Consider the following 142,754-nt stretch of genomic DNA (forward strand, 5'->3'; position numbering starts at 1 on the left):
TGAAATCATTGCTTCACTATATGCTAACTAATTTGGATGTAAATTTTAAAAAGTAAAAAAGTTAAATAAAAAAATATAATGCATGGGTTTCAATCAATTGCAATTTGCTATTCTTTTTCTTTTTTTATTTAAAAACACTTTTTTAATGTTTATTTTTGAGAGAGAGTGAGCAGGAGAGGGGCAGAGAGGGAGAGGGAGACAGAATCCAAAGCAGGCTCCACGCTATCAGCAAAGAGCCAGACGCAGGGCTTGATCCCACGAACTGTGAGATCACAGCCTGAGCTGAAGTTGGATGCTCAACCAACTGAGCCACCCAGGTGCCCCAATATTCTTTTGAAATCTCCAATGATTCTGTGTTTGGCCAGTGGGAGCCTCTTAAATTTTGGTCATGAATTCTTTTAACCCTTTTAAGTCCAAGTAGACTTTGGTTGCTTCCTTGCTTCCTTCCTATCCAATAATGCAGGTCACCTTGGTATTTCAGGTCACAGATATGTGCACTAGGGGTGCCCACTGCTCTGGTTAGTCATGAGTTCACACTGCTACTTCCCAATCCAATTCAGGAACACAGGGTTTTTACATAATGTCTTGTGTACCACATTCATATCCCCCTTCTGCTCAAAGAATTCCAGTTCTCTGGGCGCCTGGGTGGTTTAGTCAGTTTAGCGTCTGACTCTTGATTTTGGCTCGGGTCATGATCCTCAGGTCATGGAATCAAGCCTGGAGTTGGGCTCTGCCCTGAGTGTGGAGCCTGCTTGGGATTCTCTCTCTCTCTCTCTCTCTCTCTCTCTCTCTCTCTCTCTCTCCCCCTGACTCACACACTCTCTCTCTAAAATAAAATATAAAAATAAAAAGAATGCCAGTTCTGAAGCTCATGGAGTTGACAGAATGAAAATATCCCACAATCACTCATGTACTTTATCATACTTTATATACACAACAGCCTCAGAATAACAAGGAAATACTATCGGTACCAGCATAATTACCTTGAGCAGTAAAAAAACTACATGTGCTCTCTCTGATCTCCCCCTGTTTCTGTGATGTGAGTCTCTTGTAGGCGGCATATAGTTGGGTCTTGTTTTTTTTATCCATTCAAACACTCTATGCCTTTTGATTGGAGGATGTCATCCATGTACATTTGACGTAATTACTGATAGTTATGTTCTTATTGCCATTTTGTTACTTGTTTTCTGGGCTTCTTGGAAATGGACGTCTGTTTCCCTCTTCAGGTTAAGGACGTTTCCAGCCATTATTTGTTCAAGTGAGTGTGTTGCTCCTTTCTCTCTCTTCTTCTTCTTCTGGGACTCTGTAATGCGAACGTTGGCCCACCTGAGATGGTCTCACAAATCCCGTAAGTTTTGTACGTTGGTTTTCCATTCTCTTTTTTCTCTTTGCTCCTGTGAGTGGATGAGTCCACTGCCTTGTCTTCAAAGTGTGCTGGTCTATTCTGCTTCATCCAGTTTGCTGTTGAACGCCATTGATCATATTCTCCAGTTCAGTTATTATATTCTTCAGCTCTGTGGCCTCTATTTGGTACTTTCTTATATTAGTATCTCTTTGCTACAGTTCTTACCATGTTCGTCTATTTTTCTCCTGTTTATTTTTATGACCATTATTTTAAACTCTTTATCAGGTAAATTACTTATTTCTATTTTATTAAGTTTTTTTTTTTTCTGAGCTTTTATCTTGTTCTTACATTTGGAACATATCCTTTTGTTTATTCATTTCGATGGACTCTGTGTTGGTTTCTCTGCATTAGATGAAACAGCCACCTCTCCTAGTTGTGAGGAGTGGTCTCATGTGGGAAATAAACGTTCACATTCAACCTATCCTAGTTCTTGGTTTTCTCTCAAACCTTCATGATTGTCTAAGCTGCCTATTTTATTTTTATCAGCTCTGAGTACATAAGGGTGTGCCAAGACTTATTAGTGTTCCAAAGGGGAGGATCTCATTCAGCACCTTAATGCAGGTTGATTGGAAGCCAGACCCTCAGACCAAAGCTTTTAAAGTATGCAGATATATACAGTCCTGTGGGACCAGAAGAATGAGCCCCATGGAGCACTGGAATCAGGCAATCTGGAGGTGTCCCCGGGTGGCAGAGTTCCAGATGAGTGTATTGGCTCCTTTTTGGGAGATACCAGTGAGCTGTCATGAGGTAGACAGAGAATGCAAACATGGCACCCACCAGCCTACCTTCCCTGGGTGCACCTGCACAGGTGTGTGCTGAACCTGAAGCTTGTGCCTCAGCCTGAAGTTCCAGGTCAAGCAAATAAGCACTCTTTCACAGAAAGACATCATGTGTTTCCGTTTGCTATCTCTTTAGTAGCTTGGGGCGGTAGCCTGCCAGAAGTTGTATCTGATTTTTACATTCCCGTGGGACCACAGAATGCAAGGTCCCCTGGTCTTCAGAAGTGGGCAGTCAAGGGGAATGCCCTGAGTGGCAGCCACAAACCCAGGGCACCAGACGTGAGGAAAAGCTCCCTTCCAGGAGATGCTAGCACTCTGGAATGCAGCAGACAGGGGCACAAAAATGGTACCTGCCAGCTGGATCAAGGTAGAGCAGGAACATACAAATGGTACCCACTGGGAGGGGAAAAGATTGTGCCCACCAGCTGGAGGCTAGACAGCACGAAGATGGTGATCGCCAATATCTGTCCCCAGGGAGTATCCCAGTAGATTCCTATATCCGTGTATTAAATGAGATGCCTGCCCCTTAGGCTTACACTTTAATATAAGCAAATGAGCATGCTTCACATAAGTCTGGGCACAGTTGGCTGCCTCTGCACTGGGTGGGTCTAAGCACATGAGCCTTTTAAGAGCCATTTCTCAGTTCTTTATAGCCTTATGGCTATCATGGATGTAAGTCCCATCAGGCTTCAAAGCTAGACATTTTGGAGGCTTCTCTCTCAGGTGCAGGACCTAAAAGTTGGGGTTCCCAATGTGGGAACCCTTCAACCCTCAGGAAGAAGCTCTAGGTTTTGAGTTCCTTCCTGATTGTGGGGCACTGCACCAGGGTTGAGTTTAGGCTGAGCTTGTGTCTCAGTCTCTCCAACCTTCAGTGTGTTCAGTTAGTACTTGCCCAATGGGTAGGGCTCAATCTGCTAGTTGTAGAGACAATTGCAGAGGAAATTGTCCATTGACACAATTTTTTATTTTTTTAAATATTTTTTAATATTTGTTTATTTTTCAGAGAGTTAGAGACAGAACACCAGCAGGGGAGGGGCAGAGAAAGAGGGAGACACAGAATCTGAAGCAGGCTCCAGGCTCTGAGCTGTCAGCACAGAGCCCGATGTGGGCTCGAACCACAAGATCATGACCTGAGTTGAAGTCAGATGCTCAACTGACTTGAGCCACCCAGGTGCCCCTTGGTGCATTTTTTTAAAACAGACTTTATTTTATTTAAAAAAAATTTAAGCTTATTTATTTATTTTGAGAGAGACAGAGACAGTGTGAGTAGGGGAAGGGCAGTGAGAGGAGAGAGAGAGAGAGAGAGAAAGAGAGAGAATCCCAAGCAGGATCCGTGCTGTCGGCACAGAGCCTGATGCGGGGCTCAAACTCATGAACTGTGAGATGATGATGTGAGCCGAAGTCGGACGCTTAACCTACTGAGCCACCCAAGCGCCCCAATGACATCCAGTTTTAGATGTAATTGTGTGCTTTGTAATCACCCGCTGAGTCATGAGAGGTATAGTCAAGACTAGCCAGGTCCTGACTCACAGAAATGTATTAGCATCAGTTTGAGCCCGCACAAAGCCTGTCTGCCGGCTGACAAACATCACTAACTGCATTATCAGGAAGGAGGAAACACCGAGTGAACGGCATCTACTGTTAGCACGATAGGATTCAGAGAGAGGGAAGTTTCAACCCAAGCTGATAGTCAAGAAGGAAGAGTTCAAATTTGGCTTGGGACTGAAGAGCCGGCTCAAGTGGGGATGGTTTGAAAGAGAGTAGGAAGCTAAAAGAGAAAGAATACAAATGTCTAGATTGTTCAAGAACCAAGAGTTGGCGGAAGGCCTGTCTCAGAGCCAGTATAGCTTTACACGGCTTCAAACAGAATCTAGTGCTACCAGGGTTCAAGTCACAAGCAACACACAGGGCTCCCGCTTGCTGTGCAATTCTGTCTATACCTAGAACTCAGGGACATCACTTGCCACTGAACAAGTGTATTGTTCTTCAGAAATCGGGTTCTCTTTTCCCAGGATTTGAGTCACTTCCTGCCCATTGATTCTTTCAGCCTTGGGAAATACCATGCAATAAGTGGAAAAGAAAACAGGTGTTGCTCGGTGCACGTTAAGCACGTTAGTAAAACAGGCTGACTGAAAATGAAACGAGTGGCTGGCTCTCGGTCTCAGTGATACAGAACCAGAGAATATTTGAAATTACTGTGTTTCCCGAGTTTTAGTTTCTTCACCCGGAGAAAACACTATGATCATGCAGTTTCCTTCTAACTCGCAGATCCTCTGAGGCCCACGGGTCTGGCATCTCTGTCTGCATTCTGAACCTCACTATCTAGAATGTCGTTATAGATAGAAAGCCACACTCACCCCACCTTCTGAATTTTAAACATGGCCCACCCGCAAAGATATAAACTGGGAGGGGTATGTGAATGTGGGATAAGCTTTGGCTTCAGAACACAAGAGCGTGGGACGCTTCAAGGCTTAGAGTGTGAGTGAGTGGAGTGCAAGACGTTCAGTGGTTCCATTGAAACTGTACACAGAGTGGATACGGGACACATTCTTTAATATCACTGGCCTCAGCACCTCATTTCCTCCTCCTGATATGCCAGTGCGGCCCACAAAATCTCTGCTGCACATTACAATTGCTATCATATGTATGAGTTGCTCTGACCAAAATCATTTTGATTTTCTCAAACTGTTTTTTAGTATTTAAAAAAAATTTTTTTTTTCAACGTTTATTTATTTTTTGGGACAGAGAGACACAGAGCATGAACGGGGGAGGGGCAGAGAGAGAGGGAGACACAGAATCGGAAACAGGCTCCAGGCTCCGAGCCATCAGCCCAGAGCCCGACGCGGGGCTCGAACTCCCGGACCGCGAGATCGTGGCCTGGCTGAAGTCGGACGCTTAACCGACTGCGCCACCCAGGCGCCCCATCCTGCACATTTTTCAAAAGAGGAAATTGAGGTGGCCAAGGTCTACTATTGGCAGAGTTGGGATTTTACTTTATATATCAGACTCTAAATGGTATACAATATACAGCTAAAATACAGCCCATCCTAACCCATTCTTCAATGCCTTAATTACAGTAATCATAATTTACTATACACCACTGAATGGAACAAGAAACTCAAAGAATACTTTATTTACTTATATGCTTTATGTGCCTTCTCAGAACTGAAAAAAATGGGAAAAGTGTGTAACAGACACTGTACAAATGGCCATTCTGTGTGTATAGCAATGTACACCCCTACCACAGCTCTTCTGGGCTAAAAACTGCTAATTCCCAGGATGGAAAGAAGGAAGACCTCTGATTCTCTTTCTTCTGCATTCTCCCAGACATCACACTCCCCCCGGCACCCGTCACCGTCAAAGAAATACCCCTTCTCTTTGTGTTTCCAGCAGTTGATAGTAGCCTACTAATGAGGAAAGTAACAGGGAAAGATTTGAGAATTTCAAAACATTGAGCGCATATTGAAAGGCCCCAAGAGAGGGGAAAGGATGCAATCTTTACAGTTCTGCGAAAGACACGCTGGGATGGGGAGCCCCTTAACCCTGTTGCTGAGCCACGTTGTCCATTTGTTTCTGCATGTGGTAGGGGAGGTCCACACCTCGGCTTGGAATGGGCTGCTCCCCAAATGTTTCCAGCTCTCCTCCCTTCCCTGCCCTATATCTGTCTGTGGGACTTCCTTTAACCGATGAAATGGAAACAGAAATCACGTGCGTCACTTACAAGTGAAAACATCAAAGTCAGGAGAGATGGGCCCTGTCCCTCTGGTCCTGTCTCTGCTAGAAAGAATCTGGAATCCCAGCACCTCCTGTGAGCACACAGAGCAGAGCCCCCCAGTTCAGACAAGATGTACACATGGCAAGACCGAGAAATAGTGATCTCTGTCTCCAGGGGCTGAGATTTCCCAGTGCGTCACCATTGCGTAGTCTAGCCTGCCTTGACTCATACTCTAAAATACTGTACCGTGCATCACTACCAATTTTTTGTGTGAAAGCTTCCACATCTGCAGCGTTAGCCTTTCGCATGTTTTGATAAGACTATGAAGACAACGACCACAAAAACATGTTCAATCACACAAAAATATTGACAGAGAAGGTATGCACAATGACCATGAGTAACAGCCAATTCCTGTATTACTACTGTGCCCTCAGTGCCATTCTGAACATTTTACGTATATTCACTAGCTTCCTCCTTACAACAATGTTATTGTGACTATTCCTACCACCATCTCATAGGTGAGGGATCATGGCACAGTGAGGTTCGTGACCTGCTCAGCTCACACAGCAGGCTGGTGGCTCTTGAACCAGCTTCTGCCTGCAGCCCCTGGAACAATGGGATATCCTGCTAAGACCATGAGGAGAAACTGGGGCCTATGGCAGAGAACACAGTTCCAAAGAGCAATTGACGTGCAAGTCTCTCCGGCATTTTCTTTGCTGATTTGCTGAGAGCATTATAAGATTAAATGTTCTTCAGTGACTTTGCACATCTGCTAATGAATTCAGGAAAGTGGTTTTTGGTGACTTTGGATGTCTAATTGTGATAATAACTCAATATGGTTAAACTTAATCAAACAGCGTGTCAGTAAACGAAGGTAGGCCTCTTCCACTGATGAAGTTCATAAGTGACACATCATGACCCATATGCTCACTTTAAGTGACTTTCCAGAATGCTTCTGTTGACATGTTGACAAAGTTACATAAATAGGAAAATTAACTGCACGGCACGTTCAACAATTTTGAGCAAATTGCCAAGCTGGGATCTCAAAGGCGACTGCAGCCACTAGACTTTATCAGCCCTGCCAGGAGCTCTGCCCTGGTGATTGCTGACGAGAACAAAGCCGCTTCCTCTGGATTTCCTTGCGTCAGATCCATGCTCTCTCCTGGGGCCCCAGGCTGCTTCTCTAATTCAAGACCTCACTTCCTCTTGCCTTGCTCTTGCCACATTCCAGAATGTCACTTGGTCGCCACTTACAGCAGAAGATGCGTCCTGGGTCAACACGACTGAGGAAAAATAGAGGCTGAGTAGTGCCAAGGGGCAAGGGGAAGTTATGTCTGACTGAGAAAGAAGGAAATTCCTCAGCGTGTGACAGTATGGGTGACGCTGGAGGACACGATGCTCAGTGAAAAGAGCAGTCACAGGTGGATGAATGCCGCACGACTCTGCGCATACGAAGCACCTGCAATGGTTGCGTTTACAGAATCCGGGTGGCGTGGCCTGCGGAGGGGGGAGTGGGGAGTTACTAATCAGTTCAGGTCACGAAGGATGGGCTGTTTGACACCAAGCCTGTACTCAACAGGGCACGTGAACTTCGGACTCCGGCACTTGCCGGTGAGGCCGGTACTTGGCGCCTAACACCACCTGCATCAGCAGCCGTGCCAAGCGGAGTGTGTTGATCATGCCGAGAGACCCAGCGGGTTTCCTTCCACGATGCGAGCTGGGAAAGTCCGTTGTTACCTTTCCCCGTTACCATCTGCGTGCCTGTTGCAGCACTCACTGGCACCAGCCCCCTTCCTAGCGTGCTGCCTGCATCTTGCCTGCCTGTGCGCTGGGTCGGGAATGCAGCTGGCGTCCCCCTGAGAGGTCTCCTTAAAAAAACACACCTCCCTCCCCTCACGGGGCAGCGCTGAGACGCTTCGTTGGTCAGGATGTTCCTCTAACGGGCGTGTTGTGTTTCGGCCGGCGGGGACACACCACGTGAAAGGATTAAGCAGGGTTTGCTTTAAGTCTCTTTTATGTATCGCCCAAATGCACCTTTGTGTTGACTTTCCGGCTCACGAGACCTTTCCTGTGTGTTTAAACAGATGAGGGTCCAAAGGCAGTTTCGGCTGCCAGCTGCTTCCTGCTTTTCAATCCCAGCCTCACAGTTTATTTACATAAGATGTTTTCTCAGCCTACGAAGCATCATTCTGAATGTCTGCAGAAAAGTAACACTTGCTTGTCACCCACAGTTGTGTGTGGCCAGTTCATTCCCCATGAGCTGTGCTGCAGAGGGTTCCTACAGATAGCACCACTCCCGGGATCCATGGGGATTAATACTGTCCATGGAAAAAATAAAAAAAATAACCGGGAGTTTCAGAGAGAAAAAGTAGCTTTGTTGCAACATTGCGTGTAGGAGAAAGAAATGCCATAAATGAGAGAACACAAACCGAGGCTTGTCCCCGAAGAAGATATTGCGACCCTGGGACGCAGGAGGCTGCAGAAGAGTCTCCTCGGGGATTTGCAAGAAAGTGTCCTCCAGATGAGCTCAGCAATGAGGGCCATCGAATGAGCCCAGTGACATTGCTTTTGGATGGAGATATACACCCACACATATATATTACATATTATATATGATCCTACATTATTATACATCATTATATATTGTATATAATTCTGTACATTGCTTTTGGATGGAGATATACACACATGTATGTTACATATTATACAATCATATATTATTATGTATCATTATATATTATATATAATTCTGTACACTGCTTTTGGATGGAGATATACACAAACACATATATATTACATACTATATAACCCTATATTATATATCTATGTATTACATCCTTACATATAATATATAATTATATCATTTATAATATGATTATATATGATTATACTGTTTTCACTGTATTACTAATAATAAATGACATGATATGTAATAAATGCCATTGTAAGATACTAAATATACTATATAATACATGCTATGTATAATATATATTATACTGTATACATTATGTGCTAATATCATACATTGTACGTATACAAAATATGTATAGTATAAATATGGTATGTAGTATAGTTACATATATTATAACTATGATATGCGGCTATTGTATATAGTATTACTATATAGTATCTAGTACATAGTATAATAGTATATAATATATAGAATATAAATGTAAATATAAATGCATGAAAACAAAATATTTTTAAGCATTTAAAGAAATTAAAGGGAGAAAACATAAATAATAGGTACTTGATCTTTTCAATAAAGAATAGTGAAAGAAGAATCCAATAAAAACTACAAGTGAGTTTTGGTGTTCTCTAATTGGCTGTGAAGTGTTGGAAAATCAGTTAAGCCACCTGGTCCAGTCTGGACAGTGAATGAACCACCAGGTGGAACCACCTCTGGAGGTCTTTCCAGAGCTTTCCTGCCAATTGTAACCCAGTGGACAGGGTGCAGACTGAGGATGGATGAAGGAAGCAAATTTGCCTGGCTGGCTGAGTCAGCCACCGTCAGGCGGCTCCTTTTGAGTGAATCACCCCTGCTTCCTAACCACGACTCCTGAGCAACCTGCCTTCTAGGAGTGAGACCCCAGGAAGCTGAGAGAGGCCCTGTCCTCTCTGGCCCGCATCCCCAGGAGCCTCCCTTGGCTCTGGCTTCTGGAGAAATGTTCTCCCCACCCTGTGCACCTGCTGCAGACCCTCGCTCAGCCCCTGGTTTCAAACATCTGCAGGGAAATAGATGCCCCTCCATCCTTGAGCCCAAAGCCCAGACTGTGGTTCAGGTTTCTGCTTTCCTGAATCTGGCCCCTGAGTCAAACCTGCTGGACTGACAATAACTTGTATACTTTGAGCACAGTTTATGAAGAAACCAGAGAAAGTGAATCAAAACACATTTTTTTTCTGCTGTAACAGGAGGGGCAGGGAGGAGGAGGAGGAAAAGGGAAGAGGGAAAGAAAGACTATGGTCAGCCATGATTCCTAGTAAAAAATACATTTGGTTTTATCATACTCCTTCTCAAACAAAGGTACACACCCAAACAGTAAAAGTCATCCAAAGCAAAACAGATGTCCGTGAAGAACATAATAATGAGGAGGCTACCTGACAGGAAAACCAACTGCGTGGGAAAGACACAAGGTCAGAAAGCTTTTCCGGTATGTTTCAGTCTAAACAAGATCAAATACGATGCACATACACGGTGAGGCTATTCAGGGCCATTCTGTTTGCAGAGAGTGGGAGAGCCAGCAATAGAGAACACGTCTAGACAGTGCTGAAGGAGACCGCAGGCCCACGGTGGTGTAACTTAGACGGAGTTCCCCAATCAGGGCTTCTTAACACCCAGTGCAGCTCCAGTGTCGACCTCCCCAGAGCTGTGGCCTCAACCGGTCAGCGGTCAGCCGTCAGGTCAGCCTGGACTGTTTCTTTCTGTCTCAGCCCCAAAGAAAGATGAGGTCATCTGCATGACGACACCCCTTGCTTTCACTCCCTCCCCCACCCTAAACAGCCCTGTCTGCAACCATCCTTTCCTCTCTTGCCCCGCCCCACTTCTGTAACACCGTTCCCTGGCCCAGCTCCTTGCTGGATGGGGTGCTGCTCGAATCACGAACCCTTTAGTAAGGCCAGTGAGATCATCAGAGCCACCTGTTTGAGTTCTGTTATTTAACAACAGAAATACAGATTCTTGCCTAAAGAATTACCGAGGAGACTTGGGGTGGCTGGGTGGCTCAGTCGGTTAAGCGTCTGACTTCGGCTCAGGTCATGATCTCACAGTTTGTGGGTCTGAGCCCTGCGTTGGTCTCCATGCTGACAGTGCAGAGCCGGATTGGGATTCTCTCTCTCTCTCTGCCCCTCCCCCACTCATATTCTATCTCTGTCTCTATTTCTAAAATAAATAAACTTAAAAAAAAAAAAGAATCACCTAGAAGACTAAAATTCACCCCAATCCAACTGCAGCTAAACAAAGTCCCGCATTACGGAGTAAGAATACATGTGTCACCAGAGTCAAAAGTCAACCACTGGAGCACGCTGGAAAGAAAGCTCTTCAGGGACCCTCTTCCTGCCCCTGTGGAAAATTTTCTTTTTAGGCACCAGACATCCTTCCCCGTCCTTGAAGTTCAGTGACTTAATCAAGATATTTTATGACGTCATTCTGTATCACTTTTTTTACTGGAGCATAAGATCGACATATAAAAATTTTTCATTTTTTAAAGATAGCTTCATGCTCTCATGTCTTCACTTTCCCCCCTTGTTTCCTGTCCTTGTCTTTAAGAGAGCCACCAGGGAGGTGCAGTTTCTCCATGGTCCTTGTCGCTTTTCCCGGCCGCCTTCTCTGCAGCCACTCACCATTCTGCACGTCATCCAGCGTGATGGCCTCTGATCTCTCCCGGCACCAAGGACTGTGCTTCCTGTCATGTTTATCCTACTTCTGGAAGCTTCTGCTGTGGCTGACGTGACCACGATTCTTGTCCACTTGTTCCTGAGCTGGGTCTTTGTTGCCTTGCCCTGCCTTCCCCCTACACACCTGTACCTCTTCCTTCAGTGTTTGTTTTTCCTCGGAGAGCTTATCTTGACCCTGCTTTTGTTTAGCGATTCTGTTGTTCCTTTGAATGACTTCTTATTTCTTTGCCTTTTTGCAATTTTGAAAACAATGTTAAGATACAGGAAAAGTACAAAGAATTTTTACAAAACACAGTCATGTTCCCAGAGCCCAGATTTAACTTGTCAGATGTGTTTCTAGTCTTTTTAAAAGAAAATAATAGGGGGCACCTGGCTGGCTCAGTGGCTAGAGCATGTGACTCTTGATCTCAGAGTTGTGAGTTCGAGCCCCATGTTGGGGGTAGAGCTTACTTAAAAAATAAACAAACAACAACCACAAAATATAGTCTCATCCTTATTCACCCAGTGGTAATTGGTTTGGTATGTTTTCTTCGCATATTTTTATTCTTTTTTTAAAAAAATGTTAGCGCTCACATGTATCCATTATATAAAATTGTTTTTTGAAAGTGTTGCTTTCCATAAACGGCTGCATGCTGTGTTTATGACTCTGCCCTCTTTTCACACAACGTTAATGATTTAGGAAGTCCTAGATTGCCTGTCTTTCATCCCACTAGTTACTGGTTGATCGTATTCAGGCTTTTGTTCATCTTATCATGAACAGGAGTCTTGCTTAATGGATTTTCCCCATATGAAATCCAACGTCTCTGCCTCTATCCTGAAAGTCCCCTGGTTCCCTCACTGACTCGTAAGGCCACCTCCCTCATATCACCACATTCCCAAAATGTGGAAGTGTGTTTCTGGGCTCGTCCGTTTCCGTGGGTCCACTTCTCTACTGCTGTGCTGATGTCACACTCTATATTACTGGACCTTTGTCACATATTTGCTTTCTCCTAAGTTAATTTGGCTTTTTGTAAGAAAAAGCTTTAGCTATTTTTATTTCATAAACTTTTTAAAAACCTTATAGGATGTTTTAAACACACCAAAGTAGACTCTATAGGACAGTGAACACCCCGTGTGCCTATTCCCTGGGTTCAACGATGATTAGTTCAAGCCTACCTCTCAGTTCCCACCCCCACCCCAGATCCTTCTGAAGCAAATTCTGGGCACGCTATCATTCCAAACATTTCTGAAGCTATTTCTTCACACATATGTTTCCATATATGCTTTAGAACCAGTTTATGTTCCCCTTATGTTTCACTGGGATTTTGATTGAATTTTCATCGAATTTAAAGATTTTGGAGAATTCCCTTAAAATGTTGAGTCTTCCCATCCATGCAATCTGCATTTCTCACCTTTTATTTAATTTTTCCTTTATATCTTTCAATACTATGTGATTGTTTTCTCCATAAGGGTCTTGCCCCTTTTTGTTAGATTTTGCTGTAACTATGAATGAATGACACAGTTTTCAGTCCGATTTCCCATCTGGCTATTGTATTGCAGTTGTAAAGAAATGCTATGAATTTTTGCTTTGATCTTGTTCTCTGCAAATCTTTTTTTTTCTTTGTTTATTTATTTCTGAGACAGAGAGAGACAGAGCATGAGTGGGGGAGGGGCAGAGAGAGAGGGAGACACAGAATCCGAAGCAGGCTCCAGGCTCTGAGCTGTCAGCACAGAGCCCGATGCAGGGCTTGAACTCACAAACCATGAGATCATGACCTGAGCCGAAGTCAGTCACTCAACTGACTGAGCCACCCAGGTGCCCCTTGTTCTCTGCAAATCTTGCTGAATGTTTAATAATCTCAGTAGTTTGTTCATAGATTCTCTTGGATTTTATATGTAGACAATCACATCATCTGCATGAAAGCGATAGTTGTGCTCTGCATTTTTCATTCCCTACAGCTCTGTTTTTATCTTTTTTTTTTTTTTTCAACGTTTATTTATTTTTGGGACAGAGAGAGACAGAGCATGAACGGGGGAGGGGCAGAGAGAGAGGGAGACACAGAATCGGAAACAGGCTCCAGGCTCTGAGCCGTCAGCCCAGAGCCCGACGCGGGGCTCGAACTCACGGACCGCGAGATCGTGACCTGGCTGAAGTCGGACGCCTAACCGACTGCGCCACCCAGGCGCCCCATCTGTTTTTATCTTTTACTTTGCTGCAGTGGCTTGGAACCCCAGTCAGACAAGAGCAGCACTAACGGCCGCGTGGTGTTTTTCCTAATTGTCACGGGTCATGGAGACTCTCCGTTTGCCCAGTGTTTTTCCTGCCTCACTGTTTAATATGTTTGTAGGATCTCTACTGCAGAAAGAGCACATTCACTGCTGGCGTTGTCACTGTCTTGAAGTGCATTGTCCTTTGCTCCCCTACATCACACCCAGTGAGTGGCAGCCTCTCTTTCCCTGACTCTCCACTTGCCTTCGGGCTGACTCAGCCGAAAGGCTGGATCTCAGACAACAGAAATAGCACAAAGATTCATGTTCAGTTTTCCTTCCCACCATCGGAGATGGGTGTGCCCCTCCCTTCTCCCATTGGCCTGGGTACCCCCCTGCACCCCCACCACAGGGACACAGCCTGGCTCTGGGGTAAAGTTGAGCCTTCTGTGAGCAGGTCAGAGGGGCGTGGGGCAACGCAGGAGGAGCGATGTGTGGGTTTTCCCCAAACCCCACCTCTGGTGTGTCCCCAAGGAATCTGCCCCTTTTTTTTCTTGCTCTTGCTCCTGGCCCTGCGTGTGGACAGGAAGCTCAGGTGGGGAGGGGCAGGTGGCCCTGGGGTGTCGGAAACCCCGGGTGGTTCATGCCCCATTAGCATCTTCCCTCCCTGCACCTGTCACCACGAACTTCCAGGTATGAGAAAGCCTCCAATTCACCGGACTGCAGAATTTAGCTGTCTGTACCGTCATCCTGAGAAACCCCCGGTGGTCTGCTTTTCCTTGCTATCACACCGGGAGAGTTAAACAATTAATGAGTGGGCAAAGGGTTAACATTAGGCAGGGAGAGATAAGGGACTCTCAGGGAGACAGATGGCAGCTGCAAGTGGGAGGCTGAAGAAGTGGTGGGGTTCGGGGGAAAAATAAAAGCATAAACATATTCCAGACCCACCTGGGCCAGGCGCCACGCAGGGAGACTCACAAACTTCCTGATAAGGTCCCAATAAAAAGTCAGGGACAAAATCCCTCAGCAGCTACCCAGTAGGGACCCCACACTCTTGAGAACTTTGTACTTTCTCTCAACGAGCTCTGTCACTTGGCTCACTCTCTGCTGTCCGCGAGATTCATTCTTGAGCTCCGTGAGGCAAGGATCAGCGTCTCTCCCACCCTCCTGTAATACTGTCTAGCAGCAGGGAAATAAGCCACCTCATAAACAGTAAGTTTTCCAGTTAGAAAAGAAGCAATCAGAGAAAAGCCATATTTGCTTTTGAGAGGGGGAGCAGAGAGAGACAGAGGGAGGGAGGGAAGGAGGGAGGGGGGAGAGAGAGAGAGAGAGAGAGAGAGAATCCCAGTCCACGCTCAGTACAGAGCCGATGCAGGACTCGATCCCATAACCATGAGATCATGACCTGAACTGAAATCCAGAGTTGGACGCTCAGCCCACTAAGCCATGCAGGCGACCCCCCAAAATATTCTTAAATGAGAAGAAACAGTGGGCAAGGCTGTTTTCTCTTTCCCCTGGCAGATTAATGACTACATGGCAACACAGCAGGCTAACCTTTTCCAATAGGAAGACATACGATTAAATGTCTTTCCGTGTTATCTGCAGATCGTTGCTCTGAGCTTCTCAGAGCTTCTCTCTGCTTCCGCAGGGGAGCCTCCAATTGGAGCCCGCACGATGCATGTGCAGTCTGCAATCACTGTCCTCTGCTTCTACACTCGACTTGCTCTCTGACGTGCTAATTAGCCTCACTTTCAGTGTCTCGTATCCTGCTCGACCCTCAACGTTTGGTTCTTGCCAGGATCATCTCTCCCCACGCCTTTCCTGGAGAATGGAGAAAGCGTTCGGAGTTCCTTGCTCCTATCCCAGAGGTCCCCGCGATCTGCCCCAGGGGTGGGGAGCCCCACGCCACCGCTCCCATGTCCTCCCAGAGGCTGATGATTTAATTAATTTGTTTTGAGGTCAGCGAACTTACTAATGTTTCTCTCCAAGTAACAGATTGTTTGCTCCTGACTACTTGTCACTACTGAAATGGACCTCAAATTAGGGTCAGGAATCCCTAAGGTGAGATCTACTGGTCTCCAGCGAGCAAAAGGGAGGTTTCAGGAGTGGGGACATCACACCTGCTCTGTGTGCACCCGGTGTGGTCTGGACAGAAGAGGCCTGGTCCGCCTGCTCAGGATGACTTGTGGCTCAATCTCTACTCGCCGTATGTATGTATTTTCTTCTGCAGAGGACTAACTAAATGACATGCACACCACACTGACATGCTTTTCCAAAATCAGCCTCCCTCCCTCCCCTGGAAAGTTGCACTTCCTGACTGAGATCCTCTGGTGACATCTGCGCGTGGCCTCAGCGTGGGTATTGCCCGAGGACGGTGGTGACAGGAAGGAGAAGCGTGACGTCCAGGAGCTCAGCACACACCAGACTCTGCTCTAAGTCTGAAGACAAGGGACTGCAGCCCACAAGATTGCTGCGGGGGGCTCCACCATTACCCCTGTTTTCCAGAAGGGGAAACCGAGGCACAGGTGTTTTGGGACCGGGGCAACAACAGCTGTGACTTGAACCTCGGCAGCCTGAACGACGGCCCTCGTCACCACCACGTCACAGGTGATGTCTGCTGACGGCAAGTTAGAAGCTGCAGGGTGATCCCACAATTCAACAGGGCAGCGGTTAGACATCGAACTGGAGGCAGGCTCACCCAACAGTCGGGCCTCCTGCTGCCCATCGTCCGCTGTAAATCTCCGCTCAGTCCAGCCCTCGTGCACCGGTGACCTGTGGTTTCAGTCCCTCGGGCTTAGAGAACAGGAGCCCATTGGGAACAAAACAGAGTTGTACTTCCCCACAGGGGTTGTGGTCCACCTGGGAGACGTGGACCGTGGCCACGGGGCAGCACTCAGAAACAAAAGGTTATGGGTAAGACAACCACGGAAAGCGAAGTGTCTGTGGCCAGCCCGCTCCGGGCGTGAGCTTCTACAGTGTTCTTGTGCCGCAGCCCCGGGCCTTATTTGAGAGCCGTGTGGCACCAACAGGAAACAGATATGCTTGCGGATGTGGAGCGGACGGTGCAGGTGGGGCAGGGTGGGGGCCCAGCAAAGTCCGGCCAGCGAATCTGCAGGGGAGGTGCGGGTCCGTCACGGCAGAAATCATTACACTAGAGGGGCGCCTGGGTGGCTCAGTCCAACTCTTTAAGTGTCCAACTCTTGGTTTCGGCTCAGGTCACGATCTCACGGCTTGTGAATTTGAGCCCTGTATTGGGCTCTGCGATGACAGTGTGGAGCCTACTTGGGATTCTCTCTCTCCCTGTCTCTCTGCCCCTCTCTTGCTCTCTCTCAAATAAATAAACAAAAAAATAAAATAAATAAAAAAAAATCATCATGCTAGAAATGGCCCAGGACACGTCCACCTGTGCGGGACCGCTGTTCTCATGAAGGGCAGCAACCCAGCTGTGGCTGGCAGGATATGGGCCCCAAAGATGTCCAAATCCTAATCCCTGGAAACGGTGATATATTGGGTCATGCTGCAAAAGAAATTCAAGACATTCTGGCCGCTAGTCAGCTGACCGGAGGTGCAGGGTTAGCCTGGGTTATCCAGATGGGCCTGGAAGAACCACAGGGCCCTCTGAGCAGAAGGTGAGAGAGGCCTGGCTAGTCACTGCTGGCCCCGTGGGGAAAGGGTTCCAGGAGCCGAGGAACACAAGCAGCCCCAGAAGCTGGAAAAGGCAAGAGATTAAATTCTCCTCAAAGGAACACAGCTCAGCAAGGCCCCTTTCAGCCTCTGAGCTCTAGAACGATCCAACGACAAACGTGTGTTGTTTCAAGCCGTTAGTTTATGATCATTTTGTTTCGGCCGCAATAAGAAACCAATACCACCATTCGGTGGATTTTTCATCCTGAATGTTCACTCACGGCATTGACTTTTACGTGAAGCAATAGTTTTAAAAATGCAGCTACGATAGCTCTAATCCTTTCGGGACCAACAAGCCCCTCTGCACACCCATGTTCGTCTCGTGTTCTGCTGCAGGAAACTACCACATGCTGAGTGGCTTTCAACAGCATGGCTCCGTTACCTCACGGCTCTGCAGGTCAGGGTCCAAAAACTAAGGTGTTGACAGGGGTTCCTCGTGGCACCCCTCAAGGAGAATCTGCTTCCTTTGGTCTCCCAGCGTCCGGACTCAGTCCCCATCACGGCCCCTTTCTCTGCCTGCAAAGCAGCATCAGGGCAGCTCCTGGCCTCCCAGGCTCCCATCCTCCTCCTGGAGCTCTTAGTCTAGTGCAAACACACTCACAGGAAAGCCCTGAATGCTTGATTTTAGGGATGAGGAATCAGAGGCCCCGGTGAAGCAACTTGCCTAAAGCGGCGACTCTGAGGGGCAATTCAGGGCACGCTGCACTTTGCCGGCGTCCGCACGAGGGACCTAGGCTGGCCTTAAGATTGTGTGTGCGTGAGCGTGCAACTGTGTGCGTGGTGTGTGAGCACAAGTGTGGCATGTGCAAGGGTCAGTGTGTGAGGAGCGTGAGCACGTTTGAGTTTAACCAAATTTGACATCAGAGTCACTGCTCCATTAAGCTTCGTTTAGTCCCAACTGATCTGAGAATCCCAGAAAGAACAAAGAGCAGTGATGTTTCCATCGTGGTTTGTGTCTGGGTAAGTGGAACAGCCAGGAGCTGCCGTCTTCCGGGCCCCCGCCCTGGTCCTCCAGCGGCCCTGGAAAACGACCCCCGTCTAGCACGGAGCTCTCCCTGGAAGAGGGGGAGAAGCCTGTAGGCCGGCACTCGCTCAGTCAGAGCTCATTGTTAAGCACCTGTTGCTGACCGGGCTTCGGGCCTGCAGGGGTGAACAGTGTGGTTCTGGCCCCTGGGGAGCTCGCCGGGGCCCAGCGAGAAGCACAGCTCACTGTGGTAAGGAAAATGGCAGGAACCCGCCTAGGGAAGACCTTGGTCTCGGCTGACACCCACCGGGCGTCAACGGCAGCCCGCGCTGGCCCAAGGTTTCCTCCTCAGTGATAGTTTCTGCCGCGATTGAAAAGAAAACCGTCTTCTGCTGGTGAACCTGTCAGCGCCCTGAAAGAAAACCCTGAGTCAAACATCGTCTGCTTAAACCACCTGCTAGTTTGTCTTGCATCACAGAAGCAGAGGTGTGCTGATGGGGTAGGGTCTCCTTGGGGCTTGCCCTGTGTGGGCTGCCATCCCTCGGGGACAGGTGAGGGAGGTTTGCCTCCGAAAGCCCATCGTTCCCACTAACCTCTTTAGCTCAGGCCCAACAGCTGTGCGGGGGTGGGGCCACCGAGGCCACAACAGGCGTGAACTGCGCAGGCCCGGGGGCAGATATATAGAGTCCTGGGGCCACAGGGGCTAAGACGCACCTGACCTCGCGAGGAGCTGCCTGTCTGGCTTCCGTCCTGGCAGGTGAGGAGGCTGAATGTCCTCATTCCTGCTCTTCTGCATCAGGGCATTGGGGTCATCACAGCCCCCAACGGTGGAGACACAGGTGGGTCAGACTCACATTTCAGGGACGGGAGGCTTCGCGGGAACCAACAGTGGTGGGGACCTGCGTGTTGTGACCAACTGCTGGAGGCTCAGTGGGGATGCAGGCCTGGGGCGAGGGCCTGGGGCTATGCCTCTCCCTCTAAGGCAGGTCCTCACCGTGAAGACCGTTTGGGGAGGGGAAGAGGAGCCATTCTGAGACAGGCCACACCTTTTCCTTCTTCTTAACAAGGCCTCCTCGGTGGAGGCGGGAGAGCCAGAGCCTGACCCGCCGGCGTTTCACCCCAGGATCCCTGCAGCCCCTCTCGCCACACTTGGTCTAACCCTGGGTGGGGAGAAAACAAAACCCAGAAGGTCTTATGAAGGTCACGGACTCACTGGCAACCTAGGACCTGGTCGTAAAGCCACAGAACATTCCCTGCCTCCCACACCTATGGCCGCATTGGGAGGGCTCGGGTAGGACTACCGTGGAAACAGTAAGCAAGCCCCCTGTGTGTCCGCACATCATCGATAAGGAGACCCACTGTCCTTCCATAATATTCATGAACCTGTTGTCCTGGATCGGCAGGTCTTTGTCTTACAGCTAACGAATGTGTTATTCAGGCTGTCTCACCTCTGCTCTCACTGTTCCCAGCCCAGGGGACCACACTGCCCCCTGGGTTTCCAAAAGCCTGCCCACACCTGTGTGTATAGTCCCCTTATTAAGACCTCTTTAAGGGGCGCCTGGGTGGCTCAGTCGGTTGAGCGTCTGACTTCGGCTCAGGTTATGATCTCGCGGTCCGTGAATTTGAGCCCCGCGTCGGGCTCTGTGCTGACAGCTCAGAGCCTGGAGCCTGTTTCAGATTCTGTGTCTCCCTCTCTCTCTGACCCTCCCCCATTCATGCTGTCTCTCCCTGTCTCAAAAATAAATAAACATTAAAAAAAAAAAAAAAGACCTCTTTAAATTACCGTAATTTGAATGTTCTGTCGGTTTCGTATTGGGATCCTGATTGACACACTTGAAAAGGTAGAGATCAAACATGTGACATTGATCTCTCCCCATTCCCCCTGGCAAAATCAACATGCCTTGTAGTTGCCCAGATACACATGTGGTGTTCTGTATCTTAACCCGGACGGTGTAAATCCGAGAAGTTTCGCTGTGCTCTCTCCCTCTCTGTCCTCTTCTTGGGAGAATAGAGCACAAAAGTCAAAGCCATGGGCTGTGGTAATTAGGACCTCTCGAAGGCGGCAGGCCACCGAGAATTCTTGTTTGCCACGCTCCTGGCATAGCCCTGCCATTGAATTTGATTTTTTCTTATTTTTGCCCTTCTCTTAACCAAAATGCTGTCTGAAAAGCTTCTACCATTTTCCTACTACCGCGGTGGGAAGGACTCTGGAGATGGACAAGGGGTCCAGAGCACAGGGGTCATTTCATAGTTTTCTCTCAGGAGCTGGATTCATTGTATGTGTGACCCCATTTGCTGGAAAAGTCCTCCTGTTTGCTCTCAGAAACCAGCACTGCTGGCATGGGGCAAACGCTGTGCATGCCCACGGCAGTGTCTGCAGAGCAGACCCAGCGGCATTTGGGTGTTGTTCTTGTTTAAAAAATTTTTTTAATGTTTGTTCATTTTTGAGAGAGACCGAGTGCGAGCAGGAGAGGGGCAGAGGGAGAGGGAGACACAGAATGTGAAGCCGGCTCCAGGCTCTGAGCTGTCAGCCCAGAGCCCCACGCGGGGCTCGAACCCACGAGCTGTGAGATCGTGACCTGAGCCGAAGTCGGACGCTTAACTGACTGAGCCACCCAGGTGCCCCTGGTGGTATTTTTCTTGTGTGCACAGTTTGGTACCCACACTGGGCCTCGTTCCAGGATGTGGTGACCATCTGAGTCAGCAAACTTGGTTCCTCCTTCACCTCGTCCGCTCCATGAATGTTCATGGCTCAGTGGCCTACACCAGACTCTGCTGTGTCCCTGCAGATGGTCAGATAAGTGAATACAACTTGTCCAGGCTTCAGAGAGCCTCCAGGTCAGATGGCACCAGCACGGCTCCTCAAGCTGCACCGTCCCTTTGGGGATGCGGGGAAGCATGAGCTTTGCCCAGATTTTTCTGATTCAAACCCGTCAACTGCTTTCAGTTGTTTTACGTACTGATTGAAAGCCCAGTCGCTCAGAGTTTGGAGGCTTAAGGAAATAACAGATCTAGGCGGGGGTTTCCAGATCTGGCTACCCAGAATCAACTGGGAAGACTTCTCACCGTAGAAGAAGGCAGGTTTGAGCACAAAGTAAAGATAATTTTATGGGGATGGGATTAGCAGCTTTACTGAGTTCTGGGTAATCATCATGGATACAGCCTAGCATATGTGGGAACCATCTATCGACACCAGCAACCAAAACCATACTGTGTATTAGAATTTCCTAAGTGGCTTGCTCATAAGCAAATGCCCACACCTCAGCCTCAGAAATTGAGTAGCCACAGTGGTGCCTTGGAATCTGCATTTAATTTAATTTAATTTTTTTTATTTTGGAGTACTCGAGCAGGGGAGAGGGGCACAGAGAGAAAGAGAGAGAGAGAGAATATCACAGGATTGATCCCATGACCTTGAGATCATGACTGAGCTGAAATCAAGAGTCAGACACTCAACTGATTGAGCCACCCAGGTGCCCCATGGGAATCTGCATTTTAAATAAGCACAACCGACGAACAATGTAGGCAGTCTAAGGGCCGCATGTAGAGAAACAGTGATGCAGAGGATCCCCATAGCATGGGAACACAGTTAGTGGCTTTCGTGCCGCCGCCTGGGGCTTTGGGAGTCATGGCTTCCTACTTCCGAAGGTGACCGTTTCCTTCGGAATTACTTGAGGCTTAAAGATAGGGCTTTGTTTACAAACAAAAGTGGTGGGGCGCTTGGGTGGCTCAGTTGGTTGTCTCTCTCTCTCTCTTCTTTTTTTTAAGTGTTTATTTTGAAAGAGAGGGTGCGAGTGGGGCAGGGGCAGAGAGAGAGAGAGAAAGTGAGAGAATTCTAAGCAGGCTCTGCCCATGCCAGCACAGAGCCAGATGTGGGAGTTGAACTCACAAATTGTAAGATGATGTCATGAGCCGAAATCAAGAGCCAGAGGCTTTACTGAGTCCTGAGTGTCCAACTCTTGAGTTTTGGCTCAGGTCATGATCTCACAGTTCATGGGATTGAGCCCTGCGTTGGGCTCTGTGCTGACAGTGCTGAGTCTGCTTGGGATTCTCTCTCTCTCTCTCTCTCTCTCTCTCTCTCTCTCTCTCAAACATTAAAAAAAATAAAAACAGGGGCCCCTGGGTGGCGCAGTCGGTTAAGCGTCCGACTTCGGCCAGGTCACGATCTCGCGGTCCGTGAGTTCGAGCCCCGCGTCGGGCTCTGGGCTGATGGCTCAGAGCCTGGAGCCTGTTTCCGATTCTGTGTCTCCCTCTCTCTCTGCCCCTCCCCCGTTCATGCTCTGTCTCTGTCTGTCCCAAAAATAAATAAACGTTGAAAAAATAAATAAATAAAAAATAAAAACAGTAGTTGTTTGAGTGGTGGAATTATGAGTGGCCTGAAATGTTTCTTGATGCTCATAAGGTTTTTTTCCCCTATTTTCATCCATTTGTTGTTTCAATAAATATTAAGCCTATAATCCATCTATTGTATTGTTTCAGTATAATAATTTTATTTTTTATTTATTTATTTATTTTTCAACGTTTATTTATTTTTGGGACAGAGAGAGACAGAGCATGAACGGGGGAGGGGCAGAGAGAGAGGGAGACACAGAATCGGAAACAGGCTCCAGGCTCCGAGCCATCAGCCCAGAGCCCGACGCGGGGCTCGAACTCACGGACCGCGAGATCGTGACCTGGGTGAAGTCGGACGCTTAACCGACTGCGCCACCCAGGCGCCCCAGTATAATAATTTTAAAATATGATAATTAAACAGGAATAGAACAGAAAAACGTGCTTCCTTTCTAAGCGACAGTTTTGGAAAGGAATTCTTGCCTGTTTTGTAGAGTTTGGCTTTCAGCTTCTCCACAGAACTTGACACTGTATGTTATGTCCACTTCCCAAGAGCAAGCTGAGACATTAATCTTTTCAGATGCGCCATCTCTTTTGTGAGCCCACAAGGCACGTCTTTCTGCTTTGCCTCCTGTCCCCCTCCAGCCGTCTTCTCCATCACCTCTTAGTGTTCGTGCTTCTCCTTCCCCATCCTTTGCTCACCTGGAATTTCAGGTGAATCCAGGGAAAGCTTCATGCTGCCGTGGTAGCAAATTAATGCCTTACTTTGATGGGATTAAGTGTATTTTACTTATTTTTTGAGACTTACCTGACAACGTGTGTTTCAGGTGTGCTGCACGGTGATTCCGTGTTTGTGCCTATCGTGAAGCAATCACCGCATAGACACAAACTCTTTCTTCCTGTGACGAGTACTTTTAAGATCTACTCTCTCAGCAACTTTCACACATGAAGCATGGTGTGATTGCCTAGAGGCCCCGTGTTGCACATGACACCCCAAGACTTATTTTATAACGAAGTTTGCAGTTCTTGACCCCCCTCATCTCACCCACGTGCATCTGGCAGCTGCCAATCTGTTCTGTTCTGTAAGTTTATTTTGTTTTCTAGATTCCATGTATGTGTCTTTGTCTGACTTCACTTAGCATAACGCCCTTAAGGTCCATTCGCATTTTAGCAAATAGCAAGATCTCGTTCTTCTTGCTGAATGATATTCCGTTGTGTCTGCACATGCTTCGTATCCCCTTTATCCATTTGTCAACATACATTGAGCTTGCTCTTGTGTCTTGGCTATTTAAATAATGTAGCGATGAATGTGGAGGTGCATATTACCTTCTTGCGTTAGTGTTTTTGCATCCTTTGGATCGGTGCTCAGGAGTGGAGTTGCTGGATCGCAGGGTAGTTCTATTGTTAGTTTTTTGAGGAGCCTCCATACTGTTTTCCATAGTGGCCGTACCAGTGTACGTTCCCACCAGCAGGGCAAGACGGTTCCTCTTTCTCCACATCCTCGCCAACTGTTGTTATTTCTTGTCTTTTTGGTAATAGCCGTTCCAAAGGTGTGAGGTTGTATCTGTGGTTTTGATTTGCGTTTCCCTGACGAGTGATGTTGAGCATCTTTTCAAGTGTCTGTTGGCTATCTGTATGTCTTCTTTGGAAAAATGTCTATTCAGATCCTTCACCCATATTTTTTAACTCAGACTTTTTTTTTTTTTTGAGTTGTGTGAGTTCTTTATATATTTTGGTTCCTAACCCCTTATCAATTAGATGATTTATGAACATTTTTTCCTGTTTGGTAAATCGCTTTTGATTTTATTGATGTTTTCCTTTGCTGTGCAGAAGTTCTTTAGTTTGATGTAGTTCCATTTGTTGAATTTGGCTTTCTGCCTATGGTTTCATCTAGGGGTTTTATGGTTTCAAGTCCAATGTTCACCTCTTTAATCCACTAAGTTAATTTTTGTGTATGGTGTAAGAGAATGGTCCAGTTTTCAGTACCATTTGTTAAAGAGACTGTCCTTTCTCCATTTTGTACTCTTGGCTTCTTTGTCTTAAACTAATCAACCTTGTATATGTGGCTTTTATTTCTAGGTTTTCTGTTCCACTGACCTACACGTCTGTGTTTATTCCAATATCCTACTATTTATTTTTTTTAAGTTTATTTTTTTAAGAGGGGGAGACAGCAAGAGAGAGAGAACACGAGGAGGGGAAGAGAGAGGGAGAGACAGAATTCCAAGCAGACTTCACACTGTCAGCACAGAGCCCAATGTGGGGCTTGAACTGATGAACTGTGAGATCATGACCTGAGCTGAGATCAGGAGTTGGATGCTCAACTGACTGTGCCACCCAGGCACCCCTATCCTACTGTTAGGATTACTGTAGCTTTGTAATATAGTTTGAAATCGGGAAGCATGATGCCTCCAGCTTTGTTCCTCTTCCTCAGGATAGCTTTGGGAAATTAACGTTCTACAGTTCTATGTAAGAAGTCAGGAGAACACTGTCTTAGTCCATTGAGGCTACTATAACAAAATGCCACAGAATAGGTGGCTTATCAACAACAGAAATTTACTTCTTCTAGTTCCAGAGGCTGGGCAGTCCAAGATCAAAGTGCCAGCATGGTCATCTGGTGCCCTCTTCCTGGTCCATGGCCAGCACCTTCTCTCTCTGTCCTCACATGGTAGAAGGGAGCTCTCTGGAGCCTATTTTATAAGACGCTAAGTCAGTTCCTGAGAGCCCCACCCTCATGGCTTAAGCACATTCCAAAGTCCTCACCTTTGGAAGTCCCATTACATTGAGCATTAGGACTTCAACACAGGAATTTGAGGGGACACAGACATTCAGACTATAGGGATGTCTAACTTTATCAAGTAAATGAGGAACAGCATCTGTAAATATCTTCTTTTATCCACACTCCTGATATGTTCTTTCAGTTATATTGTCAGATCAATAGAATCTTTTGGCCTGGAATGAAAACCTGTATATTTAACATTGTTTATATGAGAAATGTGTTCCATTCATTTATTCACTCATTCATTCATTCAACAAGTATCTCTTAGGTGTCTACTCCTTACCAGCCACTGTCCTAAGAGCTTGGGATGCATCCATGAACAAAAGAGACCAACATTTCTGCCCCGGTAAAGCTTTTATCTTAGGGGCAATTAGGAAGTAGAACACACAGTATATTAAACGGTGAAAAAAATAGGGCAGTGGGGGTGGTTCTGAGTAAGGGGAGGTTGTGCTTGTAACTGAAATACTAAGGGTCTAATGAGGAGGTGACATTTGAACTAAGATGTGATAAGGGGAGGGAGCCATTATTTGTAAATGTAGGACACTCACAGGGTACAGTGCCCTCCGGCTGCGAAGTACCTATTCTCCAGACTTTTCCACTAAGCTGCAGTTTTTGTAAGACACGGTGTGGACACTGTCTACAGGGCAATTTTCTTTCCATCATAAAGGATCATAAAAAGTAAAACAAGAGGGCACTTCACTTGTAAAAGCAGAAATTGCTGTAAATCTGTGTTTCCTTCTTTTAGAGTTTGATTGGTGTAGACATATGTTTGCATATTTGTCCTTCAGTCAGAGAAGAGACATCTGTACAAAATAAATTTTTTCCTCTCAAGATTTTTCTTTAAAACACATGCCATTTTCCATGGAAACACTGAGGCTGTCTGGCTGATCATGCTAACAGAATATTTTCTATCTGTGCAATTTGTCTCCTGGTAGGGAGAGATAGTATCTTGAAATAGTAATCTTCCTGACCTGCATTTACTCACTTCCTGTACGTGACTTGGCACTACTAGGATAGAATACCCACATTGCCTTAAAAATATGCAGAACCGAAAGGCAGAACAAAGTTTAAATGTTCAATTTCTTTTGCTGCAGCCACTCAACATGAGTCCATGTACTCAACACACAAAAATGAAGGTCTTTAGACTTTGACATATCATTTGAGCAACTTTATTGAGTCACTTTAGCAGAGTGGCCATACTGATCCTTTGGAATTTCCATGAGTAACTGTCTACACGTTACTCATGGATCATAGAGCAGAAAGACCCTGCCTATGCTTAAGTCTCACCAAGGTCCAACCAAATGACCACACCTGTGACCTCCAATTACCATGGCCTAGGACGTGTGGAAGTATCATCTCCAATAAGAGAGGGCAAAGCATTTTACAATCTGGTGGGTAACAGTAATTTAGAAGAAAAATGCTCCCAACCCCCAGGCTTGGGTGGGACTAGAAAATACCCATCTGGAATTCGGTTGAAGACAACACATGATTTTGGTCCTGAAATTTCTCTACCTTTTAAAATCCTCGCAGGCAAGTTCACAGATAATTCTTTTAGATTCAGGTTGAAACATTGACATTTTAATTGTCCTTTATCTTCTTTTAAGGTGGGCTTTAGAAGATTTTATTTTATTTTATTAAAAAAATTTTTTTAACGTTTATTTATTTTTGAGACAGAGACAGAGCATGAATGGGGGAGGGTCAGAGAGAAGGAGACACAGAATCTGAAACAGGCTCCAGGCTCTGAGCTGTCAGCACAGAGCCCGACGCGGGGCTCGAACTCACAGACTGAGAGATCATGACCTGAGCCGAAGTCGGACGCTTAACCGACTGAGCCACCCAGGTACCCCTATTTTATTTTTTTAAAGTTCGTTTATCTTTGAGACAGAGGGAGACAGAGCATGAGTGAGGGAGGGGCAGAGAGAGCGAGGGAGACACAGAATCTGAAACAGGCTCCAGGCTCTGAGCTGTCAGCACAGAGCCCGATGTGGGGCTTGAACCCATGAACGGTGAGATCATGACCTGAAGTCTGATTCTTAACTGACTGAGCCACCCGGCTTTAAAAAAAAAAAAAACTCTCCTGTGGATTCCCTAAACTCGTAGTAATATGAGATTGTCCCCTCTATTACTCCATGCAAATCTCCCCGTCAATGGGGTGGGGTATAAACACTCTTCAGAGATGCAGTTAATCATCACATTCCCTTTGTACTTGCTTAACTGAGCTAGTTAGCGTCTCTAATTTTGTATAAGTCAACTTTCCAAGTTCTTCTCTTTAGTTTGGATATGTCTCAAACTTTTTTTTCATGATCTGTATAAAATACACAATTGGGACTGGGTACCCTGCCTGAATGTGTTCCTGGTTTCGGCATTTGCCTTTCTTTACTTTAGTCCATCCAGACGTAGTAGAGAATTTCTCCTAGGAAGAATGTTTTCAAGAATGGCGTTACAAGCAGTTGCATGTTGTACTTAACATAGTCCTAACCTATTAGGCTTTCAGTGGTTCTACACCCACCAGTGGCTTGTACCACTTGTATCGCCCCAGGTTTTATGTTGGAGTAAAAGTAAAGAGCATTTGTAGGGAAATTGAGGAAAAAATGTTGGTATGTTTTGCTGTGTTTTACTTCACCTATCCTTGGGGGTGGTTTGGCACTTCTGCTCTCTGGGTCAGCACATGGAGCAGAGGTAAAACGTAAGGCTGTCACCACACCAGGAGGTGCCTCCCTTGTTTACAATTAGCCAGGGTGCACTGAACTTGGTTGTCTTTAAACATGTGTCCCGGTGTATACAGAAACCAATTCTGTACCTTCTACAGACCGACTGTCCAGGCCGCCGTTGGCTTTCACCAACTTGGTCCTAAGGACACAGAGCCCTATTGACATGAATCTTTTTTCCTTCCTGTCTTTCCATCCTCACTTCAGATGAAGCTGAGGTCTCTATCAGAACATAGAAGCTAAATTTCTGCGTTCCCTTCTCTTTTCCGTGTGTCCTGGACATTTTCTCCTGAAAGACAGGAATCACTTGGGATGACCTTTCCCCCATTCAATTCCACTTTCTTTTTCTACGTTAGTTGGATTTGCTTTAACTTCATTTTCTCCCAGACATTATTGGTAGAACGATTGATGTAGCCATCAATCACTTCATCATTTAATTGCTTATAGCCACACGAGAATTAATTTTTCAAAATTATGTAACACATTATCATAATGACTTAGTAAAGCCCAGGTGCATTAAAAATACTGCTTCCCTAACGTTGTTTTTAATTTAATCAAAAGAGCAGTAAACTTCTGACAAAATTTCTTGGAAATTTGAGGGTACAACTAGTGACCCTCACCAGAAACTTGGAAAAGTCGCAATGACTGGACAATCTGGCACTTATAAACACTCTTATCAGAATGTGCTGGAATGAGGTCTCATTAAGAAATGGGAAATAGCAATAGCTACCAGTTTTCAATAGGCATAGACCCAGAGGTGAGAGGTGTGCTGGAGCTGGCTGACATTGCTTGTCGGACTTGACCAAGTGCCTCTCTTCCCTCATTATTCAATGACCTCACACTGGTAGCTTGAAATTTGTCATAGTGGGAGTGTTCACCCCATAAAAATCAGCAAACACTACCAACCAGAGCTTCTATCCCCGCTTCTCTGAAAAGCTGGTTTGCCCGCACACCAGAAGACCTCTCCCGTTAGGCTACAAGGGTCATGATTTTTCAGACCTCTATAATCTTCACAGCCTGTGCTGTTCATAGTGACAACTTCACCCGATTCTTTTGTGATAGTCCTTGGAGCTCCTCTTCCCGTAGGGCCAAGGAGTTCACTCACATTATCCCATGTGGTTGATTTTTTTTTTTCTTGGCTTCCCTGACCCCCACCCCTTCCAGTGTCTAACCAGTTGCACGGTTCCCTCACCAACCCTATGTACAAATAGCCAGCAGTGCTCAGCTCCTCTCTGTTGACAGGTGAACTCCCATTTCCCATAGCTTCCTGATGGGCCACCAGTGTTGCTCTGCTCCTGTCTCCCTCCTTAGGGAAGGCTCCCCTTAATACACTTTGCTTGTCCATTACTCTGGGGCTGTGCCATTCCGGGAGGATATGGTCAGTCATCCCTTCCCCTTATTAGGCAGAGGGACAGAGTAATAACAGGCAAGAGAACAAGGTGACCTAAGGAGACTGGAAATCTGTAGCAGTTGGGGATCCAGCCCAAAGATGATGATGTTATAAGGGTGCAGGCACCTCAGCCACCAAGATCAAACCACGGTGGTCTAGCATTTGGACATAGGAAGAAGGATCTAGGAATTTCGGGCTCAGCTGACAACAGACACAGAGACCCATCTGTTGTGTTGGGGAAAGAAGCCATTTTTGCAGTGGGATGCTTGATTCCGGTGCGCAGGCTGCAGCCGCTACACCAGCTGCATGTGAGTCCTAAAGACACGGGCCTTGTCTGTCAGGAGGGACTCGGCTCCCTGGCCAAGGTGTCTCTCCATTTTAGCAATGTGTTGTTCATTTATTTCATTGTTTGGATCTCATGTAGAGCAATATGGAGCCAAAACCAGCACAGGCTGCTGTGGAAATAAAGATGACCAGGGAACATCACTACAATGTTTGGAGTGACTCTGAAGGCTGGACTGTTCTAGTGTTTCAGCAATGGTGGCCTTGTTTAGATTGAAGAATTCCGGCTGTGACTGGTAGCCAGTCTGTTACTCTTCTGTCTCCCCTCTCTGCAGAAGGTGAGATTTGCAGGCTTCCAACAAGCATGGGAGACTTGAGTCCTTGTCTTCAGAGAGCTTATGGTCTTGATGAAGAACTGAGGTTTTTTTGTTGTTTTTTAAGTCTGAGGCAGGGCTGGCTTGGGACTTAAGTAACTGAAGGAAGTTACAAGATACTATGGTTGTCTAGTGAATGGTAAGGATAATATGTACCCGGGGCCTGCTCGGGAAGGTCCTTCCCAGGGATGGTGGAAAAGCAGTTACTAGATTAGACGAGCCAGAATCCAACCCTGCATCCACTTCAGCCTCCCTGTAGGGTCCTGACAACGTGCTTAGCTTTCTGGGAGCTTCAGGAGTCTCCTCTCCAAGACATGATAGTAATAGGATTGACCTTGCAGGTTATTTTGAGCCTATGTCAAGCAGAGCATTTGGCACAGAGCCGGGTGTGTAGTGAGTGCTAAGTAAATGTTAACCACTGATAGCGTCATTATCAGTGTCATTGCTACATCCAAGTCTCTTGGAACAGGGTCACATAAACAAGCCAAGAACCATGTGGGACCCCGTGCAGATGTGCCCTTCAAGCTGTGGATAACGTTTCAAGTTCCCAGAACTGGGAGGTACTTAGAGATCTGCATTCTTATTTCTAGGTTGGAGTAACTGGTCTCCAGGATTTACCATTAGAGGAAAGTGAGTGTCTCCAAGAGACGTTACAAAAAACATTGCCCTGTTGGATTCCATACTCAGCTATGAAATTGTTTTTCATCTCTCACCTACCGAAGTGAATTTTAGTATCCTCCTTGGACTCTCCTCAGTTACCAGGATTTCTTCGTACATATGACCCCCTATCAACATTTTTCCCTATTTGTGCAACTGCTTTGACCCCTCCTTGGGTTCGACATCTTGGTATTGCTCTTTAATCGTTCTCAAATATACTTCCTGCCTCACAAATCACAGAACATAAGCTCCCAGAGGTCACAGAAGGTCTCCACATTTTCTGCATTTCCCACAACTCTTAATATGATTCTGGGTATGGGGTAAGCACTCAATGTAGTTGTTGGTTTGGTGTTTTTTTTTTTATTATTATTCAAAATGTTGGGTAAGATTTGACTAGGAATATGTTAGAAATGTTCTTCCTAAAGTAAAAAAATACATACTGGTCTGTTGAGGTATACCAGAGTGAAGTGGGAAATCAGATTTAACATATTCATATTCTTGCCCCAAACGACACCAAACATTTCCATAGTCCCAGAAAGCTGCCTCTGTCACTTCCCTTAGTCCCAAAGTCACTGCTGATGGGATTTCTATCCTCACAGGTTACTTCTGCCTATTCTAGAATTTCATGTGAATGAATCCTGTAAAGCATACAGTATATACTTTTTTGTGTCTGTATTCTTTTCACTAAGATAATATTCTTGCTAATCAACTGTTTTGTTGCATCTATCAGTATTACATTGTTTTTTATATTGGGGTGTAGTACTCCATTGTTTGAATACACCACAGTTAATACACTCTCCTGTGGATAGATCTCTAGGACGTTCCACTGACTACAGCTACGACTATGGTGCTAACACTGCATGTGCTTCTTGGGAACCTGTTTTATCTTTGATAAATGTCTAGGAGTAGGATGTGCTGGGCCATATGTATTAATGTAAATATATGGATAAATATGCGGTCTTGGTAGCCTGACCTTTTACATGTAGATTGGTTCACTGCCTAACATGCGCAGGAAAGGTAGAGGGAAGTAAAGTTTGCTGGATGAATGGAGACGAATATTAATACATTTAACATTCCTAATAGCCTGAGAGGTAGATACCAGTACCTTTATTTCCAGGTGAGAAACCAAGGCTCCGGAGGTTAAGTCGCTTGCCCCAAATTGCATATCTAGGCGTCCACACGATTGTCCCAAGTCTGTTGAACTCCAAAGTGTGTGTTCCAGTTCTGCTATGACGCTCAGTTGGGCAGTGGGGTCAGCCCGGCTGTGGCTTCGTGCTGGGCTGAACAGAAAAGTTTTCAGAGCTGAACACTGTGTTGTGGGGCTGCAAGCTGGCTACTATCAGGATGAATCCTGCTGGAGATACGTTTTGTTGGTCAAGTAGAGTTTCAGAAGTCAGTGGAGGAGACCCCCGTGAGCGGCTGTTTTCTTCACATGAGCCTCCCCGTTCTGATGTCTCACCTGTCCCATGCATTCCTGGCCACCAACGTAGTTTACAACCCTAAAATTCTACTCTAACCCCTATCTGAAGTATAGGGAGACTCAACACCAAGAGGAAATTTGAAACAAATACGCAAACAAAAAGATTGCCCGACCCTGTCTCCCGCCTCACTGCTGCTGCCCGTTGGCTTCTGAAGTTCACAGTCCGTGTGACCTTCCAGTGCCTTCCTGGAGGCATCTCTGTCAGAGGGGGTTGTTCTTGCCCCTGGGTGTCCTTGTCATTTTGTACCTCCTTGTAGCCCTCATCCTCCATTTTCTGTGTATTTGCCACCCCTATATCTGCATTAAGTTGTGAGCTCTTGACAACTGAGTTCATTTGTATTCGCAGCATCTCTCACGGCACCTAGCATGTAGCCTGCACGACCACACACTGGAGACACTAATTTATATTTTCCCCTACCGGTTCTCCATCAAGGTTAGAGGGTTTTGTTTTGGTGATTTGGTTTGGTGTACTTTCCCTCGGTATACTGTAGAAAGCTGAATTAGTCTCTATATGTTGCATGAAGACTCCACAAAACATGTGTTCCCGAGAGGGTAGAACAAGAAGAAAGACCATTCCCTGAGCCTTGCGGGGACTAAGTCAAGCTTGTGCCAAGAGGATCAGGGATGCTCACCCTGTTCTGAGCAGCATTTGGGGAGGTCAGGGAGATGGCTGTATAGTGTGCTTCCAGAAGCAGGGGCGTCAGTGTGTTGGCCCATCACCCCACTGCCCGGTGAGGTATGGAGGCACCCAGCACTGCCTGTGACCAGTGGCTGCCCCAGCTCTCTGCTAGGAGAGACCCCAACTTCGGGGAGGAACTGCAATGAGCTTAAATGTTCCCAAATCCTTACATGTTATCAGAATTGGGTTATTTTAAAGAAGAGAAATTTGATGTTTTCCCTCACCCAAATAGATAAACTTGTTGGATAAATTGAATGCCTGTGCAGTCTTGGGGAAGTAGGCACCTCTTCTCAGGGTACGATTTCCCCACACTGAGCTTCCACCCCCTGGGTGACTCTTCCACGATCCCCAGCCACACCTCAACTTCGTAGAAGCAATATTCCTTGCCCTTCTCCTGTTTTCTTCTCCACTGGTGGACTTTCCAGAGGGCAGTGCACCTGCTTATCTTCTGTGAGCATAGAGTAAATGATGGGAGCAAAGTGTGCGGTCAGAGATATCTGTGGAGCAGAATGAATCTGAACTTCTCTGTGGCTTCTCCTGATGTTACTGTGTGGGGACTCCACCTTGTACTCGGTGGATTCCAGGTACTTTGCCTCCTGTCAGCCCACCAGTGGGATTCCTTCACAAGGAGTTATGTGGGTGTTGGCGAATTAGGCTAAACTTAATACTGTTCTTATGGCCTCCATGGCGGTAATGGGTTTGGCCTGGCAATATCTACCAAAATTTTATATCCAGTTATCCCTGATGCAACAATCCTAATTACAGTAATTTACTTGCAAATATGCCTCTACAAGTTTTAAAATAAACAGAAAAACCATACAGTTATTAATTGGGTATTTCTAATGGCAAAATATTGGAAAGAACCTAATGCCCATCCATGTAGAAGATTTTAAACTATGCTATACCCAGGTAATGGAATAACTTGCAGCTGTGAAAGGGAGTGAGGGAGGGGTCAGGAGAGGGAAACGGGAAGGAGGGTGACAGTTCTGAACCATGGACATGTGGGCAGTATTGCTGTCTTCGGTCCACACTCACTTTTTAAAGTTTGTTTATTGAGAGAGAGAGAAGGGGGGGGGGGGGGGAGAGAGAGAGAGAGAGAGGGGGGGGGAGGGAGGGAGGGAGGGAGGGAGAGAGAATCCCAAGCAGGCTCCACACTATGGGTCCAGAGTCTGATGCGGGTCTGGAACTCAGGAACTGAGTAGAAACCAAGAGTCCAAAGCTTAACTGACTGAGCCACCCAGGCGCCCAGGGCCATAATCACTTTTACATTATTTTAAAACTGCATAGTCAAAGAATGCTACTGTAACAAGCACATCAAATAATTTACAAAAGTATTTTTCCAAGATCTGAATACCTAGTATATGCTTGCTGCAATGTGTTCCAAATATAAAAACATTTGATAAAGACAAATACTAAAATCAAGTACCTATTTATTGCTCACTGTATGCCAGGCATGGTTTCAAGGGTTTTCTATTAAGTCATTTAATTCTTGTTTTACTTCTGGGAAAATGGGGCGTGGTGAAGCCTTACTCATTGCCACAGCTCATCACTAGCCATTGCCGCCTGCAAGCCTCCGAAGTCTGGCTGGGACTCAGCTCAGCCACCTGACTCGCCGGCCTTCCTCTTTGCTCCCCTTCCACCAACACCAACGTTCTTGTTTAGTGATTGGAAAAGCCCACAGGTGCAAGAAGACCCTCCGGGGCGTCTCCACCCTTCCTGAAAGATCTCAATACCGTAAATCGTCTATAAACGGAAAATGCTTGAGCCTTCAGCTTAAGTACAAAAGGTAACTGGCGTGCCAGAGGCTGGGGGCAAATGTAAAGTGCATTTCTGACATTGAGGCGTTTCCGGGAGAGCAGCGGTTGGAAACTGGAGCAGACAGCGGGTAGGTCCCGGGTACCCTCCGCGAACCGGTCCTCCCAGCCCCTCTCCGCTGCACCCTCAGGAGCGCGCACAGGAAGCACGCGCGCCCTCCCACGCGGGGACGCCGCGCCACGCCCGCGGGGGTCTGCAGACCAGCTGCACCCACTGAGCACGCGCAGAAAGGCGGCGGCGGTGCCCACTGCGCACGCGCGCGGCTCGGCCTCGGGGAGCCGGGTAGCAACACGGCCACGCGGAGCCGCACCTGCCAATCAGCGCGGCCCGGGGCGGGGCTTCTTGTCAGCGCTCCCCAGTAGGCGGTGGACGACTTCCGGCAATAAACCTCCGCTCGGCCGTCAGGTGGGGACCGAGGGCGTCTGCGCTCCAGGTGGGGACGGCGATCCCCCCTCCCCCCAGCCCGCCCCGCGCCAGGTAGGGTTGGGGACCCTCGGCGCGCCGGGTGGGGAACAGAGGCGGTCCTCCGTTGCGCGGCGCGGCCTCCGTTGCCCGCCGCCCACCCCGCACGCCCGCGATTCCGCCGCGCCCAGCGCTCCCCCTCTGGGGGCGCCTCCCTCGGGGTCTGCGCGTCCCCGCCTTCTCAGCTGTTCCCGGGGCTCCTCCGTGTCTTGGAGCCGGTGGCCCCGTGCCCCGAGCCTCTCCTCCCAGAGATACCCCCTGCTCCCTGCGCTCCTTATCCGCACCGCACCTGCTACGCGGTCTTGGGTCCCCTGCCCTCGTCTACACCGCGCCGCACCTGCTGCGCGGTCCTCGGTCCCCTGTCCTCGTCCGTGGCTCTGTCATCCTCCCAGTGCCTGACTCCCTGCGCTCTCAGCTGACGCCTGGGCTTTGCGTCCTCCTCTTCACTGTGAACTCCGTTTGGACCCTTCCTGCTGGATTCCACTGCTCTCTGTGGGCCTATTCAGACTCTGAAAACTCACGCATCTGAAGAATCCGATCCGTTCTTTCCTTTTTTTTTTTAAACTTGTTTTATTTTTTTATTTTTTAAAAACTACATCTAAATGAGTTAGCATATAGTGCAACAATGATTTCAGGAGTAGATTCCGTAGTGCCCCTTACCCATTTAGCCCATCCCCCCTCCCGCGAACCTTCCAGCAGCCCTCAGTTTGTTCTCCATATTTATGAGTCTCTTCTGTTTTGTCCCCTTCCCTGTTTTATTTTTTTTCTTTCCCTTGTGTTCGTCTGTTTTGTCTCTTAAAGTCCATATGAGTGAAGTCATGTGATTTTTGTCTTTCTCTGACTAATTTCACTTAGCTTAATACCTTCCAGTTCCATCCACATAGTCGCAAATGACAAGATTTCATTCTTTTTGATTGCCGGGTAATACTCCATTGTATATATCTACCACATCTTCTTTATCCGTTCATCCATCAACGGACATCTGGGCTCTTTCCATACTTTGGCTATTGTTGATAGTGCTGCTATATACATGGGGGTGCATGTGTCCCTTTGAAACAGCACACCTGGATCCCTTGGATAAATGCCTAGTAGTGCAATTCCTGGGTTGTAGGGTAGTTCTATTTTTAGTTTTTTGAGGAACCTCCATACTGTTTTCCAGAGTGGCCGCACCAGCTTGCATTCCCACCAGCAATGCAAAAGAGATCCTCTTTCCACATCCTCACCAACATGTGTTGTTGCCTGAGTTGTTAATGTTAGCCATTCTGACAGGTGTCAGGTGGTATCTCCTTGTGGTTTTGATTTGTATTTCCCTGATGATGAGTGATGTTGAGCATTTTTTTCATGTGTCGGTTGGCCATCTGGATGTCTTCTTTGGAGGAGTGTCTATTCATGTCTTTTGCCCGTTTCTTCCCAGGATTGTTTGTTCTCTGGATGCTGAGTTTGATAAGTTCTTTGTAGATTTTGGATACTAACCCTTTATCTGATATGTCATTTGCAAAATCTCTTCCCATTCTGTCGGTTGCCTTTTAGTTTTGCTGATTGTTTCCTTCGCTGTGCAGAAGCTTTTTATTTTGATGAGGTCCCAGTAGTTCATTTTTCTTTTGTTTCCCTTGCCTCTGGAGACGTGTTGAGTAAGGAGTTGCTGAGGCCAAGATCAAAGAGGTTTTTGCCTGCTTTCTCCTTGAGGATTTTGATGGCTTCCTGTCTGACATTGAGGTCTTTCATCCATTTTGAGTTTTTGTGTATGGTGTGAGGAAGTGGTCCAGGTCCATTCTTCTGCATGTCGCTGTCCAGTGTTCCCAGCACCACTTGCTGAAGAGACTGTCTTTATTCATTGGATATTCTTTCCTGCTTTGTCGAAGGTTAGTTGGCCATACGCTTGTGGGTCCATTTCTGGGTTCTCTATTCTGTTCCATTGATCTGAGTGTCTGTTCTTGTGCCAGTCCCATACTGTCTTGATGATGACGGCTTTGTAGTATAGCTTGAAGTCTGGGATTGTGATGCCTCCTGCTTTGGTTTTCTTTTTCAAGATTGCTTTGGCTATTCGGGGTCTTTTCTGGTTCCATACAAATTTTAGGATTATTTGTTCTAGCTCTATGAAGAATGCTGGTGTTATTTTGATAGGGATTGCATTGAATATGTAGGTTGCCTTGGATAGTATCGACCTTTTAACAATATTTGTTCTATCCAGGAGCATGGAATCTTTTTCCATTTTTTTTGTGTCTTCTTTAATTTCTTTCATATGCTTCCTATAGTTCTCAGCATATGGACTTTTCACCTCTTTGGTTGGATTTATTCCTAGGTATTTTATGGTTTTTTGTGCAACTGTAAATGGGATCCATTCCTTGATTTCTCTTTCTGTCGTTTCATTGTTGGTGTATAGGAATGCAACTGATTTCTGTGTGTTGATTTTATATCCTGCAACTTTGCTGAATTCGTGAATCAATTCTAGCAGTTTTTTGGTGGAATCTTTTGGGTTTTCCATATAGAGTACCATGTCACCTGTGAAGAGTGCAAGTTTGACTTCCTTCTGGCTGATTTGGATGCCTTTTATTTCTTTGTGTTGTCTGATGGCAGAGGCTAAGACTTCCAATACTATGTTGAATAACCGTGGCGAGAGTGGACATCCCTGTCTTGTTCCTGACCTTAGGGGGAAAGCTCTGTTTTTCCCCATTGAGGATGATATTAGTGTTGGGTTGTTCATGTATGGCTTTGTGATCTGAAGGTATGCTCCTTCTATCCCTACTTTCTTGAGGGTTTTTATCAAGAAAGGATGCTGTATTTTGTCAAATGCTTTCTTTGCATCTACTGAGAGGATCATATGGTTCTTGTCTTTTCTTTTATTGATGTGATGAATTGCGTTGTTTTGCAGATATTGAACCAGCCCTGCATCCCAGGTAGAAATCCCACTTGGTTGTGGGCGAATAATTTTTTTAATGTATTGTTGGATCTGGTTGGCTAATATCTTGTTAAGGATTTTTGCATCCATGTTCATCAGGGAAATTGGTCTATTGTCTTCCTTTTTAGTAGGGTCTCTGTCTGGTTTTGGAATCAAGGTAATGCTGGCTTCATAGAAAGAGTTTGGAAGTTTTCCTTCCATTTCTATTTTTTGGAACACCTTCAAGAGAATAGGTGTTAGCTCTTCCTTAAATGTTTGGTAGAATTCCCCTGGAAAGCCATCCGGCCCTGGACTCTTGTTTTTTGGCAGATTTTTGATTTACTAATTTGATTTCCTTACTGGTTATGGGTCTGTTCAAATTTTCTATTTCTTCCTGTTTCGGTTTTGGTAGTGTATATGTTCCTGGGAATTTGTCTGTTTCTTCCAGATTACCCATTTTATTGGCATATAATTGCTCATAATATTCTCTTATTGTTTTTATTTCTGCTGTGTTGGTTGTGATCTCTTCTCTTTCATTCTTGATTTTATTTATTTGGGTCCTTTCCTTTTTCTTCTTGATCAAAGTGGCTAGTGGTTTATCAATTTTGTTAATTCTTTCAAAGAACCAGCTTCTGGTTTCATTGATCTGTTCTACTGTTTTTTTTTTTTGTTTTGTTTTTGTTTTTGTTTCGTTTTGTTTTTGTTTTGGCTTCGATAGCATTAATTTTTGCTCTAATCTTTATTATTTCCTGTCTTCTGCTGGTTTTGGGTTTTATTTGCTATTCTTTTTCTAGCTCCTTAAGGCAAAAGGTTAGTTTGTGTATCTGAGATCTTTCTTCCTTCTTTAGGAAGGCCTGGATTGCTCTATACTTTCCTCTTATGACCGCCTTTGCTGTGTCCCAGAGGTTTTGGGTTGTGGTGTTATTTCATTGACTTCCATATGCTTTTTAATTTCCTCTTTAACTTCTTGGTTCACCCATTCATTCTTTAGTAGGATGTTCTTAAGAATCTGTTCTTTTCTCTGGAAACCCTCATTTCTTGCCTTTTCCAAATCTGTAACCTCCATCCCTAATCAGAATACACGTTTTTGCATTCTTTCCTAAGAATTCATACTCCTCTTCCTTTTTAGTTTCCCTCTTTATTTCCTGGTCTCTGTTTCTTGGAAGCCTCTGTGATCCTCACTCAGGCCTTGTTTCAGTAAATCCCATTTCTGATTCTCAATCCACCACTCACCATCTCTTGAGGTTCTTTCGGCATCAAGTTCTTCCGTGCTTATAAGCCGTGTTCACGTTTGGCTCTAAATTGCTTGGAAATCTTGTAAGGATAAGAAAGTAGTGAAAGAGATCAAGTGCTTGTGAAATTGAGGACCAGTCTTTCTTGACGCAGAACAATGGAAGTTACTCAAAGTTTATGTTAAGACATAAGAAATAAGGGGAAAAGAAACTCGTTTGCCAGCTATTTTCCTTGACTGTGGAACTGCCTTGCTATTATCTGTGATTTTCTTATCTGAGTATAGTATGTGTAGCATTGCCTTGAGCTCTGCACAGAACAGCTTTCACTGTCTGGAGGATGAACTTAATAAGGGCTGTGAGTACCCGTTCCTGTGGTTCCTTTTCACCTAACTTAAGACAAACAGTGAAGTACATGTAGCCTTTTACAAGGCTGGTATGTTTTCCTGAGTGTTTTTATATTTAGATCAGTCATTACTTTTGCATACAGCGCCAGATATGATCTATATAAGGTAACAGTAAAAAAAAAAAAAAACAAAACAAAGAAAAAAACCACAGTTTTATGACCTTTGTTTTCACAGGGTGCTCATGAATTGCTGTTACAAACGTGCAGGGATATGGGGTGCTTGGTGGCTCAGTCGGTTGAGCGTCCGGCTTCAGCTCAGGTCATGATCTCGTGGTTTGTGAGTTCGAGCCCTGCGTCGGGCTCTGTGCTGACAGCTCAGAGCCTGGAGCCTGCTTCGGATTCTGTGTCTTCTTCTCTCTCTGCCCCTCCCCCGCTCACGCGCGCGCACGCGCGCTCTCTCTCTCTCTCTCAAAAATAAATAAACATTAAAAAAATTTTTTTATAAACATGCAGGCATAGAGCATAGACCGTGGAATGAAACTGTAGGAATGTAACTCCCAGCTCTGCCAGATGTTGTGCCTCAGTTTCTTCATCTGTAAAATGGAGAATTAAGCCTGTAAAAAGGGGGATGGCAACGTTTTCTATCTTTTAGGGCAGTGTGAGGGCTGAGATAATACAGGTAAGATGATCATAAGAATGCCTAACTCATACTAAGATCTAATACACATTGCTCTTGTATCATTAGTTAAGAAAAGGAAAATGCTTGGAGGAAGACCTTTCTGGGTTTGACCTGCCTCCCATGTTGGGAGTTTCCACCCCCACGCCCTGCTGTGTGCAATAGAGATGAAGTGAAGATTTTTGAGGGTTCAGCCCCTATGCTCTCTGACATCCGTTAGCATGACCTGTGCATAAAATTTCAAATTGTACCAGCTACTTCACGACAGAGTAGCCGCCTCCGAGTAGCTGCTCTTACGTGCTTAATAATTTTCAGGAGTAAGTTTTGCTTTTATTTTTGTGTTTGAAATTTTTCAAAACAAATGTGATTTTAGTTAAAATTTATTAAGGTGTAGCAATTCAGGTCTTTAGCAAGACAGATAAATATATTTCTGTCAAAAGTGATGGGTTCATCATTCCAGAAGTTTAGTAGTAGTTCTGATCTGCAAATTTAGATGGCTCAGGTTGGGAGTATTTTTGAAAATTTGGTACCAGACCTTTCACATTGCTTCTTGTCCATTTTGCTTCTTGCTTTTCCCTGATGGCTTTTTGTTGTTTCTAATAAGTCTTCTTCCAGAGTCTGCTTTAGTTTATGAACTGTATAGGATTACACCTTAAAATGAAGCTTCATTGTGACCCAAAGAAGATAATATGTCAAATCTCTGGAATCCTCATGTCTACAGCAGAACAAATCTTTTCCTCGGTGTTGAAAATAAAAACCTTGGAAATGTACTATTTTTTAAAAATGTTTTATTTTTGAGAGAGCACCAGTGGAGGAGGGGCAGAGAGAGGGACAGGGAATCTGAAGCAGGCTCCACACTATCAGCAGTGAGCCCGATGTAGGGCTTGAACTCATGAACCACGAGATCATGATGTGAGCCTAAGTCTGCCGCTCAACCGACTGAGCCACCCAGGTGCCCCAGAAATGTACTGTTTTTTATGTAGCTGCATTTCATTCCTTCCAATCCCTGTAAGTACAAACACCTACATGTGAAATATTCAGGCTAACCATTCATTGCTCACAGAGGTAGTTGCAAAAGAGTCGATTATCTTACTTGAAATACTAAGCTGACTCTTTACACTGAAAACTTTGGTTAAACGTCATAGAAGTTGCTTTTGAGGCCTGAATAGAAGTGTATGAAGTGGTGAGTGGGCCTAGTGCCTGACTAGACAAGTACAACGTGCGTCATCATCTTTTAAGAAAGTGTGTTAGTGGAGGTGTCCGCAGAGCTTTCTCTTGCTTGATTACTTGTGCTTTCCGCCTCCACCCTCCCGTTCCGTCTTCTCCACAGACCCAGGCAGATCATTCTCAGAACAACACTGCTCACATCACCACATTGCCCAAAAACTTTTATTTGGAGAATAAAGTCTAAACACCTTTGATATTCAAGGCTTCTGAACACCTTTCCACCCTACCTACCAGCCTTCCCAAAGATTTCTCTCCTACCGACCTGTTCTGTTCACTATTCTGAAAGGTGTCACTTGTATTCCCATCTTCGTTTCTTTTTGCCCACCATTTCTGGGATTGGTATTTTTCCCTAGTCTCTCCACTTAAGATCTAACCATGGGCTTTAAGGCCAAGATCATGTCCTAGTTTTTCTTCAGAGGTCCTAGATGGCTAGATTTTTACTTTGAATTTCTTTTAGTTATTCTCTCACTCAGTACATACATACACATTTTTTTATGGTTTTAAAATATATTTCCATACATTGTGTGTTTTCTCACTTGCATTGTCTTTTTAATTTATTTTTTAATGTTTATTTTTTTTTTTTTAATTTTTTTTTTTTCAACGTTTATTCATTTTTGGGACAGAGAGAGACAGAGCATGAATGGGGGAGGTGCAGAGAGAGAGGGAGACACAGAATCGGAAACAGGCTCCAGGCTCCGAGCCATCAGCCCAGAGCCCGATGCGGGGCTCGAACTCACGGACCGCGAGATCGTGACCTGGCTGAAGTCGGACGCTTAACCGACTGCGCCACCCAGGCGCCCCATAATGTTTATTTTTAACAGAGAGAGCGTGTGCGTGTGAGTGGGGAAGGGGCAAGAGAGAGGGTAACACAGGATCTGAAGCAGGACCCAGAATCCGAAGCAGGACCCAGATGCTCCCATTTATTTATTTTTTAAAATGTTTACTTTTGAAAGAAAGAGCGGGGTAAGGGCAGAGAGGGGGTGGGGGACAGAGGATCTGAAGCAGGCTCTGTGCACAGAGCCTGATGTGGGGCTTGAACTCACAAACTGTGAGATCATGACCTGAGCCGACTGAGCCACCCAGGCACCCCTATGTTTGGTCTGTTTAGCAGTATTCTGCATGGTTGCCAGTTTTTTTAAACACGGATTTTTCCAAATCTGTGATAATGAGAGATCTCAGAGATGGTCCTCGTACACATTGTTCCCTCGTGTGTGTCTTATGAGACTAAACTGTTTCAGAGCATCTTGCCTTCTTGGGTTAGGAGTGTTCTCTGGACTATATCTGAAGCTTCGTGAAAATTTAGAAAATCATTGTATACTATTGGAGACGATTCTAGTTAACTGAATTGACTAGACATGGGTGGTAGCTTTTGCATTTTAGGGTAGTTGGTAGCTTGAAACAAGTCTGCAAGATGATGCTTACCAAAATAGTGCTGGTATTTAAATAGGGATATTTAAGTACTTTCTAAAGTAAGAATTTAAGTGAATGAATATGTGACTATAAAAGATGTGTTCTTGCTGGAAACTCAAGTTGAGTGGGGTTTTGAGATCCTCTTGGTATACAAGAACATTTCATATGCCATTTAGGGAAATAAGCATGTAGAATTGACCCAGCAATGTTGCCGAAGACTTGGACTTTGCTTTTTTTGTCTCTTCTAAGGCAGTATCAAAGTCTATCTAGTAGCCTGTTTTTTGTTAGTTATGATATAGCTGGGAGATTATATTTGAAAAACTTTCATCACTCAGGTACTCTGTGTTAGAAATACCATACATTAGAGAAATGCTCCAAGTCTACTTTGGACCTGAGATTAATATAATACATTATTCTATTGAAACTATTTTTGGTTGAGCTATCAGTTATGTTTTTGTAGCTAAATTCAATATACACTTTTGAATATTTACCATACTAGCCTGTTAATAATGTTTTCCTTTCTGCCAGTCATTTGAAATACATTCTTCTCTTGACTTCCTGCTCCCTACCGCCTACCTCTTAGGCTCTTCCTTTTCTTTTTTCTTTTTTTTTTTTTTTTAAATTTTTTTTTTCAACGTTTATTTATTTTTGGGACAGAGAGAGACAGAGCATGAACGGGGGAGGGGCAGAGAGAGAGGGAGACACAGAATCGGAAACAGGCTCCAGGCTCTGAGCCATCAGCCCAGAGACTGACGCGGGGCTCGAACTCACGGACCGCGAGATCGTGACCTGGCTGAAGTCGGACGCTTAACCGACTGCGCAACCCAGGGGCCCCAGGCTCTTGCTTTTCAATTTCCTTTCTTGGCTCATCTTTATCTGCTTGTCTCTTAAATGTCATTGTCCCTTAGAGTTTTTCCCTTGCCTCTGTTTTTTTTTTCCCACTGTTATTCTCTGTGGGGGAAACATCCCTAGGTATCATTCCATAGGTATTATTCCTATGGCTTTGATGACTACCTGAATGCTGACGGTTTTCCTATTGTGTTCTCCAGCCTTATTGTCTCTTCTGAGCGATGGATCTGTATATGCATCCATTCAGTGTTTGTTGAGCTCCCTTGTGTGCCTGGCATTGTTAAAAAAAAAAATTCACTTACCTGTCACGCACAAATACTTGTATTTAATTGTCTGGAATGAAGCCAAGCACTTGTATTTTCTTTTTTTTTTTTTTTATTTAAAAAAAAAATTTTTTTTTTTCAACGTTTATTTATTTTTGGGACAGAGAGAGACAGAGCATGACCGGGGGAGGGGCAGAGAGAGAGGGAGACACAGAATCAGAAACAGGCTCCAGGCTCTGAGCCATCAGCCCAGAGCCTGACGCGGGGCTCAAACTCACGGACCGCGAGATCGTGACCTGGCTGAAGTCGGACGCTTAACCGACTGCGCCACCCAGGCTCCCAAAGCACTTGTATTTTCTAAAAGCTTCTAAGACTGTCAGGTTAATGCGCAGTGAGGGTTGAGAAGCACTGAGCCACAGGAAGGCAAGTCCGGGCAACGGAAGAGCTAGTATTTGAGCTCTTTTTGTCACCAAGTTATAAAGTTATTTATTTTGAGAGAGCCAGCAGGGGAGGGGCAGAAAGAGAGAGAATCCCAAGCAGGCTCCATGCTGTCAGCATAGAGCCCAGTGTGGGACTCAAACTTATGAACTGTGGAATCATGACCTGAGCCGAAACCAGGAGTCGGACACTTAACCGACTGAGCCACCGAGGTGCCCTGAAGGTCATGATTTTTATACCTGGGTCCCTATACGCGGATTCTAGTATAGTGCTGTCCTGTCGCCACGGACTCAGTAGATCTGACAGGCCTGTCCAAAACTGAAATTAACGTCTCTTCTTTCTTTATTCCTTATCTCAGAGGCAGGTTCAACAAACTCAAATCTGTCTCTCTGACTTCCCCTCACACGTGCAGCCAGCCTGGGGTTGCTCCGTGCCCCACGGGCCTCTCCCGGGCATAGCTGAGCGTGTGGTAGCTGGTCCCCTTAGCGCCAGAGAGCAAGACAAACAAGGCCTTGATTGCTGGTGACCCTGCCTCCTAAGTGCTTCTAGCATCTGTGTCTTCTGCAGCCCTACTCTTGCACCTCGTAAAGGCTTGTATTCCATAACAGCCAGTCCTAACTCTTCTTCCCGCCACGTGTCCCCCGACCTCCGTCCTCACAGTGGGACCCTGAGGCTTTTGTAACACTTGGGTCTAATCGAATCGTGTACCTGCGGAAGTTCCTTTCTGGGCCCCTCGCTGCCCTTGCAGGAAAGTCCAGTCGTCTGACTTGGGCACTGCTCCGGTCTCCCTTCTCACAGCTCCCTATGCCTGCTGTCCTACTGTGAGCTGCAACCAGGTTGACGCACATACAGCGCTGAACACAAATATGTCTCGTGTTACGTTGCTTCTAATTCTGGTGGAGAGAGTTTTTCTGTTGGCCGTAATGCTCCCGTTCTTCCTCACTCCTCGACTCCTACTTGTTCTCCAGGTCCCAGCTGAGATGGTCCCTCAGGTAAACCTTTCCTGACAGATGCAACGTTGGGCTAGTGCGTCCACCAATATGTAGCCCTTCTTATCATTTTGGTGCAGCTGAGGTACTGTGTCCTCTTTGCTCCCCTGTGTCTAGCCAGCATTTAAGGCACATGCAGACATTTCAATATTAAGAGCTTTATTCTTTAGAATCAATCAATGTTCTCAGGGCGCCTGGGTGGCTCAAGTTGGTCAAGCATCCTGACTCTTCATATCAACTCAAGTCATGATCTTTGATTTGTGACATCAAGCCCTGTGTTACACAGCGCAAAGCCTGCTTGGGATTCTCTCTTTCTCTCTCTCTCTCTCTGTCCCTCCCCTCTGCTCTTTCAAAACAAACATTCTTTAAAAATGAGGGGCCACCTGGGTGGCTCAGTTGGTTGAGCATCTGACTTCAGCTTCAGGTCATGATCTCACAGTTCGTGGGTTCGAGCCCCGCATTGACAGCTCAGAGCCTGGATCCTGCCTCTGATTCTGTCTCTCTCGCTCTCTGCCCCTCCCCCACTTGTGCACACGTGTGTGTGCACACGTTCTCTTTCTCAAAAATAAACATTAAAACAAATGTTCTGAATGAAAGGAAACTTGCTAATTCCACAAATTCTTAACATAAATTCTTTTACAGGGGAACTATGCCATTTTTGGGTCAGGACTGGAGATCTCCTGGATGGAGCTGGATTAAAACAGAAGATGGATGGAAGAGATGTGAATCCTGGAGTCGGGAACTTGAGAGAGAGAATAACCAGCGCAACCTGAGTCACAGCATGTAAGTTACAGCAGAACCACGCCATCTGCCCGCCTAACATTTATGGTTTCTATTTTTGAAGTCCCAGAAAAGCTCCATAACTTGTACTCTGGCTGAGTTTGCCCAGACACACAGTAGACTGTGTAGTGCCCACCAACAGGTGCTGCTCTCTTCTACGTAAACCAGGTAACCTTTACAGTAATCTGGGGAAACGGGATTACCATCGACCCCACATTATAGCTGAGGAGCTCAGGAAACGAAGATACGGTCTTGGCAGCATGTATCCGAGACTCCTGATGACAGTGGCTTGCACGAGACAGGAAGTCTGTTTCTCTCCCTGGAAATCCCGAGTTGGTGTAGTGACTCTGCTCAGGGATGGAAAGACATTCTGTGCTGGTGCTCTGCTGGCCCTTCTGCACCGTCGAAGGGGGCGTATCACCCACGGTCCAGTCAGCAGGGCAGGAGAGGAGCAGGACACGTGTGTCACATTTGCTCACATCTTGGCTGGAGCATGAGATGCATGGGAACTAGGGGGCGTGGTCTCTCTGATGCACAGCTGTGTGTTCAGATAAACCTCAGAGATGCTGTGAACACGGAAGCGGGGATGGTGACTGGCAGTCTCTACCACAGATGCTATTTGAACATCCGAAGGATTAGGAAGCTCTCAGGGCTTCTTCCTTCAAGGTGTTACGGATCTAGTAATTGATTTTACTGTATATATTTTTTAAAAATTGTTTTTAATGTTTGCTTTTGAGAGAGAGAGACAGAGCGTGAGTGGGGGACGGGCAGGGAGAGAGGGAGACACAATCCAAAGCAGGCTCCAGGCTCTGAGATGTCAGCACAGAGCCCGATGCCGGGCTCGAACCCACAAATTGCAAGATCATGACCTGAGCTGAATTCGGACACTCAACCAACTGAGTCACCCAGCCACCTCAGTTTGACTGTATATTTTAATTTTGCATTTGCATAATTACCAACTCTGTATTTTTAACAGGGAGGACATCTGATTTTCATTTTTAAGAAATCATTTTATTATTTTTTTCATCATGAGACGTGTACTCCTTAATCCCTATCCCCTGTTTCACCCATTGCCCACCTATCTCCCCCTCTGGTGACCATGAGTTTGTTCTTTATAGTTAAGAGTCTGTTTCTTAGCTTTGCCACTTTTTTTTCCCCTTGCTCATCTTGGTTTCTTAAATTCCACATGTGAATGAAGTCATTTGGTATTTGTCTTTGACTTATTTTGCTCAGCATAATGTACTCTAGCTCCATCCACGTCATTGAAAATGGCAAGATTTCATTCTTTTTATGGCTGAGTGATATTCCATTGTGTATACACCACTTCTCCTTCATCCATCCATTGGTCAGTGGACGCTTGGGCTGCTTCCATATCTTGGCTCTCGTAACTAATGCTACAACAAACAAAGGGTGCATGTATCCCTGTGAGTTAGTGCTTTTATATTTTTTGGGTAAATACCCAGTAATGCAATTGCTGGGTTGTAGGGTAGTTCTATTTTTAACTTTTTGAGGAACCTCCGTACCGTTTTCCAGAGTGGCTGCACCAGTTTTCATTCCCAGCAGCAGTGCACGAGGGCTCCCCTTTCTCTGCATCCTTAACCAGAGCTTGTTCTTTCTGGTGTTGTTGATTTTAACTGTTCTGACAGGTGTGTGAGGTGACATCTCATTGTGGTTTTGATTTGCATTTTTCTGATGATGAGCGATGTTGAGCATCTTTTCATGTGTCTGTGGGTCATTTGTATGCTTTCTTTGGAGAAACGTTTTCTGCCCATTTTTTAATTGTTTTTTGGGGTATTGAGTTGTATAAGTTCTTTATGTATTTTGGATACTAACCCTTTATCGGATATGTCATTTGCAAATATCTTTTCCTGTTCTGTATGTTGTCTTTTAGTTTTGCTGATTGTTTCCTTTGCCGTAGAGAAGCCTTTTATTTTGATGTAGTCCCAATAGTTTATTTTTTACTTCAGCCTGTCTGATTTTCTGACAGAAATGTAGTGCTTTAGATTAGAGACTGGTTTGTAGTATTTGACTATATACAAATTATAGGATATATTTCAGATTACAGTAAAGATAACATGTATATATTGTGGCATTTCTCTTCCATTCTGAATTTTATTTAATATTGATGAATGTAAATTTTATGTAAGATTGGTAATTATGCATGCTATCAGTATTAGATAATGTCACACAGCTGTGAATTTTCAGTTATTTTTTTGTCTTCCAGTTTTCGTAGCAAATTATTTAAATACAAGGTTGGTTGAATACATGTGGAAATAGTTGATGTCTGCATGGACTCCTCATGACCTACTGTTAAACATGGAGACTCCAGAAGTCACCATTTTAGGACGGATAAAGAGTCTGGGAAATGTCAGACTGCAAAAGCTGTCAGGTGTGAAATACGATGTTACTGCCACTTCTACTCTAAGGAATTTGCATGAGTTTGTCTTTTCTTCCTTGTGTATTTTCCCCCACACATTCCCACACATTTTTCTGTATACACACAAACTTAGCGAAAATCCACTCAAGCTATGTTTTCTTTACATGATAAACTCTGTTTCCACCTGTCTCCCTCACCCTCTTCCCTGTAAACTCTCCCCTCACCCACTCCCTTTCAAACTTCATTTAAAAATCCTTCCAGATAGTAAGCTTTGCTGACCGATGCTTCTCTGCGCCATCGAAACCTATCCGTCTCTGCTTATTGAGACAGGGCTTTATTCGTTGGGTGAAGTGAAGTTAACAGACAGAGTTAACTGTCTGTCCTTTACACCTTCTGGTTGCCCTTTTTCCCACTCTTTTTTTCTTTGTTGTTCTCCTCCTTTTGCCCATTTCCACAAAAATGCATATCCTGACCTATGGGGAGAGGCCACAGATGACCCAGAACTATATAGCCAGTGTCTGATATTTTTCTTACCCTGGAAGAAAAAGCAATTTAACTTTGAACTGAAATTTGCAGAAAATAAAACCATATGTAACCACCATTTCAAATTGCTGAGGAAAATTACCTCTTCCTCTGAATGTCTGTGAGAAACAGCATTCCTAATTCTTTGGTTGAAGATGGGCTTTCTAAAGCTAGTAAAAATAATTTACACACTCAAGATTCTAACCAGCTTTGTAAAATGTTTTATAATGGGCATGAGAATACAAGACCTTTAAATATCCCCTTGCCCTCTTTTGCCTCATTTTAGGATTAAAAGTTGAGCATGTAGGTAAGAAATTACATGGTTCAACAGGGTTAATTCAGGTCGGGCTGACCCGTTCATACTTTGAATCCTGACTAAGCTGCTTTTTCAAGCAACATATGTGATACTGTGGAGGTTGATGATGGAGTGAACATTCACCTCTATTTTGCATGCCTCATTCTTCCCTTAAAAGATGTGTGGAGCGTACAGAGTCTTGTACAGCAGAGCACGTTTTGACACGTGGGTACTTCATCTTGCGCCCTCCTGGGGAGGTTTCTTCACTTCCCTGTAGATGCACAAGAGAGGGTGGGTGGGCTGGGCCACACAGTGACGACGGGAGACCTAGTTCGGGATTCTAGTGGAGGGAGGATGTGCATGTGCCCAGGGCAGTGTCCATGCAGTCGGATGGTGGGGAACATGGTCAACGAGATAGTAGGCAGCAGACTGGATGAGGAGAAAAGGGAGCAGCCCCCAGATACACCGTGAGCCTTTGGCTTGGGGAGAACCATACTAAGTCCTCATCTGGCTCGGTCCCCCCATCAGGGTGTTGTTGCTACTCAGTGTGACATTTGGTGACAGATCTTGTAGGATTTTTGCAAAGGAAGGTATTGCAGAGGAGGGTCCGGATACTGTGTCTTTGAGAATTGGTAGCCTTTCCCATCAGATTGCACCGTGCTTAGTAGCTGCAGGCTCCGAGGAGGCCGCTGAGAGAAGGCAGTGCTCCTGTGAGGCTGAAGTGTGGTGGTGGGGGGGGGGGGGCAGCTATGTGGGGCTTAGCTCTGCCTTAACAGTGACATTTCTAGCATCTTCTCCCTTTGCATTTAGTTTATTAAACCTTTTCATTGCATTATTTTTATTGACATCTCATTGAACGTTGTTTCAAATCCCAGTTTCAATAATTTAAGGTTTATTTTGGTCATTTGCTTCTCAGTGGACATAGCAGTGGCGGGCATCGTAAATTTGGGGCTCCACAGAAAGTATTGTCAACTCTACTGAAAATACCAGTTCAGTTGTGGGTCCCCCGCCAAAGAGAAAGGAAAGAGGCCGTATTTTTGGTTCCCCTACGAGAATGCAAAATGGGTCTCTGATCACGAAGATGGATAGAGAATTCAGGAGATCCTCTGGTGCTTGAAGTCATACTTAACCCACTGAGCCACCAGGCGCCCCAGGGAAAGAATCTTAAGCAGGTTGCACACTCGATCCCATGACTGAGAGATCATGACTTGAGCCAAAATCAAGAGTCAGACGCTCAACTGACTGAGCCTCCTGGGCACCCGTAGGTACAGCTTTTTAGTTTGATGTGTTCCACTTGTTTATTTTTGCTTTTGTTGCCCGTGCTTTTGGTGTCAGATTAAAAATCGTCACCCAGACCAGTGACTATCCAGGAGCTCACCCCTATGTTTTCTTCCAGGAGTTTTATGGTTTCGGGTCTTACATTCAAGTCTTTAATCCATTGTGACTTAATCTTGGGGGGGTAAGGTAGTGATCCAGTACCCTTCTTTTGCATGAAGGTGTCTACTTCCCCAACGCCATTTACTAAGGAGCCTCTTCTTTCCCCACTTTTGACTCCATCGTTCTGAATTAATTGACCACATATATGAGGGTTCATTTCTGCACACTCTGTTCTGTTCTGTTCATTTGCATGCCTTTTATGCCAACGCTGTATTGAGTATTACAGCTTTGCGATATAGTTTGAAATCGGGGTACATGATGCCCCCAGCTTTGTTTTTCTTTCTCAGGATAGCTTTGGCTATTCACAATCTTTTATGGTTCCATATATGTTAGGGTTATTTGTTCTGCTTCTGTGAAATGTGCCTTTGGACTTTCGATAGGGATTGTGTTGAATCTGTAGATTGTTTTTGGGTAGTGTGGACATGCTAACAATATTCTTTCAGTCTGTGAACACAGCATGTCTTTCTATTTATTTGTGTCTTCTTCAGTTTTTGTATTTTTTTTTTTTTCTTTTAGTGTCCTTTAGTTTTCAGCATATGTGTCTTTGACCTCCTCGATTAAATTTGTTCTTAGATATTCTTTTCGGTGCAATTATAATTGGGATTGCTGTCTTAATTTTTCCTTTTGGTATCTTGTTATTAACATATGGAAACACAACAGACGTTTGTATATTGTGGATTAGGTGAGCCCGGCTGAGCAGCCAGCACATACTGTGTCCTGGCATAGTGACTGGCTTCAGCCAGGTGCAGCCAGAAGGTGTGGGCTCTGGACTGTTTGAGCTCTTGGTGAAGTCCCAACCCCCACTTGCCAGACTCAGCATTGTGATGATGGGAGCCGAGCTGCTAGGAGTTGGCGACCCCGTGGAGTTGGGGAGCAGAGCTGTCCCCGCTGGCAGCGGAGCTGAAAGACAGGTCCTTGTGACCTTGTGTGAGCCCTCAGTAGGATCAGGCCTACGTTTTCCTGCTTCTGACAGTAAGAAGGTTCCCCTTTGGTGAACGCCAGCTGGAGTTTGGTTTTTATCATTTAATCTAGCGGATGTAGTTGGAATGTGTTTTGTTTTTGTGTTTGTTTTGTAGTACTTGTGACCGTTTCAGAATGTGTATTTCGTGATTATGTTTTTAAAATTTAACATAAATATTTTCTTTTTCTGAAGATTCCTAAATTTTTATAAGCTTCAGGCTCCACAATACCTGAGTTTGGTTTCGTTGAAGCAGGACTTTACTTTTTATTTTTTTGTTGTCACAAATGGCCGGATTTCTTTTTTATGGCTGAATGATATTCCAGTGTGTATGTGCATATGTGCATGTATGTACGTGTATATGTGTACACGTGCACACATCATCTTCAGTCAGTGGACACTCAGGCTGCTTCCATGTCTTGGCTGTTGTAAGTAATGCTGCACTGACTATACGGGTGCACACGTGTCTTCAAATTGGTGTTTTCTTGGAAACAAAACCAGAAGTGGAATTGCGGGATCATAGGGTATCTATTTTTAATATTTGGGAAGTGTCCACACTGTTTTCCACAGTGGCTGCGCCAATTCGCACCTCCACCAACAGTGCATGCAGGCTGTCTTTTCTCCAGGTCCTCGCCAACGCTTGCTATTTGCCTTTTTTTTTTTTTTTTTTTTAAAGTTTATTTATTTTTGGGACAGAGAGAGACAGAGCATGAACGGGGGAGGGGCAGAGAGAGAGGGAGACACAGAATCGGAAACAGGCTCCAGGCTCTGAGCCATCAGCCCAGAGCCCGACGCGGGGCTCGAACTCCCGGACCGCGAGATCGTGACCTGGCTGAAGTCGGACGCTCAACCGACTGCGCCACCCAGGCGCCCCGCTATTTGCCTTTTTGATACTAGACAATCTGACAGGTGTGCGGTGGTCTCTGATTGTGGTTTTGAGCGGATTTCCCTGATTACTGCTCTACTGAGCACCTTGTAATATGTCTGTTGGCATCTGTGTGTCTTCTTTGGAAGAATGTCCATCCCCATTCTCTGCTCCTTTTTGAATTGGATTGTTTGGCCTTTTTTTCTTTTTCTTTCTTTTCTTTTTTTTTCTTTTTTCTTTTACTGAATGAGTTTTTATTTTTATTTTTTTTAAATTTTTTTTTTCAACATTTATTTATTTTTGGGACAGAGAGAGACAGAGCATGAACGGGGGAGGGTCAGAGAGAGAGAGGGAGACACACAGAATCGGAAACAGGCTCCAGGCTCTGAGCCATCATGAGCCATCAGCCCAGAGCCCGACACGGGGCTCGAACTCACGGACCGTGACATCGTGACCTGGCTGAAGTCGGACGCTCAACCGACTGCGCCACCCAGGCGCCCCTGAATGAGTTTTTAAAAACACTTTTTTATATTAACCTCTTATCAGATACGTGATTTGCAAATATTTTCTCCCATTTGGAAGGTTGTCTTTTTATTTTGTTGATGGTTTTCTTTGCAGAAGCTTTTTGTTTTGATATGACCCACTGGTTTACTTTTGCTTTTTGGTGTCAAACCCAAAAAAATCATTTCCAAGATGACCGTCAAGGAGTTTACTGCCTGTTGTTTTCTTCTAGAAGTTTTATAGTTTCAGGTCTTACATTTGATTCTTCAATCCGTTTGGGTTAATTTTTGTGAATGGGGTAAGAAAGTGGTCCAGCTTCCTCCTCCTTGCATGTTGCTGTCCAGTTTTCCCAGCACCATTTACTGAAGGGACTGTCCTTTCCCCATTGGATATTCTTGGCTCCTTTGTCTTAAATTTATTGACCATGTATGTGTGGGTTTTTTCTACACTCTGTTGTTCCATTGACCCATGACCATCTTTATTTACTTATACTATTTTGTTCTGATTAGTATAGTTTTATAACATAGTATGAAATCAGGGAGCATGATCTTCCAGCTTTGGACTTCTTTCTCAAGATTGGTTTGGATATTTGGGGTCTTTTGTGGTTATATATAAATGTTAGGATTGTTTATTTCTTTGAGAAATGTCATTGGAATTTCTATAGGGATTACATTAATTCTGTAGATTGCTTTCGGGTATGGACATTTTAACAATATTAATTGTACCTGTCCATGAACATGGAATATCTTTCCATTTGTATGTCATCTCCAGCTTATTTCATCAATGTCTTGTGGTTTTCTGTGTACAAGTCTTTAATCTCCTAGGTTAAATTTATTTCTAGGTATTTTATTCTTTTTGGCACAATTAATTGTGAATGAAGCTGTTTACTGAATTTTTAAATTTATCTTCTTGAGAGTTCCTTATTAGTGTTAGAACACATAGGTTTTTATATATTTGTATCCTACATTTTTCTGACCTCATTTATTCTAAAAGTCTTTTGATGGAGTCTTCAGGGTTTTCTATGTATAAGATCATGTTACCAGGAAATAATGACAGTTTTACTTCTTTCTTTACAATTTGAATGCTTCCTGTTTCTTTTCTTGCAAAATTAGAAAGGACTTCCAGTCTAATGTTGACTAAAAGTGGCAGAAGTGGTGGCTCTCCTTGTCTTGCTCCTGGTCTTAGAGGAGAAGCTTTCAGCTCTTCATTGAGTATGATGTTAGCTGTGGGCTTGTCATATATGGCCTTTATTATGTTGAGGTAGGTTCATCTGTACCCTCCTGAGAGTTTTTGTCCTAAATGTTTGTCGAATTTTGTCAAATGATTTTTGTGCATCTGTTATGTTGATCACATGATTTTTATTCTTCCTTTTGTTAATGTAGTATATCACATTGATGTGCAGATGTTGAACCATCTTTGAATCCCTGGAATAAACCCATTTGATCATAGTGTATAATGCTTCTAATGTTATGTTGATTTGCTTTGCTAATATTTGATTAAGGGTTTTGCATCTATATTCATCAGGGATATGAACCTGTAAGTTTCTTCTCTCATGCTGTTCATGTCCAATTTGGTATAAAAGCACTGCTGACCTCTAAAACTGAGTTTGGAATCATTCCTTCGTGTCTCCCTCTCCCTCTCTCCCTCTCCCCCTCCCCCTATTTTGAAGAAGTCCCTCAGGCACTTCTTGTAAGGCTCATCTAGTGTGATGAGCTCCTGTAAGTCCTGCTTGCCTAGGAAACCATCTCGCCTCAGTTCTACAGGACAGCTGTGCAGGGTACGGTAATCTCAGTTGGCGTTTTTTTCTTCCAGCACTTTGAATACATCATGCCCCTCCTTCCAGCCTGCGAAGTTTCCACTGAAAAGTCTGTGGGAGTCTTACAGGGTTTTCTTATATACAACCAGTTGTTTTTCTCTTGCTGTTTTTAAAATTCTTGCCCTGTCCTAAAGTTTTGACAGTTGAATTACAATGTGTCTTAGTATGGATCTCTTTGAATTCATCTTACTGGAACTCTCTGGGCTTCCTGGGTCTGGATGTCTGTTTCTGTTCCCAGAGTAAGGAGGTTTTCAGCCGTTGTTTCTTTTTCTTTTTTTTTTTAAGTAGGCTCCACGCCTAGCACGGATCCCAATGTGGGGCTTGAACTCATGACCCTGAGATCAAGACCTGAGCTGAGATCGAGTTGGACATTTAACCAACTGAGCTACCTGGTACCCCTAGCCATTGTTTCCTGAACTTTTTTGCCCTTTTTCTCTCTGTTCTCCCTGTAATGAGAATGTTGGTCCACTTCCCTTAAGCTCTCTTAATTCTTTTTCATTCTTTTACCTTTTTTGCTTCTCTGATTGGGGGAGTTCCATTGCCCTGTCTTCAGAGTTCACTGATTCTTTCTTCTGCTTTCCTTTAGTCTGCTGTATTTTTCCATTCAGTTATTGTGTTCTTTAGCTCTGGATTTCTAAGTACTTTTGTACATTTCTGTTTCTTTCTTGAGATTCTTTCTTCATTTTTCCTCCAAGCTCAGGGAGCATCTTTATGACCATTATTTTGAACTCTTGTATCAGGTAAGTTACTTATCTTTGTGGTACTAAGATTTCCTTAGGTTTTATCTTGTTCTTTTGTTTCAAACATATTACTCTGTTTCTTCATTTTGCTGGACTCTCTGTGTGAGTTTTATGCATTAGAGGAAACCGCCACCTCTCCCAGGCTGGAAGGGTTGGTCTTATGTAGGAGTTGCAGCTTCTCGGTCAACCCTGCCCTCAGTCTTGATCACCTCTCACATCTTTGTGATTGTGCAGGCAGCCTGCTTTATTCTTAATGGCTCCCAGTAGTTGAGTGCGTCAAGACCAGTCATTGTTCCAAAGGGGAGGATCTCAACCAGCACATTGATTCTGACCGATGGGAGGCCAGCCCCTTGGGCAGCAGTTTGTAGAGTAGGCAGGTATATCTGGTCCTGTGAGCCCCCAGCTTGAGCCATGTTGGCTACCCAGAGCCAGAAGATCTAGGGGTGCCTCTGGGGCGGGAGCACAGCAAATAGCATGTCTGATGAGTGTACAGGCTCCTTTCCAGACCTAACGTGAGGCAGGAGAGCACAGAGATGTTGCCCGCCAGCTTCTGTCTCTGGAGAGTGGATCAGTAGGCCTCGAGATGTGTGTTAAGTTATGTCCCTGCCCGCCCCGGCCAGTGCCTTATAAAAAAGCACATGAGCCTCGTTCACAGAAAGTCTGGGCACTTTCTAGCCAGCTGCGCCTGTGCTGGGCCCCAGGGTGGGAGAGTCTGCACATTGGAGCTCTTTGAGAGCCATTCCTCTGTTAGCTACAACCTTGTGTCCATGGATTGAGCCCTGTTGGCATTCAAAGCTAGACATTTTGAGGGCTTGTCTCTCAGGTGCAGGCTGTAAAAATTGGGGTTCCCAATGTCAGGTTCAAATCCTTTGCTCCTCAGGACAGGCTTAGGGTTGTGAGTTCCCTCCCGATTGTATGTCCCTGTGCTGGGGGTGGGGTTTACAGTGACGTATCTCAGCCTCACCCACCTGCTTCCATATAGGTTTTTTCTCGTTCATTCCATGTGTTGAGAGTTAACTCAGCCTCCCCCCCCCCACCCCCAGGGGAAATTGTTCCCCGTGTCACAGATTCGATATATCCAAGGGAGGCATTGAGTTCAGAGTCCTCCTGTGTTGCCATCTTGAACTAGACCAGAGGCAGTTTTCATGAGGTTTTATGATGGGTTTTAGTATCAGGATGAGATGCTCTCCCTCGTTACTATTCTTGTTCACAATTGTCTTCTTTTTCTTCCTTGCTGCTGCTTCTTAAGTAGACTTTATAATTACCTGCCCTCCTTCTAAGGGAAAAAAATCTGATAGTTTTTTAAAAATATAAGTTTAGTAAGACACCAAAAAAAAAATATCAGTTTTATTTCTTGTAACTAATTTACAGTGTTTTATAAAATAGTCCTTCACAGGTTTTAAAATTTTCTGTTTGCATTTGTAATTTTCTTCTCATTCTGTAATTTAAGTATTTGTACTCTTATTTTTCTGATAAGCTATCTTGTGGTATATCTTGCTGATTGTTTTCTCTAGAGAACTAGCTTTGGATTTATTTTTTAGTGCCACCATTTTTTCTACTTACTGGTATTTGCTTTTATCTTTAGTCATTCTTTTCCTAGCTTTTTGAATTGTACGTTCAAATTATTTACTTTCATTAAGTTTTTTTTTTTTATCAATATCTGTATTTAATGCTATAATTTCCCTTGACAGTTGTTTTTCTTGGGACCCATAAATTCTGTTTTTCACCATCTTTTCCTAGATGTGTTTCTCGTATTCAGTATTTGCATTTGATTTTGTTCTGGGGCCCGATCCAGAGCTCTCGTCCTTCTGATGGCTGCGCCCTGCACGCTTCCTGCTGTCTGGTTTAAGTTCTCAGTGTTTCTGATGTGACTGTGTGTGTATCTTGGTGCCTGTGTGCAGTCTTCCCTACACACACAACAAAGAGCCTGTCATCTTTGTTGTCATCTCGTGTCGCCTTGACTCTTTCAGTATTGGGGAAGGTTTTTCCCCCTCGTTTCACCTTTACAGTAACACCTTTATATTGTACCCTTGGTTCCTTCTGTTCTGAATGCTGACTGTTGGCTCCTACGGTAACTGATAACTGCAGTTAGCTACTCACCTCTGTCCCCGCTCCCTGTCCCCTCTGCCACACTTTTCGTGGTGGTTCTCTGTCTACACCGAGATAACCATACGCACTGTGCTGTAGTTCTGCACATAAATACATCTAATTTGCTCAACAGCCGTTTGCCTCTGCCTCTCTGGTCCTGTTGGTCTCTAACAATCCACTCTGTACTGGGTTCTGTAGTGGATTCCTCACTAAGCTTCTGGGCCCACTATTTCCCGTGTTGGTGCACGTTCATAAATTTCACTGTGGCCTTGACCCTGAGAGTCAGTTTACCTAGATAATGGGTGTGTGGCTCACTGAGTTTGTCTCCTGAAACCTGTTCCAGGGATGTGCTCCCTTGGCACAGAACTGCTGTCATCTCTGCATCATGCGTTATAGACACACGTTCTGAACTTAAGTGGAGAGGAATTGATCAGGTTCGTAGCTGCATGGGTATCACCACCAGTGCTGCTGAGTCTGTCGGTCAGGTGGACAGCAGGCAGGAGGTGATGGTCAGCACTGTGTGCAGGTGTCAGGGGCAGAGGGCACTGCCCCACCCGCATTGCAGCCGCGGGAGCTGGACTGCCTGAGCGCCCTGCTCAGGGAGCTCCACTCTGAACCTCTGAGAGACCGTGTTTCCTTCGCAAGAGCACATGGTGTGTGCAGGCTGGGGCTTCTCCTTGCTGGGCGAACCATGAGACTGAAAGGCTCCCACCTGCCCAGTGTGCTCCACGGAACACGCCTGCCTCACGGTCCTTGAGGGTGTTGGGTACGAGATTTAGCAATATTGTTGCTAAAAACTGAAAACAGTTTTTCATCATTTCTTTTTATTTTTTTAAATGTTTATTTATTTATTTTGAGAGAAAGAGAGCGCCTGAGCAGAGGAGGGGCAGAGAGAGGGAGAAAGGGAGAATCCCAAGCAGGCTCTGAGCTGGCAGCGCAAAAGCCTGATGTGGGGCTTGAACTCACAAACCGTGAGATCATGACCTGAGCTAAAATCAAGAGTCAGAGGCTTAACCGACTGAGCCACCCAGGCGCCCCAGCTTTTCATCATTTCTTAAAAACAAATAAATTCAACTTTTTCTTTTAAAATCTCTTTTTGTAAGACAGACTAATAATCTGATGTAATAGAGTGACTTTAGATAGATAGATGAGTACATGTGGGTGTTTGGCTAGCAGGAGAAGATACTATAACCCTTGATCTGTTTTGGAAAATGTGTGGATAAAAAGCTGAGTTTAATAGGCAACCACTGATGAATCGATGTGTAAGGGAAAACAGTAATTAGCAGCTGTTAGAGCAGAGTGTGGTGCATCGGGGACAGGAGCTGACATGCCGTCCGGTTCCTGCTGGGATTCTGAAAGAGATGCCAAAGGAAGCCCACCTGGGGACCACGTATTAGTGACTGTGCACGGGGGCTTCACTGTGTTTTGTTTGGGTAAAAATGGCCACATTTTGGATGTGATGTTTGCTTTGGTTTATAAAATGTTTCTCATGAGGCAGTGTCTGCAGAGTTTTTCTCTCCCAGTGTCTTCTGTATTTAATAGTAGAATTGATAGCACATATGTGTTTTCAAGGTTAATATCAACCTGAACTAATTTTAAAAGATCGGTAACTGCCCTCATTTTCTGTGGCTGCCATAACCGTGAAATCAGCAGCCTAAGACAAGACAACAGAGATTTTAATGGTTTTGGAAGCCAGAAGTCCAAAGTGCAGGTGTCTACAGGCTTTGGGGGGCGGGGCTCTCCAGGTTGTGGCATTTGCCAGCAACCTTGGCATCCCTTGGCTTGTGGCCACATCACTCCAGCTGCCGTCTCCACTGTCACACAGCCTTGTCCCTGTCTGTCTCCCTGTGGCCTCTCCTCTTATAAGGGCACCAGCCATTGGATTTAGGGCCCACGTGGTTAATCCAGGATGATTTTTATCTCGGGGTCCTTCACTTGAATACGTCACCAGGGATCCTTTTTCCAAATTAGGTTGTGATCAGGATTGGTCCTGGGCCACGGTGGCGACATAGGGAGACCCTGACTTCACCTCCTCCAGGACACCCCAAACCCACCGCTATTAACCCAGCAATTCCTGCTGAGGAAGAGCTGAGGGCTGACTGAACAACTTCTGCACCACAGAAGATAGAGACTGTACAGGGAAGGGACCCCACCCCCAGGCTGTGGGCTGCAGTGGGCAGGGACAGTGCTGAGGGACCTGTAGCACATTTGTCTGTTTTGAGCTCAGAAAAAAGGTGCAGTTTAAAAGATGAGCTAGTTTATAAAAGAGCCATCCTTAAAATTTTACCCAACAGTGGCGAGCTGCTGGAACTCTCTGGGTCTGAGGAGCTGTGAGTCCTATGGTTTATGTTCCCCCAACCCGGAGAGTGGGGGTGGGGGTTGGGTCCAGAAGTCCTCACTGGCCACTAGCCCACGCCAGCAGCCCTCCGCCTGCACAGTGTGCCCCAGGAGGCTCCAGACCCGCATCAGTTTGGCTTCTGATGCTGGCTGGGCTGCTCCAGGGCCCCCCAGCTGATGCTCGCTTTGGCTCCAGACCCCCTACTGGGGCACCCCCTGCACCAAGCACCAGCCTGCACCCACAGCACCTTCAGCTGTCTTGTCACGATGCCCTCTGTGTGGAGAGCCCGGGGACCACCCCAGCCAGTGCCCACTTCTGCTCTTGCAGTCCCCAGGGCCCTCCATCTGCACTCCCCCGACCCTGGCCACTCTGCCGGGGTACCCTGCCGGCTGTACACGGCCTGGGGCACCCTGGTTGACACCCACTTCAGCCATCCTGCCAGAGTCCCTGCTGCACGGGGAGCCTCGGGGCTGTCACAGCCCGCTGCCGTTTCTGGCCATCCTGCCAGGGAGCCCCTGCTTAGAGGGCCCCGTGACCCTAGCGCACACTGGCCAGAGCTCCGTCCAGTCAGCCAGCATCACCAGACACATAGTCTACCCAGGGGATGATCGTACGCAGAACCTTTCCCTCGAGTTTAGGACAATGAGCCTAATTCAGGAAAACACAAAGTCAAGCAAAAGGGGGAGAGGGAGGAATATGTTCCAAAAGAAGGAACAAGACAAAACCTTGGTGAAAGGACTAAATGAAACAGTGGTAAGCAGTGTGTCTGATGAAGAGTTGAAAGTAACAGCCGTAGATGTGCTCACTCAGCTGGAGAGAAGGGTGGATGAACTCGGTGAGACCTTCAGCAGAGGCAAAAAATAGAAAAAAGAACCAGTCAGAGCTGAAGAGTACAGGAACGGAGGGACTCCACACCAGGGGAGCGGTTGCAGAAGAACACCGCGGCATGGAAGACGGGAATGGAAAACACCCAGGTGGTTTTCCAGAATGAGGTTAGGTTAAGGGGTCTCTTGACCAACATCAAGCAAACGAATGTTCTCACCAGAGGAGGAAGAGCTGGAACAAGGGGCACAAAACCTTCACGAGGATAGTTAGGGTCACCACCGCAGATGTCGGGGTCAGCACTTGGACGTGTTCTGGAGGGCCCCTAATCAACCCGATGCAATAGTGGACACACCTGGTTTATATAAGGTTCTCATTTCAGGCAGCGGGATCAGAGCAGGTGCTACAGTTCCTAAGGAAAGGCCTAGGAATGAGAAAAGGTACACGTTACCTTGAATTCTGTAAGTCCGTATTGCGCTCAAGGGAAACCGGGCACACGCCAGACATCTGTGGTGCTGTGGTGCGCTGGGGGGAAGACGGGGTGCGCACAGGAGATCTGTGGTGCGCTGGGGGGAAGATGGGGTGCGCACAGGAGATCTGTGGTGCGCTGGGGGGAAGACGGGGTGCGCGCAGGAGATCTGTGGTGTGCTGGAGGGAAGACGGGGTGCGCGCAGGAGATCTGTGGTGTGCTGGAGGGAAGACGGGGTGCGCGCAGGAGATCTGTGGTGTGCTGGAGGGAAGACGGGGTGCGCGCAGGAGATCTGTGGTGTGCTGGGGGGAAGACGGGGTGCGCGCAGGAGATCTGTGGTGTGCTGGGGGGAAGACGGGGTGCGCGCAGGAGATCTGTGGTGTGCTGGAGGGAAGATGGGGTGCGCGCAGGAGATCTGTGGTGTGCTGGGGGGAAGATGGGGTGCGCGCAGGAGATCTGTGGTGTGCTGGGGGGAAGATGGGGTGCGCGCAGGAGATCTGTGGTGTGCTGGGGGGAAGACGGGGTGCGCGCAGGAGATCTGTGGTGTGCTGGGGGGAAGACGGGGTGCGCGCAGGAGATCTGTGGTGTGCTGGAGGGAAGACGGGGTGCGCGCAGGAGATCTGTGGTGTGCTGGGGGGAAGACGGGGTGCGCGCAGGAGATCTGTGGTGTGCTGGAGGGAAGACGGGGTGCGCGCAGGAGATCTGTGGTGTGCTGGAGGGAAGACGGGGTGCGCGCAGGAGATCTGTAGCATGATCAGGGAAGATGGGGTGAACACCGGAGGTCTGCAGCACCCTTGGCGGGAGGAAAATGGGTGCACGCTGGAGATGTGTGGCACACTGGGTGGGGGGGAAGGGGGCGGTGCGCGCGGTCGATCGCTGTAGGTCTGTAGCGTGCTGGTGGGGGGAAGACTGGGTGAATCAGAAGGGGCAGGGAGTTGGTGACGCAGATGCAGTTCCAGATGGGCTTCTGGGTTGGATGTATGACTTGTCCAGGCGATGGGAGCAGCAGGGGCCACCAGCAGCGGTGTGCACACTGGGACGTGCCAGGTGGCTGGCCGGAGCTCCTCCGTGAGGACACCAGTCACAGTGGGACTGGGTATCATCCTGGCCTGCTTGCTCCTGAGATCATGTCCCACTGGGGTTTACACTGTTTAATCGGAGGTGGGTGAGGGGGCTGAGCAGTAGGTGAAGAGAGGGTCGATGTGTGGTGGCCTCGTGTTCCTGCGGCTTCGCGGCTGTCCCTACTCCCTCCCTGCTCACCCTCAAGAATAGAGGCTGGGTTCCTAGTAAGTGAATCCCCACCCCCTCCCCAGCCTAGCAGGTGCACTCTGCTTTCTGACTCTGCGGGTTCCATGGCCCTGTGTCCCTCAGAGACTCGGAATCACTCGGGGTTTGTCCTTTTATGACCAGCCTCCTTCACCTCCTATGACGTCCTGAGGGCTCACCCACCATCTCGGGTGTGCCAGGGTTTCCTTCTGCTTTAAGCCGAATAATGCTGCACTGTGTGTGTAGACCGTGTTTCGTTTGGCTTGTCCATCTGCCTGTGCACAGGCGTGAGGTGCTTCCATCTTCCAGCCGCCGTGAGTGTGGGCGTGCAGACATGTCCTGGAGACTCACATCGTTCAGGCACACGCTGTGCAGTGGGACTGCTGGGCCGTCCCGTGGATCTGTGCTTACTTTCTTGAGGAATCACTGCGAATATGTGTTTTCTAAAGAGGCTGCCCTTTTTCATTCCCACCAGCACGGGGGGCTCTGGTTTCTCTGTGTCCTTGTCAACACTTGTTATTTTCTGGGTGGTTTATAGTAGCTGTCCTACTAGGTGTGAGACATGGCGGGGTGGTGCCGTGTCTGGTGCAGATCCCAGGGTCCTGACCGAGGTCTGCTGGGCTCCTTCGCTGCCCACACAGCCAAGCAGGTTGACTCCATGTTCCGCGTACTCCAGTGTGGGGAGCCCAGGGGCCCCAGTCCACGCCACCTGTGGTCCACCTGCTGGAAGGACATGGCTCATGCAACCAGTCCTGCCCACGTGTCCCACGAATGAAAGGGGACCGTTCCTCCCTACAGGTGTAGGAGGATCTGGGGGCCACCCTCCAGGGCAGAGTCTGGGGTGCCACCCAGGCCTGCCTCCTCTGCTCCCCCTGTGCTGCCTCTGTCGTTCCTGGGGCATACTTTGTGGAGAACAGCAGCTGTATGCTTTTCCTTGGTGTGGTCAAGATTGTAGTTAGAAAAGCCAAGCTGCACAGCTTTGAAAGCTTCTGTGTTCAGGATCTGAATCAATGACAAGCAGCCAGTGTAAGATCAAAGATGCGACACAAGGACCCACCAGCTTCGACGAGTTGGTGTTATTTAACGCCCGCGCTGAATGGAAAGCTTTTACATGTTGTTGTAAACACACTTGTGCTCATCTTGATGATTTACAACTATCCGCAGTGAGGTTTAAGTCTGTTTTGACTGTGATGAATAGATTCCCTTGGCACATGCAGCTGGTTAGTGAAAGGAGCCTCATGCAGCCTTCTTGTTGAGCGAGCTGGGGAAGCAGCGGTGTTAGCCCTCAGCTCGGGCATTGGGCCGGGACCTCCGCCAGCCAGCCTTTCCCTGATTGCAGACCAAAATCAACCCAACGCCAGTGTGTTGAAAATAAAAATTGTGTGCGTCTTTACTCTTGAGGCGTTTTAAGCTATCTTATGTTATTTTTATAACTATAAATTATCTTTTGAAAGAAAGTGTGTTCAGGTTGTTAGGTTACCTCTTTAAATTTTGTTTCCGTGTTTTAGCCAAAAAGAAAAGAAAAATTGGGAAGTTCTTAATTAGATGTATTTATTTTATTTTATTTATTTATTTATTTTTTTAAATCTTTCAACGTTTATTTTTTATCTTTGGGACAAAGAGAGACAGAGCATGAACGGGGGAGGGGCAGAGAGAGAGGGAGACACAGAATCGGAAACAGGCTCCAGGCTCTGAGCCATCAGCCCAGAGCCTGACGCGGGGCTCGAACTCCCGGACCGCGAGATCGTGACCTGGCTGAAGTCGGACGCTTAACCGACTGCGCCACCCAGGCGCCCCAATTAGATATATTTAAAGTGGAGAAAGGAACATTTTCATTCCCCTGGCTTCAGTTAGGTGCCCTAACAGCGTTATTTGGTTGATGCTAAGAAAATGCTCCTGTGTGGTAGTGGTTCTGGGGAAGTCTTGGAACACGTGGGAGGCCAACAGACATGTTGAGTGTGTGTCCTCAACACTGGAGCAGGGAAATGGCAGATCACGTCAGTGCTGGCCATCATGTTTCCCCCATTACCATTTCTCCAGCGCGTTTATGATCTCTGTGTTGTAGTAAAGTGCTCTGAAGTCTGAAACCACCTTGGTTGAGCCAGAGAGAGTCTGAAACATATTTGGTCCTTCCTGGTAGCACATTTTCAAAAGAACCAGGAGAAATCTCAGAGTTCTCAAATCAAAAAATATGCAAGGCATTAGCCTTGTAATTTCAAACCTGTGATATGCTGCTTTTGAAAGTTACTGGTTGCTTTCAGAATTGAACACAATCTTTATTTTGGTCTCCTGAATTGCAAGCCAATATTATCTTTTTTTTTAATAAAAGTCAAATGAAGATAATCCCTGTAAAAGTATCTAATAAAATGTGTCTTTATTTCAGTATCTTAAATAGTGACGATGAAGAAATATTCAGTAATGAAGAGCAGGAATACACATCCAAAAAGAGGAAAAAGGATCATTTTAGAAACGATACAAATACTCAATGTAAGATCACTTTTATTAATAATTTTATGGCTTTTTCCGTGTTTACTATTACTGATCTACTACATCGTTTTGACAGTGCTGTCTTAAGAAGTAAGAGGTGATACAGAATGACCACTATATCCAGTGTTGCCCACTTAGTCATCAGACCGTTCACAGCTTAACCATTTCTTTAGTAAGCTTTGCAACAACGAAAGATAACAAAGCCCACAGAACAGCTCATACGTCTGAATGCCTGAGCACGTTCGTGGTTCAGTGCACCAGCTCGCTCCCACACAAGGAGGCCGGACCGCAGGACGTCTTGAGTGTGGGCTTGTGTCCAGGAGACCCCAGGCAGAGGTGGATTAGGAACACCCAGAAGTGTGTAGGCTGGGGGCGGGGGGGAAGGATCTGGGAGCCCGGTGGCAGTACCTCGCCTACGTGACAGGCTGACAGGCGCCACTCTGCTCTGCAGCACAGAGGGAGGCATGAGAACAGTTTGGGGGTAATCAGGCTACTGACCAAGATAGGGTCTTACAGATACCAGCATCATCATGGTCCTTGAAGCTCTGGGATTTGAGGTATATGAAAAAGGCAATAAAAGAAGAATTTTTATTAGGAGACATAAGAATTGACAATCACATTTTTATAGTCTTATGTTTTGGTATTACTGCCGTTGTTCAGACGCTATTTTCTTCTAAGTTACTAAGACGTGGTGCTGTCTTAAATAATTTTTCATGTAAAGGTGTTTCAGCACCTCTTACGCTGATGTTAGGAAACAGAGTAGTTCTGTTTACGTTTAACCAGGTGAAAGCATCTCTTATCTATGTGATGAGTCACATAATTTTGTTAGCATGTGCAATTGTTGGAAGTTCCTTAAAAATCTTCACTTTGAATGATTTGCCAGGTTTTAAAAACAAAGTTAATTTTTATTCTAGGTTTTTATCGTGAGAAATGGATCTATGTCCATAAAGAAAGCACGAGAGAAGTAAGTATTCTGTTTTAAGTAAGAGTATATTTGGTATTGTTTCTGTTGAATACATAATGTCCTATGAAATAAGCGATTTCTTTTCCAGTATGAATCTACAGTTCACATTCTAGTAGGTGAAAACATAGGATCTTTGAAGCGGTGATTCGCGTGTGCGCGTGCGTGTGTGCGTGCACACGTGTACGTACCTGTGCACATGTGGTGTGTGGTTAGTGCCAGTACAGATCTGAATCAGCAGAAGGGCTGTTTTGGAACAAGTGTGGACCTTCAGACAGTTTGACGTTTTCTTCCCATGACTCCCCAGAAACTGTTGATGAGAACCTGTGGTACTGGTGGGATGTGTGTCCTTGTTGCCGTGTGCCGTGGCTGGTGGGAGCCTTGGTGCGCACCGCCCCGTCGAGTACGAGCAGGACATTGTGGTCAAGTCTGAGCTTCGGGAGCAGGGTGAGCCACGCCCCTCCTGTCCTCTAGTTGGCGGCAGCTTTTCCTTGAGCCGTAAACAGTTGACTTCAACTCTGCTTCCATTTTCTCTGTTTAGTATCCAGGGAAGCCTCCTTCCTTTTGCATTCTCAGAATCCACATTTGCCTTATCCTGCCGCTGCCGGGAGAATAATTTAGGGAGCAGATGTTTAGTATATATTTAAGTTAAATGTTCCAGAGGTGTTATTAGTGGATGTTCTGAAACTAGCCCGGCTCCCCATAGGCTTCCAGGTTGGCTTCTGAAACAGAAGATACATTGGCCCTATCGGGTGCTGGTTCATGCTGTCACGTGTGGTCTGAGACAGTGCTCAGCTCACAGCCACTCTGAGTGAGACACCATCAGAAGAGCCTGTGGCAGAATCTGAGTAGCGTGAGCTTCTGAAAGACCGTTTAATTTTTCGTTTGCTCTGTATTACCACACTGACTACAGAACACACATCCGTTTGGGATACGTAAACAACAGGGGGAGTTTGTCATGAGGCTGCAGAGGTGTGGCAGGGACACAGGCCATCTCAGGAGGGTGTGGGGTCGTGACTCACAGCCAGCCCCGCTCCCTGCACGGCGGCGTGCATCTGTACATTTAGCGCCAGCTGTGGCTGCCCCACAGCCTGTTTGCGGCTCCACGTGTGGTTCTGGGCCCCCACACGGGTGGGTGGGCTCACGTGGTCCAGACTGTGTTCTGCAGTCTGTGAATCAGATTTAATTCCTCAGAATAGAAGAGGCTGTTGTGGCATGGTGGCTACCTGGAAAGGCGTCTATGGCCATATAGGCATTTAGAGTTGTGTTGATTGAGAAGACAAAGGAATTAACGTGGGAGTATCAGCAGTGATTGATTTCAGATTATAATCTATAATTACTCTTTGCTTCCTGCACAACTCCCAGGAAAATATTGTGCCTGTAGCAGATATTCCTCAATAACGAGTATTGTGTTCTTTAATAACAACTATTGTGTGTGAACATAATAGGACTGTGCTTTGGGTTCTGCACACAGTAGGACTGGGCTTGGGGTTCTGCACACAGTAGGAGTGTGCTTGGGGTTCGGCACACAGGACTGGGCTTGGGGTTCTGCACACAGTAGGAGTGGGCTTGGGGTTCGGGTGCAAAACCAAATCCTCCTTTGCGGGGCATCTTCCATCAGATGCTGCTCTGCCAGCCCCTTCCTGCCTCGTTAGGATGAGAGGGAGAGGGTGCCACCTCGTGTTTCTAGGGTTATCAGCAGCTCATCTAACCCCACAACTGCGAATTGAAAAAATCTATACTCTCGGTACTTGAGACACAGAAGATCGAGTGGAACTGACTCCTGAAACCCACGGTATGGGTCTCCACAGACTGTAGAGTGTCAGGTGCGTCGTGAAGGACAAACAGCTGAGCTACATGGCACTGTTTTCAGTACTGAAAACGATTCCGTATTTCACCTGTTTCCTTGTACTCTGGGCCGTGTGGGTCTGATGATCAGCTCCTGGGTTTCGGTGCCCAATATCCCCTGCCCCCACTTGGAAATTGCACATAGTGCCCTCAGCCCTGGGCCTTGTCCTCTGTCCTGTGTGGCTGAACGCCTTCTGGAGCTGCGGGGGGATTGGGCGCCTCAACCCGGGCCTCTGTAACCCTCCGGTCTTCACGACAGCCCGGCACATGTAGGCGCTTCATGATACACATTGCATTGTGACTTCAGCCCCCCACGTGTTCCAAAAGGAGAAATCAACAAGATATGTAGTATTTGTGTCAACAGTGGTATAAAATGGCAGCGTGTCACGTCTTGAGTATAAATGGATTCCACTGAGCATTGCTGTTTCACTCCATGTTCATCCGAATATGGAATAAATCATAAAAACAAATGCCCTTTGCCGAAATTCAAAAAAAATTCGCACTGACTCATTCACATTAACTGAGTTGATTTTGGCTAATTGACTAATTATGGATTTCAGCTGTTCTGTGTCTGTTTCCAGAGGCACGGCTATTGTACTTTGGGAGAGGCTTTTAATCGCTTAGACTTCTCCAGTGCAATTCAGGATATTCGGAGGTTCAATTACGTGGTCAAGGTAAGTCTTCTGTTTCAAAAGCCATTTTGATGACACTTTATTGCCTGGTTTTTGAGGTGACGGGTGTACAGGTGTCTAAGCACGTCTGGCAGTGGTACAGATGGCAGCAGAGAGCACGGGGAGGCGTTGAGGACAAAACAGAAATAACGGGGGTTTTGGGTGCCCCGTGTCCCACGTGCTTTCTTCTGGGCCGCCCTGCACTGCGGGTTCACCGGCCACACGCACCGGGCGGTCTGGTCTGTTGGGGTCATTGCAGTCAGAGGGACAGAGGGAAGGACAGGTCTTTCGTGAGACTCTGACCTGATGATGTCACGTGCGTTTTGTACTTGGTGTTTGTCGTAAGCGTGACAACTGGCAGCAAGCTGGTAGGAGAGAGGGGTTCATCAGAGTAGATCTCCACAGAAGCCTTGAGTGTGTGGATTGTCTACTCGTAGAAGGAGTTTCTGTCTTGGCTCAAAAAGAGCACGTATCACCTGTAATGTTGTAGGCAAAGTGTAAGTGATGGTTTGTGATGCTGTTAATTTTGGGTTTTTAAATAGGGCCGTGACACATTGGAAGTATTTCCCTAGTAACAGCTCTTAGGAAATTAAAAGCATGAGCGGAAGGACAAGAATATTGGGGGCTAAATAACTTGACACCTGAGGTAATGGTACCTGCTTGGTTTGGCCGTGGTCACAGTTGGCCAGGGCATCGAGAGTGACCAGCTCGTGGGGCCCCACGGCCGGGAGTTTCCAGCACCAGGGCCAGAGTGTGTTCTGAGTTGTCACCCAGGTGTACACACTGGCCATCGGGGCGTGGCTGCTGCTCACCTCTTCTCCAGGTGAGGTGCTGGCATGTGACCCAGCCCTGTCACGGTGGCAAGAATCCAGGGTCCAGGAAAACCATACGTCTGCACGAGGGTCTGTTTTCCTGTAGGTATTTCCCCATGGTGCTCCTTGTCTCTCTCTCTCTCTCTCTCTCTCTCCCTTTTTTTTTTTTTTTTTTTAATATTTATTTATTTTTGAGAGCGTATGAGCGGAAGAAGGGCAGAGAGAGGGAGACACAGAATCCGAAGCAGACTCCAGGCTCTGAGCTGTCAGCACCAGAACCAGAGAGTTCACTTGTGCTGGGGTACTGGAAATTGGCAGCCAGGCAGAGACGGGGGGTGGTGGGGGAGAAAAGGGCTCTGTGTGGTCAGGCTCAGACATTTCCAGAACTGGGCTAGGTGCTGTGATGGTGGAGGGTCCGTGGACTGCGGTCAGACGCCCGCATTTCCGTTGCTCAAACCCCTCATGAACTTTTTTCTCTGTATGCTGCACTCTTATCTGCTCAGGAACCTTTCTTCACATGTCCTTCATCTTTCTGAAAATTACCTACTTTAGCCTCATCCTAAACAGTAAACCTGTGAAACTGAATTTTCTCCCTAACATAAAAAAAAATGCATACGTATAAAATTAAAACGTACTGTCCACTGCCAACTGCCGTGGTTTCATGCAGTTGGCAGTACTGGGCGTGTCCCTGTTGCCCCCGGGGGCAGTGTCATAGGGACCTGGTGACCTGGGGAGGTGGTGGGGGAGGCCCCCAGGGGCAGTGCTCCCAGCCTCAGTGGCTCCTCCTGCCCGCAGGGCCTCCCGGCTCCGTCACTGCCCAGCGAGAATCCTTGCCTTCTCACCTGCCCCCCTGCCCTTCACATCCCCCTCCAAAGACCCCTCGCTTATGCCCACCTTCCACTAAAAGCAAAGGCGCAGAACTGGCCCTCCGGCACCTTTTCTGCCCACGCCAGCTCTCCTGCCCTCTCCCACTTGCGGTCTGGGTTTTCACCCCGGGACCCCCCGCCAACCCCACCAGCTCCACTCCGCTAGCTGCCACCTTCTCCGTGGAGATGCAGGGCCTCCACACGCTTGGCCGGGAGGCGCTTCCCTTGTTGCCCAGCGGGTGCGTGCGCCCCAGGGAGGGGCTCGCGGGGTGCGTGTGTGCGCCCCGGAGAGGGGCTCGAGGAGTGCATGTGCCCCAAGGGGTTCATGGGGTGTGTGTGCCCCAGAGAGGGGTTCGTGGGGCTTCATGACCTGCACTGATAAGCCAGCTTTGCCCGCAGGAGCCACTCACTGCTTGATGTTTCTGTGCTGCTTTAAATGTCTGTAGCAATGCTTCCTACGTCGGCAGCTAAGAGGATTGTCTTGGACTTGTCAGTCGGGTGATCTCCCGTAGTTGATGCTGAGCGGTCCGCCCTCGTTGGTGTTGTTAAAATAAACCAGATGTGAAATGCTTCATTGTTTCCTTAGGTTTCCAGTGGCATCCGGTGATGTTTTCCTTGAAAATTTGTAAAAGAAATTCAGAGTTTGTACTTCTCGATATTCCATGAGATCCCTTTGTTTCCCTAAAATTAGCAAATTTAAACTGAGACTAATGAATAATTATTACACGTCTTCTGAATAAAAGTTAGTTTTGTGTTCAATGATGGACTGTTTCTGTTGCCAAAGTGAAAGGAAGCAGTTGGAGTGGGGGTCCTTCATTCTCACCTTGGCAGGAATGAAAATTCAGTATCCTCTGAAAAACAAATTCAGACTAAGTTGTCCTCTCCAGTCCTGTAGGTAACGGGGGTAAGCCATTCTTGGGATTATCTGTGAAGAAATATTTGAAATGTAGGGGTGCCTGGGTGGTTCAGTCGGTTAAGCGTCCGACTTCGGCTCAGGTCATGACCTCGTGGTCTGTGAGTTCGAGCCCGGCGTCGGGCTCTGTGCTAACAGCTCAGAGCCTGGAGCCTGCTTCGGATTCTGGGTCTCCTCGTCTCCGTGCCCCTCCCATGCTCATGCTCTGTCTCTCTCTGTCTCTCGATAATAAATAAGCATTAAACATTTTTTTAAAAATTGAAATGTTTTCATATCTAGATCACTTTAATAATTTTTCAAAATTTCAGTCTGATTTTGAGGAGTAAGTGTTGCTTATCTGGGCGGCATTCACTCAACTTTATGAAGGAGAAGAATTAACTTTAGGTGCTGTGTGTGTCCAACACCTGTGGCTGACGTGGAACAGAGGCCGAGCTGAGCATCACTTCTGCACCCGCGTGCCGGTGGGGCCCCCAGGGAGACCTGTGAGCGGGTATGGGCTGCGTATCGTAGAGCTCCAAGTGCGGGATGGGGTCGGCCCCCTCCTCCTGCACCAGGGCAGGTCTTGACTTTCCGGTCCACGCAGCTGGGGAGCAGGACAGCACTTCCTGCCTGGGCTGACGCCCGTGTGCACTCACGCCTCCCGCCCCGCCCAGCTGTTTGCCTACTGGAGAAACCATGGTCCTTCGTCACCACTGTCTGCTCTCTCGTCATGAGGGTGCTGCCGTATGCCAGTGTCAGGCTGATTGGTCATCGGTGATGGCAGACTGCTCTTAAATCCTGGCTCTAATCCACGAACACCTTCTTCTTGTTTTAATAGTTTGTGAAAATTGTCCTGGCCTGTTACTAAAGAGCCTTACCGTAATTTATTGAGCTATTAAATTTCTTCACTCCCAGAAAATCAATGCAAACTGAAATGTTTTCACTTACTAGTAATCTTCCTCTCATTAAGTGACTGTCCACAGCTATTATTTCATAATATGGCCTGAGAAGTTTCCTTATTGATGAAGAAATAAAGACAAGTCAAGATGCAGCTTACACTTGACCCCTGGTGCGTGAACGGTTCTTAATACCTGGTCCATAATCCAGCTCAGTTTCCATTTACCCCGTTTGTAAATCATGTACAAGTAGATGCATTTCTGGTCAGTTTTATGAGCTTACCTTCTTTAAGATAAACTTGGATTTAGTGGGATTTTGAGAACTCTACTTAAGAAAGTTAAGCACACATTTGGAAACCCACCAAACCAGCATTTCAGAGACTCTTGTAAAGCAGATTCCATTCACACTGTGCAGTAAACGCTTGTGCTCTCTGGTGGTGAAGCCACATTTCCGGGCCAGTTCAGTGTGGCTGGCCCCTGCGTGGGCAGCCTGTGTGTGCCCGTTTGGTCATTGCTTCAGAGCCTCTGAGCCTCAGTCATCACCGCCCAGGTCCCCATCTGGAGCCCCAGGAGCGTGGGGACTTGGTCTGCTTTGCTTACTGCTGTGTCCCCAACGCCCTTCCTGTTTATCCTTCTCTTACTGTTGGCAAGTAGTTGTATTGTTTGTGTCTTTTGTTTAAAATTGTATATTACTAAAACAGTATCAGAAAGCATATAACTTTGAGAAACTCCTGTTTTATATCGGTATTCTGTGAGACACCTGCTTTCGGTCGAAGGACGCGCTCTTCAACTCGCTTGACATTTTGTTCTCAGTAAAATTAAATTCGACCTTGTAGCTCTGACATTTTAAAGCAATATAGCATAAACTGATGGTCATGGTAGTGCACTGGGAACGTAGGCTTTGGCTCTTTAGACAGTGAGTCCTCCCGGTGAAGGCACGTCACCTAGAAATCCACAGTGTCGTTCTCCTGGGCCTGTGGGCTGCGGCCTCGGCTTTAATCTTCAACTGTCCACATGCTGATCCTGTCAGTGAGATGACCTGTGTGAGAATCAGAGCCGCCAAGGCTCCCTTTAATGAGGAAGATTGTAAATTGTGTAACAGTGTAACATAGATGAAATAGCAGTCTTTCTTTCTGCCGGTTCGAGAAATCTGTGAATAAGATGCGAGTCCATGGGATATTAGTCCAAGGAAAGTGGAGAAAAGGGATAATGCAAGCATTCGACATCCTGACTCACAAACCATCTGCTCAAGCCGGTTCCCAGATGGGAGGCTTGGTTTTAATGCAGCCTGTGTCAACTGTGATGCCCACTGGCCCTTGAGCCAGAGGGACGGGGTCCCAGGCCTTGGCCTCTTCTGCCAGACGCCCTCCCTTCCATTCTGCACAGACTGCCCTGTCGCATCCAGGGTTAGGGTAACGGTTCTGCTCCTGCCTGTGACATCTGGTTAGAACTCTCTGCTCTCACAGAGTTTCGGCCGTGCTCCTATATTGTTAAATGCTGTGAAATTGAGAAGACTTCTAAAAATCAGATCACGAAATTCTAAGTCACTGAGGGCTGTTTGAACCTGGCAGTTGGGGGCAACGGCCTGGGTTTGAAAGATGCCTGTGCACAGGTCCTGGCTCTGCTCCCTGTGATGTCACTTTCCTGATCTCTGCGGACGGTCCCAGTCGTGCCCCCCCCCCCCACCCCAGGGTGCGGTAAGAGGCCAGTGACGTCAGGCCCCACAGACGGTGTCTGTGGTCATCGCTCTGCTTTCCAGTGATTGTGAACGTGCTGGTGGAGCAGTGGCGTGGCTGTGCCCGTGAAGAGTGTCCCACGTAAAGGTCTGTAACAGACTTCGTTTAAACAGGAAACTTATTGGCCCTTGTTGTCGGTCTTTCTGCACCTCCCTGTGCTCGTGTGAGCATTCAGAAATACCTGTGTGTGTGCAGCCTTGAGCTTTCTCTCGGAGCCATGGTTGATCAGGAGTGCACCCTGACGCTTTATTTAGCTGAATTCAGTTCTACTTTTGTTACATTCTGACACAGTTGGACCCCTAAGTGCTCTGTGGCTTTGAAATGTGTTACATTTTCCTTGGTGGCCATTTTCGTAATTGATTTTTGTAAGGGTTCTCTTGACCCATGAGAAAAATCCGCATTCTCTATTGGAAGGATGTAATTTTTCTCTGCTTATATTTAAACAAGATTTGGTGGTTATGTTAATCCTTCCAAATCTTTCTCATTTTGAATTTTCAGATTTGAAGAGATAACATAAAAATCTCCATAACAAACGTCCATTGGGGCGCCTGGGTGGCTCAGTCGGTTGGACGGCCGACTTCAGCTCAGGTCATGATCTTGTGGTCTGTGGGTTGTGGTCTGTGCTGACAGCTCAGAGCCTGGAGCCTGCTTCTGGTTCTGTGTCTCCCTCTCTCTCTGCCCCCTCCCCTGCTTGCTGTCTGTCTCTCTGTCTCTCTCTCAAAAATAATAAACATTAAAAAAGAAAAATACCAAACTTTCATTAAATTTGCAACAGATTTCCTTTGTATATCTAACTAAAGGCTAATGTTTCATCATATTTTCTTTGTAAATTGTGTCTTTTGCCCTTTTATCTTAATTACCATTTTAAGTTTTATTTTGAGAGGCAGAACATGAGCGGGAGAAGTGCAGAGAGCGAGAGAGAATCCCAAGAAGGCTTCACCCTGCCAGTGCAGAGCGTGACGAGGGGCTCGAACTCACCGTGAGATCGTGACCTGAGCCAAACCTAAGGGTCGGACGCTTAACTGACTGAGCCCCCGGACACCCCTAATTACCATTCCAGCCTGAGGTGTCACTTGTCACCCGTTACCATGGCTGCTCTGGTGTTCCTTGGGTTTGCACAGGCCCATGTGCTGGTCTCTGGCAGGTGTCCGTCCATCCTCCAGCCCCTGTGAGTGATGGCCCGGTCTGTCTCATGTGGATATTTTACACGATAGTGGAAAACCGTGGTAGTGGTGGGGGGGTGCTTGGGAAGACGCAGCCCCATGGACCCTGGTCCCCACGGGGAAGGAGCGCTCACGAGGGCAGGAGGCCTCCAGCTTGGCCTCAGCATGTTCTCTGCTCTGAGGTTGCTGAGGACCCCGGAGACACTTCACTTACAGGAGTTGTCTCAGTCGATACTGTGTAGAGATAAAAATAACTGTTACTTCTCTGTGTAAAAGCGAAGAGTGGGCGGCACTCCCTTCGCGAGCCTCCTTCGTGTCTGTGGCCGCACCCCATCCAACTGCCCCTGGAGCCCTTCATCACGCACCCCGGGAGTCTGGCTGACTTGGAAACCTCACAGTGGCATTTGGGGACACGGACGGACTGCTGGGCTGGGGCGCTCCCCTCCTCCTCCCTCTGTGCTCTGGGGAGCAGAAGAGACGTGTGTCTGCATGGCTAGTCTGTGTCTCCGAGGCCCCGTGTTGTGGCAGCGGGAACCTGTGTTTAGTAGCGATGCCACGCGGGCAGCTTGTCTGCAGGGCCGTGGCGCGAGGTCTGGGAGGCCGCGGTGGCTGGAGACCTGTCACTGGTGCAGCACTTCCTGGAACAGAGCCCATCCCTTCCTCCCAGTTGGCCTGAATTCTGTCTAATGTGGTTCTAAACTCAGGAGAAAGCGGGTGTTGTTCAGCCCCACGGTGCTGGCTGTGAGGACTTTCAAACTAGGAAGATGCTCAGCAGTGGTCAGATCAGGAGCAGGAGCCGAGAGGCTGGATCGTCTCAGACACGTCTGGTTTGATTGGCTAGGACCTGTAGGCCCCGCCCTGACGTGTGTGTGTGTGTGTGTGATCATGGCAGTGGAGCACACGTGTGGTGTAAGCATGTTAGAGATGGGAGGATGATTTGCCCCCGAAGATGATCACGTGGTTGTCATCCTTGTAACGCCTGGTTTGGACTTTAGCGGCCTCCCTGGATTCCTTTTCTCCCTCTGGACACCGGCACGGTGAACTGGAGGGAGGGTGGAAAATCCACGTTCCGGGAGACAGGAGGCGGGTGTTCACGCACCCTGAGGCGGGACTGGGCAGAGACGGTGCAGGAAGCCGGGAACAGACATGTTCCGACCGGGGGTGGGGGGCAGGTGTGGGGGCCACCAGAAGACACTCATGCTGGCGACGGGGAGGCCTGGCTGTGGCCCCCGGAGAATCCCGTTTGTGGGCCGGCAGGAGCGGGGGGGGGGGCCCTGCGGAACAGGCCCTGCAGGAGTCGGAGGGGGGCGTGGAGAGCCTGTGGCGCCCCCGCTGGTGGGAGTGAGACTGTGCAGGCAGACCCCGGTGGCGGTTCCGGGGCGTCATGGGAGGTGGCAGGGGGTGGGCCAGGGGCCAGAGAGACGCGGGTGTGGACGGAGGGACAGGAGCGGGCAGATGAGGAAGAACGAAAGGGAGAGAGAGCGTAAAGGGGAGAGGGCTGGTGGCGGCCAAAGGTGCGGCCCAGCACGCTGTAAGGACGGCATTCAGGAGACTTGCCTGAGAAAATCGCCTTGGATCCGCCCCTCGAGTCCGCGCCCACCCTCGGAAATCACTGCGCTGAGGACGGTGACAGGCCAGGGGCCAGCGCGGCTCCTGCCTCCCCATCAGCTGACGCACCCCCTCCCGTTCCAGCTCCTGCAGCTCATTGCGAAATCCCAGCTGACCTCGCTGAGTGGCGTCGCCCAGAAGAATTACTTCAACATTTTGGACAAAATCGTCCAGAAGGGTGAGCTGCTGACCGATGTGTTTGATAATCTAGATAAGGAGACGGGGACGGGATTCCTCTTTATCACCCGCCAGTGTGGCCGGGAACCGCACTGTCCAATGGCGCGGTAGTTTCTAGACCCGAGTGTGGGTCGGGTCAGTCTGTGGTTCTACCCTTCTGTTCCTGTGGTTTCCTTTCCTCAAGGTTGCTGTGCACACAAAGCATAATACAGAAGATAGTTACCCCGAGTTCTAGAAAGAGAATTCCTCTTGTCACGGGGCATCCCCGAGTTCTAGAGAGAAAGGTCACCTTGTCACAGGGAATCCCCAAGTTCTAGAGAGAGAGAGGTTACCTTGTCAGGGGGATCCCCGATTTCTAGAGGTAGAGTTCACCTTGTCACAGGGAATCCCTGAGTTCTAGAGAGAGAGGTCACCTTGTCACAGGGAATCCCCGAGTTCTAGAGAGAGAGGTTACCTTGTCAGGGGGATCCCCGATTTCTAGAGGTAGAGTTCACCTTGTCACAGGGAATCCCCGAGTTCTAGAGAGAGAAGTCACCTTGTCATAGGGAATCCCCGAGTTCTAGAGAGAGGTCATCTAGTCATGGGGAATCCGTGAGTTCTAGAGAGAGAGGTCACCTTGTCACAGGGAATCCCTGAGTTCTAGAGAGAGAGGTCATCTAGTCACGGGGATCCCCGAGTTTTAGAGAGAGAGTTCACCTTGTCACAGGGAATCCCCAATTACTAGAGAGAGAGAGTTCACCTTGTCAGGGGGAGTCCCCAAGTTCTAGAGAGTTGACCTTGTCAGGAGGGATCTCCAATTTCTAGAGAGAGTGTTCACCTTGTCAGGAGGGATCCCTGAGTTTTAGAGAGCTTCACCTTGTTAAGGGGAATCCCCAGTTTCTAGAGAGAGAGTTCACCTTGTCACAGGGAATCCCCAATTTCTAGAGAGTTCACCTTGTCAGGGGGGATCCCCAAGTTCTAGAGAGAGAGAGTTCACTCTGTCAGGGGGAATCCCCAATTTCTAGAGAGAGAGTTCACCTTGTCAGGGGCGATCCCCGATTTCTAGAGAGAGAGTTCACCTTGTCAGAGGTGATTCCCGATTTCTAGAGAGTTCACCTTGTCACAGGGAATCCCCAATTTCTAGAGAGTTCACCTTGTCAGGGGGGATCCCCAAGTTCTAGAGAGAGAGAGTTTACTTTGTCAGGGGGAATCCCCAATTTCTAGAAAGAGAGTTCACCTTGTCAGGGGGAATCCCCGAGTTCTAGAGAGAGAGAGTTCACCTTGTCAGGGGCGATCCCCAATTTCTAGAGAGAGAGTTCACCTTGTCACAGGGAATCCCCAATTTCTAGAGAGTTCACTTTGTCAGGGGGGATCCCCAAGTTCTAGAGAGAGAGAGTTCACTCTGTCAGGGGGAATCCCCAATTTCTAGAGAGAGAGTTCACCTTGTCAGGGGGAATCCCCGAGTTCTAGAGAGAGAGAGAGTGTTCACCTTGTCAGGGGGAATCCCCAATTTCTAGAGAGTTCACCTTGTCACAGGGAATCCCCAATTTCTAGAGAGTTCACCTTGTCAGGGGGGATCCCCAAGTTCTAGAGAGAGAGAGTTTACTTTCTCAGGGGGAATCCCCAATTTCTAGAAAGAGAGTTCACCTTGTCAGGGGGAATCCCCGAGTTCTAGAGAGAGAGTTCTCCTTGTCAGGGGCGATCCCCGATTTCTAGAGAGAGAGTTCACCTTGTCACAGGTAACCAGGTGCATGTCGTGCTTGCTTTATGTTTCCATGACCAAGGTTGTAGACGTTTAGGCATCGAACAAGCCTGGAGCTTTATTTTTAATTTAACGCTTGTCTTGATTAATTACTGGCTAATAATAAAGGGAGTTTAAATTTCACACCATGAGTTTATGCTCCCGTGTAAATTTAGGATTGTATGTGTAAGGCATTTTTAAATATCAATTCTCTTTATGATGAGTATAAAGGAAGTAGAGGCTGCCAATTTTAAAAGCGAAATTATAGACTCAACCCAAATTCTACTATTAGGCAATATTTTCATGTTTTTCTAAATCTTATCATGTTTCTGGCATCTCAGAAGTGATGCCAGTTTGGGGTTGTGGTGAAATTAGGTCATCGTGTTTTGTTTTGGTTGAATGTACATGACCTAAATTCACCACCATAATCATTTTCAAGCGCATTCAGGTGGTTGTGTGACCACCCCTCCATCTGCCTCCGGCACATCCCCGTGGACTCTGACCCCTCCCTGGCGCCCACCCCGCCTTGTCTCAGAACGGGCTCCACAGGGGTCTGTCCCTTCGCGATGCCCCCCTCCCTCCCCGTCACGGGACACCCCCCCCCGGATTCACCCCTGTCGGGGCAGAGCAGTGCTCCGCTCTGTGGCGCGTCTGTGGATGCTGTCGGTGGACGAGGATCTGACTTGTACAGACCCACAGTCTTGTGTTTTGTCCTCCTCAGTGCTCGACGACCACCAGAACCCCCGCCTTATCAAGGATCTTCTCCAGGACCTGAGCTCCACCCTGTGCATCCTTGTCCGCGGGGTCGGGAAGTCTGTGCTGGTGGGGAACAGCAACATCTGGGTGTGCCGTCTGGAGACCGTTCTTGCCTGGCAGCAGCAGCTGCAGAACCTTCAGATGACCAAGGTAGGGGCTCGTGGGCCCGACAGCCGCGTGCGGGGGGTCCGCATCACCGGGTGCTTCCCGGGGACCGCCGGGCCTGAGCGGCTGGCACGGCTTCTGGAGGGGTTTTTGCTTCGTGTGTTTGTAATTACTGCTTGAAGACGACATGGGCCAGATGGCCCCGTGATGGCGTCCGTTGCCTTTGAGAAGACCGTGGGGGTGGCCATCACTGAGCGGATGGATCGTGGGGCAGCGCGTGAACTTGCCTCTAACGGAAGTTAGGTGCTTGGGGCAGAATAACACCCCGCGAGTCCATCTGCCTTGTACTGCCGGCGGCTCCTGTGCACACAGTGCTGCTTCTCCAGGGTCCGCGTTTGCCCCACGAGCCTGCTGTCCCTGTTGCCACATGCGTCTGCCTGGAGCTCTGCAAGAACGCGCTTGGGCAGAAGAGGGTGCGGATCCCGCCACTTGCCCGGAAAGGGCTTATTCCAGGAACTGAAAGTGTTCGCCCAGTTGACTAAGTCAGTGGTGCAGGTGGTATTCTGTTCACGTCCAGGGTTCTGTGCGGGAAAGAGTGGACGGAATGGCCTGCGGTGCCCGGCAGGCGATGGATTCTCCAGACCGCCCTTCTGAGGGGGCTGAGGTCCCCTCCCGTCAGTGTGCCTGAGGCTCCACACGGAGGCGGCTGCTTTCAGAAGTGATCCGGAAAGCCTTAACTATGGGCCACTTATTTGCCCTCTGAATATGGGATTTACGGAAAGAGTAGAGGTTCCCTAACTATGGCTTGAAGTTACAACAGACTCTCTTACGTTCAGTGTTGGTAAGCACTCAACAGACTTGACAGAAGCATCATCTGTGCAGTGGATGTGGTGTCCCCCCCGCGGCTGAGGGCCGTGACTGGAAAGTCCGCCTGTGAGAGGGACACGCACGCCGTGTGGAAGCCTTGCACGAGTGGCCAGACCTCACACCTGTGCCCCACTTGTCTCTCGCGTGCGTGGCCAGACAGCCTGGAGGTGCCGCCTGAACTAGTGAGGTGGGGGTGGGCGGCCAGCAGGGGTCTGAGGGCAGGACCCCATGAAGGGAGCTCGTGGAGAGAGAAACGTGCAGTGACAGCAGCCCCCACGGGAGGGCAGACAAGCACACGGTTGGGCTGGCACACATTGCATCAAGAGGAGGAGGCAGGCAGAGGCCTTGGCCACCAGCAGGACCGAGAAGGCACCCGCCTCCTGGTGGGTCCTCCTGTCATTTACGGCAGCTTGGAGGAGGCCCCAAGGGAGGGCAGGGGCAGGGACTGTCTCCTGACCTGGGCCCCGCTCTGCGCTCGGAGCTGGCTTTCCTGGGGCACGGTCCCCGCAGTCACTCGCACCAGGGAGGAAACGGAAAGACTGGTGTGTCAGGTGACACGGTCATGTCCAGGCCGGTCCTGATATCTGATATCGCGCCATGGACTCCCTCTCTGCCCGGGTGACCTGGGCTTTGGACCCTCACAGCGGGCAGTGCGGGGAGGCTCACGGGCGGGAAGGTTACAGGAACTCGGAGGCAGGAGCTCCTCAGGGCGTCAGGCTGAGGCCACAGGCCAGCGAGCCTCGAGCTCTACCTTCGATTATTCAGAGGACGCTTGTGTAGACGCCAGTGGAGCAGGGCAGCTGAGCATGCACCCGGGGCATGGACGGTGTGGGTCCAAGAGCACCGCCTGGAGCCGAGCCCCGCCGGCCTCGGACACCGCGTCCCGTGTCCCTGGTGGCAGCGGCGGCCTCCTCTTCCGAGTTCCAGGAAAGAAGTCAGCGTGGTGACCCTTAAGTGCAGGCTCCTGGCCTCCCAGAACTGTGTGGCCAGGTTGTGGGCATCTGCATCAGGGGGTCATTGTGTGCTGGGAGCCCAGGCAGCCCGGGCGAGACTGCAGGGGACAGTGCGTGACCGCAGGTCAGTCCAGCTCGTGGGTGTGAGAGTCATGGTGCCTGAGTCTGAGGTCCTGCCTGTGGGGAGCAGACCCCTTGCTGTTGCTGCTGCTGCTGAAAGGTGGCGGAAACTCCCCCAGGGCAACGACAGGCGGCCCTGCTGTGAGGGGAGAAAGTCGAGGGAGGGCGTAGGCGGGTCCTCACTGGGTCCTGTGGGAGCCAGGGCAGCTCAAGGGCCTGCAGCGAAGGTGGGCGTGCTTCCGCAGGAGTGGGAACGGGTGCGTGCGATGTGCCAGGAGGGCCAGAGCAGGAGGGGAGGAGCCACGTTCCTGCCTGCCTGGGGACCTCCTGCTTGTGGAGCTCAACGGGAAATGGCTCAGCAGTGGGGGGGGGAGGGGGGGCAGCTGAGTGGAAGGCACCAGAGCTTCGGCTTCCAACTGACGGCCCAGCCGGGGTTTTGTGCCGCCTCACGTTTGCGCCGTCAGAAGTCGTGATGAACCACGCTGGTGTTTTCTGTGGTGCCGTCTGGTTCAGTCACACTGGACCGTCCGGCCTCGCCAATCAGGGCGTTTCCTGCGCCTTGTGAGGGCAGCGGGTGTTCATGAGCTCCGGTGTGATGCGCAGGTTCCTCTGGGGAGGAGGACGGAGGAGCACAGGAGCAGAAGGAGCCGTCCCATTCCTGCTGTAGTGCCCACGGAGCATGCGTGTGTGGGCCCGCGCGTGCGCCCTCTGCCGTGTGCCAGCAGCACTGACAGCTCGTGTCTGCGGGCGCCGTGCTGTCCAGCGGAGGCGGGGACACGTTTGTCAGTGCGATGGCAGGAACACGGGACACGCCTGTGCAGCACTGCCCGGTGACGTCTCCCAGGCTGGTGGCTAGGGGTCCGACGAGGGGAAACATCCTCAGAGATGTGCCCTGAGCTGTCACCACGCCCGGAGGCATGGGAATCCTCCTCACGGCCCCCGCAAAGTGCCACGATGCACCTGTGTCGGGACTGCTGCTGGGCAGTGACACAGCGACGACGTGGACCGAGAGTGCGCGGCCTGGCCCCTCTCCGCACCTGCCGGGGGATTTGGGGACCGAGCTCGAGGAGTGCTCCCCCCACAGGCACCGACTGTGCCTAGGGAACTGGGCTGCCCAAGAGAACAGAAACCAGAGGGAGCCGGCCGTCCCTGGGGCTGACCGCCAGGGACGAGGACAGTCTCTCAGCCACTCGGCCACATCAGGAGTGTGCACGGGTGTGCACGCGTCCCCGAGCCCACAGGACTCTGCACCCTTGTTTAACCCTCACTGCGCTCCCCGTGTGCTAGCGAGGGGTTCTTGCCGGGAGGTGGGGGTGCTGACAGGGTGCCTGCCTCCCTCCCTCTGTCGCCTGTCTCTCCATCCGGGTCCCCTCCCCCACCTCCCCTCCACTCCCCCCATGGGATGTGCACAGGCTCCACCCCATCCCCTGGAGCTGCACCCTCGGGAGGGAGCGGGGAGGGCATAGCTTCTACATTAGAAACTGGATACCCAGCACTACCGGGGCCTCTGCGATCAGCCAGTGACTCCCCGCCACCCCCCTCCCTGCTCAGGACCCCCTGGCCCCCAGCCACGCCCATGCCACGTGGAAGACGTGAATCTTGCGCAGGGGGAGGGTGTGACCCCCGGGGCCTGGGGCAGCACAGGACTCCACTGCCAGGAGGGAGGGACGGTGGCGTTTGGGCGGCGCGTCGGTCGGAGCTTCTGCTCAGGCTCGGCTGCTGGGCTTCCTTACGGCCTGGCGCCCTCTCGTGCTGCGCGCAGTGAACCGCCGTCCGCGTCCCTTCCAGCAGGTGAACGACGGCCTCACCCTCAGCGACCTCCCACTGCACATGCTCAACAACATCCTGTACAGATTCTCCGATGGCTGGGACATCGTGACGCTGGGCCAGGTGACCCCGACCCTGTCTGCGCTCAGTGAGGACCGGCAGCTGTGGAAGCGGCTGTGTCAGTACCACTTTGCGGAGAAGCAGGTGAGTGTGGGGGCCCCTCAGAGCTCGTGCAGGACCCCGTGATTTCTCCTCGGGAGCTTGTGAAGTTCAGTTTCCACGTTGGGGAGGGTCCGTGACGGCACATGTGACCCAGCACAGATGGCAGAGTGAGGCAGGGCTTTTGGGTGCCCGGTCGGCACCAGGGCATCTGTCCCTTGCCCGCCGGCCCCCGCCGCGCCGTGCGCCCTGTAGGTGCCGTGCCCCCTGAACCCGAGCCTGTGCCCAGCAGCTGTACACGGCTCTCTGCGCTCCCCTCCCCGCAGCCCGTGCCTTCAGACCCAGTTCTGAGAACCGGCGACCTGCCGGCCGTTCCGGTTTGCCGTTGTGCCTCCGACACTGGAGCTGGAGTCTCACACACGTGAGGGGCAGGTGGGACGGTCAGGAACCAGGCCACCTGTCAGAGGAGGGTGTGGCTGCTGTGGGGACAGATGAGGGCAGTAGACAGAGCCTTGGACGTGTGCTCCGGGGGAGGCCGTCGCTCTCGGAGGACAGGGCGGCGGGTGTCCTCGAGAAAGGGCAGGTTGTGGTGTGCGTGAGGGTGCTGCAGCCACACCGTGTCCCGGGGTTTCCCCAGCGGGCTGAGAGGAGCCACGAGAGCACTGGGAGCAGAGTGCAGTTTCTGTGAGATTGTTGGTCCTCTGGAAGAACGTTCCGGAGAGTGTGAGGATGCCTCCGAGGCCAGGAGGGCGGCACGGCTCCTGGAGGAGGAGCTGGGGCTGGAGTGGCACAGGGCAGTGAGCGGGCCACCTGCCCTGGGGACCAGACGGAGTCCAGGGCGTAAGGGACCCACCAGACCTGGTGCTGGAGGTCCTGGGCCGTCAGCTAAGCCAAGGGCCACTGGGTTTAGTTGGAGGCCTCTGACCCCAGAGAAAATGGTCAAGGTGGATTTGCTGTCGGAGAATCAGAGAAGTCAGGATGAATTTCAGCTGCGAGGAAAGACCGGGGTTCTAAGGTCAGCATAGATGAGGGGTGTTGAATTCTTTGGAGGGAGCAGGGGGAGAAGCCAGGGAAGGAGAGAGAAGGTTCTCCAGGATGGAGGCGGCAGGTGGGACTTGCCTTGGGCGCTGTCTCTGACGGTGGCAGAGCCCCAGGAGGGCACAGGTCTCCTGGGCGGGGATGCTGCCCTGTCCTGGTCCCATCTGATTTGACCCAGGTGAGTTGCGTTTCAGGTAAGTGTGTCCTGCACTCTGCTGCCTTGTGAAATCGAGCTGCACCTGATACCGTCTGTGAAAGCCACGTGCTGAACAGAGTTGTGTGTGTCCAGTTTTGTAGACACCTGATCGTTTCGGAGAAGGGCCACGTGGAGTGGAAGCTCATGTACTTTGTGCTGGAGAAGCACTACCCAACCCGGGAGCAGTACGGGGACACCCTGCACTTCTGCCGGCACTGCAGCATCCTCTTCTGGAAGGTGAGGCAGCTGGGTGGCTGCATGCTGGACACGGCTGTCCACTGTAGGCCCAGCAGTAAGAAGATGGCAGTTTCCTCAGTGTCGCGGCAGGGGGACCAAGTCACCGCAGTAAAACGTAGAACTTGGAGTCTGAATCAGAACGCGTTTCTGCCTTGGCTGGGCACTCGCTGGCAGGACGTGTCCCCGGGTCGGTGGGGCCCATGGCTCCTGGTCCTGGGCCGGTGCCGGGTTCCTGCCGCATCTCCTGCCTGCGGTTCTGGATGCCCTACCAGCCCACAACTGGAGGGCAGGGGTGAACTGCCCTTTGTACACCCGGGTGGAGCCCGTCCGGAGCTGTCCCGGGACCCCTTGGAGGTGCCTCCACAGGCTCCCCCTCCAGGCCCAGCCCCCACAGTAGGGAGGGCGCAGCCTTCCAGACACACAGGGGCTTTCCTGACTTACCTGACGGAAACTGGACCAGAGTTTCCTGACTCACACTTGAACCCGAGTACCCAGTGTGCCGGGCGCCCGGCACCCTGTCACCTCCCGCCACGCAGACCCGGGGCTCTCCTGGGCCCTCCGGGCGGAGGTGAGCACGTGCACACCTGCCCTGGGCAGCCCCTCGTCTTCCTCACCTGCTGATACTCCGCATCTGGGACCGTGTGTTTATGTTGGGAGATTTCCACGGGGGAGGGGAGCAGACCCTGCCGAGGGTGACCCGGTGCGCGTCCCGTGTGCGGCATGGCCCTCTCGCGCTCTCCCGCCATCCGCGTCCACCTGGCCGATCCAGCCCTATCTGTTCACTTCTACCTGTGATTTGTTAGGTAGACCGTGTGGCAAGCCCTAGGTTGTCGGAAAAGAGAGGACTGCTTGAGATTTTTTCATTTCACGTTATATTTACAGTAGCGTCACTTCTGGGTTTTCAGGTTATCCGTGGCAGTGAATGTAATGATGTTGTTTGCTGTATTATTTTAATGGAGGTTTATTTACTCTGTGAAAGGCGGGCAGCGTCACGGATCCTTCCGGATGCCTCCTTGCGCCAGTTACATGCGATCGTGTTTCTGACTCGCTGGCTTACACTTTAGCAGGGCTTCCTTCTCAGAATGGAAAAGACAGAACATGTCACGTGTCTTGCGGTGGCTGTCCTGTAGAACACGTTCTCAGAACACAGTTCAAGAGCAGAGCGTCTGTGAGCAGGCCCGTCCCTCCCTCGGTCTCATGTCCGTCAGAGGATGAGTGGGGCTCCAGGTGGGGGCAGAGGGGCCTGGGTCACCAGTCGAAGGGCACAGACGATAGTGTGATGGGGGCCGTGTCTCACACACGGCAGGTCCTTGTGGACAGAGAGGTGTTGGGGCCTCACCTGACAGGACCAGACTGACCTCTGTCTGCAGTCCCAGCACTGATGCCAACCCACCACGGTGTGTCCCCTGATGCCGTTGGAGCGGGTCCCCGCATGCGATCTGGTCTCAGGGCCCCTTGCTCAGTGCCTACACTGGGGGCCCTGCTCCTTCCTCCTGCCTGTTCTGCAGCTGAGTGTCTGGACCCCCCCTCCTGCCCCCGCAGCTCCAGGGAGAGTGGTGTCAGGTTGGGGGGGGGGGTGTTGGGAGCCAGACAGAGTCCAGGTACCGCCTGGGACCATGTCACCTGTCTTGGGGTGTCTGCCACCAGAGATCAGATTGAGTAGAGACCAGTGTTGCTGACACTGCAGGTCTGGGGCTCTGGGTGGGAGCGGGAGTGATCACAGCTGGCTGTGCCTGTGTGCAGGAGGTTCCCGGGCCGCCTCCACGACGCAGTGACGATACGCTGGTGTCCAGCCCCAGGTCCCTGCAGCCAGGCCCACGCGTGGCGGGCGGGTGGTGGTCTCCTTCCTCTTGACCCCAGTGGGTGGTGGGCGGGTGGCCACGAGCCTCCTGGCACCTGTGGGATCTAGTTCACTTGATTCAGCAGCAGGCGCTCAGCTGTGAGGGAAGGAACAAAGGGCTTTCCTAAACCTGTCGTAAACCTTTCAGTACAAAACGTACGTGGAAACACCAGCTCTGCTTTGCGTGTTCTGGTGAACAGTCGCGAAGAGCTTGGGCACCGAGTGGCCGGTGGAGGTGGATGTGGCAACGGGCATCTTTGTCGCTGCCACAGGACCATCCTCAAGTCGAGGGGTCCTCGGTGCTGCCACCCACGCTCGCTTTAATGACACGTGTGTGGCCTGGTCTAATTACCCGATGGTTCTGGTTAACGCTCAAACACCTGCTATCAGAGCCAGTGTTCAGTGCAGCCCACTCTCTCGCTCGCTCTAATGCTGGTTTTCCTTTCTCTCCCGCCCCTGCCCGCACTCCTCCCGGTTCTTTCTCCACGATCTCGAAGGACTGCCGCCTTGCTTTGTTGTTCAAGGTACCTCCGTGCTAGACCAGGCCTGTGTCGCGTCCCATGCATGCTCCCCACCGACCGGCTGGCCTGGGCTCCCAGCATGCGTGGGGCCTGCGGCCAGAGGTGGGCTCCTGCTCGCTCCAGCCCCACCAGGGTTCAGGGAAGACCCTGCAGGCCAGCGCTCGAGCGGCAGGCTCAGCCGGAGGGGAAATCGTAGACTAGTCCTTAGACCTCCCGCGCAGGTGCTGCCCTGGCGTGGCCGAGGGCTCCCATCGGCCTGGGCTCTCAGTCCACAGAAAGCCTGTGTCCTTAGTCCTCTGTCCTGTTAGGTGTGACCCTGGTCCCCAGCTGCACGCTGCCTGCGAGCTGATGGGCGTGGGCCTGACCCCACGGGGCAGGGTGGGAGCAGAGCGGCTGTGGGGGAACACGCGTGTGGCGCCAGGCCAGGGAGGCAGAAACCCCCGGCCCCTATCTCTTCTGACAAACTGCCGTGGCCCGTGTACTTCCCACGTGTTGTGACGGGGCAGCTGCCGGGTGCTGACGCCTCTCCCTCCCCCCCGCAGGACTCGGGGCACCCCTGCACGGCCGCCGACCCCGACAGCTGCTTCATGCCTGTGTCTCCACAGCACTTCATCGACCTGTTCCGGTTCTGAAGGTGCCATCGCTGCGGGAGGGGCGTCGACACCGGGTGGCACCCACACCAGGCAGCAGCCAGCGGTGAGGATAGGGACATGAGGACGAGGACGACGTGGAGAACGCTCCCCCGTGCGGCCAGGGCTGGGTCAGGGAACCCAAGCAAAAGCATTTCTGCTCTCTCCTCTAGGAAGTCCTTTTCATCCAAGTCTACTAAAATTGCCAACTTTGCAGATTTATAAGTACGGTTCAGTCAGATTCTGGATTTTTAGCACCACACTGTGTGCTGAGCTGACACTAACAGCTAATGCTGTTCTTCCTAACTGTCCAATGATAGTTTCCTGATTTCGTAGTCATGAGAGGCAGGGGACAGAGTAAGTGAGCCTTGTAGATACCGGGTGCAGAGTATTTATTTTTCTTCGTGTGTGTGAACTGCACTGGCTGTGTCCAAGTGAACCCTCTGCGCATTGAACCTCGGGAGACGTGTGGTGTCTCTGTGTTCGGTGGTCGGGCTGTGAACTCTGCACAGCTTCGTGGCCGGCAGAGGCGGTGGTGGGGTGCTCCTGGTGAACCACGGGGCAGCAGCCGGCCACGGAGCACGCGCCATGGCAAGGAGGAGGAGGGACAGCCCTCGGCCTCGACTGCCCTGTACTGGGGCTCCTTTTACAGACAGAGTAATAAATCTTGTCTGTCTACCGACGGAGCTTCTGTTTTGCATCTTTCGGGAAAAGTGTGAGTGATTTTGATATCCTTTATTTAAACTTCTAAAAAAGATTGCCTTATTTTTAAAATAATGCACGTCTATTGTAGATAATTTTGAAAATAAAGGTGTTAAAAAAGAATATAAAAATCCCCCATAATCCTGCCCCTGGAGGGGCCTGCTGTCTCTTGCTAGAAAGGATGTTGCCACCCCCACCCGCTGTTGGAGAGAAACACGTCGTGGGTTCCGATCTTTCGGTAGCGTCAGGGACCACCCGCCCACCCCCCGCGGAATCGTTTCTACTTTGTCCTTTAGTGTTTGTTTCTGCCAAGTGTATTGGAATGGTTTGCAGTTTTGCATACTTGTAAGTAAAGATTCTGCACCTTCGGCGTCCTGTCCTGTATTGCCCGGATGCTGGGGGCACAGCTTGTACGCGGTGCACAGTCGCTTCCCGCGGAATGGCCGTGGAGCCCAGGGCGTCTGTGTCTCGTGTAAGAGCTTCTCATGGAGCGTAAGCCTCCGTTTACCGTTTTCACTTTATGAGCAACCGTTTTCTCAACAGCATTTTGAAAGCATGGTTTTCATTGGTTGCTCAGCACCATCCAGGCCGGTCTTTGTTGTCAGGGCCCGCGGTCTGTGCAGCTGGTACCTCCTCAAGACGAATGTGTCGAAGGATGTTTTCAGACTGTCCTGTGAACAGAAGTTGTCACAACCGGAGACAACGGTGTTGAGTCCCTAAGGACGGCCACCCCCACGTCCTGTTCCCTCGGCGCTTTTCCTAAGGGAAGGACGAGGCGCGGCGACATTTCCTTTTCTTTGTCGGCCATTCGCTTCTGCTTTTGGTCAGTTACCTAACGTGTACCTTTTGCCGGTTGCCTTTTGTATTAATTTCTTCTTAAGAGGATATTGAAGTTTGGGCTCTTTTCCCCAAACAATGGTGATGGTGTCGCAGGGACAGGAGCACAGCCTGTCTCTGCACAGGGGACGCAGTCAGACCCAGACCTGGGATGCGCGAGGCCCAGGTGCGTGCACGAGCCCGGCCCGAGCTAGTGGCAATCTCAGCCGTGTCCAGGAAGACACAGCGTTGAGGCCGCGGACTGAGGCAGCAACAGCCACGTGGAGGCACAGATCCATCCTCCAGGATGGGGCGAGACGCAGAGTGGTCGTAAATCCACACCGTGGAATGCAGGTACTTGGGAATTCCGGTCTGTGGAGAGCCTTCCAGAGCAGGGGACGGTGAGGCATGAGGGCACGGACAGCTGGAGACCCTGCGGTCAGTCTCGTGTGCCTTTGGTCCCGAGACGGCGTGTGCATGAGGTGAGCCCTGTGGGCACTGCCAGCCCAGGAAGTCCATCCGGACGCAGCCCCCCTCTGCCCGTCTCAAGGCACAGAAGGATGTTTCTCACCCGGTGTGGACACAGAGGACCAAGGTGGTCCCTGTCACAGTTCAGCAGGTGGCACTGTTGACTGTTGAGGCCTTGGTCCTGAGAAGCAGGTCTGCTGTGAGACCGTATTCGAGGATCTGACTGCGTCTGACGTGTGCCGTGCGTGAACGCTGCCATTGTCTTGCTGTGCAGACACCTGTGTAAAACATGTGCTCGCTTGTGTCCTCTGACCTTGCTGAACCCCTGACTCGGCCCAGAGCAGTTGTAGAGATTCCTTACGAGCAGCGACACGAGTCCCCATCCTCGGCAGCGGGGAACACGGACTGGAACTGCCAGGTTAACAGCAGGGTGTAGAGTCTGTTGTCTCTCTCGTGTGAGGGCGGCTGCGAGGTCAGCTGTGTGCTTTCTGCAGACGCCTCTGTCAGGTTGAGGGTGAAGCTTCCCGTGCTACTTTTTGGGGAGTTTTAAAATTATGAGTATTGGACTCTGTCGAGTGTTTTTTCTGCATCTGTTGAGATCATGTGGTTTCACCCTTCATCCTATTTGGGTATCACATTGGCTAATTTAAGATTTTATCTTTAATCCCTACCCTCAACGTGGGGCTCCCGCTCAACCCCCAGCTGAGCCCGCCAGGCGCCCACATCCCTTGATCTCTGCAGGTTGCACCACCCGTGCGTTGTGAGCTGAGGCCCCGCGTGCATGGTTGTGGCTTTGGGTCTTGCGGCGTCAGGTGAGGGGTTTTTTGTAAGAGGCCTCAGTCTGCGCGTCGTCGTGCTGCCTGCCTGGTTTGGGCACCAGGGCGAAGACGGCCTCCGAGAACGGCCTTGCCCTGGAAGCAGTCCAGCTGCCCTTTGGTGGAAGGGTGTGTGGAGACTCATGTTAATTCTCCTTTAAACACTGGGTAGAACTCCGTGCGAGTCGTGGTTACCGAGAAGCTTCCCTGTCGGAAAACCTGCTCCCTGTCAGAGGAAAAGGCTGCCGGTTCTGCGTGTTTGCTTGGAGCTCCTCCCCCGAGGAGCCTGGGCTTCACAAACGGCCAGGATGCTTTCTCCACAGTCACTGCCAGTGATGGGTGCTGCCCTCCGAAAACCAGTTTGAAGAGGCAGAAGGTCGGGGCGCCTGGGTGGCTCAGTCGGTTGAGCGTCTGACTTCGGCTCAGGTCATCATCTTACAGTTCGTGAGTTCAAGCCCCACGTCGGGTTCTGTGCCGACAGCTCGGAGCCTGGAGCCCTTCGGATTGTGTGTCTTCCTGTTTCTGCCCCTCCCCACTCATGCACTCTCTCAAAAAATGAATAAATTTTAAAAATTTGTAAAAAAAAAAAAACAAAAAACCAAAAGCGCTCATGGTTTATGAAACATCACATCACTTCCTTCATGAACTGTGTGTGCAAATCATGCTCCACCCCTCCTCCTCCCTCCTCCCCACCTTGCGTGCCATCAGACACTGCGCAGTGACCCACCAGAGGGTGTGCACAGACACGAGGAAGGCCGTCAGGACCTACCCGCCCTGGGCGCCCGCCCGCCAGCACCCTCCGGGCCGACAGCCCCCGTTTCCACCCGGTTCTCAATGCAGCCTTGCCCGTCTGTTGTCCTGCACAGGTCCCTGGCATGTAGACACCAGTGTCCCCGTGACTGACCTGAGTGGGTGTCTCTGGAGCCCCGAGGGTGGCGTGGCAGCAGGTGTTGTCCCACAGACCACCCACGCTGGAAGAGGTGGGTGACCCGCCGTGTGTCCCTCGCTGTCCTGTCCCCTCACCCAGGGTCAGGCCTGCAGCAAGAACTGGGCTTGTGGCCCTCAGCCAGAGAGGAGCCAGGAGGCAGCTCCCCAGGCACCTGCACTCCTCCGACCGACGTGCTCTTCTGCTTAGGACACGACCTGCCACGTCACGTTGTGTTTTGTTTTTTTGGAGTAGAAAAAATCACTTTTATTTGGTAGTCACTTTGAGGAATTTGCGCAGGTAAATACAACCACCTTTCTACTCGTTATGCAGAAAACTCCAGTGTCATTTTTAAAACTTTAATTATGGTAAAATGCACACAAAATTCATCATCTTAACACTGGTAAGCGTCCAGGGGCACTAAGTACATTCAGATTGAACAGCCCCCACCACTGTCCCCTTCCAGAACTTTCCACCTTCCCAGACTGAAACTCTGTCCCCATTAAACGCTGACTTCTGGTCCCAAGCCCCTGGCACTGCCATCTCCTGTCTCCGTGGATGACCTACCCTGGATACATACAATACCTGGATTCACACAGCATCTGTCCCTTCGCGACTGCCTTTTTCACTTAAAATAACGTCCTCCAGGTCCATCTGTGTTGTAGTAGGTGTGAGAGTTTCCTGACTCTTTAAGGCTAAATAATATCCTGTGGTTTTGTTTTGTTCATCTGTGGACGGACACTTGGTGGCTTCCACTTTTTGACTGCTGTGAACATGGGTGTGTAAATATGTCCTCAAGAATGGGGCGCCTGGGCATCCAGATTGGCCAGGAGGAGGTCAAACTTTCACTCTTTGCAGATGACATGATACTGTATATGGAAAACCCAAAAGATTCCACCAAAAAACTGCTAAAATTGATTCATGAGTTCAGCAAAGTTGCAGGATATAAAATCAATGCACAGAAATCAGTTGCATTCCTATACACCAACAATGGAGTGACAGAGAAATCAAGGAATCAATCCCATTTACAGTTGCACAAAAAACCATAAAATACCTAGGAATAAATCCAACCAAAGAGGTGAAAAGTCCATATGCTGAGAACCATAGGAAGCGTATGAAAGAAATTAAAGAAGACACAAAAAAAATGGAAAAAGATTCCATGCTCCTGGATAGAACAAATATTGTTAAAAGGTCGATACTATCCAAGGCAACCTACATATTCAATGCAATCCCTATCAAAATAACACCAGCATTCTTCATAGAGCTAGAACAAATAATCCTAAAATTTGTATGGAACCAGAAAAGACCCCGAATAGCCAAAGCAATCTTGAAAAAGAAAACCAAAGCAGGAGGCATCACAATCCCAGACTTCAAGCTATACTACAAAGCCGTCATCATCAAGACAGTATGGGACTGGCACAAGAACAGACACTCAGATCAATGGAACAGAATAGAGAACCCAGAAATGGACCCACAAGCGTATGGCCAACTAACCTTCGACAAAGCAGGAAAGAATATCCAATGAATAAAGACAGTCTCTTCAGCAAGTGGTGCTGGGAACACTGGACAGTGACATGCAGAAGAATGGACCTGGACCACTTTCTTACACCAGACACAAGAATAAACTCAAAATGGATGAAACACCTCAACGTAAGACAGGAAGTCATCAAAATCCTCAAGGAGAAAGCAGGCAAAAACCTCTTTGATCTTGGCCGCAGCAACTCCTTACTCAACACGTCTCCAGAGGCAAGGGAAACAAAAGCAAAAATGAACTACTGGGACCTCATCAAAATAAAAAGCTTCTGCACAGCGAAGGAAACAATCAGCAAAACTAAAAGGCAACCGACAGAATGGGAAGAGATTTTGCAAATGACATATCAGATAAAGGGTTAGTATCCAAAATCTACAAAGAACTTATCAAACTCAGCATCCAGAGAACAAATAATCCAAGGAAGAAATGGGCAAAAGACATGAATAGACACTTCTCCAAAGAAGACATCCAGAGGGCCAACCGACACATGAAAAAATGCTCAACATGACTTGTCATCAGGGAAATACAACTCAAAACCACAAGGAGATACCATCTGACACCTGTCAGAATGGCTAACATTAACAACTCAGGCACAACAGATATGGGCGAGGATGCGGAGAAAGGGAATCTCTCTTGCACTGCTGGTGGGAATGCCAGCTGGTGCAGCCACTCTGGAAAATAGTGTGGAGGTTCCTCAAAAAACTAAAAATAGAGGGGCGCCTGGGTGGCGCAGTCGGTTAAGCGTCCGACTTCAGCCAGGTCACGATCTCGCGGTCCGTGAGTTCGAGCTCCGCGTCGGGCTCTGGGCTGATGGCTCAGAGCCTGGAGCCTGTTTCCGATTCTGTGTCTCCCTCTCTCTCTGCCCCTCCCCCGTTCATGCTCTGTCTCTCTCTGTCCCAAAAATAAATAAACGTTGAAAAAAAAATTAAAAAAAAAAAAATAGAACTACACTGTGACCCAGCAATTGCACTACTAGGTATTTATCCAAGGGATACAGGTGTGCTGTTTCGAAGGGACACATTCACCCTAATGTTTATAGCAGCACTATCAACAACAGCCAAAGTATGGAAAGAGCCCAAACATCCACTGATGGATGAATGGATAAAGATGTGTGATATATATACGTGTGTGTGTGTGTGTGACACACACACACACACACACACACACACACAGTGGAGTATTACTCAGCAATTAAAAAGAATGAAATCTTGCCATTTGCAACTACATGGATGGAACTGGAGGGTATTATGCTAAGTGAAATTAGTCAGAGAAAGACAAAAATCATATGACTTCACTCATATGAGGACTTGAAGAGACAAAACAGATGAACATAAGGGAAGGGAAACAAAAATAAAAACAGGGAGGGGGACAAAACAGAAGAGACTCCGAAATATGGAAAACAGGGTTACTGGAGGGATTGTGGGAGCGGGGCTGGACTAAATGGGTAAGGGGCACTAAGGAATCTACTCCTGAAATCATTGTTGCACTATATGCTATCTAATTTGGATGTAAATTAAAAAAAAAAGGAAAAGAACGGGGTGCCTGGGTGGCTCAGTTGAGCGTCCGACTTCTGCTCAGGTCATGATCTCACAGTTTGTGGGTTCAAGCCCCACGTCGGGCTCTGTGCTGACAGCTCAGAGCCTGGTTCCTGCTTCGGATTTTGTGTCTTCCTCTTTCTCTGCCCCTCCCCCGCTCCTCCTCTGTCTCTGTCAAAAATATGTAATATTAAAAAAAAGTTTAAGATTCTATTTTGACTCCTTTGGATAAATACCCAGAAACAGAACTGCTGGATCAGTTGCTAATTGTGTTAATCCTGTTTTGAGGAAGTGCTGGACTGTGTTCCCCAGACCCTGTACCATTTCATACCCTGCCAACAATGCCAAAGCGGTCCGGCTTCTCCATATTCTTCCCACACTTGTCACCTTCTGAGGTTGTTGTTCGTTCCCGTACAGTAACCACCCTAACGGGCATGAGGTGTCTTGGTGGTTTGGATTCGCATGTCCCTGATGAAGAGTGATGTTGAGCATCTTTCCATGTGTCCGCTGGCATGTGTGTGTTGTGTTTGGAGAGAGGTCTATTCAAGTCCTCTGCCCACGTTTTAGTGAAGTTGTGTTTTCGTTGTCTAGTTGCAGGAGTTCTACCTATATTCTGGATACTCCTTACAGGTATGTGACTTGAAGATCCTGCCCCACTGTGCGGGTTGTCTTCTCATGGTTATGTCTTTGATGCTTACACTTGGCAATTTAATGGAGCCCATTTCTCTCTTTCTCCTGTTGTTGGCTGACCTTTTCATCTCTGTAGAGATCACGGACAAATCCAAGGTCATGAAATTCTCTCCCTGCTTTTGCCCAAGGCTTTTAGTTTTATTTAGCTTTTGTGTTTAGGCATTTGGTGAAAGATATGGTGGAAGGTAAGAGCCTGACTTCATTCTTTCATGTGTGGACATCCGGTTTTCCGAGCACCATTTGTTGAAAACACTGCCCTTTCTGTCCCTGTATGGTGTTGGCACCCTTGTCTAAAATCATGGTGTGAGGGTTTCTTCCCATGCTCTCTGTTCTACTCATTGGTCTCTATTGGTCTAAATGTGTTCTTATGCCAGGACCAAACTATTTTCATTACTGTAGCATTTTACAGAGAGAGAGTGCACACAAGTAGGGGAGGGGCAGAGGGAGCCCCTCTCTCTCCCACTCTCTCCCTCCCAAGAGGGAGGGAAGAATCCCAAGCAGGCTCCGTGCTCAGCCCAGAGCCTGACATGAGGCCCAATCCCACGACCCAAGATCCTGGAATCATAACCTGAGCTGAAACCAAGAGTTGGACACTCAACCAACTGAGCCACCCAGGTGACCTTTCATAGTGCGTTTTGAAATCAGGATGTGTGTGTCCTCCAACTTTGTTCTTTTTCAGGATTGTTTTGGCTACTTGGGATCCCTTGAGATTCTATGTAAATTTGACCATCTTTTTTGTTTCTGCAAAAAAATGCCATGGGATTTTGATGAGATTGCATTTAATCTATAGACCAATCTGGTGGTGCTACCGTCTTAATATGAAGTCTTACACCCACAGGCACAGGGGCGTCTATGTATCTGTGTCTCCTCTAGTTTCTTTTTTTTTAATTGTTTTTTTCAACGTTTATTTATTTTTTGGGACAGAAAGAGACAGAGCATGAACGGGGGAGGGGCAGAGAGAGAGGGAGACACAGAATCGGAAACAGGCTCCAGGCTCCGAGCCATCAGCCCAGAGCCCGACGCGGGGCTCGAACTCACGGACCGCGAGATCGTGACCTGGCTGAAGTCGGACGCTTAACCGACTGCGCCACCCAGGAGCCCCTCCTCTAGTTTCTTTAAGCCACGTTTTGTAGTTTTCGGTGTACAATACTTAGCCTCTGCCATTGCGTTTATTCTTAAGTATTTTATTCTTTGTTGCTTTTATAAATGAAATTTTCTTAATTGCCTTTTGTGATTTCTCATTGTTAGCGTGTATAAATGGATGCATCTGTTGTTTTGATACTGATTTTTTATCCTTCAACTTTCCTGAGCTTGTTTATTACACTTTCTGGTGGTTTTTGGTTTTCTTCATTTTTTTTTTTTTTTTTTTTTTTGTCTTGGAAGAACCTTTAGGGTTTTCTACAAATAAGATCATGTTATCTATAAACATAATTTTGCGTCTTCCTCCAATTAGGATGCCTTTTATTTCTTGTCTAAGTGCTGTGGCAAAGACTTCCAGTGCTATGTGGAGAAGGAGTGGTGAGAGAGGGTCCTTGTCTCACTCTGGATCTTAGAGGAAAAGCTCTTGGTCTTTTGTCAATAAGGAGGATGTCAGTTGTGGGCTTTTTTTATGTCCCTTTGTAAGATCAGGCAGAATCCTATCTTAGTTGAGTATTTTTTTTTTTTTTTTACCAAGTGGCTTTTCTCCATTGGTTGAAATGATCATGTTTTTCCCTTCTCTCTGTTAACATGTATGGTAAATTGTTTTACCACTCAGTGGATTGTATCCCTTACTGAGAGTGGAGGGATTGATGTTTTTTGCACTGTGCCCTGGAGTTTCCAGTTTCCTCCTTCAGTTCTATCACTGTTGGCTGCAGGTGTGATTATCGATCTTCTTGATGAATTCTCAACTGTTTTCTTTATTTAAACAACACGAAGATGATGAAATTATAGGATGGCTGTGATTGACTTTAATGTCTTTGGTCGGCCAGGGGCACCTCGATAAAACAAAATGGGGTCATCACTGGCCAGATGGGTGGGTACACACAGGACTTCATACCCAGGCTTGGCAGACTCGTGTAGACATTCTGGGCTTTGTGGGCTACATGCTGCCTTAGCCCCAAGGGCTTGGCTGCGACGCTGCGATGCAGGCCGCCTCCCCACGAGTGACTGTGCCACGTGCCAGACTTTGTGGACACAGAAACATGCATTTCATAGACTTCCCGTGTGTTGTGATATAGGATTCTTTTAAGTGTTTTCACCATTTAAAAATGTAAAAATAATTCCTGTGGGCCATGCAAAAACAGGTGGTGGGCCAAATTTAGCTAGTAGGCAGTAGTTTGCCAACCCATTACTTACAGAAAAGTATGTTTGATATTTTCCATTTTACTTTTGCAATAAAAAAACAGGTAACGGGTATTTCAAAAAGTAGTATATGTCCACTGTAAAAAGCTTTCTTAAAAAGCCAATCCACAGAAAATTTTAAATGCTACCCATAATTCTCCTTGAGGTAATTATTCATATTTGGATACATTTTCCCAATATTTTTATGTTACTTTTGAAGACACATAAGCTCCCAAACATAAAGCGAGGGAGAGAGGAGGACGTGGTGCCCTCCTGGAGCGTCCAGAGTTGAGTGTCTCCAGAGGGATGGTTTCTCCTCTGGTTCCTGGGAAAGTTGGCTTCATGTGCTTCCACGTGTTGAGCTTGGAGGCTTCTTTCAGAACAGAAATTCTTGGTGTCTCTCCATTTACCCTACGGACCAGTTCTGAGGTCTCCAGGGAGGAGAATTCTGAAATTCTAGTGATTGGGGGGTGGGGGGAACCCACTCCTCCAAACTCCATTGGAGTGAATGGTATTCCCCTTCCCCTTCCAGACTTGTTCAGCTTTCTTGAAAAGAGTTAAACTTTGCACTTTTCAAAATCCTGTAAATATTTTCCTAAAACTCTAACACTGATCTTGACTTAGGAAATCACAGTCAATAGAAGTAATCCCAAAGAGAGAGATCAGTAATAATGAGTTGTTCGGAAAGCTGAAATTATACACAGCCTTTATCACCAAGTGAAAATATCTCCTCTGCAATTCTGGAACACCATGTTAAGACCATTTCTAATTGCATACGTTTATCCATCCAAATGGACATCCTTGTTGCGCAGCACGGCTGCTACCGAGGTGGACATGAGAATCCGGGCCAACAGACGGAGGTTATAAGGGCCTGGCGACATGATCGGAGCCTCTGGAGACCCACCACCAGACTACAGGTGGGAGGCAGCCTGGCCGACACCAGAGAACGACTCGGAGTGTCCGACCCCTGCGTGGGTACGTCCTGATGATGGCGCCCACCCAGGATGGTGGAAAGGGACACAGCCTCCAGCATGGCAGACCTGCCTCCACTGCTTGGGGAAACTTAACCCTAACTTACCACGTCTAACATTTATGAGTTTTTACATAGCCAGATACGATTCATATACCATATCCTGGTTTTGAGGAAAAAGAAGCTAAAAAGACATTTTTCGGCCACATGGAAAACTCTACTTGAATAATTTTGTTAGTTGTGCCTGTGATACAGTGGTGGTTCAGGGGAATATCATTTTTAGATGTGTATACTGACAGCATTTAGGGTTGAAATGTCATGATGTCTGTAGTTTACATCTAAATGCTTACATGAATCGCTCTCTAAATGTTGAAAAGTGACTTGGTAGCTGGCTGGGCTGTCAGGTGGCCTGTCACACGAAGTGCTTCCTTTTTACATGAAAAGGGAAGAGCCCAGGGTGGAAGTCCCCGAGGTCGCCGCATGAACGGCCTTCGATCCGTGGAGGAGGAACGTGGTGCTGGTTCAATCAGAGACCGCGGGTGAGAGGCCAGGAGGTGGGGGAGGCTTGCAGCAGAGCCAAAGGTGCCCGTTGAGGAGAACGGATTCCGTCCCGGCAGGTCCTCCGCTGTGGTGGAGCCCGGCTCCCCCGGAAGGAGATGTGCCTGGAACTGCGTTCACAGCGGGGCGGATGGTGTCGGGCAGGCCTTCAAAACCAAGGACGTAACCAGGCTGTGTGGGTGACAGCCGTCTTACTTACGGAAAGGTGCCACCAATGCTTCATTGAGAAAGTCAAAGAATACTCGGAAGAGAAAGGGTTTGAACTGAAAGTCTTACTGGCAGGTGACGCAACTGACGAGCCTATATTCTCACCTCTAGATACAAGCGCACACCACCTCCCTGCTTCAACCCCTGGGCCTGGGCGGCTGGCTGGTCACAGCCACTTGTGCGCACGGTGACTTTGTTCCCCCTGCACGCGGTGCAGACCCCGATCTGGACACAACGTGCCGGAGGAAGGCCTTGCTGCTGCTGCTGCCACCACAGTGCTGGAACCAGAGCCTGTGCTCCCAGGGCCAGCCTGGTGCGACCGAGGCACAGTGGAGCTGCCAGCACGAGGTGAGGAGGCAGGGGAGTTCTGAGGGTTTAGGAGGGCCTGCCAAGCGCCCTGTAGAGGGACACCGGGAGGCCCAGGCGCTCCCAACACCCACCGAGGGGCTCCGATCGCACAGGCGCCTGACGGCAGTGACTGAAAGCACCCTCGATGGAAGTCGGTATCCAAGCCGGCCCTGCGGTCACCCCAGGGTCAGAGCCTCTGCAGCCACACTCCCAGGAGCAAAGAAACGACAGTTTCACTCCTGCGTTCTCCCAACCAGATGGCCATTAGTGGCCTGAGGCCGCGTCACTGCCCTCACTGCGACTGCCCTGTCTGGTCGTCACAGAAAGAAGGGTCAGCACAGCACAGTGGGGGTGTTTTGAGAAAGACGACACTCCCGTGACTCCTCCCACAGCATGTTGTTATGATCATCACTGTGCCTAATTTATAAATGACCTGGGCCGGGAGCCCAGCATCTTGTGACCAGCCCTCCTGGGACCTGAGCCGTGGCCAGGTGGGAGCCCCTGTGAACCCCTTGTACTGAGGATACAAAGCCTCAGTGCGGCCCAGGCCGGGCCCGTGAGTGGATCCTGTGGGAGCCCAGCTCCAGGGAACCGATGTCTAGAACCAGCAAGGACCTGCCCACGGCCAGCCAACCCACGCGTGGACGGGGACAGCTCCCCGGCCCCTAGGAGCACACTGAATCGCTCAGGGAATGTCTGACGCCGCCTCGTCGGAGGTTTGCACTGCTTTCGCAACAGAACCCACCCCGGGGTTCAGCTCCTCACCCGGGGGACGGTGGGGAACCTTTATTGAAAAGTATCCCATCATTGGAAAAGCGGTCTTAGCCAATTGGTCTTCGTGGCTTACTGAATAGCGCGCCCCCTGCTGGTCTTCTATACAGGCAAAGAAAGAGCCGCTGAGCAAGAAGAGAAACCAGGAGACCAGGAGTAAGCAGGAGCAGGGAGCGGGCAGAGGAAGCTCCCAGGATGCACGGGGACCCCCGCACTGCAGGCAGGTTTGGGGGGCAGCCGGGGCGTGGCCCCACGGGTGAGGCAGGGTGTGGACGACCAGGGTGATGGGACACGGACTGGCTCTGCACCGAGACAAGGAAGGGAAACTCCAGAGGCCGCAACCGCCACTCAGGACACCCGTGTATAGGGAAGGAAATCAGTGCCCCCCCCACCCCCCGTGCCTCCCCGAAAGTGCCTGCTCCCTGAGACCCACGGATGTCCACCCGCCTGCTTCCCCAGCTCTTGAGGTACGTACCTGCCTCCTCTGACACGGGCCACCTTCTCAAAGACTTATGTCTAAGGGATGGTCATCTTTTTAAAAGCTAAAGGTGCTGGGGCACCTGGGTGGCTCAGTCAGCTGAGTGTCCCACTCGGGGCATGATCTCACGGTTCGTGGGTTTGAGCCCCATATCAGGCTCTGTGCTGACAGCTCAGACTGGAACCTGCTTCAGATTCTGTGTCTCCCTCTTTCTCTGGCCCCCCACCCCACTCTCTCTGAAAAACACTTCGGTGATTAAGTAAAACTGTTGCGGATGTGTTCCTGATGCTTAGCTACATGAAGGGAAAGCCTGCTTATTACGCTTTTATCTTTAAGCCCCAGAGCACGCACACCCCTCCCCCACGCACAGGTGCTGCGACCTGGCTCCTGACAGACTGAGGGCGGAAAAAGGCAGATATGCAAAAGATACATCTTGGAAACTTAGGTTGAAATTGGCATTTATTTATGAAAAAGTCTACACGTACTGTTTGCATTTGAAAATGAGGTTTAAGGTACCAAGAAAAGTGCCATTAGCTTTATAGTGGTTAAAGTCACCGGAGCATTTACCTTGGAGTAGATGCCAACAGTCATGCAAACTAATAATGAAAGAGGAAATTGATTTTTTTTTTTAAAAACCTCAGCATTAAGAATGAATTCTAACTTTCTTTGAAGCCACTCACTTTCCTTTAAAAAAACCAGCAACAGTAGGAGGAGCACAGACCACTTTACACAGTGAAGGTGCGTGTTCACAGGCTGCAAACAAAACCCCACATCAAAACCACATTCTCTTTAACCTGTGAACCACACAAAGTGGCTTTGGTAAATTCTTATCAAGGAAAAATACTTTTCTCCCAAAGCACATCAATAAATATATTAAAAACCACAAACATACTTATTTTCATGTAATCAGATGCAACAGAAGAGTTTATTTTTACGTTAATCTTTGCAGACAGGAAAAATGATTGACAGTGCACGCTCCACTTCCCATCTGGCTTTGTCTTCAGACTTGAGAAACAGTATTATGAAGGAGTAGGTTGCCAACCCCACGTCACAGACTTCCACAGCGGTGAGTGACAGGCACTTAGCATCCCCACATGACTCTGCAGCGGCCCACAGGGTGCGACTCACACCTGCCGGCCGGGACCCCCCCCCCCCCACCCCCCAAACGAGGCAGCTTCGCAGAGCCTCGGACACAGTGTTTATTTCCCCGGGCCTCTGGCTCCCGCTGCAGAATCCTTGCATAAACCCGCCACCGTGGGCATAGCTGGAGGGGACGCGGGGTGGCGGCCTAGCTACCGACCCGTTTACCTGAGGAAACAAGGCTTTCCCTGCAACGCGAAACCCCCGGCATTTCAAGGTTCTAACACAAACTGGACTAAACACCACTAAAACGTGCCCCCCTTTCCAGACTTGGTCAGGTAAGCTCCTTGTTCAGTTAGCACAAGACAGGAGAAAGACAGCTACATGGATAGAGGACAGACGGACACTGTTCCCCCCTTGGGAGTCCTGCCGTCAGGCCCGCGCGGTGACCCCCAAGAAGGTTAAACGAGCAGCACGGAGGAGGACAGTGTTTTTCACGAGAGGTATGCACAGTGTAACTGGAGGTTGGTTTTTAACCCAAAAAACCCCTATGCCTTTTCTTTCAAACCACGTTACCTAAGACAGACTGGAGTGCCACCTGCGGTGGAGACCTGTGTGGCCTCCCTTCGAACACCCAACACCTGGACATCACAGAGAGGCACTTGCAGTGTTTTATACGGTTTAAACTCCATCAGCAAGTCGGGATTTGCCAAACACAAGAGTGTCCAGTGGCTTAACGGATCCACACTTTCTAGTTCCTCAACCTGCAATCAGAGAATGTGAAGATCAAGCCATGAGGTTCAGGACCAGTGAGAGGCACGCTTGGTCACCAGCCAGTGCGCACGTGGGTCGAGACCACAGCCACCACCCAGCACGCACACGAGACCCCTCCTCCCAGGGCACAAGACGAAGACGTGTGCACGTGGTGGCATTTCACGCTTGACCGAACGTAGCCTCTGCTTTCCCGGTATCTAAAATGAGAAGAAGTTCAACTTGCTGGGTTAACCAGGTTAAACGCAACTGAACGTGACCTCGGGAAGACTGGTCTGGAGCCCGGATGACAGACTCCTGCTGACGGGAGGACGGCGCAGCCGCTACGGTCTCGAGAGTCACAGAGGCGCACGGATGCCACATGCGGGGGGCGGGGGACATGATGAAGACCGCGCGAGGCGGCTCCGCGGCCGGACGCCAAGCTGTGGGGGCTGTCGTGGGGCCGCCTCGGACGCGCACACACCCTCTGGGGGCCCCCGCCAAGCCCGTGGAGGGGGACGGTCCAAATGTGGGCACGCAGAGGAGAGCCCCCGCCGTCCACACGAAAGGCCCGGACGCCCCGACGCAAACGGACACGCCGGGAATCAGCAGACCGAGAGCCCGCACGCCACCAGAGGGGCTGCGCGGGCCCCTCCGGGGGGCGGCGTGCCCGCAGGTCACTCCAGCTCCTCCCAGTCGTCGGTCAGGTGGCCTCGGCTCTGCCGTCGGATGCCAACCAGCTTCCCGGCCGACCGGAGGCTCCAGCGCGAGCTGTTCCCCGAGCTGGCCAGGCTGGTGTATTTGCTGCAGCCGCCAGCGCCCTCCTCCCAGCCCGGCCCGGACGGGCGGCCGCTCGCGGGGTCGCCTGGCCCAGCACTCACGTCCTCCAGAGCAAGTCGGGGAGGCTCCCAGCCTTCGATCTCATCTGGCTTCTTCGACTGTATGTTCTGTTTTAAACCCAAATTGTCCCAAAATCCCGATTTCTTCTCTGTCTTCAGCTCTTCCCTCAACCGTAAGTTAGCTCTGCGGGAGACAAGAGGGCAAGTGTCGGTGGCCGCGGCCCTCAGGGCCTCAAGCAGGGTCTGCTGCATACACAGAACATTCTTTGGTGAAAACTTTAAATCATTTGGAAGGGGAACACAAACTTGAAAGTCAGAAAAGAAACCTTAGTCCCTACACGTCAGAGAAACCAAAGGCCGTATTTTAAGAAGACATGCCAGGCGGCACCCAGGCAGAGAGCTGGCTCCCAGGGAGACACCGGAGTATTTTGAGTGCAACAAGAAACGCGGGGTCGAATTCAGAAACACAGGGATGGACATTCCTCCTACCAAATCGGTCTTCAGCAGGCTTCTCACACTTAGCAGGCTTGGCTGAAGCGCTGAGTGGGGAACTCGTGGAAACCATGCCCCGTGAAGACGGGACACGGCGGGGGGGGGGGGGGCGCGAGCACCAGGATGTGTGCGTTGCGGGCTGGCCCACAGCCGGACTGGACCGAGGGGCCCGTGCACACAGTCCAGCCACGGGAGCGTGCGGGGAGGTCACGGCCAGGGTGCCGCCCAGGCGTCCTCGGGCCTCAACTGAGCACCTGGTCTGCGGTCCAGCTCGCAGAAACTCCCCTCCAATCAGACGGGCCATTGGCAATACCACTCAGCTGTCGCTGAATTTGGTATTTTCGTGTTTAAATACGCTTTTTAGAATTTCAGTTACGGTAAACGTCAATGTGTCAGTTTAAATATATTCAATTTTCCAAAATCTTCTACAATTCACCAGTCCTTTGCATTTTTAACTTTTTTCCCTTGATTTTTTAAAGCTAGAATATCTCCAGCACGGCTACAGGCCCTGGAAGGCTAATGCGTTCCACTTACAATTCTGAGTTCAAGAGCTCGACTGAGAAAACGCCTTCTTCCACTTTTCCATAACCTCTCAAAAGGTCCTTCTAGCCACCCTTGTGACCTTCTCCCAGAAAAACATTTTACCCGTTTTGTCTCCTGAATGTCAAAACTAGTACAACCCACTTCTGTCTACTCCCCGGGGAGGGAAACCCTCCTATCTGCCCGCGAGACGGAGGGACGGACCACGGTTTTGAGGTAACGTCACCCGCGGCACCTGCCTCCCTGGAGACCATGGCACTTGAACCCACGGACACTCACCCTTTGGACTTGGGGGATTTACATCTTTCAAGCAGGTGCTGTTCATCGTCTTTGTTAAACAGAGAAGTCACTTCCTTCCAGCCTCGGAAACTTGCTCCCTGAACCTAGTTAAGAGGTTAGAAAAAGATAAAATCTGAGGTAGTAAACAAACAGTAACCATGGAGCTTGAAGTTAGAAAAGAAACCAGCATGGCCTGCCTTCCTCCGCCGTGTCTGCACACGGGCAGTTCCCCCTGGCTGTAGGTGACCACAGAGGTCACACACATGGCACCCACCGCCAGCATGTCCAGGCCACCAGGGTCACTCCCCCACGCTCCGGAACAGGCTGGCCAACAGTCCTATGTTGGGACAGCCATACCAGGCTGGGGTGGGGGGGGGGGGGTTGGAGAGGAGGTCACTTTACTGAGTCTGTCCCAGTCCAGATGTGTCTCCGTCAATGCCTGGCACCTCAGACTCAAAGGTCTGTGTTAATAAGGAATGGAGGAAAAGGCAGGTCCCCTGAGCAGGTGCCTTGTGCATGAACTCACCGAGCTGGGCCTGGATTTCTCTCGTTTGTGAGTGGAGGGGCACAGAGGGGGACTCCTAGGGGGCAGACCTAGCTTTCGGATACTTTGACATGTTAACTATGTAACATAAAGCGACTGTGGACACTGGACCAGGAGGCTGCATGATGGCCACGGCTTCCGACAGGATCTGAGAACAGAGAAAATGGCTCGTGAACGAACCTGCTGGGTGACCCGATGGCCCAGCAGCCCCGAGAGGGTCCCGCCCAATCCTGAGTGTAAATGTGGGTGTGAGCTGGTCAGGGCCGCCCCGTGGGAGAACTGTTCTCGATGAGGAGGCCTTTTCAGAGTGTGCAGATGAGCTGGGGAGACGGCTACGTCCTCCCGTGCTGCGGTCACCAGGCTGGGGGGACGTGAGCCAGCAGCAGTGCTGTCCGGCCCCGGGGTCCTCTTTGTTCTCAGCTTCCCTGTCGACTCTGTATCAACTTCTGCACGTTAATAAATTTCCATTTGTAACTCTTCAGTCTTTCTACCGTGTGCCCCGGCCGTTCCTCACCCTCCCCAGAAGCCGGAAGCTTCTTTTACCAGGAAGGTCAGAGTTCGTGGGCTCACTCTGTGGGACATCAAATCCTTGTTAGTTCACAGATCTGTTGAAGACCTGGGTTCAGGCAGTGAGGATGGGGGTCTCTACGGACAGGTGACACCGGAAGAGGCAGAAGTCACATGGAACTACACGGACAGATGACAGATGGCAGCAGGCCCGCAAAGCAGAGGAGCCGGCGGTGAGTGCCCGCGTGACTCGGGGGGGCGGGTGGAACTGTGTGCAGCCACGGCCGGCCGGGCACTCGGCTCTGTGGGCCTGACGCCCGTGCCACACACTGAGCTCTGACCACAGTGGTAGAAAACTAGACATCATTAAAGGAGGAAGCGAGAAACTCAGGAACGCCTGGAAATTAAAAACCATTCTTCTGAACAGCCAACGGATCAAAGGAGAAATTTAAACAAAAATCTTGAGACAAACAAAAATGGAAAACAACATACAGAAACCCGGGGGATGTAGCAAAAGCTGTGCTAAGAGGAAGCTCGTACAGAAACAAGAAAGCCTGCAAGTAAGCCACCTAACACTGTGTCTCAAGGTGCTAGAAAAAGAATAACAAACTGAGCCCAAAGCTGGCGGAATGAAGGAAACGGTAAAGATTAGAGGAGAAATAAGCGAAATACAGAACATAAAACCGACAAATCTTTAGCTAGACTCACCAAGGAAAACAGGAGCCACGCGAACAAAATTTTATGTAAAAGACGGAAGACACGACAGCTGATAGCTCATGACCACAGGATGGTAAGAAGCTATGAACGACATACACCAGCAAACTAAGTGACCTCGAAAAAATGGATAAATTCTCAGAAACCTACAACCTACCAAGACTGAAGTAGGAAGAAATAGAAAATCTGCACAAACCATTACTACGAAGGAGACTGAATCCGTAATCAAAAGTCTCCCAAGGAAGGAAAGCCCCGGACCAGTGGGCTTCACTGGTGACTCTACCGAACACTTTAAAAGAATTAACACTAATCCTTCTCAAACTGTTCCAAAAACTAAAAGAGGAGGGAACGCTCCCAAACTCATTTACAAGGAAGGCCCCGCATTATCCTAACAGCAAAGCCAGAAAAGGACACTTCGAGCAAAAAACAAACAAACAAAAAATATGGGCCAGTACCCCTGATGAATATAGATGCAAAAATTCTCAATAAAATACTAGCAGACCCAACTTCACAGCACGTTGTAAGAATCCCTCGCCGTGGTCAAGTGAGATTTATCCCTGGGATGTGAGAATGGTTCAAATATGCAAGTTGATAAACACAGTCCTTCATAAATGAAAGAATCAAAGGAAACAATCTTACCTCAGTAGAGGCAAAAAAAAGTATTTAACAAAATGCAACACCCACTCATATTAAAAGCTCAACAAATTCGGTATGGAAGGAACAGAACAACTGAGTAAAGGTAATAAACGACAAGCCCACAGCTAACATCGCACTCAATGGTGAAAGGCTGAAGGCTTCTCTCGGATCAAAAACGAAACAAGGTGCTCACCCCTGTTCGACCTAGCAGTGGATGTCCTAGCCAGGGCAACCGGACGAGGAAAAGGAGGAAGGGGCGTCAGAACTGGAAAGGGTTATGTGAAACCGTCTCTGTTTGCAGAATACATGATTTTATATACAGAAAACCCCACAGACTCCAGCAAACCACTGTCAGGTCCAATCCACGACTTCAGTGCATCTGCAGCGTGCAAATTAACATAAAGAAAGGTTACTGAATTCTGGATGTTAACAGTGAATTTTCTAAAAAGGAAATAAAATGCTCCCCTTTACAACAGCATCAAAAACAATAAACTACTTAACAGTAAATTTAATCAACCGGTGAAAGAGCTCTACGCTGAAAACTACAAGACACTGGCGAAAGGAAAGTGAAGAGGACAGAGAGAGAGAGAGCGTATCCTCTGTTCACGGACTCCAGCGACACTGCCCAAATCTCCATACTCCCCAAAGCCGACTACACACTCAGTGTGATCCCTGAATGATTCCAATGGTATTTTTTTTTTTGACAAACAATCCTAAAAATGTGTACAGAACCACAAAAGACCCCAGATGGCCAAACCACTAAGAAAGAAAGAGTGGAAAGCTCCACGCTCCTGGATTACGAAGCCGGCATAATAAAACCCCATGGCGCTGGCAAAGACGCAAGGACACACAGGGAACAGAACCAGCAGCCCAGAAATAAACCCTTATACGCAGTCACCTAGTACCTAATGAGAGCCATTAACATTCAGTGGAGAAAAGACAAGTTTCCTCAGTAAAAGTTTTCGGGAAAACTGGCCCACTGTCTTGCAGCACTCACAAAAATTAGCTAGAAATGCATTAAAGACTTAAATTTAAGACTGGAAAACCATACGGGGCACCTGGGTGGCCCAGCTGGTTGAGCATCCAACCTCAGCTCAGCTCATGACCACGGTTCATGGGTTTGAGCCCTGTGTCAGGCTCTGTGCTGACAACTCAGAGCCTGGAGCCTGCTTCAGATTCTGTGTCTCCCTCTCTCTGTGCCCCTCCCCTGCTCACGCCGTGTGTGTCTCTCTCTCAAAAATAAACATGTAGAAAATTTTTGAAGGAAAGAAAGAGAGACTGGAAAATCATGGAAGTCCTAGAAGAGAACAGGACAAAGCCCCTTGACATGGGTCGTGGTGATGCCTTTGGAGTGTGACACCTAAGGAAGGCACAAGCAATGAAAGCAAGACTACACAACTGGGACCAAACCAGAGTCTGCACAGAACAAATGACCAGCAAAATGAAAAAACAAACAAACAAACAAAAACACCCCAGCCTGCAGAAGAAGGAAAAAATGTGCAAACCACGTAGCTGACAAGGTGGTAATATCCAAAATATATAAAGAACTCTACCTTAATAACAACAAAACAATAATCCTATTTTCAAGTGGGGAAAAGATGTGAATAGGAACTTTTCCAAGGCCACGTATACACTAAGGTGCCCCACGTCACCCCTCACCAGGGAGATACGAGGCACTTCTGTCACAAGGTCCGGACTCAAAAACTAGAAACTGCAGGTGCTGGTGAGGATGGGGAGAAACCACTGGTGGGAAGGTGCCTGGGTGCAGCCACTGTGGAAAACTGTGCAGAGGTTTCTCAAACGACTGAAAATGGAAGTCCCGTGTGCTCCAGCATTTCCCTCCAAGGAGGCAAAACCGACACCGAAGGGGCACCCGCACCCCGTTTTCAGAGCAGCACGAGCATTACTCGCAAGAGCCAAGATAAGGAAATAGCCTGAGTTTGCACTGACGCATGAAGGAAACGTAGCACACACACAAGGGAATAGCATTCAGCCATAAAACAAGAAGCAAGTCCCGCTGTTTGTGACAACGTGGATGGACCTCGAAGGGACTGTACCGACGGAAAAATCAGAGAAACACAAATACTGGCATCTCACTTGTTAACGGCCTCGTAAAAACAAACTCAAGAAAAAAGCGAACAGATTTGTGGATACCGGAGGCACAGCGAGGGGGTGCGGAATTGGAGGAAGGGATCCAGTGGCACAAACTCCCAGCTAGAAGATAAGGAAGGACGGAGGTGCGACGTACGACATGGGGACACGGCCGCGTCTGTGATACGTCCTAAAAGTTCTATGAAAAGAGAAAACATCTTTCCTTCTCATGTAGGTGACACGATGTCGCTGTGCCCAGAATTCCAGCCGCCGTGCTGCACGTCTGGTGCTCAGCGGTGCTGTCTGCAGCGACACGTCCATAAAATGAGAAACAAGCGAACCTGCAAACTTCACCTCCTTGGATCAGGATACAGACCCTTATCCATGCCCCCCTTCCAACTTCAGTCTCACACTTCATTATCTCCAACAAGATGCCCCCAAATTACTTGGAAACCAAATAGTCATCTGCATTGTCTTCGGTTGCTCCTCAGGCAATGAAATGCTAGGCTCAAGTGCTTTAGTTACCCCAAGGCAGCAAGGGCAAACTCCTTAATTCCCGGCATCATGAGCAACCCCAGAAGCACCTGTTCACGGTACTGAGAAAGCAGCGGCTACTGACCCCAGGGGCCTGCTGCAACTCTTGGCCCAAAATGTACCAATACACAGATTTTACCACAACAGGAAAAGCTACACCAACACTGAATGGTGATGGGGGCGTCTGGGGGGCTCAGTCGGCTAAGTGTCTGACTCTTGATCTCAGCTCAGGTCATCATCTCACAGTTCATGGCATGAAGCCCCGAGTCAGGGTCTGTGCTGACAGTGCAGAGCCTGCTTGGGATTTTCTCTCTCTCTGTCTCTCTGTCCCTCCCCTGCTCGCATGTGCAAACACCCTCTCAAAATAAATAAACCTAAAAAAAAAAAAACCCAAAACCCCGAATGGTGACGGATGAGCCACACCATTTCATTGGAGAGGACACAGGGAATATGATACCAAAATACCTCTGAAAAACAGGAACTAATGCAGGGACCCCAAAGAAGAATACGACACAACACACTGGTTAAGTCCCACACATGCCACGTAACCTGTGGGCACTGGTTCCGTCCATGTCCTGCGTAATGCCGATACTTTAATAAAAGCAATTAAATGTGTGTACTTTTTCAAGGTATTTGAGTTCACAGGGGATTTTTAGGGGAGAAAGTTAAAAATCGTTGGGTCAGGTATGCCAATATTGTATTAGGAGATCACTGTCGTCAGTAATTATATGGTGAGAGTTCAAGGTCAGTGTCATGAACCCACGAGTGCTCTGATGCCCAGAATCGCTCGCACGCTAAACGCATCTCCTGGTGTCGACGCAGAAGAACCGGAGAACCACGTTCCCAGCCACGGCGGATCGCACGCGGGGCTCCCGGGTCGCACTCTGCACCCGGGGAAGGGAGGTGACGGCGTGTGTGTTGGCGGCGGGGCCACGGGAACCTCCCCAGAGCCTCTCCTTGGCATCAGCATCAGCCAGCGTGTCCTCACTCTGCCCGAAAGCCGTGGAGACGACACCTGCTCCACAGCCTCGCTCCCAAGCTACGAGCCGCCCACGCGGGAACGGGCACGGGCTGCCGTGTCTCAAGGAACATGGAGAGCCACGGCCAGGCCAAGGGTTCCAATTATGATGTCATTTTCAGAGACTTTTTCTCGGCCATTCTAAACTTGAGAACTCACGATAATCTTACGTTTACACACCCAGAGGTTACTGACACACTGGGAATCCTGGAGAAAATGCTTTCACCACCCTGTTCAGGCCTCTAGGTCAAACTGTGAATCCATATCCCCGGCTCTGTAGAGCTGTCGGGCCACAGGGACAATTCTGACCGGGACACTCAGCAGCCCACAGGAAGCGCACGCTGAAAATACCTTAGAGGGACGTGGTCTGACTCCCGCTGGCGTGGAGAGAAGCTCGGAGGCCGCGCCGGGGAGGCAGAGACCTGGCCTTCCTGGCAGAGGGAGGCAGTGGGCCAGCGTGAAGCCGACAGGGGCAGCCCGGTTCCCAAGCCCTGCTTGTCCCCACTGTCCCACCTGGAGGACCGGGTGACAGAGACGTCTTGGGTACACGCAGACGCAAAGGCAATGGTGACAAGCATCCCTCCCTCCACTGAGGGCGTGTGGCTAACCGGGGTCCTTGAGGTGGGTAAGAGTGAGATGGGCCGGCCCTCCGCCCGAAACAAGGGGCCACGGGCCGCCCTGCTGGAGAGCCGGCCTTCTGAGACACCAGGGGCGCCCGCTGACGGCCCTCGGTCAGGCTGGGGTGAAGCGTGAGTGGCACACACGGTCCCGAGACCAGCACAGTAAGCGACCGTGTCCTGCACAGGTGCTCCCTGGGGGCCCGCGGGTCAAAGGCACTCGTAACCACAGGGCGCGGGAGCCGCACGCGGCCACTCACTCTGAGGTGCACAGTCCCGTGGCCGTGCCCACGGACGGGACACACGCAGGAACTCAGGACCCTTAGACGGGTGTGCACGTCTCTTCTTTCACAGACCCCGAGCATCCACACCAGCTCTGAACCATTCGCACGGGTGGAAGGGAAGACGGAAGCCTGGGATTCAGAGGAAAGCGCATCTTTGTGTGGACGAGGCCAGTGAACGAGAAAACACACCCTGTAGTCCCACACGGGGTCCAAACCCGATGCCCGTCAGCAGAGGGCTCAGTGAGACAGCAGGGTGCGTCTGCACCCAGCGAGAAGGGCCCACGGGCGCGACCACGACACTGCCAGCAACATGTGCACACGAATCACAAAGGCAGAATGCCAAGAGTCCCCACTCCCTACCGGGTGGTGCCCCTGTACGTGCAGGTGCAGCCACGTCTAGTCTTTATACAGTTACGTGTACGTGTCCACGCACATGTCCTGACGGAGCCATCCCTGCATGGGGCATTAAAGTTTTTATATGTTTACACCTGTCTTTTAGACGTGTGTCCTCTACGCCAACAGCACAGCAAGGAAAGAACTGGTTGGCTGGCAAATTAAAAAGAGACTCCTTGTTCACCCTTTGAGTGTCTTAGTTTGGGCCGTTCTAACAGACCACAGACGAGCGGCTCACCCGACGCTTAATCCTCCCAGTGCTGGAGGCCGGACGGGCAGATCTGGGGTCGGGCGAGGGTCCACCTCCTCCTGGTGCACAGACAGTGTCTTCCCTGGGTCCCCGTGTGGAGGAGGAAGGGCCAGGAGCGCCGTGGGGTCTCCTCCGTAAGGACCCTAACCCCGTCACGGAGGCTGCTCCCTCACGACCTCCTCTCCTCACAAAGCCCCCCTTCTGAACTGTCACCTTGGGGCTTAGGTTTCACCAAAAGAAATCGAGGGGGACACAGACACAGCCTATAGCACTAGCGAACGTATAATCCACCAAAAACGTATGTGTCTTGAGCTGCCGTCCTGAGACCTGTAAGTCGGTGTTCCTCCTCTGAGCCACAAAGGCAGCAAGTAACTGAGTCACTGTTTTCTCAGTTCTCTCTGGGGATTATGACCCGACCCCATCCTGGCTGCACAGAAGAGGAAGTAATTCACCTTGCGTCACATCTGAACTCCTGCCAGATAAGCAGACTGGCACAGGCTCCCATCGCAGCGACCCCTCTCGGCCCCTCCCACCTGTGGGAAGGGGCAGGAAAGAGGGCACGCGGTGCCCCCCACACAGCGACACTCGGGCGGCCCAGGAAGCGAAAGACAGGTAGAGCCCTCCCCGTGGCCTGTCCTTCTGGTCCTTAGGTCAACACAGCTCACCAGGGAAGCAGGGAAGACAGGGCAGGGGTTGGGGCAGGTGGGCAGGCAGCGCAAATCAAAATGCAGATGAGAACGCGAAAAGGAGACCAGACGTTACTGAAGAGATACGAAGTCAAATGGGAGAAGAGCCACGTGCAAGAGAGAAAGGTTTAGGACAGAATGAACGTAAACGCTGTTGCGTCCAGATGCGAGTTTCACGAGGAAACACAAGACGATGGTGGGGAACGCCAGCCGCGGCAGTGCCCCCGGCACAGAACAAAACCTCTTCTCCAGCCCACGCGCACACACACGGGGACAAAGGACAGCACGCACGTTTACACCTGCTGAGAAAGACCGCTTCCAGGAGCGTGGCAAGAGCCCATGTTTTCAGCACGCCTCTGGGCAGCAGTGGAGGCGGGAGGGAGACGTCCTCAGGGACAATGACTGCGTCTAGAATTTTGTGCCACAGGTGACACGTGAAAGCAAAAAACCGCAACAAGAAATAAGAGCCACTCTCCGGCCGTGGAAAGCGTCTCTCGTGCCGCGGAGGAGCTCGTCCTGCAAGTGCTCCACTCTCCATCGGCCGAACAGGGAGGGGACCGTTCACACACACAGCGTGCACTCTCTACGGAACTCCTAGCCCACATACTGCAGAGTGAGCACTGCACTCGCAAGCGCGAATCCGGTATCTTGAGGGATAGCTTAAAGCATTAAAAGTGATAAACTCTGAAGAGCAAAGATCATGGTGGAGAGAAAACGAGTTGGGAACTGCTTCTTTTACTTGTAACTTTATAGGTCTTTTTTAGCTGGAAAAATAAAAAACAAGAAAAACACTAGGAACGGTTGGCATATATAGTAACATCCAGTGACCTCTCCCAACCTGGCACTCAGACAACAGAGAAAAATAACAGGCATCCAGATTGACAAGGAAGAAGTAAACTTTCACTATTTGCAGATGACGGGATACTCTACGGAGAAGATCTGAAAGACTCCACCAAAAAATGGCTACAACTGAGAAAATAAATTCAGGAAAGTGGCAGCCTACAAAATCAACATAAAGAAATCTGTTGCATTTCTATGTACCAATAATAAGGCAGCAAAAACATAAATTAGGAAAATAATTCCACTTACAAGTGCACCAAAAATAATAAGATACCCAGAAATAAACCTAACCAAAGAGGTAAAAGATCTGTACTCTGGAAACTATAAAACGCTGATAAAAGAAACTGAAGAAGACACAAAGAAATGCAAGGACATCCCATGCTCATGGATAGGAAGGACAAATATTGTTAAAATGTCAATACTACCCAAAACAACCTACAGAATTAATGCAATCCCTATCAAAATACCAACAGCATTCTTCACAGAGCTAGAACAAACAATCCTAAAATTTGTATGGAACCACAAAAGACCCCAAATAGCCGAAGAAATCTTGAAAAAGAAAAGTAAAGCTGGAGGCATCACCATTCAACTTCGAGTTATATTACAAAGTTATAGTGATAGAAACAGTATGGTACTGGCACAGAAATAGGAAGTACATCAATACAACAGAATCGAATACCCAGAAATGGACCCACAACTCTATGGCCAACTCATCTTCGACAAGGCAGGAAAGAATTTCTGATGGAAAAAAAGACCGTCTCTTCAACAAATGGTGCTAGGAAAACTGGAGGGTGGCGTGCAGAAGAATGAGAAACTGGACCACTTTCTTAACACCATACACAAAAATAAATTCAAAATGAATGAAAGCCCTAAATAGGAGGCAGGAAACTATCAAAATCCTAGACAAGAACACAGGCAGCTACCTCTTTGACAACGGCCACGGTAACTTTACGAGACACATCTCTGTAGGCAAGGGAAACAAAAGCAAAAGTAAAGTACTGGGACTATATCAAAATAAAAAGCTTTTGCACAGCGAAGGTAACAACAAAACTAAAGGCAACTTTGCAAATGATATAGCCAAAAAGGAGTTAGTACCCAACCTACATAAAAAATTCATCAAGGGCGCCTGGGTGGCTCAGTCGGTTAAGTGTCTAGGTCTTGATGTCGGCTCAGGTCATCATCTCACCGTGAGTGAGTGTGAGCCCTGCATCAGGCCCTGTGCTGACAGTGCAGAGCCTGCTTGGGATTTCTCTCTCCCTCTCTCTCTCTCTGTCCCTCCTCAGCTTGCTCACTCGCTCGCTCTCAATCAATCAATCAATAAATAGAACTTCCCAAACTGGATATCCAAAAAAGCAATTAAAATATAAGAAGACATGAATAGAGAATTTTCCAAAGATGAGGTACAGACAGCCAACAGACACAGGAAAAGATGCTTGACATCACTCATCATCAGGGAAACGCAAATCAAAACTACAATGAGAGATCACCTCACACCTGTCAGAATGGCTAATAAATTAGCAACACAGGAAACCAGTGTTAGCGAGGATGTGGAGAGAAAAGAACCCTCCTGCACTGTTGGTAGGAATGCAACCTGGTGAAGCCACAATACTGAGGGTCCTCAAAAAGTGAAAAATAGAACTACCTGATATTCAGCAACTGCACTAGGTTCTTGCCCAAAGAATGCAAAAATGCTAATTCAAAGGGATACAGGCATCTGGATGTTTACAGCAGCATTACCTCCAACAGAGAAACTATGGAAGCAGCCCAAGTGTCCATCGCCTGATGACACACACATGCACACACACACACTAGAATGTCACTCAGCCATGAAAAAGAATTACCAACGATGTGGATGGAGCTGAAGACGATGATGCCTAAGTGAAAGAAATCAGTGAGAGAAAGACAACTTAGGATTCCACTCACATGTGGAATTTGGGAAACAAACCAGCAAAGGAGAAAGAGAGAGAGACAAACCAAAAAAGAGACTCTTAACTCCAGAGAACACACGGGTGGTCACCAGAGGGGAGGGGGGCGGGGGAGGGAAGCAGGTGTTGGGGACAAAGGATACACTTGTGGTGAGGGCACCGGCTGTGGTGTGGACGTGCAGGGTCACTGTATTGCACACCTGGAACTAACATTACACTGTGTGTTAACTACACCGGAATTAAGATAAAAACTTTAAAAAATCCAGGGGCGCATGGGTGGCGCAGTCGGTTAAGCGTCCGACTTCAGCCAGGTCACGATCTCGCGGTCCGTGAGTTCGAGCCCCGCGTCAGGCTCTGGGCTGACGGCTCAGAGCCTGGAACCTGTTTCTGATTCTGTGTCTCCCTCTCTCTCTGCCCCTCCCCCGTTCATGCTCTGTCTCTCTCTGTCCCAAAAATAAATAAACATTGAAAAAAAAAAATAAAAAAAAAATCCAGCCTTCATCTTCAACATGAATTTTGTAAAACTAAAAACAGCCAAGTAGAAAAATGGGCACAACAAAGGAAAAGCCAGTCTCTGGACACATGGTGTCCAGAGATGGTGACCTGGGAGCTGCCTGGGAGACCTGGGTCTCGGCCTCGCCACCTCAGGTCAGCTCTGCAAGTTCACTGTATCCATGGGGGTGGAAGAACAAAGGATCTCGGCGCCGGCTGAGCCAGCTGAGCTGGCTGAGCTTCTGTCATTTAAATAGCTCTCCTGTTCTGCCCCGGGTGGTGACCCAGTTGTGATCCCTGCCAGGAGGGGATGGCTCGGCTGATGGGGCAGCGCCCACAGGGGCTCCTCAGGTTTCTCTGAAAAGCTGAGACGCTGCACTTGGGGTAACAACGTGTTCCTTTCTCTCTTTAGTCTTCTTTGTCTCGTTTAACCTTGGGACGCAGCAGTGACGTGCTAATTAAGAGTCCTGAGGCCAGGAAACAGTGACAGAAGGCGGTGTCCCTAATCAGTTGGTTTCCCAAGTGAGTGTGAGGATCAAGTTTACAAGATGCTCAGAGAAGGGAAGTCGGGGGCACTGCGGAGACTCCGGACCAGCACTCAGTCCAGCACCGTAAAACCTCTGCACTTAATACCCACAGACTGTCAGGAAGAGGCGGGTAAGCCGCACGCGACCTGTCAATTCCTGTGAGTGTGGCCAGCATACACCCTCAGTCAACCCGAGTCTTCACACGCTAGCATTTACATTTCAGACCAATCAATGTGCCAAAAGCCAGCGAGGACGGCGGCGAGACAGTCACTCGGACAAGCGAGCTTGTGTTCTTTGCTTGGGCACATTCTGCAACCCACAGTTAATAATAATAAACTCACTCAGAACTGATTTTAAGTGGCATTTTTTTTTTTAATTTTTTTTTTCAACGTTTATTTATTTTGAGGACAGAGAGAGACAGAGCATGAACGGGGGAGGGGCAGAGAGAGAGGGAGACACAGAATCGGAAACAGGCTCCAGGCTCTGAGCCATCAGCCCAGAGCCTGACGCGGGGCTCGAACTCACGGACCGTGAGATCGTGACCTGGCTGAAGTCGGACGCTTAACCGACTGCGCCACCCAGGCGCCCCTTAAGTGGCATTTTTAATCATTTCCCATCCCTGGAAATTTCTACCTTATGTCCTTCACAATATCTGTTTGAAAACCAAATGGTACACTGACAGTGGTAACTACTTATGTAGAGCAAAGAGAATCTGGAGCGGGGAAGAGGGCATTGGTACTTCCCACACCCAGCCGCCTAACAAAGTATTTCATGGAAATGAAAATTAACCTTCCTAAATGACGAGTTAACGTTCAGTCTACACAAACCGTAACTGCGTGGAGTCTTGAACGCCTGATGGAAACAAACGTGTTAATCAGAGCACGTGGAGGGCTTCGGCGATCTCACACCGAACAGCACGCACGCCTGTCTGTGGCACAGAGCGGCCCGGCGCGGCCTCCCGGGCACAGGTGCCCTCCCATCCAGCAGGCACCGGACACATTACTGCTCCGTGGGAATCCACGCGCACCTGTGGTCGGCACTCGTCGGCTTCAGTAACCGGCCGGCGGCAGGGGTGAGGGGGAGCGGGACTTGGAGAGCAGCTCTGGAAGAAAAAGACTTTCTATCCAAAGGGGCTGACCTCCTATTAAAAACAATTCACAAGCTCTGCTCAGCATCAGCCATTGCTGGCTTTCTAGATACCCCGTAGGCTAGAACAGAGCGATATCCCATAGGCTGCAAGATTTCAAGGCAGTCTGAACTTGAAAAAGTTGGTCCATTACTTGCACCTGACGGAGGTAAATTTGCCTCCTAGTTCACCTTGTGTCAAGAGCTAAAACTGGACCTAACCTTGTCTTATTTCTGGGTGGGTAAGAACTGAAAATAAAGGTTTTATTTCCATGCTCTCTTCTTAAAAGTAGTGAGAACAATCAACCAGGAGTCATTTATCATCATGTGTTTTCTGACCTGTGTGTGCACCCCCAAGATCATGATCATATTTCATTCCCCCCCCTTCTATTTAGATTTCGTTTACGTGGGGTTTTTGTTAAACCAGGCTGTTGGATATCACTTGGAAGGGATACCAATTACAATGAGAAAGCTGGATTCTTAACTTTTAAAATCAATTTCAGGGACATGACAATTGGCATTTCTCTCAGAAACCACGTTTTGAGTGTGGAGGTTAATTGTACGGAATGCCACTCTTTTTTTTAAACAAATGGTACAATATAAAGAAAATCCCTTAATCAATACAGATCTCTGAGTAATAAAAAAACAGATACATAGATAAAAGTTTTAAAAAAGTCCGCTTTCCAAAAATAATTTTGAAGCAACCAAAAAAAAAAGAATGCGTGGCCATTCACACACACACACACACACACCCCCCAATTTACACAAAAGCTGGGTGTGAGAGCACCCAGATGTTGGATTTAACAACAACAGAAGTACTACAAAGCAGCCATTATCACTATGTTCTAACAGGACTGAGGGAAACAACGTCAAAGAATAAATAAAGGTATGACGGCAACGCTGCCCCGCGAGAAAACATCAGTAAAGACACAGACGTGACCATGAAGACCACGAAGTACAACAAATGAAACAAAAACTTACTGGCGGGTTTCAGCAGGTCTTAATTTGGAGACTAAAGACCCCCCCGACCCAAAGAAGGATCAGCACAGATCGATTACGAAGCCAACAACCAGGGACAACGAGAAAGAAGAAAAACGAGGCAGCGGCACACGCCCAACCAAAAGCGCCGGGAGAAGGGAGAGTCGACAGAACGTTACCTGGCTTCACTGAAAACCGAAAACCAGTATGTCCGGAAAGCTTAACGAAGTACAAATGGGATGAACACACACCCGCAAACACACACACACCAAAATCCACCAAATCCACGGGACACCGTCCCGACGTGAAGCACCAGGAGTGGTCTCCGTCCTGCAGGACTGACCTGCCCGCAGCCGGACTGCAGGCGTCCCGGGACACCCCCACTTCGGATGGAAGAGAGAGAAATGCAGGGCTCCCGTGACCCGTTCCGGTACCAGAACTGAAAGGAAACTTCACAGAACTAAGGAAACCTCCAGACCGAAGACTACAGGTGTCAGCCGGGCAACGGCCGAATGAAGAGACACACAGGGGAGGTGGGGGAGGCCGTGCAGGGCCTCGGCGCCCTCCTCCAGAGCCGGCCCGCTCTTCACCCCCCACCCCTGCACCTCTGTGCGCTCACCAGCCACAAAGCTCCACTAAGTCTCGTGTGCAAAGTTTTTATTGGAGTTTCATGCTGCAGGCATGACTGACTAAATCACTGGCCAGAAGCTAGATTTCAATGTCCAGTCTTCTCCCTTCTGGAAATCTCAAGCCTCTCGTCACAGGCCTGGTCCTTCTGGTGACGAATCCTCATCTTCAGTCATTGTGTTAGCAAAACAAACGCTCCTCACATTCAGGAAATCTCAAGGATTTTAGAGCCTCTGTGCTAGGCATCAGGAGCAAGGACCACACACATTTTTTATTACACCACACAAAGACAAGGAGAGAGTCTTGAAAACTACAAGAGAAAATGATTAGTCACTTACCAAGGAAGCCCTAGGAAGGCTGAAAGCCGACTCTCCCAAGACAGCAGTGGAGGCGAGGAGGCCGTGGAGTATCACATCCAAAGCACCGGCAACAGCTGCTGTCGAACAAAAATCCTTACCCATTAAAGCTATCTTTCAGAAAGAAAGATGAAATCGAGACTTCCCTAGATAAACAAGTTTGAAAGAATGTGTTGCCTTACGAGAAGCACTACAGGAAGCCCCTTGGGCTAAGAGCAAGTAACACAGTGAGCAGATCCGCAGGGAACACAAAGAACATGGTAAGGAGATGAGGTCATTTCATATAAAACACAGTATAAGGCCTCCTTTCTTGCCTTCTTATAATTAACTTAAAAAAGTATATAATACAATATGTATATAATACAATGTTGGGCCCACAACATCTACAAATATAATGCATGTGTAATGTATTTGCCAGTAACGACATAAAGAAGTGAGTGGGAAGAAAAGTGTACTGGACTAATTACTACAGACAGTAAGTGATAAACTAAAATGTTATGTGAGAAAATACAACGCAAAAGGGAACAGAAGAGAAATAGAGAAGCAAAAAAACCTGGGACACAGAACACAAAAAGTAAAATGTCAGATGTAAACCCCACATAGCGATACTATTACATGTAAGTGGATTAAATAATCAGTCAAAGACAGAGACTGCCATACTGAATTATAAAATCTGATCCTACTAAAGGGTGCCTACAGGAAACATACCCTAAATTCAAAGATACAGGAGACTGAAAGTAAAAGGAAGAGAGATCATAGAAACAAGCAACCACACACACACACACAAAGCTGGAGCAGTTCCATCAGTGAATAAGATAAACATTAAAATTTCAAAAGTTGCTACAGATAAAGAGAAATTTCATAATGACAAATGGATATGACAATTAAAGACATACAGACTCATACTAACAACAAAATGCAAAAGGAAAAACGGGGGCGCCTGGGTAGCTCAGTCAGTTGGGCGTCCGACTGTATTTCGGCTCAGGTCATGATCTCATGGTTTAAGAGTTCAAACCTAGTGCCGGGCTGTATGCTGACAGTGCAGAGCCTGCTTGGGATTCTTGCTTTGTGTGTGTGTGTGTGTGTGTGTGTGTGTGTGTGTGTGTGTCAAAATAAATAAATAAACTTAAAGTTTAAAAAAATAGGGGCGTCTGGGTGGCTCAGTCAGTTAAGTATCTGACTTTGGCTCAGGTCACGATCTCAGTTTGTGGGTTTGAGCCTCACGTCGGGCTCTGTGCTAACAGCTCAGAGCCTGGAGCCTGCTTCGGATTCTGTGTCTCCCTCTCTCTCTGCCCCTCCCCTGCTTGCACTCTCTCTCTCAAAAATAAAATAAAACATTTTTTAAAAAGTAAAATAAAAAGGAAGCAAAACCAGACAGAAATAAAGGGAGAGTGAGATAAGCCAACAATGAAAGCTGTGCCACTATCAAACATGAACACCCCTACACATACAACAAGCCACAGGAGCAACAAAAACACTCCAACAACAGAGCACACTCTGAAGTGTGCAAAGAGCAGGGTACAGGAGGGAATGCACACCAGACCCAGAACAAACCTCCTTATATTTGTTAACAGGATGTACTCCTTCTGAGTAGGTTCTCTGACAACAGTGGTATGAGATCAGAAATCAACAGCAAGAAAACTCACAAATACTGGAAATTAAACAACACATTCCTAAACAACCACCGAGTCAAACAGGGACTGAAAAGGGAAACCAAAAATAGTTCGAAATAAATTACAGACAAGACACAACCTACCCAAACTCATGGGATTCAGTTAAGCAGTGCTTACAGGAAAATGTTTATCTTTAAATGTCTATATAAAGAACAAGGATTTCAAATCAATAATCTAAACTTCCACCTTAACACTGGAAAAACAAATAACCGAACACAAAGCAGAAGGAAAGAAATAAAAAAGATGAAAGCAGAAACCAATCAGAGAGAAGAAAATAACAGTTAACAAAAACAAAAGCTGGCTCTTTCAAAAGATCAACAAAATTGACAAATCTTTAGACTGACCAAAGGAAAAAGAGAGGAGACTCAAATTACTAGAATCAGTAATGAAAGAGGAGACATTATTATTGACTTTACAAAAAAAAGGATAATAGGGATGCTTGGGTGGGCTCAGTCAGTTAAGTTGAGGCTTGATTTTAGCTCAGGTCATGATCTCAGGGTTTGTGAGTTCAAGCCCCGAGTCAGGCTCTGTGCTGTCAAGCACAGAGCCTGCTTAGGATTCTCTCTCTCCCTCTCTGTCTCCACCCCTCCCCCATTCACAGTCTCTTGTGCGCTCTCTCAAAATGAATATTTTTAAAAAAAAACCTTAAAAAATGAGAAGAACTCTGAACAACTGTATGTCAACAAATTACATAGCACAAATCAAATTCCTACATAGACACACTACCAAAATGCACTCGAGAAAACAAAAAATCTGAATAGACTTCTAAAACAATCGGACAAATTGAATCAATAATCCAGAAGCTACCCTAAAAGAAAGGCACAGGCTCAGATGTCTTCACCACCGAATCCTACCAAACACTTAAAAGAATAAATATCATTTATTCACAAATTCTTCCAAAGTGTGTAAGAGGAAGAAACACTTCCTAACTCATTTTCTTTTTTTTTTTTTACTTTTACTTTTATTTTTTATTTTTTTAAATTTACATCCAAATTAGTTAGCATTTAGTGCAACAATGATTTCAGGAGTAGATTCCTTAGTGCCCCATCCCCATTTAGCCCATCCCCCTCCCACAACCCCTCCAGTAACCCTCAGTTTGTTCTCCATATTTAGGAGTCTCTTCTGTTTTGTCCCCCTCCCTGTTTTTATATTATTTCTGTTTCCCTTATGTTCATCTGTTTTGTCTCTTAAAGCCCTCATATGAGTGAAGTCATGTGATTTTTGTCTTTCTCTAATTTCACTTAGCATAATACCCTCCAGTTCCATCCACATAGTTGCAAATGGCAAGATTTCATTCTTTTTGATTGCCGAGTAATGCTCCATTGTATGTATCTACCACATCTTCCTTATCCATTCATCCATCAATGGACGTTTAGGCTCTTTCCATACTTTGGCTATTGTTGATAGTGCTGCTCTGAACATGGGGGTGCATGTGTCCCTTTGAAACAGCACACCTGGATCCCTTGGATAAATGCCTAGTAGTGCAATTGCTGGGTCGTAGGGTAGTTCTATTTTTAGTTTTTTGAGGAACCTCCATACTATTTTCCAGAGTGGCTGCACCAGCTTGCATTCCCATCCTAACTCATTTTCTAACAGAAATATTACCCTCATACCAAAACCAGACAAATACATTAAGAAAAGGAAATAGACCAGTATCTCATACAAATATAAACAAAAAAATCATCAACAGAATACTAGCAAACTAAATCCAGCAAAAATTAAAAAGCATTGTGCACCATAGCTCAGTGGGAATTATCCCAGGAATGCAAGGTTGGTTCAACATTTGAAAATCAATAATATAATAAAAATCATTTCATGAAAATAAATAACAAAAATCACATAATCATCTCAATAGAGAAGAAAAAACATTGGACAAAATCAACACCTTTTCATGATAAAAATATTCAAGTAGCAGCTCTCCCCTGGTAGAGGGCTATAGACTATTTCTACTTTTTTCCTTATATATGTGTGTATTTATTTTATATAAATGCCCTACCTAAAACACGTGTAACTTTTCTAATCAGAAATTAGTTCAAGACTGGGCAGCTCTTGATCTCAGCTCAGGTCACGATCTCGCAGTTCCTGGGATCGAGACCCATACTGGGCTCTGTGCTGACGGTGCGGAGCCTGCTTGGGATTCTCTCTCTCTGCCCCTCCTCTACTCACATGCACTCTCATTTTCTCTCTCAGAAAAATAAATTTTAAAAATTGTCTAAGAATACACTATTTTTAAGTGTTTTTCAGACCCATTTTAATGTATCATTAGCACAAAGTCTGTTATTCTGACCTACTGTCTAATGTTAAGCACATAAATTGGAAGTGGTCCATTCAAGTTTAAGTACAATTTGCATACATAATTACAATAAAACTCACCGTAGTCTCTAAGTATGGCAGCAATACATTTTAAGTGATTGCTCTAGTTTTTTTCTTTTTTAAAAAGGACTTTCTCAATTTGACAATAGGCACCTAAGAAAAACCCACAGGGAATATCATACTAAGCGGTTAAATATTAAAAGCTTTTCCCCTGAGCTCAAGAACGAACAAGGATGCCAATCGTGCCGCTCTGATTTAAGACCGTGTTGAAGGAGCCAACATGGCAACAGGAAAAAATGAAATAAAAAGCAACCAGGTTGGAAAGGAAGAGGTACAACTAGCTCTCTTTGCAACAACATCATCTTTTACATAGAAAATCATAAGGAATCCACCAAAAACCCATTACAACTAATAAAGAATTCAACAAGTTGAGAGAACACATGATCAATATACAAAGATCAGTTGTGTTCCTATACACCAGCAATGATCAAAAAAAGAAATTAAGAAAACCATCCCATTTAAAAACACATCAAAAGGAATACTTAGAAATAAATTTTATAAAAGGTGAAAATTTATTTCCTGAAAACTACAAAATATTACTAAAATAAAGTTTTAAAATATTTGAATAAATGGAAAATCATACCATGTTCATGGATCACAAGACATAACATTGTCATGATAGCAGTGTCCCCAAACTGAGCTATAGGTTCAATCCAATCCTTTATCACAATCCTACCTGACTTCTTTGTAGAAAATGATAAGGCTATTCTAAAACGTATATGGAATCACAAGAGATTCCAAATGGTCAAAACAATGTTTAAAAAAAAAAAAAAAAAGTAGAAGCACTCACAAAAAAACTTACCACAAAGCACCCACACAAAGAACAAACTGACAGCTGCCAGAGGGAAAGGGACAGTGTGACAGGCAAAGTGGATGAAGAGGAGTGGGAGGTACAGGCTTCCAGGTATAGGATGAGGAAGTCCTGGGGATGAAAGACACACCAGAGGGAATAGTCAGTGGTGGTGTAACAGTGCTATACGGTGACAGAGAGCAGATACACTTGTGGTGAGTGCAGCATAATATGTAAAGAAGTTGAACTACAATGTCATACACCTGAAACTAACATAACATTATGTGTCAATGACATTCAAATAAAAAAAATATTTTTAAAAAGAACTCACTACAAAGCAATGGTAATCAAGACAGTGCAGCACTGGCACATGAATAAGTAAATAGATGAATGGAAGAGAATCCAGAAACGAACCCATACATCTAAGGTCGACTGGTTTTTTTTGAAGGGAGCTAAGACCATGAAATAAGAAAAGAATAGTCTTTTTCAACAAATGATGCTGTGAATACTACATAGCCACAAGCAAAAAAATGAAACTGGACCCTTACCTCACACCATATACAAATATTAATTCAAAATGGATCAAAGATCTAAATGTAGGAACTAAAACTATAAAACTCTTAAAAGAAAACCCAGGGGTTAAATCTTTATGAGGTTGGATTTGGAAAAGGATTCTTAGCGAAGATATCAAGACCATGAGCAACAAAGGAAAACAAGAGATAAACTGGAGCTCATGCTAATTTTTAAAAACTGCCTCAAAGGACACTATCAAGAAAGCGAAGACAGCAGGAGAGGCGGGCCTCCATGCTTCTCTCCACCACACAGGAGCCATAGGAGACCTCCACCCTCAATGCCTCTGTAAATCACATACAACCAGCACGCTAGAGGAACTGGAGGGTGCTGTCCTCAGCGTTGCTCTAGATCAAACTTCTCCGTCCCAGTCCAGAGATCAGGATGCCTCTCAGAAACCTGTTGACTCCAGGATAACAGGTCACCTGTACGTGCGGCAGCACCAAGAACCAAGCCAGCCCATGACTGACAGGCCACATCAGCGAAACAGAACCTCAAGCCCTCTCCTCCTCCCTCCCCAGTCAACTCCGTTCCAAGTTCAATTCTTTCCCAGGTAACTCGGGCATAGGGAGTCTGGCTGCCTCCAAACACAATGAGAAACGTAAGTGTCCTCTTCCCAGTTCTACGAGAGGAGGCCCCACCAGCACCTGGGAACACATGCTAAGTGAGCCAATGTAATGTGCCCTCATAGCCTGATCCCCTCTCCCTCCAGGGCTCACACCAATGGGCAGGATAGTATTTGTTCCTGAGGAGGAAGAGCTACCTTACAAAAATGTTTTTTAAGTTTATTTATTTGGAGAGAGAGAAAGAGAGCACAAGCGGGCGAGAGGCAGAGAGGAGACCAAATCCCAAGCAGGCTCTACACCATCAATGCAGAGCTCAGCGTGGGGCTTGAACCCTCAAACTGTGAGCTCATGACAGGAGTCGAGATCAAGAGTCAGACACTTCCCGAGTGCGCCACCCAGAAGCCCCTTAAAATTAAGCTTCTCGTTTGGTAAGATGAAGGAACTGAACTTTGATGGAATTTACCCAAAAAGAAAAAGCTATAGAAGGAAGAGTTTTACAATTCAGAATTTATTATGCTTTAGCTACTAACTCTGAGTGAAGATCATAAATACCGGGGATTCGGTCAGGTTTCAGGGCCTCACGGAGCAGGACGTTAGGAGGGCCTCCTGAGTCCACATTGCCTGGGACAGTCCTTCCCTTCTTCACCCTGACTTCCAGTACCTTTGTGAGCTAGGACTTTTAAATGCTCATTTATCGATCTCTGGGACAGCAAAACAACAAACAACAAAAAACAAAAACAAAATTGTGTCTGTAATACTATGAAGTCTCTCTGAATACAACTAGTATAAAATGTTGTGTATATTAGCATGCTTAAAGTCCCATCAAAACAAACTAGCCGGCAAAGCCCACGGTCAGCAAGAACACACAGCAGCTCTCCAGCACAATTACTCAGTAACGTTCTGTAAGTTCTAATCAATACAAGGCATAAAACAGAAACGAGTTAAAACTACTGGAAAGGAAATTATATTTATTATTATTTAGACTAGAGAACAAGAAAATGGCAAAGCATCAAATGAGCCATTAGACCTAAGGAAATGGCTAAATATAAAAAAATTGCTTTATTGCTTTATTTCTAAGACAATAGAAAAAAAACCATTCACAAGGACTAAAACATCAGAAATATTCAGAAAAAAAAGTTACGTGTTGCCTTCGTAAACTATATTAAAAAGAAGATTTGAATACATGAGGATTATAAAATCATTACTGGAATGGCAAATGACAGTAGAAATCTTCTCTCTTCTTGCATTACTCTACGTGTCTGGTAGGGTGATCTCCTAATGGGGCGAGGACGGGATCCGCTGTAGGTCCCAAGTCATCCAGGCCTCTGAAGGCTCAGATCCAAGGGCACTGCTTTCCCCCAAGGCCCCCAGACACAGTGAGCTCCTGTCAGTGCCACACTAGGGCACAGCCCTCAGGGGTGTGGAAGACAAGAACACAGATAAAAATTCAAGAGGATGAGAGGAAAATCCATACCCCAAAATATTTGCAAAAGACAAACCTGATCAAGGACCACTGTCCAAAATATATAAAGAATTCTTAAAACTCAACAGTAAGAAAATGAAAACCGAACTTAAAAATGGGTCCAAAAGACTTACACAAACACCTCATCAAAGAAAATATACAGGCTAAAACCGAAGGGGTGAATTCCTATTTGTCATACAAAAACAGGTCTGTTTTCCACTTTTTTTGTTGTTTATTTATTTGAAAGAGAAAGCATGAGCAGGGGAGAGGGGCAGAGGGAGACACAGAGACAGAGAGAGAGAGAGGATGAATCCCAAGCAGACTCCACGCTCAGCACAGAGCCCGACATGGGGCCTGATCCCAAGAAACGTGAGATCATGACCTGAGCTGAAACCGAGGCAGATGCTGAACCCACTGAGCCACCCAGGCGCCCCTGTCCTCCACTTCCGTGAGCAAACGCGGTAACGTGGAACATGGCTGTATCTGGCATCCGGTCTTAGGGAAGCCGTCTAGGCTCATCAAAAGCAGAGGGTACGTGGTACATTGATTTCGGAAAAAAAACTAAGCAGTAACTAAAGATATACAGATGGTGAATGAACGCAGGAAAAGATCAAGTATCGTACGTCATCAAGGAACTGAAATGACAGCAACGAGACACCATTATACAACCGTCACAACGGCCAAAATGCAAAACACTCTGACGCCACCAAGTGCTGACAAAGACGTGCAGAAACAGGAACTCTCACTCAGTGTGACGTGGGAACAAAGGCAGAGGGAAGTGGCAGGTAGAAGGAAACGTCCTTATAACCTGCAGCCCATTGACAGACACTGGAGGCAGGCAGAGTTTCTCCAGGACTCCCTCCTGACCTAATGCTAAGGCTTGGCTGGAGGGAAAAACCTTAGCCTGACTACGGCCAGGCCTCCAGTATCCGGGAGTCTTTAGCATATGACAGTCTCACTGGAAACCTCCCCTGGACCTCACCTCTCCCAGCCCCAGGGTATACAACCAGTCTCTCCTCAGGGTCCCAGCACCGCTCTTCCGGCCCATAGTCCTGCCCCTGGGCTTCCATAAAATCACTTTCTGCACCGAAAACATCTTCGAGAATTCTTTCTTGGCCATTGGCTCTGGACCCCACAGACCCCACTGTCACCCCCAAAAGACCTCATCAGTTTCAGTAGAGAGTAAGTGGCATGAAAAGAGGGTGAAAGAACAAATTTTTAATGGATTTAAAACAACCGGTAATGTATTGGGGGGGGGGGGGAGTTAAATCCTTATTTATACAACAGACAGGAAAATAAAGTCCACAGAGGTGAAAGACTTACTCCTTTTAAATGAAGCCATAAAGGAACTGGAAGAAACCTGATTTCAAGGAAGGAAATGCCTTTCTAAGCATAAAAGCAAGAAGGAAAAAACAAAAAGAAATAGAGATTTTATCACTTTCAAAGTGCTTAAAGAAATCATTTACCTATCTTGATAAAATGTGTAATTTGAAATCCATGCGTATTTATAACACATCAAATATTGGGTGTGGTAGACTAAAAAATATTTGGTCTCTGTCCCAGTTTCCTGGCACAAAGCTTCCCGGGAATTTACAACCTTTTGTATGCCGATGCAGGGCTGGAGAGGGGGCCAGGGAGCCCCGGTGTGGGGCTGGCCACCAGAAAAGCCAACCCCTGCAGCACTCGCAGCCCCCCCTTCCCTTCCCCTGACCTCTGGGTAGGAGGGCCCTGGAAACTGGCTAGTGGTTTAACTGACCAGGCCCCAGGAACAGAACCTCCCTAAAATCTCCTAAATGACAGGGCTCTGGGAGACTCCAGGGTGGTGACCACATTCCCGTGCTAGGAGGCCGGCCTGTCCACAGGGGGCAAGGTATCTCTGGACCCCCGCCCCCCACCGCCCCTGCAACATACACGCACCCTGCCCGTGCACCTCTTCCCTGTGCTTGTTCCTGAGTTCTACCCCTAATAATGAATAAGCGTGAATAAGTTTACTTAAATATAAATAGAATAAGACACGTGCACCTGTATCCTCACTGCATCGTTACTTACAATAGTCAAGCTACAGAAGCAGCCCAAGTGTCCACTGATTGATGAACACATAAAGGAGATATCGTGCATGTACACACACATACACAGGAATATCATTCAGCTATTTAAAAAAAAACAATGAAATCTCACCAGTTCCAACAACATGGATGAACTATAGCATATTACACTAAGTGAGATAAGTCAGAGAACAAATACCATAGGATTTTACCTCTACGTGGAATCTAAAAAAAAAAAAAAAGAACAAACAAACAAAACAAAAACAGACTCCTAGATACAAAGAACTATCTGGTGGTTGGGGGGGGGAGTGGGGGGGCATGAGCAAAACAGGGGAAGGGATAAAAGGTACAGACTTCCAGTTATAGATTAACTAAGAGGACAGCACAGGGGATACAGCCAGTAACACTGTAACAACTCCGCACGGTGACAGCTGGGAGCTCCATTCACAGTGGGGGTCACTTCCCAACGCACAGAAAGGTTCCATCAGTATACGGTACACCAGAAACTAGTGTCATATTTTATATCGACTGCACGTCAATAAAATATAAATAGAGGTTAGCAAACAATGGCCCACAGACCAACCCAGGTGTTTTTATACATAAAGTTTCACTGGAACACCCACACTCATTCGTTTACATATTCAGTGGCTGTCTGTCTGCCACAAGGGCAAAGCTGAGAAGTGACCGAGACCATCTTGCCCACAGACAAGCTTAAACTATTTACTATGTGCCCGTTACAGTAAGGGAGGGTTCGGGACACAGAATGACTATTTGCTTCAGGTCACGAAATTCTAGAAACACCTGGGACCCAGATCTGATCTGCCTGCCCACTCTTGGACGGGGACTTTGTCAACACACCTCGCTACCCACTCCCTTTTCCCCGGTTCCAACTTACGGACCGATGGAATTCGGGCCTCTGAACGGAGCCGCTGCCGCAGATTTCCCAGAGTGCTACCAAAGATGAGCACTCGGCCTCTGCCCCTCATCACGTCACCTGCCAGACTCTTCAGTCTGAGGTCAGACGTGCCCCCTACCGCCCCCAAAGCCACAGGTGACATCTCTGTCCTGCTCCCTCCAGCTGCCCTCCAGCCCTTGACCCTCACCTCCCAAGGCACAGGCTCACTGACCAGCTCACTCCCCTTCAATCTAAAATTCAGGCTCTGATTTCGCATCTGAACAGCTACGCTGGAATCCTTCCTGTTTATCCGCACCCCGCCCGCACTCTCCCCTCCGGAGACATGTATTCTTTGTAAAGTATCGTGACTGTTTGTCTAAACTCCTGCACGAGGCTTCGGCAGCCCTCCCCCCCTCCCTCCCTCGTACACACCTCCCGTGCCAACTAACCGGCACTGGGGGGCCTCGGTCAGTACCCTCAGGCCAGAGGAATTCCTACCCTCCTACTCAAACAACGCAGTGAGTAATGAAGTGAGGAGAGGGGTGGATGCAGAAGAGTGTGGGTGTCTGTGACAGTTCTCTTCCCACCCTGTTCCAGCACTTTCCACCAGAGAGGGCCGCTTACCCCCACACAACACTTCTATCAGTACACTCGTTATTACAAACCATCAGGACAGCAAAAAGTAAAACTATACTATGAGGTTTGCTACGTTGGAATTTGAGCCAGAACACAATTTCATCAGTTCCTAGGCACTGATCTCTGAAGCCCTAAAATTTTTTTATGTGAAATACCAATATTTGGGAGAGGGGAAGGGAAAAATATATCAGTATTTGCAAAATTAAAAATGATATCACAAGTTTATGATACCCTAATAAGGTAAGAGAAACAGTGTAGCAAACAAATATAAACTTGGGGTGCCTGGCAGGCTCCGTCTGTAGAGCAAGCAGCTCTGAATCTCAGGGTCATGAGTTCAAGCCCCATGTTGAGCATGGAACCTACTCAAAAAAAATATATATACATGTATATATACGCATATAAGTATACATATACATGGACACAAATATCTGTACACACACACACACAGAGGAATCAGCACTCAAATTCCTGTCAGTGACTACATAACTCCACACGAGTTTCCTCAAACGTAAAATGTTGTGGATTGTCATCATTTGAGGTAGGGCTGCGGTAAAAGTGGCCTTGAACACTGAAATTAGCAGCTACTCATCCCTGTTCTTGGGGGAAATACAGGGCCAGGTTTCTGTGAGCCTCTGGCCACATCGCCATCGATCAATCACTACATAACCTTGTTTTATGTATTTCTGTGTAAAGACCTCTTATTTAATATATCTTGATTCATTACCACTGAGCTAACAGCCCACACACGGTAACCCACGCCTGGGCAAAAGCTTACTTCACATGTGTTTTCTCTGTAAGGCACGTCACGGCCTTCTTGCCCTCAGGAACATCAGACGGCGCTTTAGGGCTAAGCAAACTCACCAACAAAAAATAAACACGAAAACGAGCCACCAAAAAGACTGCAGAAAGGACACCTGTTAGCAGTGCGAGCGCTGGACCAAGAAGGCAGAGCAGCGCCCGGTCAGCCTCTGCGTGTGCGCAGGACACGGCCATGACAGCCGGGACTGGCGCTGGGGGCCCGAATACCGTTCAGTGAGGAGGGGAGTCTGCAAATAACAAGGGCTGCCTGTGCCCACTTCTCAGGGCCACTGTGAGGATCTGCAGCGACACGTGTTAAGTCTCACCGCAGTGTCTGGCACACGGTGGGAACCGAGACAGGGTCACTTACTTTAGAAACCATCCCTACTGAGGAAGGAACCCCACTTACTATACATCACAGCAAGCACTCACAAGACGATTCAAAGTACCTTTCAAACAGCAGCACCAATTCGTATCAGCCACTCCGTTCCGACGATAAGAATTCTGCACAGAATGACGCACTCCCGTCTACTCCGTTAGGTTTCTTCCCTTAACAGACACCTGTTACCGTCGCGCAAGGTGAAAAGCCCACATCAGGGCCCCCGGGACAGGTGCTGCCTGTTCCCCTCCTACCCTGCTGGGGTCCCTCGTCCATTTCTGAGATGGACAGAAGTGAGAAGAGCCAGTCTTTCCTCAGACTAGACTTCTGGGAGAAGAAACTCTGTTATCTGACCATCCACAGCTCTCAGACCAAGAAGAACTCCCTCGATGTGGGATGCATGACCAGACAGGGAAACAACAGTCTACAAAACGCTCGTCGCTGTCCCTCGTCTGGATCTCGATTGGTTTTCAAATAACAGGTGAAGGCCCTCCTGAGTTTCATTTGGTCTTTGGCTTTTAATCCTATAACTGGGGCTGACGAGCCCCTATTCGTACACCCAAGCCCCAAACCCCAACCCCACACATAAGGCAAAGAAGGCCATGCTTCCCACCAGATGACCCAATAAAGGCAGGATAAATACCTCCCCACTGGCCTCGTGGGGTCACCTACCAAGGAAGGGCTCAGTGAGGTGAGATGCCCTCAGAGCAGGAGACGTAAGCGGGACTCTGTTCAGTGACTTCCGGTCTGTCATGGAAACCCGCACCGTCTGACGCAAATATGACAAGGAGTGGCGGTTTTTCCAGAATATTCCGAGGCATGCTGCCTTAGGCTCTAGTAAAAACCAGTGAAAGTAAACTTATCAATCAGGATATTAAACTCCTGGAGTAACAATTTTCATCTGAATTCTTAACCTTAGCGTCTCCGGGTGAACATTATGCAGCAGTGTGCTGGGGCCTGGGAGAGACAGACATCGAGCACGCACGGCTCTGTCCTCACCTCGCTCACTGTGCCGAAGGACAGGGCCGTGGGCCTCATCCCGTGCCGGGCAGGCCAGGCACGCACAAGAACCCACAGACCCTCTCGGATGAGCCCACCTGAATCTGGGAGAGTTCTGGGGCTGCACTGGGCCTTCAAAACCCCAGCTAAACACAGTGAGGGTGCAGAGGACGGACACAGGCTAGCACAGCTGAGGAACTGCATTTCTAAGTATCTAAAGGTCTGTTTTTTGTAATGTTTGTTTATTTTGAGAGGGAGAGAAAGCATGAACACAGGGGAGGGGCAGAGTGAGAGGGGGAAGGGGGGGGGAGAGAGAGAGAGAGAGAGAGAGAGAGAGAGAGAGAGAGAGAATCCCAAGCAGGCTCTGCATTGTGTGGGGCTCGATCCCATAAACTGAACCAAAATCAAGGGTAGGATGTTTTATCAATTGAGTGACCCAGATGCCCCTAAATGTCAGCTTAAAAACAGATACTCAACTCAGCTATTGGAAAACTTTTCAGCGTGTTTGGAACAACCTGGATAAATGGTTTACTTTTTCAACTTAAATTTTATAGTATCTAAATATTTATCAAGTATTTCTGATGAAAAGTTAACATCCAAATTGAACATGCTGGTAAGTATAAAATGCATATCAGATTTCAAAGACTTAGTATGGGAAAGAAAAATCTCATTCACAAATTTTTATATTGTTTACATACTGATATAATTAATATTTTAGACACACGGTATTTTGAAAATTACACCAAAATTGATTTCACCTTTTTTTGAAAACTTTTTTAACATGGTTACTAGAAAAGTTTTGCATTATATTTCTGTTAAGGCAGCACCAAAGTGAAAGAATCCTCAACTCTTTTTTTAAGATGGGTTAACTCAGGGGCACCTGGGTGTTTCAGTAAGTTGAGCGCCCAACTCTAGATTTCCGCTCAGGTCATGATCTCACAGTTCGTGGGTTCTGGGTTCGAGTCCCACATGGAGCTCTGCACTGACAGAGCAGAGACTGCTTGGGATTCTCTCTCTCCCTCTCTCTCTGCCCTTCCCCCACTCTTGTGTGCACGCTCTCTACCTCAAAAATAGATAAACTTTAAAAGAATTTAAAACAATGAGTTAACCAAATGAATCTAGGGAGAGGGACTGCTTTACCTACAGCCTTTCTTCTCTTCCTTCTTTTCTAACTCTGCCTTTTCCTCCCCTTCCCACACATAATCCTCAGTTACTTGTATTTGACAAAAGTTAGCTCATGTGAGTGTCCAACATGTCAACCCTACAAAGAAGTATCTGCTTCCCCCAAAATGAATCGGTATCTAAAAATGAATCGGGGCGCCTGGGTGGCTCAGTCTGTTAAGCAGCCAACTGGAGCTCAGGTCATGATCTCGTGGTTCGTGGGTTCGAGCCCCACATCAGGCTCTGTGCTGACAACTCGGAGCCTGTCTTTTGGATCCTGTGTCTCCCTCTGTCTCTGCCCCTCCCCTGCTCTTGCTCTTATTCTCTCTAAGATAAACAAACATTAAAAAAATTAAAAGAATAAAAATGAAGCAGATCTTCTGAGGCTGGGCGACTCCTGTTTCTCCTTCCACGTCCAGTGAGAACACATCCTATTCTCGGATTCCCTCCCGACTTCGCTCTCTGCGCAGCATTTGTCAGTGGTGGTGTCCCTTGAAAACCCTGTGCCCACACCGTTCATTTCACAAGTACTGACTGACGCACACCAGCTAGGTGCCCGGCACCTTTGTTGGCATTAGGGACACAGCAGCAGACCGGAAGTCCTTTCTCTGTGGAGGTGCTGTCTAGCTTCTAGAGGGCTCTAGGAGACAGTAAAATGCAACGTCTCCATCGTGAGCACAAAGCCAGCCCTGTCAATCTGCGCCCCACCAGCTGCATTGATGTGCACAAGCCCATCCGAGTGCTAACAAACGTTCTCAGACCTGGAGGGAGGGGCAGATGAGCCTGACTGAGGCTTGGTCAAGAAGAGTCTTTTTTTTTTTTTGTTTTTAATATTTATTTATTTTCAGAGAGAGAGAAAGCAGGGCAGGGGCAGAGAGAGAGGGAGAGAGAGAATCTCGAGCAGGCTCTGCACTGTCAGCACAGAGCCCGACACGAGGCTCGATCCCAGAACCCATGAACTGTGAGATCATGACCTGAGCTGAAATCAGGAGTAGGGGGCTTAACCGACTCGGCCAGCCAGGAGTCCCCGCATGGAGAATCTCTGTCAGCACCCACTAGCTATATGGCCTTTCCAGATCACCTTCCTGCTGTGACTGGCCTCTCCATCTGGCAAACGTTCGCACTACCCATGTCAAGGCCTTAACACGACAGATGACAAATGCTGCTGTTACTGCACCCTTGTCCCGGTTTTTCGGTTCAAAAACAAAACTGGAGCTTGGCTGGGTCAAGTCGCTCGTACAAGGTCACCTGGCGAACAAACGGCAGAGCAAGACTCAAGCCAAGTGCGTCAGAAACCAGGGTCCAAATCTGAAGTAACAGGCTACATTTTCATGGAGATGCAATTACTCTGACTATAGCTCAACATCTCTGATGACGCGGTGGCAGGACTGGCGAGGAAGTTCTCACAAGCTACATAAGTTCTCTCTTACTTAGGCTTGTAAACAGATGAAAAGCTTTTTAATATTACCTATGAGAAAAATATTAAAACCCAATTAAGATGCCACTTTTCTGGGCTCCCGGTGGCTCAGTCACTTAAGTGTCGGATCCTCGGTTTCGGGTCACGTCAGGACCTCACGGTTCATGAGTCCACGCTGAACGCGCACAGCCTGCTTGGGATTCTCCCTTTCTCCCCCACTCTCTGCTCCTCCCCTGCTCACGCGCTCACTCTCGCTTTCTCTCTTTCAACATAAATAAATAAACGTAAAAAAAAAGATACCGCTTTTCACCCATCAGGTCTAAAAGTTTGCAAACACTGCACTATACCGTACCGACGCGCCTCTCGTGACAGGTTGGGCCACGCACGGCCGACCTGCATCCATGCGGCCTCTTTGGGAGAGCAGTTTGGAGACAGCCATCAAATCACAGACGCACATGCCCCCGGACTCAGTAGCTCTACTTTTAGAAATGTCACCTCAGACACGTGAAATGACTCATGCTGCGTGTTGTAACAGAAAGGGACTGGAAATAACCTCCTAAAGGTCATCCACAGAGGACTGCCTTCTTCAAAGTCAGCATAGCCAGGGGCGACAGGGTGGTTTAGGCGGTTAAGCACCTGACTTCGGCTCAGGTCATGATCTCAGAGTTGGTGAGTTTGAGTCCTACGTTGGGATCTCTGCTGTCAGCACAGAGCCTGGAGCCTGCTTCAGATCCTCTGTCCCCCCCTCTCTCTCTGCCCCTCCCCTGCTTGGTCGCTTGCTCTCTTGCTCTCCAAAACAAACACTTTTTAAAAGTAAACCTTTAAAATAAAATAAAGGCACTAACTTAAAGCTAGCTAAATCGCTTTGCAGCCCAGCTCAAAGCAACCCAAGAATGGTCTAAACTCCCACAGTGTAGTATCTCTCCGAGCCCCCCTCTCTGCTACTGCGTAAAACTGACAGGCAGGGATTTCAGAAAAGGCTCAGCCTCCATGTCCATCAGGAGCGCCTGGGTGGCTTGGTCGGTCAAGTGTCCAACTCTGGATTTCAGCTCAGGTCGTGATCCCAGGGTCCTGAGATCGAGCCCCATGTCAAGCCCCGACTCTGGGCATGGAGCCTGCTTAGGACTGATTCTCCCTCCCTCCCTCCTTCCCTCCCTCCCTCCCTCTCTCTCTCTCTCTCTCTCTTCCCCTCTGCCCCGCTGATGCACTCTCTAAGAAAAAAATGCAGCCTTAAAAATGAGATTGTTTTCAGCCACTGCACCTAAACAGGAAGTGCTCCACGAGACACACATTACTGAGGGAACAATTCAAGATGCAGAAAGATGTTTACAGTAGGAAATGTGTTTGTGTGTGTGCACAAATATTTCCCATGGATAGCTATACGAAAAAAGTGACGATACTTCCTATGGGACGGTGGGAGGAAGAGCTAACATGGAATATGCAGAAATCTGTCCCTGTATGCACAGCGGGCTTTTAAAAATAAGCATTAGGCTCATCAAAGCTTGTCTCCCCTTGCTGGGATGAGCACTGGGTGTTCTATGCAGGGGAGACTCACCAGATTCTACTCCTGAAATCATTATCGCACTACATGCTAACTAACTTGGAGGGAAGCTAAAAAAAATACATTATTAAAAAAAGAAACTCGTCTCTCCTTATTAAATGACTGCACTCAAGAACTCGCTTTATAAACCTTAACTGTATTCTAATGCAAAACAGCCTGTTCAGGACAATAAAGGCCAAGGCGCAAAGAGCTGCTCAAAGTTTTTTTCTACGGTGTAAAAACTAACAGGCTTTACTCGACTCCAAGTACTGATTTTGAAGGCCTCAAATCTCAAACTTATTAAAACTTAACATTAAGCTATTGTTTTCTTTTTACACAAAACGCGGATTATAGCCGCATGACCTGATTTTCCAGAGAGGAATGCTAACGCCTTCTAGAGTGAGGCCAGCACTCCTAGCCCGCACTCTGCCACCCAGCAGCCGGGAAGAGCCTGCACCAGCTTCCTGCTCGGGAGACGCCCCGTCGTCCACAATCCCAGGCCCCGCGCCACCGACCCCAGGCCACCAACGGGCCCTCCCCCCCGCCCCCCACCCTGCCTCGATCCCCCAGTCCCTCCTGCCTGGGAATTCCCATGTTTGGAGGCAGAAGTTCTACAGTAGACTGGCCTTCAATTTTCACATTTCATTCTAAGAAGAGCTGGCTTTGGGACAAACCCTCCTGCAGGAACTAACTGTGGAGTGGGACTAACCCATCACGAGTAAACACGGCTCTGTCTTCTAGAGCAAAGAGTTTCCACACATCAAACCACACATACACTTGATAAAGTAACACAACAGCCCAGTCACCTCTCACCCCTAGAAGAGGACACGGGACAAAACCCAGGTGACTCTGGGTGTGGCCGTGACTTCTGAGATGCTACATGAAAGACACAATCCATGAAAAAAATAACTGACAACCTACATTAAAACCAAAAACTTCTAAACACAATGAAATAAAATAGAAAATTTCTGCTCTGTGAAAGACATTGGCCAGAGAGGACGACAAACCACAGACTAGGAGAAAATATTGGAGAAAGACATCTCTGATAAAGGACCATTATCCAAAATACACAAAGAACTCTTCAACACCGACAGTAAGAAACAAGTAACCCAGTGAAGAAATGGGGCAGAAGACCGGACACCTCACCAAAGATGTACGGCGGACAAAGGCACGTGACAAGACGCGCCACACCCCGTGTCATCAGGGAAACGCAAACTCAGACAAGGAGACGCCACCCACACCTGTGAGGACAGCCCAAACCCAGAGCACTGAGCACGCCAAGTGCTGGCGAACGACGACGCGGAGCAACGGAAGCTGTCCCTCTCCCGCTGTAGGTGACGCAGGGTGTCACAGCCACTCTGGAGGACAGTTCGGTGGTTTCTTACAAAACTGGACAACGTCTTACCCTACGACACAGCAATCCCACTCTTCGGTATTTAACCAAGTAAAACTTTATGTCCACACAAAAACATGCACCAAGGTATTTATAGCAAAGCATCTTTATTCATAAGCGCCCAAAGTTGGAAGTGACCAGCGCACCCTTCAGTAGGTAGAGATAAACGATACAAGCACACAACGAAAATCACCTAGGGCTAAAAAGAAATGCGCTCCCAAGCCACGAAGAGACACGGAGGAGCCTTGAACACATATGGCTACGTAAGAGAAGCCAGTGTGAAAAGGCTCCGTCCTGGAGGATTCTAACTGTATGACATTCTGGAAAAGACAAAGCCACGGACACAACAGAAAAGATCAGCGGTTGTAAGGGAGGGATGAATAAGTGGACCAGGGAGGTTTTCAGGGTAGTGTGCACGGTACTCTAATGGCGGATGCATTTCACGTTACATTCGTCAAAATCCATCGGACGCACCCCAGCCAGAATGAACTCCAATGCACGGCATGGACTCCGAGGTCACCAGATCACGCAGGCGTCAGCGCTGGATACTGACTGTAATAAAAGGGACCGGAGAGTGGGGGAGGGCCGAGCGTGTGTGGAGACAGGGAGCATATGCCAGCTCTGTCTTTTCCACTCAATTTTGCTGGGTACCTAAAGAATCAAGTTTACTAAAATAGAAAAAAAAAATACACTGTTAGCTAAGGTGACAATTCTGCAAGAAGAAAGAAAAGGGGTTTTACGATTAAGAGAAACGGGAGCAGAGAACATAGCAAGGTCAGCTTAAAGTTTTTGAGTTCCTCCAGAAAGAACGATACAGCAATAATTATTTCCAGTATAAACTAATTCTGCGGCCACTTAAAGCAACATGCAAATTCTCTTCGTTATGTTCAGGAGGGTTGCTGCTTAGAGCAACCGTAAAAGTTTGAAATGAAAAAAGTCAGACGGAGCGCGGGCGCTCCATGACCAGAAAGTAAATGATGCGAGAGCAGCTAACTAGGAAGCGAGCCAGGGGCTGCATGAGACCCTCTCCGGGCGGGGCGGGCACCCGACACCAGCAGCCGCCGGCACCAGCCCCTTCAGGTCGCAGGCCAGGAAGACACAGTCCCGAGAACGTTCCCAGGTCCTCAGAAGACAGATACAGATCGTCGTGAACTTCCACAACAGCTTTAACAGCAGCAGGAGTTTCCAAACATTTAACAAAAAAAAAAAAAAAAAAAAAAAGAAATTTTAGGACTACGTCATTAAAACAAAACAAAACAAAAAAACAAAACTGAATTTCTGACCTAAATTTCATGAGACAAGGAAGAGAACTATGCCCTGGAAAGGGGGGGAGGGGAACACATGTGTCACACACACAGGCCCCACCTGGGATCCTTTTAATTAAAAAATTCTAAACATTCCAAGCATATCTCCGAACTCGTAAGGCCAGCGGCTTTCGATCTTCCGCATGAAGGACACCTGCCCTCTTCCTCCAGGCAGGCAAAGGTTGAAGAGACGGAAATACCCACTTCGCCGCGACCCTGGGGCAGGCCCCCACCGCCCCCCACCGCCCAGCGCGGCGACGGCAGCCTCCACTCTGCAGGAAGGCCAGCGCGCCGGGACCGGGGTGCTCCGGGGTGTGCGCGCCCCGCGCCCTCCCGCCCGGGTGTTGCCCTGGGGTGCGGGTGGGCGGGCGGCGAGCACCACGGCACCGGGGCCCCCGGACTAGCCCCGGATCCGAACGGGCCGCACGCCTCTCCCTCCGCACTGCTCCGGCCTCGCGCGCGCGCCGCCGCCCCCCCCCCCCGCCCCGCCTCCTCCCCTACCTGCGCGGAGGCCGCGGAGGCGGCGGCGGGCGGCGGCCCCCCTTGCAGGCCGTCCTCGTCTTCGGGGGGCTCGTCCAGCAGCACCCGGCTCCGGCTCAGCTTCCACATGCTCCGAGGAGGCTCCGCGCTGCGTGCGTCGACGCGCGCCCCTCGTCGGCCGGCCCGCAGCGCGCGGACGTTCGGGCTGCGGCTCCTGCACGACCGGGACGCGGCGAGTGGGGCAGGGCGGGGCCGGGCGGCGGGGCCCGGCCCACCCCGCGGGGACCCGTCCCTCCCCGGGCCGCCTGAGCCCCCGCCCCCACCCCGGGCCAGGCCCAGGTCCACTGGGCACCGGGCTCCCCGCACCCAACCAGGCGCCCCCACCCCTGCCCAGGCCGCTACCCGCCTACCCCCGCCGGCCTCCAACCCCTCCTTAAAGCCCCCCAACCGGAGGTCACCGCCCCCACCCCGGCCGAGGGCCCCGCCCCCGGGGGCCGGGCTCAGACCCCCAGGACCTAGCTCCCCCTCAGTCCAGCGAGGGTCCCGCCCCCTCCCCGCCCCCTCCGCAAGACCCCGCCCCTCGCAGCCTACGTGCCCCGGAGGTCTTCACCTCGGGCGCCCCCAAAACGACCAGCTTCATCCCGGGGTCATTCCTCCTGGCCCCCACTCATCTGGGACCGCTCCCGCTTAACTCCCACCCTGGTCCGACCGCCCACCCCCACCCCGGGTTGACATTCTTACTTCGGGGACCCCTCACCACCCTGTTTCATCCCGGCTACCCCCAGCCCTCACGGTCCCTTCTCAACCCGGGTCCTCCCTCAACCCGGGACCCCTTCACCCCGGCCCCCTCACCCCTGGCCAGACCGTCCCCCAGCCCAGGCTGGCCTCCTCACCCCTCCCCGCACCCCTGATCTCGGCCCCCCTCACAGCCCGCACTCCTCACCCCTACCCCGTCTCCCACCCCGGGCCGACCCCTCACCCCGAGTTGACCCCCTTACCCTAGGACCCCCCACTCCGGGCCTCCCCTTCACCCCGAGCCCACCCCCTAGTCCCCGGAACCCCAACCCAGTCAGACCCCTCACCCCGGCCGTGGGGCGCGGCCAGGTCCGCCGGGCGGCGGCGCGGGGGCGGGGCCCCGGCGGCCGGCCTGCGGTCACCAAGGCAACGGCCGCCGGACGCGGGGCGGGCGCAGTGCGCATGCCCACCGCCCTCTGCCCGCCGGGCTTCCGCCCCCAAAAGGAAAGGCGGCGCGCGCGCTGCAGTGACCCCTGCGGGAGGACTCGGCCCCGGGGCGACCGCTGTGGACTTAGGGGCCCGGGGTCACAGGTGCCCCGGGGCGCGGCCGCGCCCAGGATTCGGCACGCGCGCAGGCCCACCCGGCGGCTCCAGTGACCTGCCTGCCCCCGCACCCACCCCATTCTGGCTCCGGCAGGTGCGCGCGGCCGCAGGTGCGCGCGGCCAGGCTAGCGGGGTCTGAGAGCCAACTGAAGCAGACCGCTGTGTGCGGGCGCAGGAGGGTACAGGAGGGGGCGGCTTTGGAGGGATCCGTGCTGGGAGAGGTCCGGAAAAAGGCAGCAGAGTCAGCTAGACGTCTAGTAGCCTGGTCAGAGTCAAACAGCCCCTAGCCACTTTGGAACCCGCACAGGCCTTGGAGCAGCGCTCTGGGCCTCAGCTGACCTGCGTCAACACTGGCCCCTCGCGTTCACGAAGCCTGACTAGTCAGTGCTGCAGTTCTGGGGCAAAAGAATGTGCAAATGATTTTCAGGGTTTCCTGACTATTGACAAACAAGAGGTGTGGATGTGCCAGACAGGGTGCAGGCTACAGACAACCACCTGACGGTACTTTTACAGGCATCTCGACAGTCTAAAAAGTAACACTTTTTCTAAGCCAAGATAGGTCACAGTCATAAGGAGTGTGACAGAACCCCCGCCTGGACCCCAACCTGGAGAGTCAGAGGACCCATTTGAAGCTGAGGAGTCCTTGCCCCTCCCATAAAGTCAGAAATCGGAGAGACACTTCACACATCTCAGAGTACAAAATGACTTTTATTTCCTGTCTCTGGAAAGAGTCAAACAATAAAATATACTCCATTGCAATCACAGAAGTGCAAATTGAGATGTCCAGCTGTCAACGAGCGAGAGAGTATGATGCTAAATAAGTCATCAGAGAAAGACAGTTACCTTATGATCTCATATGTGGAATTTAAGAAACAAAACAAAGAAAAGAGACAAACCAAGAAACAGATTCTTAACTCCAGAGAACACGCTGCTGGTCACCAGAGAGCAGGTGGGTGGGGATGGGGAGACAGGTGATGCGGACAAAGGATGCACC

General features: G+C 48.7%; 2 protein-coding genes and 2 long non-coding RNA genes across 16 annotated transcripts; 2 read left to right on the top strand and 2 right to left on the bottom strand.

Annotated features, from left to right (window-relative positions):
* Nucleotides 1-34,360: 34,360 nt before the first annotated feature.
* Nucleotides 34,361-88,751, top strand: FBXO25 (F-box protein 25). 13 transcript variants are annotated; one of them, XM_045451175.1, is made up of 11 exons: nucleotides 34,364-35,092; nucleotides 46,025-46,165; nucleotides 65,040-65,143; nucleotides 66,058-66,107; nucleotides 68,534-68,626; nucleotides 76,681-76,774; nucleotides 79,215-79,399; nucleotides 83,083-83,265; nucleotides 84,548-84,691; nucleotides 87,029-87,055; nucleotides 87,595-88,751. In XM_045451175.1, the coding sequence occupies exons 2-11, from the start codon at nucleotides 46,032-46,034 to the stop codon at nucleotides 87,682-87,684; spliced, it is 1,104 nt and encodes a 367-aa protein (XP_045307131.1). In that variant the 5' UTR covers nucleotides 34,364-35,092; nucleotides 46,025-46,031; the 3' UTR covers nucleotides 87,685-88,751. The 13 variants fall into 13 exon arrangements, with proteins under 13 accessions (XP_045307149.1, XP_045307131.1, XP_045307121.1 ...); XM_045451165.1 differs by having other exon boundaries at nucleotides 34,954-35,092; nucleotides 68,513-68,626; nucleotides 83,086-83,265; nucleotides 87,595-87,814; XM_045451207.1 differs by having other exon boundaries at nucleotides 34,955-35,092; nucleotides 68,513-68,626; nucleotides 87,658-87,814.
* Nucleotides 88,752-101,258: 12,507 nt separating this feature from the next.
* Nucleotides 101,259-140,850, bottom strand: LOC123583994 (testis development related protein). The gene is made up of 4 exons (XM_045451262.1): nucleotides 140,833-140,850; nucleotides 140,444-140,636; nucleotides 104,798-104,901; nucleotides 101,259-103,670 (listed from the first exon to the last, which is right to left on the bottom strand). The coding sequence occupies exons 2-4, from the start codon at nucleotides 140,549-140,551 to the stop codon at nucleotides 103,325-103,327; spliced, it is 558 nt and encodes a 185-aa protein (XP_045307218.1). The 5' UTR covers nucleotides 140,552-140,636; nucleotides 140,833-140,850; the 3' UTR covers nucleotides 101,259-103,324.
* Nucleotides 108,067-119,279, top strand: LOC123584000. The gene is made up of 3 exons (XR_006705101.1): nucleotides 108,067-110,571; nucleotides 111,463-111,472; nucleotides 119,269-119,279. It is a non-coding gene; the product is annotated as an uncharacterized LOC123584000 (long non-coding RNA).
* LOC123583999 lies at nucleotides 138,729-140,436 on the bottom strand. The gene is made up of 2 exons (XR_006705100.1): nucleotides 140,004-140,436; nucleotides 138,729-139,802 (listed from the first exon to the last, which is right to left on the bottom strand). It is a non-coding gene; the product is annotated as an uncharacterized LOC123583999 (long non-coding RNA).
* Nucleotides 140,851-142,754: the final 1,904 nt, after the last annotated feature.

Source organism: Leopardus geoffroyi, chromosome B1, assembly GCF_018350155.1.
Source record: "Leopardus geoffroyi isolate Oge1 chromosome B1, O.geoffroyi_Oge1_pat1.0, whole genome shotgun sequence".
NCBI classification, from domain to species: domain Eukaryota; kingdom Metazoa; phylum Chordata; class Mammalia; order Carnivora; family Felidae; genus Leopardus; species Leopardus geoffroyi.

Coding starts and splice junctions, on each gene's coding strand:
- LOC123583994 (XM_045451262.1), bottom strand. CDS start 140,551: ATGTGGAAGCTGAGCCGGAGCCGGGTGCTGCTGGACGAGCCCCCCGAA. Junction 104,902..140,443: donor CCTCCGCGGCCTCCGCGCAG/GTAGGGGAGGAG, acceptor CCTCTTAACTAG/GTTCAGGGAGCAAGTTTCCG. Junction 103,671..104,797: donor AAATCCCCCAAGTCCAAAGG/GTGAGTGTCCGT, acceptor TGTCTCCCGCAG/AGCTAACTTACGGTTGAGGG.
- FBXO25 (XM_045451160.1), top strand. CDS start 46,032: ATGCCATTTTTGGGTCAGGACTGGAGATCTCCTGGATGGAGCTGGATT. Junction 65,144..66,057: donor AAACGATACAAATACTCAAT/GTAAGATCACTT, acceptor TTTTTATTCTAG/GTTTTTATCGTGAGAAATGG. Junction 83,266..84,547: donor ACCACTTTGCGGAGAAGCAG/GTGAGTGTGGGG, acceptor GTGTGTGTCCAG/TTTTGTAGACACCTGATCGT.